We start from the raw sequence: 144,179 nt of genomic DNA on the forward strand, positions 1-144,179 counted from the left end.
AATGGTTATGTGTCACTGAAATTCTTATTTTAAAACCTAATTCAATGTGTTAGTATTAAGAGGTAGGAGATGATTTGGTCATGAGAGAGATGATTAGGTCATGAGGGTTTACAGGGAGATGATTAGGTCTTCAGAGTTTCTGGGAGATGATTAGGTCATGAGGGCATGAATGGGATTAGTGCTCTTATAAAAGAAGCCTGAGAGGACTTTTTCATCCCTTCTGCCATATGAGGACACAGCAAGAAAGTGACATCTATAAAGCAGAGTGTGAGTCCTCACCAGACATTTAATCTGCCAGGACCTCAGTTTTGGAATTCCCAGTTTCCAGAACTGTGAGTTACAAAATTTCTGTTGTTTGTAAATTACCCAGTCTAAGATATATTTTTATAGCAGCACAAAGGGACTAAGATAAATCTCAAGAGCACTTTGCTGAGTTAAAAGAGACATCTCAAAAAGTTACTTACCATATGATTTTATTTATATATCATTCTTGAAATGCCAAAATTATAGAGATAGAGAACAGATTAGTGGTTGCCAGAGTTTAGGGATGGGGGACTGTACTACAAAAGGATAGCATAATGGAGATCTTTATAGTGATGGAACAGTTCTGTATGTTGATTTCAGTGGTGGTTGCAGGAACATACACCTGATAAAATGACATAGAACTATACATACACATCATACCAATGTCAATGTTTTGATTTTGATATTTACTATACTTATAAAAGAAGTAACCATTAGGGGAAAATGCACAAAATGTACACAGTGCCTCTCTGTATTATTACTGCAACTTTATGGGAGTCTATAATTCATTAAAAATAAAATTTTAAAAACAAATGATATCAAAGGTAACAAGGAACCTGAGACCGTTGAACACTACACTACTTGCTGGTCACACCACATAGACTTTAAATATGGTCGTTATTTGAAGTTGATGAAGAACCCTTATGGAAACGGAATACGCCTATTCTTTGAGTCTAAAGGATAGAACTAGTAAAAACAGCTAGAAGCTTCAGAGTAAAAGATTTCAACACAGTAGAAGGAACAATATTCTAAACTTCAGAGCTGTTTGAGCAGGGAGACAGTGAAACAAAACATGCCATCGTAAAGTATTTGCAAACTCTTCTTAGTTTTTCCACTGTGGCTTTCACAGTCATCCCTTTATTTTCTCCATCCTACTGCCATTGTTCCACTGGAGACCTTCACCCTTTCTTCTTCCTCTATTGAAGAATTCTCCAAAACAGTCAAAATGCCTCCAATCTCTCCCCCTATAATGTGTCACCTCTTCTCCACACTGCCACCAGAGTGATGTTGCTCAAACAGAAATTAGATTTTTTTATTTCCTCTACTTAACATGTTTGTAATAGTTCTCTACTGCCTAAAAAGTGAAGTTCAAACACATTAAGCTCCCATGATCAAAGTCCTCAGTAATGTGGCCTCTGCTCACTTTTCCAGCCTCTATCTCTCACTTTATGCTCTCTTGAACACTGCCATCCAGCCTCACAGAACTCAAAGTCATTCCCCAGGTACACGTTGCACTTGTGAGCAGGCAGGCTTTTTTTCTCCTGTTCTTGCACCTCAAATGTATTCGAATCTGAATCCCCACTCCAGCCACTCCTTTTCCCAATCTCTTAAAATCCCATTCACCCAGCAATGACGATTTTCAGTGCTGCCTTTTCCATGGAGCCTTACTTGATTCTCCTCATTACTATCACCCTCATTCAGATTTAATTAGTCCTTCTTCATTGCTATGCTGGCCATTTACCTAGTCTCTCAGCTTCAAATCACTTTTCTTTCTTTCTTTTTTTTATTATTATTATTATACTTTAAGTTTTAGGGTACATGTGCACAACGTGCAGGTTAGTTACATATGTATACATGTGCCATACTGCCGTGCTGCACCCATTAACTCATCATTTAACATTAGGTATATCTCCTAATACTATCCCTCCCCTGTCCTCCCACCCCAAAAGAGTCCCCAGAGTGTGACGTCCATGTGTTCTCATTGTTCAATTCCCATCTATGAGTGAGAACATGCGGTGTTTGGTTTTTTGTCCTTGTGATAGTTTACTGAGAATGATGATTTCCAATTTCATCCATGTCCCTACAAAGGACATGAACTCATCATTTTTTATGGCTGCATAGTATTCCATGGTGTATATGTGCCACATTTTCTTAATCCAGTCTATCATTGTTGCACACTTGGGTTGGTTCTAAGTCTTTCCTATTGTGAATAATGCCGCAATAAACATACCTGTGCATGTGTCTTTATAGCAGCATGATTTATAATCCTTTGGGTATATACCCAGTAATGGGATAGCTGGGTCAAATGGTATTTCTAGTTCTAGATCCCTGAGGAATCGTCAAACTGACTTCCACAATGGTTGAACTAGTTTACAGTCCCACCAACAGTGTAAAAGTGTTCCTATTTCTCCACATCCTCTCCAGCACCTGTTGTTTCCTGACTTTTTAATGATTGCCATTCTAAATGGTGTGAGATGGTATCTCATTGTGGTTTTGATTTGCATTTCTCTGATGGCCAGTGATGATGAGCATTTTTTCATGTGTCTTTTGGCTGCATAAATGTCTTCTTCTGAGAAGTGTCTGTTCATATCCTTTGCCCACTTTTTGATGGGGTTGTTTGTTTTTTCCTGTAAATTTGTTTGAATTCATTGTAGATTCTGGATATTAGCCCTTTGTCAGATGAGTAGGTTGTGAAAATTTTCTCCCATTTTTAGGTTGCCTGTTCACTCTGATGGTAGTTTCTTTTGCTGTGCAGAAGCTCTTTAGTTGAATTAGATCCCATTTGTCAATTTTGGCTTTTGTTGCCATTGCTTTTGGTGTTTTAGACGTGATGTCCTTGCCCATGCCTATGTCCTGAATGGTAACACCTAGGTTTTCTTCTAGGGTTTTTATGGTTTTAGGTCTAACGTTTAAGTCTTTAATCCATCTTGAATTAATTTTTGTATAAGGTGTAAGGAAGGGATCCAGTTTCAGCTGTCTACATATGGCTAGCCAGTTTCCCCAGCACCATTTATTAAATAGGGAATCCTTTCCCCATTGTTTGTTTTTCTCAGGTTTGTCAAAGATCACATAGTTGTAGATATGTGGCATTATTTCTGAGGGCTCTGTTCTGTTCCATTGATCTATATCTCTGTTTTGGTACCTGTACCATGCTGTTTTGGTTACTGTAGCCTTGTAGTATAGTTTGAAGTCAGGTAGTGTGATGCCTCCAGCTTTGATCTTTTGGCTTAGGATTGACTTGGTGATGCAGGCTCTTTTTTGGTTCCATATGAAGTTTAAAGTAGTTTTTTCCAATTCTGTGAAGAAAGTCATTGGTAGCTTGATGGGGATGGCATTGAATCTGTAAATTACCTTGGGCAGTATGGCCATTTTCACGATATTAATTCTTCCTACCCAGGACCATGGAATGTTCTTCCATTTCTTTGTATCCTATTTTATTTCATTGAGCAGTGGTTTGTAGTTCTCCTTGAAGAGGTCCTTCACATCCCTTGTAAGTTGGATTCCTAGGTATTTTATTCTCTTTGAAGCAATTTTGAATGGGAGTTCACTCATGATTTGGCTCTCTGTTTGTCTGTTATTGGTGTATAAGAATGCTTGTGATTTTTGCACATTGATTTTGTATCCTGAGACTTTGCTGAAGTTGCTTATCAGCTTAAGGAGATTTTGGGCTGAGACAATGCGGTTTTCTAGATATACAGTCACATCATCTGCAAACAGGGACAATTTGACTTCCTCTTTTCCTAATTGAATACCCTTTATTTCCTTCTCCTGCCTAATTGCCCTGGCCAGAATTTCCAACAGTATGTTGAATAGGAGTGGTGAGAGAGGGCATCCCTGTCTTGTGCCAGTTTTCAAAGGAAATGCTTCCAGTTTTTGCCCATTCAGTATGATCTTGGTTGTGGGTTTGTCATAGATAGCTCTTATGATTTTGAGATATGTCCCATCAATACCTAATTTATTGAGAGTTTTTAGCATGAAGCGTTGTTGAATTTTGTCAAAGGCTTTTTCTGCATCTTTTGAGATAATCATGTGATTTTTGTCTTTGGTTCTGTTTATGTGTTGGATTACATTTATTGATTTGCTTATATTGAACCAGCCTTGCATCCCAGGGATGAAGCCCACTTGATCATGGTGGATAAGCTTTTTGATGTGCTGCTGGATTTGGTTTGCCAGTATTTTATTGAGGATTTTTGCATCAATGTTCATCAGGGATATTGGTCTAAAATTATCTTTTTTGGTTGTGTCTCTGCCTGGCTTTGGTATCAGGATGATGCTGGCCTCATAAAATGAGTTAGGGAGGATTCCCTCTTTTTCTATTGATTGAAATAGTTTCAGAAGGAATGGTACCAGTTCCTCCTTATACCTCTGGTAGAATTCGGCTGTGAATCCATCTGGTCCTGGACTCTTGTTGCTTGGTAAGCTATTGATTATTGCCACAATTTCAGAGCCTGTTATTGGTCTATTCAGAAATTCAACTTCTTCCTGGTTTAGTCTTCAGAGGGTGTATGTGTCCAGGAATTTATCCATTTCTTCTTGATTTTCTAGTTTATTTGCGTAGAGGTGTTTACAGCATTCTCCGATGGTAGTTTGTATTTCTGTAGGATCGGTGGTGATATCCCCTTTATCATTTTTTATTGCATCTATTTGATTCTTCTCTCTTTTTTTCTTTACTAGTCTTGCTAGCGGTCTATCAATTTTGTTGATCCTTTCAAAAAACCAGCTCCTGGATTCATTAATTTTTTGAAAGGCTTTTTGTGTCTCTATTTCCTTCAGTTCTGCTCTGATTTTAGTTATTTCTTGCCTTCTGCTAGCTTTTGAATGTGTTTGCTCTTACTTTTCTAGTTCATTTAATTTTGATGTTAGGGTGTCAATTTTGGATTTTCCTGCTTTCTCTTGTGGGCATTTAGTGCTATAAATTTCCCTCTACATACTGCTTTGAATGTGCCCCAGAAATTCTGGTATGTTGTGTCTTTGTTCTCGTTGGTTTCAAAGAACATCTTTATTTCTGCCTTCGTTTCGCTATGTACCCAGTAGTCATTCAGGATCAGGTTGTTCAGTTTCCGTGTAGTTGAGTGGTTTTGAGTGAGTTTCTTAATCCTGAGTTGTAGTTTGATTGCACTGTGGTCTGAGAGACAGTTTGTTATTATTTCTCTTCTTTTACATTTGCTGAAGAGAACTTTACTTCCAACTATGTGGTCAATTTTGGAATAGGTGTGGTGTGGTGCTGAAAAAATATATATTCTGTTGATTTGGGGTGGAGAGTTCTGTAGATGTCTATTAGGTCTGCTTGGTGTAGAGCTGAGTTCAATTCCTGGGTATCCTTATTAACCTTCTGTCTCGTTGATCTGTCTAATGTTGACACTGGAGTATTAGAGTCTCCCAATATTAATGTTTGGGAGTCTAAGTCTCTTTGTGGGTCACTCAGGACTTGCTTTATGAATCTGGGTGCTCCTGTATTGGGTGCATATATAATTAGGATAGTTAGCTCTTCTTGTTGAATTGATCCCTTTACCATTGTGTAATCACCTTCTTTGTCTCTTTTGATCTTTCTTGGTTTAAAGTCTGTTTTATCCCAAACTAGGATTGCAACCCCTGCCTTTTTTTGTTTTCCATTTGCTTGGTAGATCTTCCTCCATCCTTTCATTTTGAGCCTATGTGTGTCTCTGCACGTGAGATGGGTTTCCTGAATACAGCACACTGATGGGTCTTGACTCTTTATCCAATTAGCCAGTCTGTGTCTTTTAATTGGAGCATTTAGTCCATTTACATTTAAAGTTAATATTGTTAGATGTGAATTTGATCCTGTCGTTATGATGTTAGCTGGTTATTTTGCTCATTAGTTGATGCAGTTTCTTCCTAGTCTCGATGGTCTTTACGTTTTGGCATGATTTTGCAGTGGCTGGTACCAGTTGTTCCTTTCCGTGTTTAGTTTTTCCTTCAGGAGCTCTTTTAGGGCAGTCCTGGTGGTGACAAAATCTCTCAGCATTTGCTTCTCTGTAAAAGATTTTATTTCTCCTTCACTTATGAAGCTTAGTTTGGCTGGATATGAAATTCTGGGTTGAAAATTCTTTTCTTTAAGAATGTTGAATATAGGCCCCCACTCTCTCCTGTCTTGTAGAGTTTCTGCCGAGAGATCCGCTATTAGTCTGATGGGCTTCCCCTTGTGGATAAACCAGCATTTCTCTCTAGCTGCCCTTAACATTTTTTCCTTCATTTCAACTTTGGTGAATCTGACAATTATGTGTCTTGGAGTTTCTCTTCTCGAGGATTATCTTTCTGGCATTCTCTGTATTTCCTGAATCTGAATGTTGGCCTGCCTTGCTAGATTGGGGAAGTTGTCCTGGATAATATCCTGCAGAGTGTTTTCCAACTTGGTTCCATTCTCCCTGTCACTTTCAGGTACACCAATCAGACGCAGATTTGGTCTTTTCACATAGTCCCATATTTCTTGGAGGCTTTGTTCATTTCTTTTTATTCTTTTTTCTCTAAACTTCCCTTCTTGCTTCATTTCACTCATTTCATCTTCCATCACCGATACCCTTTCTTCCAGTTGATCGCATCAGCTCCTGTGTCTTCTGCATTTTTTACGTAGTTCTTGAGCCTTGGCTTTCAGCTCCATCAACCCCTTTAAGCACTTCTCTGTATTGATTATTGTAGTTATACTTTCGTCTAAATTTTTTTCAAAGTTTTCAACTTTTTTGCCTTTGGTTTCAGTTTCCTCCTGTAGCTCAGAGTAGTTTGATCATCTGAAGCCTTTTTCTCTCAACTCGTCAAAGTCATTCTCTGTCCAGCTTTGTTCCATTGCTGGTGAGGAACTGCATTCCTTTGGAGGAGGAGAGGTGCTCTGCTTTTTAGAGTTTCCAGTTTTTCTGCTCTGTTTTTTCCCCATCTTTGAGGTTTTACCTACTTTTGGTCCTTGATGATGGTGATGTACAGATGGGTTTTTGGTGTGGATGTCCTTTCTGTTTGTTAGTTTTCCTTCTAACAGACAGGACCCTCAGCTGCAGGTCTGTTGGAGTTTGCTAGAGGTCCACTCCAGACCCTGTTTGCTTGGGTATCAGCAGTGGTGTCTGCAGAACCGTGGATTTTTATGAACTGCAATTGCTGCTGTCTGATCGTTCCTCTGGAAGTTTTGTTTCAGAAGAGTACCCGGCCGTGTGAGGTGTCGTTCTGTCCCTACTGCGGGGTGCCTCCCAGTTAGGCTGCTTGGGAGTTAGGGGTCAGGGACCCACTTGAGGAGGCAGTCTGCCCATTCTGAAATCTCCAGCTGCATGCTGGGAGAGCCACTGTTCTCTTCAAAGCTGTCAGACAGGGACATTTAAGTCTGCAGTGGTTACTGCCGTCTTTTTGTTTGTCTGTGCCCTGTCCCCCAGAGGTGGAGCCTACAGAGGCAGGCAGGCCTCCTTGAGCTGTGGTGGGCTCCACCCAGTTCGAGCTTCCCAGCTGCTTTGTTTACCTAAGTAAGCCTGGGCAATGGTGGGCGCCCCTCCCCCAGCCTCGCTACCGCCTTGCATTTTGATCTCAGACTGCTGTGCTAGCAATCAGCGAGACTCTGTGGGAGTAGGACCCTCTGAGCCATGTGCGGGATATAATCTCCTGGTGCACCGTTTCCTAAGCCAATCGGAGAAGTGCAGTATTTGGGTGGGTGTGGCCCGATTTTCCAGGTGCGGTCTGTCACCCCATTCCTTGACCAGGAAAGGGAACTCCCTGACCCCTTGGGCTTCCCGAGTGAGACAATGCCTTGCCCTGCTTTGGCTCGCGCACGGTGCGCTGCACCCACTGTCCTGCGCCCACTGTCTGGCACTCCCTAGTGAGATGAACCCGGTACCTCAGATGGAAATGCAGAAATCACCCGTCTTCTGCGTCACTCGTGCTGGGAGCTGTAGACTGGAGCTGTTCCTATTCGGCCATCTTGGCTCCTCCGACTCAACTCACTTTTCTATATGCTGATTTCTAATGGATTCTTCAAACCACTTTTCCCAAAAACCCATGCCAACAGACTTCCAGGTAGGTTCTGCCAATTGGAGGCAACCAGAGGTAGATTTGAAAATAGAAAGAGGGAAAAGAGACTTTCTTTTTCTCCATTTCCTATTAACATATCCAGTGCCTTCTTTCTCCACTCCTAGTACCAGCCTCACTGCATCACCTAAAAGCAGCCGCTGAGTCATCTTCCCTGGATAATCAGAGTATGAGCTCCCTCATCAGTTGAGCTATATCCCCTAGACCACCTTAATACTCATTGAGCCACAACCCCTTCAGTGGTCCTGGCATCCCTTAACTTGCATTACCCTCCTCAGAGGTTCAAGCACCTACCATGCCATGTCTCCTTCTCAAAAGTCCAAACACCAGTTGTTCAGAACTTCCCTCCATATATCTTTTTATTCCCCTCACCCTAGCTATTTCCTGCAGTCATTAATATCTAGGTTACTCTGGTTACCTCACTTTTGCTCTTTCAGCCTTCCAACACTTGTATAACCAACTCCCTCCTGCCCAAAATACATAATACAGCTTTTCTGTTTTCCTGACAAGACCCTATAATTTTCATAGCACTTTTTCTGTCCTTCTACTATTGCACTCATGATATTCTTGTACTGTACATTTGTATCTCTCTCTTTTACATATAATGTGTAATTGGGGTATATTTTTTGAAAGAATGATAAGTAAATAATCAAATAAAAGAGATTTTGTAACCAGTCTTTCTAGAGTAATCTTGTGTTGAGAAAGAATAAGACTCTAGTTAGAGGTATGAAGGGAGAAGATAACACTAAAGATAGATAAATGAAAGCATTAATGTAAATGTTAATTTTCTAATATTATTTCCTATGAAATACAATACCACCTATATTTAAGCCCATTTGCTTGCTATAATTTTTTTCTGACAAAAAGTAAAGCAAAAAATTAGGCAGAGAATAAACAATATTATTCATCTCTTGAGGGGAAAAAATATTTACAAAGTGGCCCACTATTACATAATGGCACACAACACATACATAAATATCTACTGTGTATCAATCACTCCTCTGGGCATAGGGAAAATTTGCTTAAATGTAGAGATGGTCATTTTCCTTAGGGAGCTTATTTATGTAGCTGAAGAGCTAGTAGAAGGAGAACTGGGTTGGGGGTCCAAAGACATGACTTTGGCCAAATCATCTCTCCCCTCTGAATGTCAGTTTCTTGATTGATTACACAAAAGGGGGTAGACTAGGAGCTCCAAATGACCTCGCTAGCTCAAATAGACTGTGGTTTTACCTTTGCATGAGGAAAAGGGGATATGGTCATTAATTAGTTTTGAAATAGGGATCTCACACAGTTCAAAACACAAGAAAAATCATGTTCATTCTCTACCTCTAAACTAGACAGTATCAGATACAAGCTAGCAACTCAAGACTGAATGATGGTGTGGACAGTTGAGTGGGGAGAGAGTCCCCATCTTTCCTAGATGGGTGTGTAGGTGAATGTCTAATTTTCCCATGGAGATGACACTCCCGTTTGAGATCTGAAATTTTCCCATTCTCCTCCCCGTGCCTCAGCACAATTTCCCAAGCACAACTAAAGAATCAGGTAAAATATTTGCCCTCTGTGAGCTACTCACCAAGCCACGTGATGGGAATCTAGTCTTCCACTCCATTTGTAAGACAACTGGCTTCCCAGAAGTTCCTTCTTTACTACCTCATGGGTTGCCTGGGTCAGTAGGCAAATAGACCTGTTGCAGTCTAATGTAGTGGGTGAAGCCAAGACTTATGCATGGAAGTAACTAGTAAACAAGCTTAACATGTTTTCATTAAGTCACTCAACGTGTGTTTATTGAGCACCTACTATGTGAATAAGAAAGTCATTGTCCCTGCTCTCATAGATGTGACTTTGGGTGACTAATTTTAAAAAGTAACCAAAGATATAAATAAAATATTTATAAATAATAAGGTCTATGAAGCAAATAAGGTGTAAGAACATAATATGAAAACTACATTAAATAGTAATAATCAAGGAAGGAGTCTCTGAAGAAGTGACAGTTGTTCTAAAATTCAAAGTATGAGAGTCAGACATAATTAAAATGGAAGGTTGACTAGTCTGGGCAGAAAAAAAATAATATGCAAAGGCCTTGTAGTAGAAAGTAGCTTGATAGTTTGAGAGAAAGGTAGCATGGCTGAAACATAGCAGATCGCAAGGAGAGTGGTGGGTCATGAAGTTAGTGAGATAAGCAGGAACCAGAATATGTAGGGGCTTTTTTGTTTGCTCTTTTTGTTGTTTAGTTTTTTTAATTTTTAATTTTTGTGGGTAGATATTAGGTGATATTGATGGGGTACATGAGATGTTTTGAAACAGGCATGCAATGTGTAATAATCACATCATAGAAAATGGATTATCCATTCCTTTAAGCACTTATCCTTTGTGCTACAAACAATCTAATTATACTCTTTTAGTTATTTTTAAATGTACAATTAAATTATTATTCACTGTAGTCACTGATATGGTGTGGCTCTCTGTCCCAACCCAGATCTCATTTCAAATTGTAATCCCCACATGTCAAGAGAGGAACCTATAATCCTCGCTTGTTGAGGAAGGGAAGTGATTGAATTATGGGGGTGGTTTCTCTCATGCCGTTCTCATGATAGTGAGTGAATTCTCATGAGATCTGATGGTTTTATAAATAATAGCTTATCCTGCACTCTCATATGTTCTCTCTTTTTCTCACCTGCTGCCACATAAGATGTGCCTGCTTCCTCTTCTGCCATGATGGTAAGTTTTCTGAGGCCTCCCCAGGCACTGTGGAACTGTGAGTTAATTAAACCTTTCTTTATAAATTACCCAGTCTCATTAAGAAAATGTGGAACATATACACCATGGAATACTATGCAGTCATAAAAAAGGATGAGTTCATGTCCTTTGTAGGGACATGGATGAAGCTGGAAACCATCATTCTCAGCAAACTATCGCAAGGACAAAAAACCAAACACCGCATGTTCTCACTCATAGGTGGGAATTGAACAATGAGAACACATGGGCACAGGAAGGGGAACAACACACACCGGGACTGTTGTGGAGTGGGTGGAAGGGGGAGGGATAGCATTAGGAGATATACCTAATGCTAAATGACGAGTTAATGGGTGCAGCACACCAACATGGCACATGTATACATATGTAAAAAACCTGCACATTGTGCACGTGTACCCTAAAACTTAAAGTATAATAATTATTAAAGAAAAAGAAAAAGAAAAGAATCGTCCAAAAGATTAAAATAATTTTGAAAGGGGCTTACAGTATAAAAAGAGGTGTGGAAAATCAGCCCCAGTAGGAACCAATTAATTACTAATACACAGTGGAAACCATGCTCCACATTTTTTTTAATCTGAAGACATGGTAAGCTATGGGTAGATTTTTAAACATTACATATGAACCGATAACTAGATTATGAAATGTAATAAAGTGCCAGAATACCCAAAAAAAGCCAAATATATAAATTACCCAGTCTCAGAGAAGTTATTTATAGCAATGTGAAAACGGACTAATATCATCACCCTATTGTGATATCAAATACTATGACCTATTCATTCTTACTTTTTTTTTTACCCATTAAACTTCCTCCCCCCCAAAAGCACTCCGACTATTCTTCCCAATCTTTGATAGCAATCCTTCTACTCTTTATCTCCATGAGTTCAATTGTTTTGATTTTTATCTCCCACAAATAAGTGAGAACATGTAATGTTTGCCCTTCTGTGACTGGCTTACTTCACTTAAAATAATGACCTCCAGTCTTACCCACGTTGTTGCAAATGACAGAATCTCATTCTTTTTATGACTGAATAGTATTCCATTGTTTATAAGTACCATATTTTCTTTATCCATATGTCTGTTGATGGACACGTTGGTTGCTTCAAAACCCAGCTTTTGGGAACACTGCTGCAACAAACATGGGAGTGCAGATATCTTTTCAACAAATTGATTTCCTTTCTTTTGGGTACATACCAAGCAATGGGATTGCTGGATCATATAATGGCTCAATTTTTAAGTTTATAAGGAATCTTTAAACTGTTCTTCATAGTGGTTATACTAATTACATTCCCACCACAGTGTACAACGTTTCCCTTTTCTCTGCATCCACACCAGCATTTGTTATTGCTGTTTCTTGGGTGTAAGCCATTTTAAGTGGGGAAAAATATCTCACTATAATTTTGATTTGTATTATCTGAGGGCCAATGATATTGAAAACCTTTTCATATGCCTGTTTGTCATTTGTAAGTCTTCTTTTGAGAAGTGTCTATTAAAATCTTTTGCACATTTTTAATCAGATTATTAGATTTTTTCCTATAGAGTTGTTTTAGTTCCTTATATGTTATGGTTATTAATCCCTTGTCAGATGCAGATAGCTACTTTGCAAATATTTTCTTCCATTCTGTGGGTTGGATCTTCACTTTGTTGATTGTTCCTTTGCTGTGCAGAAGTTTTTTACTTAACATTATCCCATTTGTCCATTTTTGCTTTGAATGCTTGTGCTTGCGGGGTTTTACTCAAGAAAATTTTGTCCAGAAAAATATCCTGAAGAGTTTCCCCAATGTGTTTTTGTAGCAGTTTTATAGTTGGAAGTCTTCCATTTAAGCCTTTAATCCATTTTGATTTGATTTTTGTATATGGGCTATTAGTCCATTTTCATGCTGCTATGAAGAAACACCCAAGACTGGGTAATTTATAAAGAAAAGAGGTTTAATTGACTCATATTTCCACAGGGCTGCAAACTCCTCAGAAAACTTACAATCATGGCAGAGGGCACTTCTTCACAGAGTGTCAGAAGAGAGAATGAGTGCCAGCAGGGGAAATGCCAGACACTTATAAAACCATCAGATCTCATGAGACTCACTCACTATCATTACAACGCATGGGGGAGCTCAGAGAGGGGTCAAGATGGCTAGATAGAAACAACTCCAGTCTGCAGCTCCCAGCGAGACCAACACAAAAGTTGGGTGATTTCTGCATTTCCAACTGAGGTACGTAGTTCATCTCATTGGGACTGGTTAGGCAGTGGGTGCAACCCACAGAGAGTGAGCAGAAGCAGGCTAGGGTGTTGCTTCACCCGGGAAGTGCAAGGAGCCAGGAGACCTCCTTCCCCTAGCAAAGGAAAGTGGTGAGGAACTGTGCTATGCACTCTGGGTACTACACTTTTCCCACAGATATTTCCAATCTTCAGATCAGGAGATTCCTTCGTGAGCCTACACCACCAGGGCCCTGGGTTTCAAGCACCAAACTGGGCAGCTGCTTGGGCAGGCACTGAGCTAGCTGCAGAATTTTTTTTTTCTACTCCAGCAGCACCTGGAACCCCAGCAAGTTGGGAGAACAAACCACTCCCTTGGAAAGGAGGCTGAAGCAAGGGAGCCAAGGGGTCTCACTAAGCAGGTTCCACTTCCATGGATCCCAACAAGCTAAGAACCACTGCCTTAAAATTCTCACTGCCAGTACAGCAGTCGGGAGTCAACCTGGGTTGATTGAATTTGGCGGGGGAGTGGCAGCTGCCATTGCTGAGGTTTTAGTAGGCAGTTTTCTCCCTTGACAGTGCTAAGGAGGCTGTCAGGTTTAGACTGCACAGAATTCACCACAGAATGGCAAAGTGGCTGTCGCCAGACTCATTCTCTAGACTCCTGCTCACTGGAGAGGGAATCTCTGCAGGAAATGTAGCAGCCCCAGTCAGGGGTTTACAGATAAAACTCTCATCTCCGTGGGACGGAGCATCTGGGGAGGGGCGGCTGCAGTTGCAGCTTCAGCAGACTTAATCTTTCCTGCTTGCAGGCTCTGAAAAGAGCAACTGATCCTGGCAAAGGGGATTCTCCCAGCACAGTGCACCAGACCCACTAAGGGACAGACTACCTCCTCAGGTGGGTCCCTGAACCCATGCTTCGTGACTGGGAGAGACCTCCCAATAAGGGTCGACGGACATCTCACACAGGGGAGCTCTGGCTGGCATCAGGCCGGTGCCCCTTTGAGATGAATCTCCCAGAGGAAGGAGCAGGCAGCAATCTTGGCTGTTCTGCAGCCTCCACTGGTGATACCCAGGAGAACAGTGTCTGGAGTGGACCTCAGCAAACTGCAGCAGATTTGGAGAAGAGGGGTTTGACTGTTATAAGACAAACTAACAAACATAAAGCAAAAACAACAACAACAACAACAACAAAAAGACCCCACACACACACACACACAAAAGCCTTCCAAAGGTCATAAGCCTCAAAGATGAAAGGTAGCTAAACCCACAAAGATGAGGAAAAACCAGCAAAAAGAAGCTAAAAATTCCAAAAGCCAGAATGCCCCTTCTCCTCCAAATGATTGCAACACCTCTCCAGCAAGGGCACAAAACTGGAGGAAGAAAGAGATTGATGGATTGACAGAAGTAGGCTTCAGAAGGTGGGTAATAACAAACTCCTCTGAGATAAAGGAGCAGGTTCTAACCCAATGCAAGAAAGCTAAGAACCTTGATAAAAAGTTACAGGAACTGCTAACTAGAATAGCCAGTTTAAAGAGGAACATAAATGACCTGATGGAGCTGAAAAACACAGCATGAGAAGTTTATGAAGCATACACAAGTATCAATAGGTAAGTAGACCTAGTAGAAGAAAGGACATCAGAGACTGAAGAACACCTTGCTGAAATAAGGCATGCAGAAAAGCTTAGAGGAAAACGAATAAAAAGGAAAAACAAAGCCTCCATGAAATATGGGACTATGTAAAAGACAATACCTACGATTGATTGGTGTACCTGAAAGTGATGGAGAGGATGAATCCAAGTTGAAAAACACAGTTTAGGATATCACCCAGGAGAACTTCCCCAACCTAGCAAGGTAGGCCAACAAGAAATTCAGGAAATACAGAGAATACCACTAAGATACTCCACAAGAAGATCAACAGCAAGATACATAATCATCAGATTCTGCAAGGCTGAAATGAAGGAAAAATGTTAAGGGCAACCAAAGAGAACGGTCAGGTCGCCTGCACAGGGAAGCCCATCAGACTAACAATAGAACTCTCAGCAGAAATCCCACAAGCCAGAAGAGAGTGGGGGCCAATATTCAACATTCTTAAAGAAAGACGACATGATTGTATATCTAGAAAACCCCATCGTCTCAGTCCAAAATCTCCTTAAGCTGATAAGCAACTTCAGCAAAGTCTCAGGATACAAAATCAATGTACAAAAATCACAAGCATTCTTGTACACCAACAACAGACAAACAGAGAGCCAAATCATGAGTGAACTCCCATTCACAATTGCTTCAAAGAGAATAAAATACCTAGGAATCCAACTTACAAGGGATGGGTTTTCGGTGTGGATGTCCTTTCTGTTTGTTAGTTTTCCTTCTAACAGACAGGACCCTCAGCTGCAGGTCTGTTGGAATACCCTGCCTTGTGAGGTGTCAGTGTGCCCCTGCTGGGGGGTGCCTCCCAGTTAGGCTGCTCGGGGGTCAGGGGTCAGGGACCCACTTGAGGAGGCAGTCTGCCGGTTCTCAGATCTCCAGCTGCGTGCTGGGAGAACCACTGCTCTCTTCAAAGCTGTCAGACAGGGACATTTAAGTCTGCAGAGGTTACTGCTGTCTTTTTGTTTGTCTGTGCCCTGCCCCCAGAGGTGGAGCCTACAGAGGCAGGCAGGCCTCCTTGAGCTGTGGTGGGCTCCACCCAGTTCGAGCTTCCCGGCTGCTTTGTTTACCTAAGCAAGCCTGGGCAATGGCGGGCGCCCCTCCCCCAGCCTCGCTGCCGCCTTGCAGTTTGATCTCAGACTGCTGTGCTAGCAATCAGCGAGATTCCAAGGGCGTAGGACCCTCCGAGCCAGGTGTGGGATATAGTCTCGTGGTGCGCCGTTTTTTAAGCCGGTCTGAAACGCGCAATATTTGGGTGGGAGTGACCCGAGTTTTCCAGGTGCGTCCGTCACCCCTTTCTTTGACTCGGAAAGGGAACTCCCTGACCCCTTGCGCTTCCCAGGTGAGGCAATGCCTTGCCCTGCTTCGGCTCGCGCACGGTGCGCACACCCACTGGCCTGCGCCCACTGTCTGGCACTCCCTAGTGAGATGAACCCGGTACCTCAGATGGAAATGCAGAAATCACCGTCTTCTGCGTCGCTCACGCTGGGAGCTGTAGACCGGAGCTGTTCCTATTGGGACATCTTGGCTCCTCCCAAAAACTACCCAGGCTCACTTAAGTAAACAAAGCAGCCAGAAAGCACGAACTGGGTGGAGCCCACCACAGCTCAAGGAGGCCTGCCTGACTCTGTAGGCTCCATCTCGGAGGGCAGGGCACAGATAAACAAAAAGACGGCAGTAACCTCTGCAGACTTAAATGTCCCTGTCTGACAGCTTTGAAGAGAGCAGTGGTTCTCCCAGCATGCAGCTGGAGATCTGAGAACAGGCAGACTGCCTCCTCAAGTGGGTCCCTGACCCCTAACCCCTGAGCAGCCTAACTGGGAGGCACCCCCCAGTAGGGGCAGACTGACACATCACAAGGCCAGGTACCCCTCTGAGACAAAACTTCCACAGGAAAAATCAGACAGCAGCATTCGCAGTTCATGAAAATCCATGGTTCTGCAGACACCACTGCTGATACCCAAGCAAACAGCGTCTGGAGTGGACCTCTAGTAAACTCCAACAGACCTGCAGCTGAGGGTCCTGTTTGTTAGAAGGAAAACAAACAAACAGAAAGGACATCCACACCAAAAACCCATCTGTACATCACCATCATCAACGACCAAAAGTAGATAAAACCACAAAGATGGGGAAAAAACAGAGCAGAAAAACTGGAAACTCTAAAAAGCAGAGCACCTCTCCTCCTCCAAAGAAACACAGTTCCTCATCAGCAATGGAACAAACCTGGATGGAGAATGACTTTGACGAGTTGAGAGAAGAAGGCTTCAGACGATCAACCTACTCTGAGTTACAGGAGGAAATTCAAACCAAAGGTAAAGAATTTGAAAACTTTGAAAAAGCTTAGACGAAAGTATAACTAGAATAACCAACACAGAGAAGTGCTTAAAGGAGCTGCTGAAGCTGAAAGCCAAGGCTCAAGAACTACGTGAAGAATGCAGAAGTCTCAGGAGCCGATGCGATCAACTGGAAGAAAGGATATCAGTGATGGAAGATGAAATGAATGAAATGAAGCGAGAAGGGAAGTTTAGAGAAAAAAGAATAAAAAGAAATGAACAAAGCCTCCAAGAAATATGGGACTATGTGAAAAGACCAAATCTACGTCTGATTGGTGTACCTGAAAGTGACAGGGAGAATGGAACCAAGTTGGAAAACACTCTGCAGGATATTATCCAGGACAACTTCCCCAATCTAGCAAGGCAGGCCAACATTCAGATTCAGGAAATACAGAAAACGCCACAAAGATACTCCTCGAGAAGAGCAACTCCAAGACACATAATTGTCAGATTCACCAAAGTTGAAATGAAGGAAAAAATGTTAAGGGCAGCCAGAGAGAAAGGTCAGGTTACCCACAAAGGGAAGACCAACAGACTAATAGCAGATCTCTTGGCAGAAACTCTACAAGACAGAAGAGAGTGGGGGCAAATATTCAACATTCTTAAAGAAAAGAATTTTCAACCCAGAATTTCATATCCAGCCAAACTAAGCTTCATAAGTGAAGGAGAAATCAAATACTTTACAGACAACCAAATGCTGAGAGATTTTGGCACCACCAGGCCTGCCCTAAAAGAGCTCCTGAAGGAAGCATGAAACATGGAAAGGAACAACTGGTACCAGCCAATGCAAAATCATGCCAAAATGTAAAGACCATTGAGACTAGGAAGAAACTGCATCAACTAACGAGCAAAATAACCAGCTAACATCATAATGACAGGATCAAATTCACACATAACAATATTAACTTTAAATGTAAATGGACTAAATGCTCCAATTAAAAGACACAGACTGGCAAATTGGATAAAGAGTCAAGACCCATCAGTGTGCTGTATTCAGGAAACCCATCTCACATGCAGAGACACACAGAGACTCAAAATAAAAGGATGGAGGAAGATCTACAAAGCAAATGGAAAACAAAAAAAGGCAGTGGTTGCAATCCTAGTCTCAGATAAAACAGACTTTAAACAAACAAAGATAAAAAGAGACAAACAAGGCCATTACATAATGGTAAAGGGATCAATACAACAAGAAGAACTAACTGTCCTAAATATATATGCACCCAATACAGGAGCACCTAGATTCATAAAGCAAGTCCTGAATAACCTACAAAGAGACTTAGACTCCCACACAATGATATTGGGGGACTTTAACACCACACTGTCAACATTAGACAGATCAATGAGACAGAAAGTTAACAAGGATACCCAGGAATTGAACTCAGCTCTACACCAAGCGGACCTAATAGACATCTACAGAACTCTCCACCCCAAATCAACAGAATATACATTTTTTTCAGCACCACACCATACCTATTCCAAAATTGAACACATAGTCGGAAGTAAAGCTCTCTTCAGCAAATGGAAAAGAACAGAAATTATAACAACCTGTCTCTCAGACCACAGTGCAATCAACCTACAACACAGGACTAAGAAACTCACTCAAAACCACTCAACTACATGGAAACTGAACAACCTGATCCTGAATGACTACTGAGTACATAACAAAATGAAGGCAGAAATAAAGATCTTCTTTGAAACCAACGAGAACAAAGACACAACATACCAGAATTTCTGGGACGCATTCAAAGCAGTGTGTAGAGGGAAATTTATAGCACTAAATGCCCACAAGAGAAAGCAGGAAAGATCTAAAATTGACACCCTAACATCAAAATTAAAAGAACTAGAAAAGTAAGAGCAAACACATTCAAAAGCTAGCAGAAGGCTAGCTAACTAAAATGGAGCAGAACTGAAGGAAATAGAGACACAAAAAAACCTTCAAAAAATTAATGAATCCAGGAGCCGGTTTTTTGAAAGGATCAACAAAATTGTTAGACTGCTAGCAAGACTAATAAGAAAAGAGAGAAGAATCAAATAGACTCAATAAAAAATGACAAAGGGGATATCACCACCGATCCTACAGAAATACAAACTACCATCAGAGAATACTACAAACATCTCTACACAAATAAACTAGAAAATCTAGAAAAAATGGATAAATTCCTCAACACATACACCCTCCCAAGACTAAACCAGGAAGAAGTTGAATCTCTGAATAGACCAATAACAGGATCTGAAATTGTGGCAATAATCAATAGCTTACAAACCAAAAAGAGTCCAGGACCAGATGGATTCACAGCCGAATTCTACCAGAGGTACAAGGAGGAGCTGGTACCATTCCTTCTGAAACTATTCCAATCAACAGGAAAAGAGGGAATCCTCCCTAACTCATTTTATGAGGCCAGCATCATCCTGATACCAAAGCCTGGCAGAGACACAACCAAAAAAGAGAATTTTAGACCAATATCCTTGATGAACACTGATGCAAAAATCCTCAATAAAATACTGGCAAACCGAATCCAGCAGCACATCAAAAAGCTTATCCACCATGATCAAGTGGGCGTCATCCCTGGGATGCAAGGCTGGTTCAATATATGAAAATCAATAAATATAATCCAGCATATAAACAGAACCAAAGACAAAAACCACATGACTATCTCAACAGATGAAGAAAACGCCTTTGACAAAATTTAGCAGCCCTTCATGCTAAAAACTCTCAATAAATTAGGTATTAATGGGATGTATCTCTAAATAATAACAGTTATCTATCACAAACCCACAGCCAATATCATACTGAATGGGCAAAAACTGGAAGCATTCCCTTTGAAAACTGGCACAAGACAGGGATGCCCTCTCTCACCACTCCTATTCAACATAGTGTTGGAAGTTCTTGCCAGGGCAATTAGGCAGGAGAAGGAAATAAAGGGTATTCAATTAGGAAAAGAGGAAGTCAAATTGTCCCTGTTTGCAGATGACGTGATTGTATATCTAGAAAACCCCATCGTCTCAGCCCAAAATCTCCTTAAGTTGATAAGCAACTTCAGCAATGTCTCAGGATACAAAATCAATGTACAAAAATCACAAGCATTCTTATACACCAATAACAGACAAACAGAGAGCCAAATCATGAGTGAACTCCCATTCACCATTGCTTCAAAGAGAATTAAATACCTATGAATCCAACTTACAAGGGACGTGAAGGACCTCTTCAAGGAGAAGTACAAACCACTGCTCAATGAAATAAAAGAGGATAAAAACAAATGGAAGAACATTCCATGCTCATGGGTTGGAAGAATCAATGTCGTGAAAATGGCCATATTGCCCAAGATAATTTATAGATTTAATGCCATCCCCTTCAAGCTACCAATGACTTTCTTCACAGAATTGGAAGAAACTACTTTAAAGTTCACATGAAACCAAAAAAGATCCCACATTGCCAAGTCAATCCTAAGCCAAAAGAACAAAGCAGGAAGCATCATGCTACCTGACTTCAAACTATACTACAAGGCTACAGTAACCAAAACAGCATGGTATTGGTACCAAAACAGAGATATAAACCAATGGAACAGAACAGAACCCTCAGAAATAATGCCGCATATCTACAACTATCTGATCTTTGACAAACCTGACAAAAACAAGAAATGGGGAAAGGATTTCCTATTTAATAAATGGTGCTGGGAAAACTGGCTAACCATATGTAGAAAGCTGAAACTGCATCCCTTCCTTACCCTTTACACAAAAATTAATTCAAGATGGACTAAAGACATAAATGTTAGACCTAAAACCAAAAAAGCCCTAGAAGAAAACCTAGGCAATACCATTCAGTACATAGGCATGGGCAAGGACTTCATGTCTAAAACACCAAAAGCAATGGCAACAAAAGCCAAAATTGACAAATGGGATCTAATTCAACTAAAGAGCTTCTGCACAGCAAAAGAAACTACCATCAGAGTGAACAGACAACCTACAAAATGGGAGAAAATTTTTGCAACCTACTCATCTGACAAAGGGCTAATATCCAGAATCTACAATGAACTCAAACAAATTTACAAGAAAAAAACAAACAACCCCATCAAAAAGTGGGCGAAGGACATGAACAGACACTTCTCAAAAGAAGACATTTATGCAGCCAAAAAACACATGAAAACATGCTCACCATCACTGGCCATCAGAGAAATGCAAATCAAAACCACAATGAGATACCATCTCACACCAGTTAGAATGGCGATCATCAAAAAGTCATGAAACAACAGGTGCTGGAGAGGATGTGGAGAAATAGGAACACTTTTACACTGTTGATGGGAGTGTAAACTAGTTCAACCATTGTGGAAGTCAGTGTGGCGATTCCTCAGGGATCTAGAACTAGAAATACCATTTGACCCAGCCATCCCATTACTGGGTATATACCCAAAGGATTATAAATCCCGCTGCTATAAAGACACATGCACAGGTATGTTTATTGCTGCACTATTCACAATAGCAAAGACTTGGAACCAACCCAAATGTCCAACAACGATAGACTGGGTTAAGAAAAATGTGGCACATATACACCATGGAATACTATGCAGCCATAAAAAATGATGAGTTCATGTCCTTTGTAGGGACATGGATGAAACTGGAAATCATCATTCTCAGAAAACTATCGCAAGGACAAAAAACCAAACACCGCATGTTCTCACTCATAGGTGGGAATTGAACAATGAGAACACATGAACACAGGAAGGGGAACATCACACTCCAGGGACAGTTGTGGGGTGGGGGAAGGGGGGAGGGATAGCATTAGGAGATATACCTAATGCTAAATGACGTGTTAATGGGTGCAGTACACTAGCATGGCACATGTATACATATGTAACAAACCTGCACGTTGTGCACATGTACCCTAAAACTTAAAGTATAATGATAATAAAAGAAAAAAAGAAATAAAAGAAAAAAAAGACAATGGGAACTTCATTACCTACTCAAAAGCTACTGTCCTCAAAAAGGAAACTCATATAATGCTGATGAGAATGTAAATTAGCTCAATCAGTGTGGAAATCAGTATGGAGATTTTTCAAAATAATTACAAATAGGATTGCCATATGATCCAGTAATCCCACTATGAGGTATATGTCCAAAAGAGCAAATCAGTATATCAAAGGGTTACCTGTATCACCATGTTTATTACAGCATTATTCACAATAGCCATGGTGTGTAATCAACCTAAATATCCATCAGTGGATTACATGAATAAAGAATATGTGTTATATGTACACAATGGAATACTATTCAGCCACAAAAAAGAATATAATCATGTCATTTTCATCAACACGAATGAAACTGAAAGTCATTATGTTAAGTGAAATAAGCCAGGTACAGAAATACAAATATTGTATCTTCTCACTCATATGTGGGAGCTAAAAAAGTTGATCTCATGGAGATAGAGAGTAGAATGCTGGTTGCTAGAGGCTGGGAAGGCTGAGTAGGAGATGAAGAGACATTGGTTAATAGGTACAAACATACTCTTAGATAGAAGGAATAAGTTCTGTTTGATAGCGCAGTAGCATGACTATAGTTAATAATCTGGTGTATATTTCAAAATAGCTAAAAGAGAAGATTTAAAATGTTCCAAATACACAGAAATGATAAACACTTGAAGTGATGGATATTATAATACCCCAATTTGATAATTACACATTGTATATATGTGTCAAAATATTACATGCACACCCAAAATATGTACAATTATTTTGTATCATTTTTTAATTATGAAAAAATTTAAGCCACTGTCTTCTTGTTTCTTGCTTAAGGTACCTCACTTTTGTCTGGAATGGCAATATATCCCTGCCTCAGAGACAACCATGATTAGTTGAAGCCATTCAAAGTACTTCCATATCTTTTTGGCCAAATTCTTACCTTCCCAGACTCTCTTGCAACTAGAAGTGTTCATATGATAACATTTTGTCCAAAGAAATGTAATGTGGAGTTTTTTGGAATGCTTTTATGGAAGATATTTTTAAGCTTTCTCCACCCTAATGAGAAGAAAACCTTATATCTGCAGCCCTTTTTTGCATAAGTATGAGAATGCCGTGCTGACAGCTGCTGCAATTATCTTGCAACAATGAAGCAACAAGAATGAAGACAAAAAGCCATATACTGAAAGGATGGAGCAAAAGAATAGAAAGTTAGGTCTTTCATGACATCATTGAGCCATTGATGTAACCCTGGAACCACCACCTCCAGACTTCCTGATAAGTAAACAAAAATTGCATTATGGTTTGAGCCACTGTTAATCAGGTTTTCTGCTACTTGCAGATAATAAAATTTACATGTATTGGGCACCTATTATCTGCCAGGCAAAAAATGGTGTTTAACATATTTTATCTCATTTAATTGAATCCAACAAATCCATGGGATGGGTATTACCGTCAGTCTTTTTCCAATAAAGCTTAAAAAGGGTTCAGCGTGTTGTCCAAGGCCACAAAACTACTGAGTGATAGAACCAAGATTAAAACTTGTATATGTCCGTCTCCAAAACTCTTCCCACTAAAAATATATTCATAACTATAATACATCATAGAAAGCTGTGCACTGAGAAATAGGTACAACTTATCTATTTAAAAGGGGGAAGAAGGCAGGAGAACAGTCTAAACCAGCAATTACTACCTTTTGCTGTTGTTTTAAGCCACAAGCCTCAAACCCCTCAAAGTCATTCATGAGAGTTGGAATCAACTTCCTCTAAACTTTAGTTAATGTTGACATTTTGACCTCCTCCCATGAATCACAAATCTTCTTAATGACATCTAGAATGGTTAATCCTTTTCAGAAGGTTTTCAATTGACTTTTTCTAGATCCATCAAAGGAAACACTATCTATTTCAGCTATAACCTTATGAAAAGTATTTCTTAAATAATAAGACTTGAAAGTTGGAATTACTTCTTGATCCATGGGTTCCAAAATGGATGTTGTGTTAGCAGGCATGAAAACATTAATCTCCTCATTCATCTCCATCAGAGATCTTTGGTAAGCAGGTGTATTATCAACAAGCAGCACTATTTTAAAAAGAATCTTTTTTCTGTGCAGTAGGTCTTAACAATGGGCTTAAAATATTCATTAGATCATACAGTAAACAGATATGTTGTTATCTAGGCTTTGTTGCTCCATATATACAGCAAAGTCACAGTAGATTTAGCATAATTATTCAGGGCCATAGGAGATTCAGAATAGTAAATGAGTATTGCCTTCAACCTAAAGTCACCAGCAGCATTAGCCCCAGCAAGACAGTCATTCTGTTCTTCAAAGTTTGGAAACCAGGCACTGACTTTTCTCTCTACCTAAAGAAGTCCTAAATGTCACCCTTTTCCAATAGAAGACTGTTTTGTCTACATTGAATATCTGTTGTTTAGTGTAGCCACCTTCATCAATTAGCTAGATCTTCTGTTTAACTTGATGCAGCTTCTACATTAGCACTTGCTGCTTCACCTTGTGCTTTTATGTTATAGAGATGGCTTCTTTCCTTAAACTTTCAAACTTTTCTTCTGCAACTTCCTCACCTCTTTCAGCCTTGATATAATTAAAAACAGAAGGGCTTTGCTCAGGATTAGGCTTTGACTTAAGGGAAAGTTGTGGCTGGTTTGATCTATCCAGACCACTACTAGGTTCTCTATATCAGCAGTAAGGTTATCTCACATTCTTATTTTTAGCAAGTTCACTGGAGTAATGCTTTGAATTTCCTTTAAGAACTTTTTCTTTGCACTAACAACTTGACTGTTCAGCACAAGAGACCTGGCTATCACTAAGCATAATTATTTCTAGCTTTTGACTTAAAGTGAGAGATGTGCAACTCTTTCTTCCACTTGAACACGTAGAGGCCATTGTAGTGTTATTAACTGGATTAATTTCAATATTTTCATGTCTCAAGGAATAGGGATACCCAAAGATAGAGACAGGGATAGGCAAATGGCCAGTTAGTGGAGCCATCAGAACACATGCAACATGTATCAATTAAGTTTACTGTCTTATATGGGTGTGGTTCTTGGTGCCCAAAACAATTATGAAGTTACATCAAAGAAAACTGATCACAGATTATTATAACAGATATAAAAATAATGAAAAAGTTTGAAGTATTGTGAAAATTGCCAAAATGTGATGCAGAAACACTAAGCAAGCACATGCTGGTGGAAAAATAGTACCAATAGATATGTTCAGTGCAGGGTTGCTACAAATCTTCAATTTGTAAAAATGCAATATCTGCAAAGTACAATAAAATAAGGTATGCTTGTATTTGTGATGCTTGGTTGCCAGTCAAAATAATTTGTATGCTATTCTATGGGCAATAGAGAGTATTAAAGATTTTTAGATATACGAGTAATATGATCAAAGGCATATATGATTTACTAGTAAATTTTTAAACAGTTTTCAGTCTAACATACTGCAACATATTCAGGGAGCACTTCTCACACCTGCCAAGGCAAAATTCCATTCCAGTTTATATGACAACGGGTCTTATGCAAAAGCATATTCAAGGGCATAGCTTCAAAATGACAGATAGTATCAATCATTTTTAACATATCATTTATCATAAAATAAAGAATTCTTTTGAGAAAAAAGATACATTCTATTTCTCCTGATGGTTCTTTTGCTACCCAACTTGGAATAACCTATTTATAAAAACTAAAAAAAAAACTTAATTCAAAAAACACTTATTTAATATAATAAAAAGTTTTCTTAAAGTAAATGGTACTGTTAAAATCACTGTATTTTTGTGTTTCTAAAGACATTTGCCTCAGCTTTATTAATCATCAAACCCTAAAACAAGATTTATTTGCACTTAGCCAGCTCCTATTTGCCAACAAGCACATATGCCACTTTGGAAATATATGGTGTAAATATTTCTTAATTTCAATTATTATAGTACTGACAACTCTACTCTCCTAGTCAAAATACAGCAGAAGAGGTGACATTAGTGAAAGTGGTAGAGTACACCATTCCAAAGGCCCATTCCACTACAGGAAAAAAAAAAAGAAAAAAAAAGAAAAATAAGTAAAAATTGTCAGTATCAACATTTTCAGAACTCTGAAAAATATTCAAAGATTTACAGCAACAAACTGAACACTGAGTTAAGTAAAAGTGACTAAAACAAGCTAGGAGGAGAGTTTTGAAGCTGTTAATTCAAATTTTCTCTGCACTCACCCCAGTAAAGTGACAGTCTTGAAGACAGCAGCCCATGTTCAGGTGTAGATACCTGGTTTCTGGAGGAACAAAGTGAACCTTTTTCTAAATTAATTTTGTTCAAGTTTGACCTCTCTTGGGGTTTACTGATGAATTAATGCTAGGTGTTTGAAAATCCAGAACATTTTCAGGGAAGAAAAGTATTTGTGTGGAAGGTATTTTTTAAAAGCATTGAAAGGCAAATGAACAATCTGTTGCTACCTGAGGCAAAATATTACAATTGGAGAACAACATAATAAAACTGATAAAGCCAAAAAGCACAATGCTTAATGAAATAAAAGAGGACACAAAGAGATGGAAGAACATTTCATGCTCATGGATAGAAAGAATCAATATTGTGAAAATGGCCATACTGTCCAAGGTAACTTACAGATTCAGTGCTATCCCCATCAAGCTACCACTGACCTTTGTCACAGAAATGGAAAAAACTACTTTAAATTTCGTATGGAACCAAAAAAGAGCACAAATAGCCAAGACAATCCTAAGCAAAAAGAACAAAGCTGGAGGCATCACGCTACCTGAACTACCTGACTTCAAACCATACTACAAGGCTACAGTAACCAAAACAGCATGGCACTGGTATCAAAACAGAGATATAGACCAATGGAACAGAACAGAGCCCCCAGAAATAACACCACACTTCTACAACCATCTGCTCTTTGACAAATCTAAGAAAAACAAGAAATGGGGAAACGATTCCCTATTTAATAAATGGTGCTGGGAAAACTGGCTAGTCATATGTAGAAAGCTGAAACTGGATCCCTTCCTTTCACCTTATACAAAAATTAACTCAACATGGATTAAAGACTTAAATGTAAGACCTAAAACCATAAAAACCATAGAACAAAACCAGGCAATACCATTCAGGACATAGGCATGGGCAAAGACTTCATGATTAAAACACCAAAAGCAATGGCAACAAAAGCCAAAATAGACAAGTGGGATCTAATTGAAGTAAAGAGCTTCCACATGGCAAAAGAAACCACCATCAGAGTGAACAGGCAACCTACAGAATGGGAGAAAATGTTAGCAATCTATTCATCTGACAAAGGGCTAATATCCCGAATCTACAAGGAACTTAAACAAATCTTCAAAAAAAAAAACAACCCCAACAAAACGTGGGCCAAGGATATGAACAGACACTTCTCAAAACAAGACTCATATGCAGCCAACAGACATATGAAAAAAATGCTCATCATCACTGGCCATCAGAGAAATGCAAATCAAAACCACAATGAGATACCATCTCACACCAGTTAGAATGGTGATCATTAATAAGTCAGGAAACAGATGCTGGAGAGGATGTGGAGAAATAGGAACACTTCTACACTGCGTGTGGGAGTGTAAATTAGTTCATCCATTGTGGAAGACAGAGGGCGATTCCCCAAGGATCTAGAACCAGAAATACCATTTGACCCAGCAATTCCATTACTGGGTATATACCCAAAGGATTATAAATCATGCTACTATAAAGACACATGCACATGTATGTTTATTGTGGCATTATTCACAATAGCAAAGACTTGGAACCAACCCAAATGTCAATCAATAATAGACTGGATAAAGAAAATGTGGCACATATACACCATGGAATACTGTGCAGCCATAAAAAAGGATGAGTTCATGTCCTTTGCAGGGACATGGATGAAGCTGGAGACCATCATTCTCAGCAAAATATCACAAGGACAGAAAATCAAACCCAGCATGTTCTCACTCATAAGTGGGAGTTGAACAATGAGAACACATGGACACAGGGAGGGGATCATCACATACCAGGGCCTGTTGGGGGGTGGGGGGCTAGGGGAGGGATAGAGTTAGGAGAAATCCCTAATATAAATGACAAGTTGATGGGTGCAGCAAACCAACATGGCACATGTATACATAACAAACCTGCACCTTGTGCACGTGTACCCTAGAACTTAAAATATAATTTAAAAAAGGAAAAAAAAGAGTTTCAAGACAGCTACAACACAGCATTAAACCAAATGTGAGCTTTTCTGAGAGGGGGGCCTTTGTGACTTCACAGGTTACCTGCCATGAAGCCCTCCCTTGGAGACAAGCATCATGAATGATCAGCAGTCGGATAGAGCTTGTCACTCTGAATCTGCACCTCGGCTCAAAGAGGTAATCAGTGCAACCTTTAGAGACCACAGCATGTTTTCTAAGAGCTGAAGGCGGTATCCCAGAAAAGAATAGAACACATGTAAGTGTATTCTTCCAAATTTGATGTTGATATTAAGAAAAACCTAGGACATGTTTTTCGGTACAGGCTGCACAAAGCATTTCTTGGTGAAAGCTTCCTAAAACTCTCAGCAAGCCCCAAACAGAGCTGCGGTGTGGGGAGTTCTGGATCAAAGCCTGCCTGCTGAATGTAGAAAGTAGTGAGTTTCTACTAATGAGGCCCATTCAGCGTCTAGTCAAATCTTTCTCTATTCTGTGCCTGGCGAACACGGCAAGTTGTTATCAACCCACAGAGGGAGATGCAGATAAATGCTCTCTGATCCTGTCCTTGGTAAAAACTGTAATTTACAGGCTATCTTAGGGGATAACTGTAATTGGAACTTTTATGTTACGTTTTACTTTCAGTTGTGATTACCCACAACTACATTTGCTTAGATACATCTAAAGGGCACCTGTACTTGGGTCTGGTTATGACCTTGTACGTGGTGTGAGTGGGTGTGAGTGTATGTGAGTGTGTGTTCATACATACACACGTACCCTTTTGTGAAATTTGCACATATATAAATATGAAGTGGTTAATTACTTTATTTGCTTTGTTTCTGTTAAGACTTAAAAAAGCTGGTAATACCAAAGACATCAGAAATACCATTTCCATGTTGACCCAGCAATCCCATTACTGGGTATATACCTAAAGGATTATAAATCATTCTACTATAAAGACACATGCACACATATGTTTATCGCAGCACTATTTACAATAGCAAAGACTTGCAACCAAACCAAATGCCCATAAATGATAGACTGGATAAAGAAAGTGTGGCACATATATACCATGGAATACTATGCAGACATAAAAAAGAATAAGTTCATGTCTTTTGCAGGGACATGGATGAAGCTGGAAGCCATCAGTCTCAGCAAACTAACACAGGAACCAAAAAACAAACACCACATGTTCTCACTCATAAGTGGGAGTTGAACAATGAGAACACATGGACACAGGGAGGGGAACATCACATATTGGGGCCTTTTGGGGGTGGGGGACAAGGGGAGGGAGAGCATCAGGACAAATACCTAATGCATGTGGGGCTTAAAACCTAGATGACGGCTTGATAGGTGGAGCAAACCACCATGACACATGTATATCTATGTAACAAACCTGCATGTTCTGCACACGTAATACAGAACTTAAAGTAAAATAAAAAATATATATGTTGGTTTGAAAAAAGCACAATAAAAGAATTGCATAATGCAATCACAAGCATTAATAGCAGAATAGACCAACCTGAGGAAAGAATCTCAGAGCTGGAAGGCTGTCTTTCTGAAATGAGATAAGCACACAAGAATAGAGAAAAACATATGGAATCGTGTAAAGAGACCAAATCTGTGACTGATTGGTATACCTGAAGTAGATGGGGAGAATGGAACCAATTTGGAAAGCATATTTCAGCATATTATCCATGACAACTTCTCTAACCTAGCTAAGCAAGCCAACATTCAGATTCAGGTAATGCAGAGAACCCCGGTAAAATACTCCATGAGAAGGTAACCCTGAAACATATAATTGTCAGATTCTCCTAAGTCAAAATGAAAGAAAAAATATTGAAGGCAGCTAGAGAGGAAGGCTGGATCACCTACAATAGGAAGCCCATCACACTAACAGCAGACTTCTCAGCTGAAACCTTACAAGCCAAAAGTGACTGGGGCCTACACACAACAGTTGCAAAAAAAAAAGAAAAGAAAAGAAAAAGGAAAGAAGGGAGGAAGGAAAGAAAGAAAGAAAGAAAGAGAGAGAGAGAAAAAGAAAGAGAAAAAAGAAATTCCAACACAAAATTCCATATCTGGCCAAACTAAGTTTCATAAGAGAATAAGAAATAAGATCCTTTACAGAAAAGCAAATGCTGAAGAAATTTGTTAAAACCAGGCCTGACTCACAAGAGCTCCTGAAGGAAGCACTAAATATGGAAAGGTAATACCATTACTAGCCACTAATAAACACACTGAAGTACACAGAACAGTGACACTATAAAGCCACCACATAAACAAGTTCATAAAATAACCAGCTAGCATTATGATGACAGGATCAAATCCACACATATAAATACTAATCTGAAATATAAATGAGCTAAATGCCCCCAAGTAAAAGATACAGAGTGGCAAGCTGAAAGTACCAAGACCCATTGGTATACTGTCTTCAAGAGGCCATCTCATATGCAAAGACACACATAGGCTCAAAATAAAGGGATGAAGGAAATTTTACCAAGCAAATGGAAAGCAGAAAAAAGCAGGGGTTGCAATCCAAGTTTCTGACAAAACAGACTTTAAGCCAACAAATATTATTAGAGACAAAGAAGGGCATTAAATAATGGTAAAGGGCTCAATTCAACAAGAAAAGCTAACTAACCTAAATATATATGCTCCCAATACAGGAGCACCTAGATTCATAAAACAAGTTCTTAAAGACCTACAAAAAATCTTAGACTCCCACATAATGATAGTGTGAGATTTTAGCATCCAACTGACAATATTAGACAGATCATCAACATAGAAAATTAACAAAGATATTCGGGACCTAAAATCAATACTGGATCAAATGGACATGGAGGTATCTACAGAAATCTCCACCCAAAAACAACAAAATATACATTTTTTATTGCCACATGGCACTCACTCTAAAATCAGTCACATAATCAGAAATAAAACACTCCTAAACAAACGCAAAAGAACTGAAATCATAACAAACAGTATCTTGGACCACGGTACAATCAAATTAGAAATCTACCAAGAAATCTACTCAAAACTATATAATTACATAGACATTTAATAACCTGCTCCTGAGTGACTTGGGTAAATAATAAAATTAAGACAGAAATCAAGAAGTTCTTTGAAACTATTAAGAACATATATACAGTGTACCACAATCTCTGGGACACAGCTAAGGCATTGTTAAGAGAGAAACTTATAGCAATACATGCCCACAACCAAAGGAAGAAAGATATCAAGTTAACAACCTTACAGCACAACTAATAAAACTAGAGAACCAAGAGAAAACAAATTCCAAAGCTAGCAGAAGACAATAAATAACCAAAATCAGAGCTGAACTGAAGGAGATAGAGTCATAAAAAGCCGTTCAAAAGATCAATGAATCCAGGAGCTGGTTTAGTGAAAAATAATGATAAAATAGACCACTAGCTAGACTAACAAAGAAGAAAATAGAGATGATTCAAACAAATACAATAAGAAATGATAAAAAAAGAAAGAAATGATAAGGCAGATGTCACCACTGACCCCACAGAAATACAAACAACCATCAAATAACACTATAAACATCTATATGCACATAAATTAGAGAATCTAGAAGAAATCGATAAATTTCTGTCCACATACTACTTCCGAAGACTGACCCAGGAAGAAATTGAATCCCTGAAAAGATCAATAATGAGTTCTGAAATTGAGGCCATTCATCTGAAAAAGGTGTAATATCCAGAATCTACAAGGAATTTAAGCAAATTTACAAGAAAGAAACAAATAGCCCCATCAAAAAGTGGACAAAGGGCATGAACAGACATATTTCTCAAAAGAAGACATACACTTGGCCAACAAACATGAAAAGAAGCTCAACATCATTGATCACTAGAGAAATGCAAATCAAAATCACAATGAGATAACATCACATAAGAGTTAAAGTGGTGATTATTAAAAAGGCAAAAAGCAACAGATTGTTGGCAAGGTTGCAGAGAAATAGGAAAGTTTTACACTGTTGATGGAAATGTAAATTAGTTCAACCATTTTGGAATACTGTTGGCAATTCCTCAGAGACTTAGAACTGGAAATGCCATTTGAACCAGCAATCACATTACTGAATATACCCAAATGAATATTAATCATTCTATTATAAAGATACATCCATGTGTATGTTAATTGCAGCACTATTTACAATAGCAAAGGCATGGAATCAACCCAAATGCTCATCAATGATAGATTGGATAAAGAAGATGTGGTACATATACACAATGAATACTATGCAACCACAAAAAAAGAAGGAGATCATATCCTTTGCAGGGACATGAATGAAGCTGGAAGCCATTGTACCCAGCAAACTAATGCAGGAATGGAAAATAAAACACTGCATTTTCTCACTTATAACTGGGAGCTGAGCAATGAAGACACATGGACACAGGGAAGAAAACAACACACATTGGGGCCTGTCAGGGGAGGGCAGTGGGGAGAGCACATCAGGAAAATAACTAATGCATACCAGGCTTAATACCTAGGTGATGGTTTGATAGGTGCAGCAAACCACCATGGCACACTTTTACCTATGTAACAAATCTGCACATTCTGCACAAATACCCCAGAACTTTAAAATAAAATAAAAATAAATTGGAGAAAAGTTAATAGAAATTATCCAAACTAAAAGATAAAAAGTAAGAGCCACACACCTGCCCAAGATAGGGTACATGTTCAGAAAATACCTCAAAAGAACTTACCTCTCATCTCTGGCTAATCTTTACGCTCTGTGAAAGCAGGAAGTGAAGGCTAAGACAGAGTGTTAACTGGACCACCTTAATCTTAAAGGAGTGGCCCAAAACAAAGACAGTCTGCAAAGAATGGAACAGTTTTGTGTCTTTTTCAGTCCAACTGTTTAAGAAAAATCTGTCAAATTGCTAGCTGACCATCAACTAAAGAAACAGAAATTTCAGAGACCATACACAACAAATAATAAGGTCTTTTAAAATTACATAAAAATTAGATTTAAAAGCAGTCAATAGACAAACAGTTACAACTCACAGCAAGCAACAACAACTCCTGCTATGGGAGGTGGAGAATCTATTTTCCGAGCTACCACATTATCATTGCCAAAAGGCTCATTTTAACAAAAAAATATGAAGCATGCAAAGGAACAAAAACTATGTCTCATTTTCTTAAGAAAGTAACAGAAATTGTTTCTAAGGAAACACAGATCATGGTACTTACTGCTCAAAAAATATTGTTAACTGTCTTAAATATGCTCAAAGAGCTAAATGAAACCATGGACAAAGAACTAAAGGAAGTCATAAGGAAAACATTCTAAGAAATAGAGAATATCAATAAAGAAAAAATGTATTTTTCAAAAAAAATTCTACAGCCGAAAACTAAAATAATTCAAAAACAAAATTCACTAGAGGATTTCAACAGCAGATTTGAGCAAGTAGAAAATAATTAGTGAATTGGAAGACAGGAAATTGAAATTATCCAGTCTGAGAAACAGAAAAAAAGAAGAAAAATGAACAGAGTCCAAGAGGCCTGTGGGAAACCATCAAGTGTACCAATATAGAATGTGACAATAGGAGTTCCAGAAATAGAGGAAAGAGAAAAAAGCAATGTAAGAATGTATAAAAAATGGTTTAAAAGTCCCAAATTTGATTAAAAAAACATGATCTAAACATACAGGAAGCTCAATGAACTACAAGTTATTTAAACGAACAGTTATACTCCAATACATAATCAAACTGACCAAAAAAAATCTTGAAAGCAGCAAAAGATAAGCTACTTGACACATGCAAGAAATAGTCATCAACATTGGCAGCTATTTTCTCACCAGAAACTATGAATGCCCTAAAAAGTAGGGTGACATATTTAAAGTATTGAAAGAAAAAACTTTCAACCAAGTATTTAATATCCAGCAAAACTATCATTTAAAAAGAAGGAGAATTAGGATTCAGGCAAGATAGCTGAATACACACAGCCAGATGGAACACCTGCCACTAAGGGATCAGGACAACTGGCACACTCTTAACAGATCATCAGAGGGAAGGCACTGAGAGCAAATGGATGGAAGACACAGAAGCTGGGCTGAAGATGGAGAAAGCTGGGAACCTTCCACCGGGCTACTACCCTGTGGCCACAATACAGGGGATCATTCCTGGCCACCAATGACTTCAGGGGAACGGGTGAGTCAAACTGGCAGAGAGCAACCTGCTTTTTCCATGGACCTCTGGAATCCTGTCAGGAGGAGACCTCTCAACCACCAGACTCTTATGTTGGCAGGAAGAGCTGTTTAGAGAAGTGGTAGGGGCAGCCAGTGTCAAGCCCAGAGGGTTTGGTGTGGGAGTGTCTGTGGCAGAACATGGCTAAGGATTCCCATCCTCCTAGGCTCAACTTGCTTCCATAGAAAACTTTAGCCCTAAGGGAACTTCTACACCTGAAATCTGCAGGGTGGTCTTGCCCTTCAAATGGGGTCAGTCTGACCTGAGCACCTCTTGGTCTGCTGGCCTCTATCGGGACCCCATCCTGGCCACACCTACTTGCAGTGCAGTCTTAAGTTCCCTGAGGTCCCACATCATACCTCTTGCACTAAAAGACCATGCCTAACTGACAGAAAGCTCCAGTAGGTTTGTCTCCATGCCACTGACCAGCCCTCTGCTCTCTCCCATCACTGCAGCTTTCCCTAGGCCCATGGCAATCCCCCCACATCACTTTGCCAGTGTGTATATGCATGGAGAAATTTTGCCATACTTATCCCACCAGCACTTGTGTGCACGTGCACCATGCCCTATAACTTCTGCCAGCAGAAATGCACTCTGATCCCCCACCCACCCACTGTACCTCCACTGCCTTTGGAGCCCTGGTAGGCACAGAGCCTCTCAGCTCTGCCCTAACCAGCCTCTTGCCCCAGTGACAACATGGGTGCTAGAGTGAAACTAGGCATGAACAGCAGACCTTCCCCTACTATGAGCAGCCACAGAGTGCACACATAAGCCTGTGCCCACCAGTGCCTTGTCCCCATGCTAACACCACCACCAGAGCAATGGCATGCACAGTGGCCAGCAGGGGGCGCCTCTCCGCCTGAGCCATGCTGCCTCCACCTCTGCTATGAATGAATGCACAAAGACAGGCACCCCAGCACCCACTAGCATTCTTCCTCAGCCAATGAGTGTGCACTCTGCCATGCTGGCTGCTGCCCCTGGCATATGCAAGGATGGATCCTGCTGCCACCACCCTATAAAATGTTTTAACTGGCACCACTGATCAAAGTGTAGTAACCAGCAGTCCAAGAGCACATTGCCTTCACAGAGCAGTGAGTTGCTCACATAGAGGAGCCAAAGAACAAAGCCAAGGTGCAATACAAGTCCCCCAGAGATAGAGTAGGCAGTCCAGAAATTGGGAGCTGAAACTTGGACCCTAAAATTTTCCAGAAATGAAGCCAGTCAACTGAACCCACCTTATACTATAATAAAATGCTCAAGATTATCTGATAGGATAAAAGAAAAAATCCAAAAAACAGCAATTTCAAAGACTGAAGTAACACCAGCACAGAAAGATGAGAAAGAACCAGAACTAGAAATCTGACAGCTCAAAAAGCCAGAGTGCCTTCTTTACTCCAAACAATCACACTAGCTTTAAAACTGGGGTTCTGAGCTGGGCTGAGATGGCTAAAATGACAGAAATAGAATTCAGAATATAAATAGGAATTAAGATAATTGAGATTCAGGGTAAGTTCAAAGCCAATACAAGGAAGAAAATCAATAAAATAATACAGAAGCTGAGAGACAAAATAGCCAGTATAGTAAAAAACATAATCAACCTGACAGAGCTGTAAAGCACACTGCAATAATTTTATAATTTAATCATAAATATTAAGAACAGAATAAACAAAGCTTAGGAAAGAATCTCAGAGCTTGAAGACTGGCTTTCTGAAATAAGACAGTCAGACAATAATAGAGAAAAAAGGATGAAAAGAAATAAACAAAATCTCTGAAAAATATGGAACTGTGTAAGGAGATCAAAACTAGGACCCATTGCTGTCTCTGAAATAGATGGGGAGAATGGAAGAAACTCAGAAAACATATTCTGGGATATCATTCATGACAACTTCCTCAACCTAGCTAGACAGGCCAATAGGCAAATTCAGAAAATGCAGAGAAACTCAGTAAGATACTTCCCAAGAAGATCATCCCCAAGACACATAATCATCAGATTCTCCAATGTCAAAATGTAAGAAAACAATGTTAAAGGCAGCTAGAGAGAAAGGCCAAGTAACCTACAAAGAGAAGTCCATCAAGCTAACAGCACACATCTCAGCAGCAACCCTATAAAGAAGAAGAGATTTGGGGCCAATATTCAACATCATTAAAGAAATTCCAAGCCAAAATAAGCTTTATAAGCAAAGAAGAAATGAGATACTTCTCAAACAAGCAAATGCTGAAGGAATTCATTACCATCAGACCTGCCTTACAAGAGCTCCTGAAGAAAGCACTAAATATAAAAAACAAGACCATTACCAGCCACAACAAAAACACACTGAAGTATACAAATCAGTGACACTATAAAGCAACCACATAAACAAGTCTGTAAAATAACCAGCTAATGTTATAATGACAGAATCAAATCCATACATATCAATACTAACCTTGATTTTAAATGGGCTAAATGCCCCAATTAAAGACACAGAGTGACAAGCTGGATAACAAACCAAGACCCATTAGTATGCTGTCTTCAAGAGACCAATTTCACATGAAATGCCACTCATAGACTCAAAATAAAAAGATGAAGAGAAATTTACCAAGCAAAAGGAAAACAGAAAAAAGCAGAGGTTACAAACCTAATTTCAGACAAAACAGACTTTAAACCTAAAAAGATTTTTAAAAGACAAAAAGGGCATTACATAATGGTAAAGGGTTCAATTCAATGAGAAAAGCTAACTATCCTAAGTATATATGCACCCAAGACAGGAGCACCCAGATTTATGAATTTATAAAGATCTTAAAAGCAAGTTCTTACAGACCTTGAAAAAGATGTGAACTCCCACACTGGAAATTTCAACACCCTACTGACAGTTTTATATCATAGAGGCACAAAGTTAACAAAGATATTCAGGACCTAAACTCAGCACTAGATCAAATGGACCCAATAGACGTCTGCAGAACTCGCCTCTCAAAAACAACAAATATACATTCTTCTTATTGCTACATGGCACATACTCTAAAATTAATCACATAATTGATCATAAAAAAACTTCTCACAAATGTAAAAAAAAAAAACTCACACACCTACAGTGAACTCATTTTGGACAAAGGTACCAAGAACATACACTGGAGAAAAGACAGTCTTTTCAATAAATGGTGCTGGAAAAACTGGATATTCATATGCAGAAGAATGAAACCAGACCCTATCTCTCAAATCAAAATGGAATAAAGTCTTAAATCTAAGATCTCAAACTATTAAACTACTACAAGAAAACATTGGGAAAACTCTCCTGGACATTGGTCTGGACAAAGACTTATTGAGTAATACCCCACATGCACAGGCAACCAAAGCAAACATGGACAAATGAGACCACATCAAGATAGAAAGCTTTTGCTCAGCAAAGCAAACAATCAACAAAGTGAAGGCACAACCCACAGAATGGAAGAAAATATTTGCAAACTACCAATCTGACAAGGAATTATTAATGGGAATATATGAGAAGCTTGAACAACTCTATAGAAAAAAATTCTAATAATATGATTTAAATATGGGTGAAAGATATGAATAGACATTTCTCAAAAGAAGACCTACAAATGGAAAACAGGGATATGAATTGGTACTCAATACCTTTGTTCATCAGAGAAATGCAAATCAAAACTATAATGAGATATAATCCCACCCCAATTAAAATGGCTCATATCCAAAAGACAGGCAATAACAAATGTTGGTGAGGATATGGAGAAAAGGGAACACACATACACTCTTGGTGGGAGTGTGTATTAGTAAAACTACTAGGAAGAACAACTTGGACAGCTCTATTTTATAACACTAGAGCTATCATACGTTCCAACAATCTCATTGCTGGGTATAGACCCAAAAGAAAAAAAAAATTAGTATATTGAAGATATATCTGCACTCTCATGTTTGTTGCAGCTGTCTTCACAATTGCCAAGATTTGGAAGCAACTTAAGTGTTCATCTACATATGAATGAATAAAGAAAATGTACTTACACACTACTATTCAGCCATAAAAAAGAATGAGATTTAGTCATTTGCAACATTATGAATGAGACTGGAGCTCATTATGTTAAATGAAATAAGCCAGGCACAAAAGGACAAACCACATGTTTACACTTACTTGTGGGATTTAAAAATTAAAACAATTGACCTCATGGAGATAGAGAGTAGAAAGGTGGTTACCAGAGGCTAGGAAAGGTAGTGGTTGGGTGGGAGAGATGTGGGGATTGTTAATGTGTACAAAAAGGTAACTAGAGTAAATGAATAAGACCTATTATTTGATAGCACAACCACTTAACTATAGTCAATAATTTAGTTGTACATTTTAAAATAACTGAAAGAGTATGATTAGATTGTTTGTAATGCAAAAGATAAATGCTTGAGGGGATGGGTATCTCACTTTTTATGATGTGATTATTTTACACTGCATGCCTGTGTCAAAATACCTTATGAACCCCATAAATACATACACTTACTATGTACTCATAAAACTTAAAAATAAAGAAGTATTTAAATAAAGAAATGGACAAAGGGCCTGAATGGATATTTATCACTAATGATCAGGAAAATGCAAATCAAAACCACACACAGATATCACCTCACTCCTGTTAGGGTGTTACTACAACAAGTCAAATAACATATGTTGACAAGAATTTGTAGAAAAGGGAACACTTGTACATCATAGGTGGGAATGTAAATTGGTACAACCATTATGTAAACAGTATGGAGCTTTCCCCAAAAAATAAATATAGGCCATATGACCTGGGAAACCCACTTCTGGATATATACGCAAAGAAAATAAAATGACTGTCCTGAAAAGACATTTACCTTCCCATGTTCACTGCAGTTTCATTTACAATAGCCAGGTATGGAAACAACTTATGTGTTCGTCAACAGATGAATGAATAGAGAAAATGTGTATATACACAATAAAATACTATTCAGCCTTTTAAAAAGGAGGAAATCTTGCCATTTTCAACTACATGGATGAACCTGAAAGACATTATGCTCAGTAAAATAAGCCAGACACAGAAAGACAAGTACTGTATGATTTTACTTATATGGGGAATCTAAAAAAGTTGGACTTATAGAAGCTGAGAGTGGAATGATGGTTGTCAGGTTTGGAGGGGTGGAGAAAAATAGGTTAGTCAAAGGATGCAGACTTTCAGTTAAAAAGTGAAAAGTTATGGAGCTATAATGTATATCATGGTGAATATTGTTAATAGTAATGTATACTTGAAATTTGCTAGGAAAATAGATCTTCAGCATTCTCATAGAAGAAGGGGCAAATATGTGAGGTGGTTAATAGGTTAATTAGCTTAATTGGAGGAATTGTTTCACAACGTATTTTTCATTATTTTTAAATTTTTAATTTTTGTGTGTACATAGTATGTGTATATATTTATGGGGTACATGAGATGTTCTGATACAGACATGCAATGCATATCATGGATAATGGGATATTTATCTCCTCAAACATTTATCCTTTGTGTTACAATCTGATTGTACTTTTTTAAGTTATTTTATAATGTACAATTAAATTATTATTCACTATATTCACCCTGTTGTGTTATCAAATATTAGGTCTTATTCATTCTTTTCTACTTTGTGCATATTAACTATCCCCACCTTTCCCCATCAACCCCACCCCACTAACCTTCCCAGCCTCTTATGACCATCCTTCTACTCTTTATGTCCATTAGATCAATTGTTTTGATTTTTACATCCCACAAATAAGGGAGAATATGCAAAGTTTGTCTTTCTGTCTCTGGCTTATTTCTCTAGACTTAATGATGTCCAGTACCATCCATGTAGTTGCAAATGACAAGATCTCATTCTTTTTTATGGCTGAATAGTACTCCATTGTGTGTATATGTATCACATTTTCTTTATCCACCCATTAGTCAATGGGCACTTAAGTTGGTTCTTTTTAAATTTTTAAAAATATATATATTTTATTTACATAGCTTTTGAGGTACAAGTGGTTTTTTGTTACATGGATGAATTATATAGTGGCTAATTTTGAGATTTTGGTGCACCCATCACCCAGGTAGTGTAAATTGTACTTAATGTTTTTTTATCCCTACACCCCTCCTAACCTCTCCCTTCTGAGTCTCTAAGTCCATTACATCACTCTGTATGCCTTTGTGTACTAGTAGCTTAGCTCTGACTTATAAGTGAGAATATATGGTTTTTGGTTAAGTCCTGTGTTATTTCACTTAAAATAATGGCTTTCTGCTCCAATCAAGTTGCTGCAAAGACATTATTTTGTTCCTTTTTATGGCTGAGTAGTATTCCATGGTGTATTTATACTATATTTTCTTCATCCACTCATTAGTTGATGGGCACTTAAGTTGGTTCCACATCTTTGCAATTGTGAATTGTGTTGCAATGCATGTCTTTTTCAGATAATGACTCTTCTTCCTTTGTGTGAATACACAGTAGTGGGACTGCTGGATTGAATGATAGATCTACTTTTCGCTCTGTAAGGAATCTTCAATACTGTTTTTCACAGAAGTTGTACTAATTTATATTCAGCCAGCAGGATATAAGTGTTCTCTTTTCCTCACATCCACATCAATATTTATTGTTGTTTGACTTTTTAATAATGGTTATTCTTGCAGGAGTAAAGGTGTGTCTCATTGTGGTTTTAATTGGCATTTTTCTGATGATTAGAAATGTTGAGCATTTTTCCATATGACTGTTGGCCATTTGTATATCTTCTTTTTAGAAATGTCTATTCATGTCATTTGCCCACTTTTTGATGGGATTATTTGGGTTTTATTCTTGTGAATTTCTTTGGGTTCCTTGTAGAGTCTAGATATTAGTCCTTTTCTGGATGCATAGATTGCAAATATTTTCTCCCATTCTGTGGGTTGTCTGTTTACTGTGGTATTATTATTATTTAACTGTGAAGAAACCTTTTTAGTTTAATTAGGTCCCATTTATTTATTTTTGTTTTGTTGCACTTGCTTTAAGGATCTTAGTCCTGAATTATTTGTGTAAGCTTATGTCTAGAAGAGTTTTTCCAATGTTGTGTTGTAGAATTGTTATGGTTTCATGTATTATATTTAAGTCTTTGAACCATCTTGCATTGATTTTTGTATAAGGTGAGAGATAAAATCCAGTTTCATTCTTCTACATGTGGCTTTCCAGTTTTCCCAGCACCATTTATTAAATAGGGTATCCATTCTCCAATTATATTTTTTATGCCTTGCCAATGATCAGTTGGTTGCACATATTTGGTTTACTTCTGGATTCTCTATTCTGGTCCATTTGGTCTATGTATCTACTTTTATAACAGTACCATGCTGTTTTTGTGACTATAGCCTTTTTGTATAATTTTAAGTGTGGCAATGCAATGTTCCCTGAATTGTTCTTTTTGCTTAGGATTACTTTGGCTATTTGGGCCCTTTTTATTCCATATAAATTTCAGAATTGCTTTTTCTAATTCAGTAAAAAATGATATTCATATTTTGATGGGAATTGCGTTAAATCTGTAAATTACTTTCAGCCATCTGGTCATTTTCACAGTATTGATTCTTCCAATCCATGAACATGTAATATGCTTCCATTTGTTTGTGTTATCTATAATTTCTTTCAGCAGTGTTTTGTAGTTCCTTTTGTAGATATCTGTCACCTCCTTGGTTAAGTATATTCCTAGGGTTTTCTTGCAGCCGTTGTAAAAGGGATTGAGTTCTTGATTTAATTCTCAGCATGACTGTTGTTAGTGTATAGCAGTGCTACTCATTTGTGTACATTGATTTTGTAACCTGATACTTTGAATTTTTTAAATCAAATCTAAGAGTCTTTTGGAGGAGTCTTTAGGATTTTCTAGGTATATAATCATATCATTTGCAATCAGTGATAGTTTGGCTTCCTCTTTTTCAATTTTGATGCCCTTCATTTTTTTCCCTTGCCTAATTGCTCTGGCTAGGACTTCCAGAATTATGTTGTATAGGAGTGGTAAAAGTGGGAAAACTTGCCTTGTTCCTGTTCTCAGGGGGAATACTTTCAACTTTTCCCCATTCAGTACGATGTTGACTCTGTGTTTGTCTTACATAACTTATTATTTTGAGGTAGGTTCTTTCGATGCCTAGTTTGTTGAGTGTTTTTATCATAAAGGAAAGCTGAATTTTATGGAATGCTTTTTCTCCATCTGTTGAGATAATGATATGGTTTTTGTGTTTAATTCTGTTCATGTGATGTATCACATTTATTGATTTGTGTGTGTTAAACCATCCCTGAATCTCTGGGATAAAACTCACTTTATCATGATATGTTCTTTTTGATGTGTTGTTGGATCAGTTAGTATTTTGTTGAGGATTTTTTTAGTCCCTCAGCAGTGGGTAGCAGCACCAGATCTAATAAGAGTGGAAGGTAAATGACATAGACTCTGTGGTATTCCTGGGTTATGAGAGTCTTAGCATGTTGGCTTTCTCAAATGGCAGCTATTGCAGTAATGAACTGGTCATGTGGACAGACTCAGGACCTCCTGGTTAGCCAGAGTGGTGCAGGCAGTGGTAATAGCTGAGGTCACACAGCTATTTTCTCTTTCCTGGGCACAGTGTTATTCTATCAGGAGATGTTGTAATAAATTGTGTTGGTTGGCCTCCAGCCAGGAAATGGTGCTTGCAAAAGAGCACCAGGCACAATAGTAGCAGTGGGATTTTTCTTCCCTTATGTTGCCCAGGGTGGGTACTCTGGTTTTTCAGACAATGGGGAGAGCCTTATAGCTCCCCAAAGTTTCTGTCTTTTGTGTTAAGCTACCAGGGCTGGTGGTGGGGCAAAGTAAGGTGGGGACTGGGTCAGGTGGGTTTGTGGTCTGACTCTCCATGTGTAGTGCAAGCAGCAGCCCCTGTGGGTGTTTGGGGGTAGGGGGGTTCTAAAGCTTCTGGGTTGATGATCCAGAGCAGAATGATGCTGCCTCTGCTGCACAGAAAAGTTCACACAGGGAATGGGGAGTATCAGGTGGCAGTAAGACCCACATAGATCCCACACACTTGGTGAGGCAGATCCATTCCCACAGTATTCCACTGGCAACAGAAAACTAAGTTCCAGGCAGCCTGCACTCAGAAATTGCAACTGCCATAGGTTATAAACTTTCCCTGCAGAGACAGCAATTATGGGTTTCCAGCCATACCCTTTCTCTTCACCCACAAAACCAGGTGCCTGGTTCCTGCACTCGTGGATGCAGCTTGCTTTTCACTGGCCCCCCCAGCCCTGGCAAACGGAATTCATCCCCACGTGAGGTTACATTATGAAACCCAATTGGGGACTTCTTTCAACCTACAACCACTGTCTGAACTATTTGGCTGACTTTCACATGGTCCCCTGTGAGGAATAATAAAGAATGGTTCCTTTGGTGTGCACCAGTGATTGGAAGTGCGTGCAAGGGTCTTCCCACCACTGCTCCTACTTTTATATTCCTTGACTCTTCCCAAGTTGGTTCCTGCACTGGGTAGGGTTAAGGCCTTCCCCCATAGCCTGAACTTTCAAGCTCCCTAGTGAGGTTGTAGATCCCAGAGTCAGTCTTTCCCTCTCACACTTTGGGGACTCATAGCCTTTCACCTGACTCACAGTGTAGTCTGCAGCCTGCCAGCTCCTTCAAAAGGTCTGTGGATTCCTTCAGTTTTACTGTTTAGTTCCCATGTCACTTCTTGGAAATAAAGAACATTTACAGTGTGAATCTCTACACACTATTTTGTTCTTCTAAGTGAGACAAGTAAGCTAGCAATGCCTCTAATCTGCCATCTTGAAGAAAACTTTTATACCTTAAATGGATGCATTTTTTATCACTCATACTGCCATAAAAAAGTGGGCAAATGTTCATGACTTTAGATTTAGACATGAATTCTTAGCTATGAGAGCAAAAGCACAAAAAAAAGCAAAAGAAAAATAGATCAATTGGATCTTTACAAAATTAAAAAATATATACACATAAAAGAACACTATTACAAAGTGAAAAGGCAATCCACAGAATGAGAAAAAATTATTTGCAAACCGTATTTCTGATAAAGGTGTAGTACCCAAAATATTTAAAGAATGTTTACAATTCAATAACAAGAAGACAAAGAAACCCAATGATACAAATAAGCAAATGACTTAAACATATATTTCTCTAAAGAAGATATACAAAGAACCAATAAACACATGAAATGATGCTCAACATTATTAGCCATCAGGAAAATGCAAATCAAAACCACATTGTGATACTACTTCACATCCACCAAATATGAAGTGTTGGTGAGAATGTAGAATAATTAGAACCCTCATATATTGCTACTCAAAATCTAAAATATCATAGTTGCTATGGAAAGCATTGTGGCATTTCCTCAAACTGTTAAACATAGAACTACCATGTGACTCAGCAATTCTGCTTGTAGATATATTTCCAAAAGAATTGATAATAGGTATTCAATCAAGAACTTGTACAGAACTTGTACTGTAGTGTTGTGTTTTATGGCAGCACTATTCACAATAGTCCAAAGTTGAAAACAAACCAAATATGTCCACCAATGATAAATGGATGATAATCCAAATGTGGTATATCCATATAATAAAATATGATTCAGCCAAAAAAAGAATGACATACTGATACATGCCATAACGAAAATGAACTTGGAAAAATGATGTTAAATAAAAGAAATCATACAAAAAAGGTCACATATTGTATGATTACATTTATATTAAATATTCAGAATAGGTAAATCCATAGAGACAGAAGGAAAAAGTCATCACAAGTGGTTAGGAGAATAGCACGAATGGGGAGTGATTGGTTAATGTGAATGGAATTTCCTTTTAGGGTGATAAAGATGTTTTAGAACTAGATAGAGGTGATAGTTGCACACTGTTACAAATGTACTAAATTGTACACATTGAAGTGGTTAATTTTATGTTATGTGAGTTTCACTTTAAAAGAGAAAGAAACAAAGGTCATTTAAATTGTAAAGAAGGAAGTAAAATTGTCCCTGTTTGCAGACATGATGTTTTAAATAGAAAAACATAAAGATTTCACCAAAAAAAGTTTAGAACTTATAAACAAATTTAGTAATAAGGTTGCAGGATACAAAATCCATCTACAAATTCAGCAGCATTTCTACACATACACAAAAAAGTAGCTGAAAAGTAAATCAAGAAAGAAATCCCATTTACAAATAGCTACCAAAAAATAAAATACCTAAGTATAAATTTAACCAAGGAGGTGAAAGATCTCTATAAGAAAAACTATAAAACACTGATGAAAAAAATTAAAGAGGATATAAACAAATGGAAAGACATCCCATGTTCATGGATCACAAGAATTATATTTTTAAAATGACCATACTACTCAAAGAAATCTGGATTCAACGTAATCTCTATCAAAATACTAATGACATTCTTCACAGAAATAGGGAAAAAAATCCTAAAAATTTTTGTGGAACCACAAAAGACCCAGAATAGCCAAAGCCATCCTGAGCAAAAAGAACAAGCTGGAGCTATCACACTACCATGTTTCAAAATGTACTGCAAAGCTACAGTAACAAGCACAGCATGGTACTGGCATAAAAATAGACACACAGACCAATGAAAGAGAGGAAATAACCCAGAAATTAATATAAGAATCTACAGCCAACTTGTGTTTTACAAAAGTGCCAAGAACATTCATTAGGGAAAGAATAGTCTCTTCAATAAATGGTGCTTTCAAACTAGGTATCCATGTGTAGAAATATAAGACTAGACCCACACCTCTCATCCTATAGAAAAATCAACTCAAAATGAATCAAAGACCTAAATGTAAGACCCAAAACTACAAAACTACTAGAAGAAAACCTAGGGGAAACAGTCTAGGATATTGGTCTGGAAAAATACTTTTTGAATAAGACCACGAAAGCACAGACAACCAAAGTAAAAATAAACAAATGGGATTATATCAAACTGCAAAGCTCCTTCATAGCAAAAGAAACAATCAACAGAGTGAAAATACAACCTACAGAATGGGAGAAAACATTTGCAAACTACTCATCTGGCAGGGGATAAATACCCAGAATATAAAAGACATTCAAATATCTCAACAGCAAAAAAAAAAAACCAAAAAATCTGATTTTAAAATGAGAAAATTATCTGAACATACATTTCTCAAAAGAAGACATACAAGTGGCCTAGAAATATATTTTAAAAATTGATGATCATTATTACTAATGATGACTAACAGTGATGATAATAATATCACTAATCATTACAGAAATGCAAATCAAATCCACAATGAGGTACTGTTACATCCCAGTTAGAATCACTATTATCAAAAACACAAAAAATAACAAGTGCTGCCAAAGATGCAGAGAAAAAAACATTTGATTGACTCTTGGTGGGAATGTAAGCTAGTACAGCCACTATGGAGAACAATATGAAGCTTCCTCACAAAACTACACATAGAACTACCATATGATTCAGCAATCCCACTACAGAATATTTATCCAAAAGAAAGGAAATGGATATATTGAGGAGATATCTGCTGCCCTACCCTTGTTTATTGCAGCACTATTTACAATAGACAAGACATGGAATCTAACTAGATGTCCAACAACAGATGAATGGATAAAGAAAATCTGTTTATATACAGTGGAATAATATTTTGCCATAAAAAGAATGAAATCTTGTCATTCATGCAACATGAACGGAATTAGAGGGCATTATGTTAAGTAAAATAAGCCAGGAAAAGAAAATTAAGCACTGCATGTTTTCACACATATGTGAAAGCTTAAAAAAAAAAAACAGGTTGATCTCAGAGAAGTTAAAAAGTAGATCAAAAGATGCTAGGGGTTAGGAAGAGTAGGGGGAAGGAATGCATAGGTAGAGGTTTTATTAGGAGAAATAAGTTATTGTAATCTATACCACCATAGGATGGCTACAGTTAACAGTTTTATATATATATGATAAATGTTTAAGATGATGGATACACTAATTATTCTTTTCTCATCACCATACATTATATGTATTGAAACATCATTATGTGTCCTGTGAATATGTGCAATTGTTACATGTCAACTAAAAATAAAATTAAATAATTTTTTAAATGTTTTAAGTCAGCAGATAAACAAAGTATAAGAGAAACCCAGTCATCCCAAGGATCTCCCTTGAAACCCAAATGTTTCAAGACCATGATTTGGAAACAGTGGGAGGCAGGAGAAAGACCCTTGGGATGAGTTTATAAATCAAAATTTACACTCCATTATTAATTAGTTGCATGAGCTGAGGCAAGTTATGTAACATCTTTGAGGGTCAGTTTTTGCATTTTCAAAATGGGGAATATCAAATTTGCTGTCCTTACCAGAAAAAGTTTCAGAAAAGTAACCCACAATAAGTGTTCTATAAAAGTAGCATATGCATTAATGTCCCCAAAAACCAACTCCATGGACTTGTTGTGAGAGAAAAATGAGTCAATGAGTGAAAAATTACTTGATGTCAAAGGGCTAGCTGAATAGTCAAATATATACCTGCTCCTTTCATTCTCTCAGAAAGCAATCATTGAGCACTTATGCCAAACAGTGTGCTAGGATAGAGATAAGTTACACACTGTCTCTTCAAGAGCAGTATAATCTAGTGGGCAACACAGGTGAACAGATAATTATAATAGGTTGTGATAATGAGATATGGTATGGAATGTGATGGGATGCTATGAGATCACAGAAGGGTACCACCTCACTCAGTCTGGAAAGACTTCTGGGGTTAAGTAATAAAAGGTTAGCCAGACAAAATAATAAGTAGGGAAGACCCAATTCAAGAAGGCAACACAGTTACACAAACAAAACAGTGTCTGTGGGGTACTTCAAAGAGATCAGTGTTGCTAGAGCATAAAGAGCAATCCAAGGGGTGGCAAAAAACAAGGCTTCTGAAATAAATAGGGACAGAATCATATAAGGCCTTGTGGGCCCTGAAAGGAATTTGAGATTTATTTTAAAGGCAATGGGCAGGTGTATTCGTCTGTTTTCACACTGCTATAAAGAACTACCTAAGACTGGGTAATTTATAAAGAAAAGAGGTTTGACTTACAGTTCTGTAAGGCTGGGGAGGCCTCAGGAAATTTACAAACGTGGCAGAAGAGGAAGCAAGGCACGTCTTACATGGAAGCAGGAGAGAGCGAGCAAGGGGGGAAGTGCCAAACTTTTAAACCATTGGATCTCATGAGAACTCACTCGCTATCATGAGAACAGCGTGGGGGAAATCCACCCTCATGATCCAATCTCCTTCCACCAAGTCCCTCCCCTGACACATGGGGATTACAATTCAACAATTGTGGGTGGAGGACACAGAGCCAAATCATATCAGTAGCCATTGTAGGGCCTTAAGCACCTCGAGTACCATAATCAGATTTATATTTTAAAATTATTTTGGCAGTGTGGAGGATGAAGTGGAAGGGGCCCAGATTGGAGACAGGGACATCAGGAAGCAGTTGTTTGGATATGAAGTAATGAGGGCTTGAATTAAGGCAGTAGAAACAAAATTAAGTGGACAGATTTGAAATATATTTAGGAGATAAAAATCAGTAGGACTTGATGATGGATTTGGGTCTAACAGGAAAGGAAAGAAGGTGATTCAAGGATGACTCCATAGTTTCTAGGTTAGGTCACTGGTAAGTAATGGTGCCACCAAGTAAAACTGAAACTCAGGAGTAGAATGATGTTGAAGGGGTAATATGGTAAGTTCCACCTTGGTCATGTTAGGTTTATGGTACCTGTGATACATCTGAGTGGCAGACAACTTGATATTAATTTGTAACTTGGGCATGAGGATGGGATATAGAATCAAGGGTCATCAGAGTACAAATGGTAGCTGAAAGAGAGTTGGTGCCTCAAAAGGATATATTACATATTCTTTGGTAATCTGCCAGCTTCAAAATTAAGAATCCTTCATGGTTATTCTTTTATTGTCTTTCATTTAGATTAAATCTTCTGTGAAAGTGAAAGTGATAAGTTTTCAGGAAACAACTGAATAGAGTAAAAAAGACAGCATAACAGATAATAAATAGAAGACTGTTCTAGATAGGAAGGGAATATAGGCAAGAAAAAATAAGTTTAAGATCTTCTGGTAAAGCAGATTGCAAAGTCAGTCAGCTATTGAAATAGATATACAAAGCTCCAAATAAGACATCTACATCTTGGTGTTTGTCAAGATACCACTGTTGCTACCAGTGTCTTGGCATTGCAAGTTGGCACCAGATGGTGGTACCTAGAGGCCCATGACTGGGACTACCAGTGCAGTGGCCTGGGAGCTATGTTTGGAAATCCCTGTGCATGACTTCTCTGCTCTGCCTCCAAATGGAGGAAATTCACTTGGCTGATTTTCAGAAACTCTCTAGGAGGAATGTGAAGCAGGTTTCTAATCTTGCTCTGCTTAGACATAAATTAAGATCTTGTTTGTTCAGAATGACTACTACCCAATCCTGCCAGAAACTCCACTGTGCTCTCTGGGGTGCAAAACCTCTATTTATTAGGTTATATTTTTGGCCAGGAGTTCACACTGTGCTTTGTTCTCATTGCTCTGCCACTCCCATGGACTGACTGCGGAGCAAACCAGACACTGACCCCTGATTCACTCTTCCATCAATTCTATTCATATCTCTTCATTGTCTTTGCATGATGTGACCAAGCACCTCAAAGCAAATGCTGAGAGCCTTTTGTATTACTCCAGAGTTACAAGCTCCTCCCAGGCCCTGGAGACACAGAGGCAATCCAGCTGCAAGGCTTATCCTCCTGGCCCCACCCAACAATGGTACTACAGTTGAAGATACAGAGCTCTGAAATTCTAGCTCTCCTAGAATTCTTTAAGTATCAGCAAGGCTGGCCCGGTTTAAAAGCAGTGCATGCAACTGCCTACCAGGAATTTTGAGCAGAACCAAAAGGCCTCTCTATCCTAAAACATATTCACTCACTCATCTACACTCCTTTTGGTTAAGGAAAATGTGCCTGCAAAAATGCCCCAGAGGCAAATTTATATATGGGAAAGGGCCTACAAGTAGGCATTAAGTTACCTAGCTTCTAGCCCCAACTAAGATGCATGATCTTGGGAAAGTCCCTTCCCATTTCTGGGTTTCAGTTTCCTCAATATACTATAGAAGGAGGGAAATAGATAAGTTCATCTCAAAGGCCCCTTATGACTAAAACATTCTACATTATTATGACCCAAGTACAAGCTCAAATGTTACTTTGCAGAACTACAAGTATTCATTTATTCATTTGTTAGAATTGACCAGACATGTCCCTGGAAAAGTAGAAATCCAGAGACGTGGATTGATTACAAAGATATCCCAGAGGCATAGAAACTCTTCATGGAAACAAATCCTCACAGGACAATCAGAGATTAGAGAGCTACTGTTCTCCTTTCTGCCATGACTGTCTTATCTCCACCCCAAAACTGACCATGTCAGCTGGAGAAGGTAAAAGCTAGCTAGAAGGTAGAGAAGCACATATGGGAAGATGAACAGACGTTCCAAGTTGGAGAAACAAGACCAAATCCTAGAATAGCTGTTTTCTAAAGAGGTCCAGTTTGAGGACTCATATACAGTAGCCCCAGAGTACCATACCATGGGTGAGCAGAAGCTGACCTTCTCCAAAGGTAGTTGAAGTATGTGTCAGGAGGTCTAGGAAGTCAACCATTAGGCAGTCTTTTTTCTCAGAGAGAAGGTAAAGGCTACATCCTGAAATCCCAGATACTGTAACCTGGTTTCCTCAGGATAACCCAGGGAAGGGTCCTATAAAAAATAATATTACCTAATATTTATTAGCACTTACTATGTGTCAGGTAATATTCTAAGGGCTTCAGGTAAATTGAAACAATTAATCCTTATTAAAATCCTATAAGGCCAGTACTATTACTATTCCCATTTTACAGTTGAAGATAGTGAAGCATAGAGTGGTTAGTTTGTTTAAGGTCACTCTGTCAGGAAAGGGTAAGTCCAAGACATAAACCCAGGCAGCCTGGCTCCAGACTTCATGATCTTAACCCAACTAAAGGAGGGTAAGTATCCTCCCAAGTGTTACAAATTAGAGCTGGGAAGATCCTTAGGGACCATCAAGGGCCATCTCTTCATTTTATACATGAGGGAACTGAAACTCTGAGAGAGAAAATAATCTGCCAAAGGCTATACAGCAAACAAGTAAGAGCATAATAGAGCCAGAACCAGAGCCTCAGTCTGCTGACTCCCAATCCAGTGCTCTTTCCACTATTGCTTCTGATCGTTTGTTGAGTCTCTTCCTTAAATTGCCTTCCCATCACCTCACTCTGCTGACTTTGCCAGTTTGATCACTCCCAAACTCCGTCCAACAAGATTGCAGAAGAGCAGCCATCTGAGGTACAGGTCATTATCCTCACTTTCCAAAATATAAATGAGACTAGAACTGGCTACAATCAAGCATTTTCCAAATGATTAGATCCCTAAATCCCAATATCACCTCTGTGAGGGTTACTGATAGAATGCAAAACCAATATTTTCCATCCATAAACACATCAACACTCAACCATGCCAAGGCCTCGACCTTCTGAGATGAGTGTTCAATGATGTATGAGGCCCGCCTCCTGCTCAGACAGATCTGTGGACTCAAATCTGAACTTTTTAAGGGTCATTTGGGGAAACCAATACTGAGCCCACATGGAAAAATTCTGCCTGATTCATTGAGAAATGATGAGTAGAGCCTATGAAAGTGGAAAGTAGGGCTGGACAGTGGGCTCTGGAGGGAGTGAACCTAGCCTGGTTTATAATGCCACCAATGTGTGCTGGCCAGTGGCAAGGAAACAGACATCCCAGGTCCTACAAAGGCCCAGGCTACTTTTCTGTCGGTATTTATGGCTCACTGCCTCAAGATGTTGGATTTCACAAAGCCATCCTCCTGACTCCACATCCTACTCCACCCTTCCAGTGGGTGTGGGAAACAAAAGGCTCAAGTATAGATGGGAAGTTTTAATGGCCTCTTGTGGGGCTGAGCCTTTAACCCACATGAGGAACCCTGGCCATTTTCCCAATTCCTTTATGGGCCTCTGAGCTGGGCACACACCCCTGAGCATAGTGAGGCAGGGCAGACCTATCTCTCCCTGAGGATGGGAGCTGTGAATCCAAGGACCTTAGGCAGGAGGTTGGAAAAAGAGAAAAATCTTTCCTAGGCAGTATAAAGAGAGTGGTCTCAAAAGGCTAGCTGATGTCTCAGGGCAGTATCAGCCACCCTTTCTATCATGTTTGGACTTTCTACAGCATAGGCTTGGCACAAAACCTTTTTACAATGAAAGAGGAGCAAATGGTTGATTCTGAAGCCACTGTGTGGTAAAATACAAATAATAGTCACCACATTCACTCACTTCTTTATTTATTTATCCACACAACAGTTATTGTGTACCTACTATGTGCAAAATTTCATAGAGAGTAGAAATATACAAAGCAGGAGGTTCATTTTGCAAAAACTCACATCCATAAAAGGACATGATGTTTACACATAACCAATGTCACTCAGCTGTAGATGGAAAAGGTCTTTAAATGATATTAATGAGAGAATCACAGTGTCCCAATCTGAAGGAACTTAAGAAAGAACCATCTCATCCAACCTCTTCATTGTACAAGTAAAGACACAAACCTAGAGAGAGATAAAGCATTCTCAATAGTTACACAGCCAGGTAATAACAAAGCTGACCTTTCTACTAATCACTAAAGGGCTTAAAAATTAGTTGTTTGATATGAAATGTCAAGAAAAAACTTCATAGGGTGTTGTGTGAGTATTTAAAGAACAGGTAAGACATTCCCCAAAAGTATATTATGAAAAATGTCAAACATACAGCCAGAGACAGCTACATAATTTGTGGGGCCTAGTGCAAAATGAAAATGTGGGACCTCTCATTGAAAAAGCAGGGAGAAAGTACTGTTAACGTAAAAAGTGTTTTCATTCTTTGGTGCATTCACATGCTCTGTCTCTCTTACATACATATCTTTCTCTTTCTCTCTCTCTCATCATGGTATCTTCTACTTGCTATTTAATGTTGTTCTATATAAGGAATAATTAAAAACTGAAATTATTAGTATGAACTTTACTGTTCATTTTTATATTATGCAATGTTGGATTTAACTGCAAATATAAGAACATTTAGGCCAGGCACAGTGGCTTATACCTGTAATCTCAACACTTTGAGAGACCAAGGCAGGAGGATCACTTGAGCCCAGGGGTTTGAGACCAGACTGGGCAACATTAAAAGACCCTGTCTCTACAAAATATATATAAATAAAAATCAGCCAAGTGTGGTGGTGCACACCTCTGGACCCAGCTACTCAGGAGGCTTAGGTAGAAGAATCACTCTTGCCTCAGAGGTCAAGGCTGCAGTGAGCCATGATTGCACCACTGCACTCCAGCCTGGGGGATAGAGCAAGATCCTATCTCAAAAAGGATTTAACTCATATTCACAGTCACCAAAATTACACAATTTGTATTTCTTAGCTTATACATGCATATGTATTTTCTGCTTACCAGAAGAGTGCAAATGCCGCACAAAGCTAATTCAAGTATTTTCTATTTCACTTTTTGATATGTCCACATTCTACCAACAGTCTCTACTTTCAGTTCACTGATGAAAGGACTGAAAGGAGTAACTACTACGGGTTGCCCTATCTTTCCCTTTCCTCTTAAATCATCATATTTATCAATAGTAGTTGGCTAATACAGGGAAGTAGCATGAGTAAAATAGAATACGATAGAGTTCCTTGGTCATTCATGTTTCTTAGAACATAATTGCTTTTTTTGCATTCAAAGCAAGTTCTGATTTAAAAGGAAAGTATAGCCTCTTAAGGTTGTCAGAACTCCCACTTGGTTATACACATAAATCACTTACCTTGCACTCAGTTTGAGCCTTGCTGAACTCCCACACATTGTAGGTGTACTGGAATTCCTCACTCATGGAGCATTACAAACACTATATATACCTGGGGTGGCAAGGAATAGTAGATACATATTATGTGTATCTACTCTGCTTATGTGCATACTCCATTGTCCTATTGGATTTTTAACACAAGTTCAAAGATGAAATTATTAAGAACTTCAAAAACGTGACAACAGAACATTAAACCAAGCACAATGCCCTTCTGTGCATGGGGCCCTGCATGACTCCACAGGTCACAAACCCTTGAAGATTATCCTGCATATAGCAAAATATAAAGAATTATATAGTGAACACCAGTATACCCACCACCTAGATAATTTTTTTATCTTTCTGAGACGGAGTCTTACTGTGTCACCCAGGCTGGAGTGCAGTGGCATGATCTTGGCTTACTGCAACCTCTGCCTCCTGGGTTCAAGCAAGTCTCCCTGCCTCAGCCTCCTGAGCAGCTGGGATTACAGGTGCCTGCCACCATGCCCAGCTAATTTTTGTATTTTTTACTAGAGACGGGGTTTTGCCATGTTGGCCAGGCTGGTCTGGAGCTCCTGCCCTCAGGTGATCTGCCCACCTCAGACTACAAAAGTGCTGGGATTACAGATATAAGCTACTGTGCCCGGCCTACCCACCATCTAGATTCTACTACATTTGATTCATCATATATCTATCCATTTCTCTATCCATTCTTTAAGCTATTTTATTTTCTGTTGCACTTCAAAGAAAGTAACAGACATTAGTACACTTCACCAACAAACACTTCTCCATGCATATCATTAACTAAAATTTAATGTACATGTACAGTTTTTTTTAGGTAAATGTACATACATTTATATCACAAACATTAAGGGAACATTTGCTAAACTCTGACAAATGCATTTACCTATGTAGCCCAAACACCTATCAAAACATAGAATCTTATCATCATCACAGAAATCTCCCCTTTCCAGTCAGTCCTGACTGGTCCATCACCCTCAGAGGCAACCACAAAAACAGATAGCAATTTGATCAGTGAAGATTATGACAGAGTCAAAGGGAAAGGAAAAAAATGGCTTTTGAGACTAGCAGATGGAAAAGCTTGTTGGAAGTAAACATTTTGTACAATAATGTTAGGAGGTAACATTTGTTGAACAGTGTTTCTCAGGCACTGATATGATTTGGATCTGCATCCCTACCAAATCTCATGTCCAGTTGTAATCCCCAATATTGGAGGTGGGGACTGGGGATTGGATCATTGGGGATGGTTTCTCATGAATGGTTTAGCACTATCTCCCTTGGTACAGTCCTGGTGAGATCTGGTCATTTAAAAGTGTATAACACCTCCCCCCTCTATCTTATTCGTTCCTAGTCCAGTCATGTGACATGCATTCACACCCTTTACCTTCCACCATAATAGTAAATTTCTGATGCCTCCCCAGAAGCCAAGCAGATGCTAGCATCATGCTTCCTGTACAGTCTGCAGAACCATGAGCCAATTAAACCTCTTTTCTCTATAAATTACCCAGTCTCATGTATTTCTTTATAGCAGTGTAACAACAGACTAATACAGAAAATTGGTATGAAGGAGTAGGACATTGCTATAAAGATACCTGAAAATGTGGAAGCAACTTTGGAACTAGGTAACAAGCAGAGGTTGGAAGAGAATAGAGGGCTCAGAAGAAAACAGAAAGATGAGGAAAAGTTTGGAACTTCCTACAGACTAGTTGAATAGTTGTTACCAAAATGCTGATAGTGATATGGACAGAGAAGGCCAGGCTAAAAATAAAAAGGACTCAGATGAACATGAGGAATGTATTGTGATCTGGAGCAAGTGTCACTTTTGTTATGCCTTAGCAAATTACTTGACTGAATTGTGCCTCTGCCCTAGGGATCTGTAGAACTTAGAACTTGAGAGTGATGATTTAGGGTATCTGGAGGAAGAAATTTCTAAGCAACAAAAAATTCAAGAAGTGGCCTGGCTGCTTCTCACAGCCTATCTCATACGTATGAGCAAAGAAATGACCTAAAGTCAAATATACAGTTAAAGGGGAAGTAGAGCATAAAAACTTGGAAAATTTGCAGCCTAGCCATGTAGTAGAAAATAAAAGCCCATTTTCAGGGGAGGAATTCAAGCAGGCTCCAGAAATTTGTATAAGTAAATAAGAGCCACGTGTCAATAGACAATACAATGGGGAAAAGGCCTCAAAGGCATTTAAGAGACCATTGTGGCAGCCCTTCCCATCACAGGCCTAGAGGCCTAGGACAATTGAATGGTTTCTTAGGCCAGGCCCAGAGCCTGTCTCAAGACACTGCTCCCTGTATCCCAGCTGCTCCAACTCTAGTTGTGGCTCAAAGGGAGCCAGATACAGCTCATGCCACTGCTCCAGAGGGTGCAAGTTATAAGCCTTGGTAGTTTTCACGTGGTGTTAAGCCTGCAGGTACATGGAATGCAAGAGTGGAGGCTTGGAATCCTCCACCTAGGTTTCAGAGGATGTATGAAAAATCCCTATTGTCCAGGCAGAAGCCTGCTACAGGGGCAGAGCCATTATGGAGAACCTCTACTAGGGAAGTGCAGAGGGGTTGAAGCCCCCACACAGAGTTCCCACTGGGACACTGCATAGTGAAGCTATGAGAAGAGGGCCGCCATCCTCCAGACTCCAAAACAGTAGATCCACTGACAACTTCCACTCTGCTCCTGGAAAAGCCACAGGCACTCAATTCCAGCTCATGAGAGTAATGGTGGGGGCTGAATCCTGCAAAGCCTCAAGATCTTGGGAGCCCACCCCTGCCATCAGTGTGCTCTGGATGTGTGACATGGTGTCAAAGGATATTGTTTTGGAGTGTTAAGATTTAATGACTGCCCTGTTGGGTTTCAGCCTTGCATAGGGCCTGTAGCCTCATTCTTTTGGTGGATTTCTCCATTTTGGAAAGGAAGTATTTACCCAATACCTGTAACCCCATTGTATCTTGGAAGTAACTAACTGGTTTTTTTTGCTTGTTTTGTTTTGTTTTTCATGCTCATAGTTGGAAGGGACTAGCCTTGTCTCAGATGAGACTTTGGACTTTGAACTTTTGAGTTAATGCCGAAATAAGTTAAGATTTTGGGGAACTGTTGAGAAGGGATAATTGTATTTTGCAATATGAGAAGGACACAAGATTTGAGTGGGGCAGTGGTGAAATAATATAGTTTGAATCTGTGTCCTCAGCAAATTTCATGTCAAGTTGTAGGCTCCAATATCAGAGATGAAACCTGGTGGGACATAATTGGATCACAGGGGTGAGTTTCTCATGAATGGTTTAGCATCATCTCTCAGTACTGTACTCACAACAGTGAGTGAGTTTTTGTGAGATCTGATTATTTAAAAGTGTGTAGCACTTCCACCCTCTCTCTTTCTTGCTCCTACTCTGGCTATGTGATGTGTGTGCTTCCCTATTACCCTCTGCCATGATTGTAACTGACCGAGAAGCTGAGCAGATGCCAGTATCAGGTTCCTGTACAGTCTGAGTAACCATGAGCCAATTATACCTCTTCTCTTTATAAACTATCCAATTTTAGGTATTGATAGCAGTGTAAGAATGGACTAATACAGGCACCGTGCTGCTCATAAAAATTAACTCAATTTTTTATCTTTATTACAACACTATTAAATAGACACTATCAGTATCACATTTGACAAATGAGAAACTGAGTCACCACGAGGCAGTACCAGGATTTGAATGCAGGTCGTATGGAAAATGAGAAAGAAACATGAGCCCTGATCAGTGAGGATCATGAATAACAGAGTAAGGAATTTTGACTCTATCCTTAAGGTCATGGGAAATAGTCAAAGATTTTTCAAATATAGAACACTGTAAAAAAGCAGTATTCTTAAGCCAAAAAAAAGAACTTCATTCTAAACTTCATACCTTATACAAAAAATAAACTCAAACTGGATCACACACTTAAATGTAAAGTATGAAACTATAAAACGTTTAGGAGATAACACTAGAGAAAGTATTCAGGACCTAGAGCTTTACAAAGTGTTCTTGGACATGACATCAGAAGCATAAGTCATTAAATATACTGATAAACTATCTCATCAAAATTTAAAACTTCTGTGAATGATCCTATTAAGAAAATGAGAAGAAAAACGATACACTGGAGAAAATATTTGCAAATCACGGATCTGGCAAAGCACTTGCATATATAAAGAACATTCAAAACTCAACAGTAAAAAGTAATAATAATTCTTTTTTTTCAATATTAACCTTAAATGTAAATGGGCTAAATGCTCCAATTAAAAGACACAGAATGGCAAATTGGATAAAGAGTCAAGAACCATCAGTGAGCTGTATCCAGGAAACCCATCTCATGTGCAGATACACACGTAGGATCAAAATAAAGGGATAGAGGAAGATCTATCAAGCAAATGGAAAACAAAAAAAGGCAGGGGTTGCAATCCTAGTCTCTGATAAAACAGACTTTAAACCAACAAAGATCAAAAGAGACAAAGAAGGTCATTACATAATGGTAAAGGGATCAATTCAACAAGAAGAGCTAACTGTCCTAAATATATATGCACCCAATACAGGAGCATCCATATTCATAAAGCAATTCCTTAGAGACCTACAAAGAGACTTAGACTCCCACACAATAATAATGGGAGACTTTAACATCACACTATCAACATTAGACAGATCTACAAGACAGACAGTTAACAAGGATATCTAGGAATTGAACTCAGCTCTGCACCAAGCAGACCTCATAGACATCTACAGAACTCTCCACCCCAAATCAACAGAATATACATTCTTTTCAGCACCACACCACACTTATTCCAAAATTGACCACATAGTGGGAAGTAAAGCACTCCTCAGCAAATGTAAAAGAACAGAAATTATAACAAACTGTCTCTCAGACCACAGTGCAATCAAACTAGAACTCAGGATTAAGAAACTCACTCAAAATCACTCAAATGGGGTGGAGCCAACATGGCCAAATAGGGACAGCTCAAGTCTACAGCTCCCAGTGTGAGCGACACAGAAGATGGGTGATTTCTGCATTTTCAACTGAGGTACTGGGTTCATCTCACTGGGGAGTGCTGCACCGTGGGTGCAGTGCACCGTGCATGAGTCAAAGGAGGGTGAAACATTGCCTCACCCAGGAAGCACAAAGGGTCAGGGAATTCCCTTTCCTAGTCAAAGAAAGGGGTGACAGATGGCACATAGAAAATCGGGTCACTCCCACCCTAATACTGTGCTCTTCCAAAGGGCTTAACAAATGGCACACCAGGAGATTATATCCTGCACATGGCTCGAGGGTACTATGCCCACGGAGCCTTGCTCATTGCTAGCACAGCAGTCTGAGATTAAACTGCAAGGTGGTAGCGAGGGTGGGGGAGGGGCGCCCACCATTGCTCAGGCTTTAGTAGGTAAACAAAGCTGCTGGGAAACTCGAACTGGGTGGAGCCCACCACAGCTCAAGGAGGCCTGCCTGCCTCTGTAGGCTCCACCTCTGGGGGCAGGGCACAGACAAACAAAAGACAACAAAAACCTCTGCAGACATAAAGTCCCTGTCTGACAGATTTGAAGACAGTATTGGTTCTCCCAGCATGCAGCTTGAGATCTGAAAATGGGCAGACTGCCTCCTCAAGCGGGTCCCTGGTTCCCAAGTACCTAACTGGGAGGCACCACCAAGTAGGGGTGGACTGACACCTCACATGGCCAGGTACTCCTCTGAGACAAAACTTCCAGAGGAAGAATCAGGCAGCAGCATTTGTGGTTCACCAATATCCGTTGTTCTGCAGCCACTGCTGCTGATTCCCAGGCAAACAGGGTCTCTAGTGGACCTCCAGCAAACTCCAACAAACCTGCAGCTGAGGATGCAGACTGTTAGAAGGAAAAATAACAAACAGAAAGGACATCAAAACAAAACACCCATCTGTACATCACCAAAATCAAAGACCAAAGGTAGATAAAACCATAAAGATGGGGAAAAAACAGAGCAGAAAAACCAGAAACTCTAAAAATCGAGCACCTCTCCTCTTTCAAAGGAACGCAGCTCCTCACCAGCAATGGAACAAAGCTGGATGGAGAATGACTTTGATGAGTTGAGAGAGGAAGGCTTCAGAAGATCAAACTACACTGAGCTAAAGGAGGAAGTTCGAACAAATGGCAAAGAAGTTAAAAACTTTGAAAAAAATTTAGACGAATGGATAACTAGAATAACCAATGCAGAGAAGTCCTTAAAGGACCTGATGGAGCTGAAAAACACAGCATAAGAACTACGTGACAAATGCACAAGCCTCAGTAACTGATGCGATCAACTGGAAGAAAGGGTATCAGTGATGCAAGACAAAATGAATGAAATGAAGTGTGAAGACAAGTTTAGAGAAAAAAGAATAAAAAGAAATGAACAAAGCCTCCAAGAAATATGGGACTATGTGAAAAGACCAAATCTACATCTCATTGCTGTACTGGAAAGTGACAGGGAGAATGGAACCAAGTTGGAAAACACTCTGCAGGATATTATCCAGGACAACTACCCCAATCTAGTAAGGGAGGCCAACATTTAGATTCAGGAAATACAGAGAATGCCACAAAGATGCTCTTCGAGAAGAGCAACTCCAAGACACATAATTGTCAGATTCATCAAAGTTGAAATGAAGGAAAAAATGTTAAGGGCAGCCAGAGAGAAAGGTCGGGTTACCCACAAAGAGAAACCCATCAGAGTAACAGCAGATCTCTCGGCAGAAGCTCTACAAGCCAGAAGAGAGTGGGGGCCAATATACAACATTTTTAAGAAAAGAATTTTCAACCCAGAATTTCATATCCAGACAAACTAAGCTTCATAAGTGAAGGAGAAATAAAATCCTTTACAGACAAACAAATGCTGAGAGATTTTGTCACCACCAGGCCTGCCCTAAAAGACCTCCTGAAGGAAGCACTAAACATGGAAAGGAAAAACCGGTACCAGCCACTGCAAAAACATACCAAATTGTAAAGATGATCAAGGCTAGGAAGAAATTGCATCAACTAACGAGCAAAATAACCAGCTAACATCATAATGACAGGATCAAATTCACACATAACAATATTAAACTTAAATGTAAATGGGCTAAATGCTCCAATTAAAAGACACAGAGTGGTAAATTGGATAAAGAGTCAAGATCCATCAGTGTGCTGTATTCAGGAAACCCATCTCACGTGCGGAGACACACATAGGCTCAAAATAAAGGGATGGAGGAAGATCTACCAAGCAAATGGAAAACAAAAAGAGGCAGGGGTTGAAATCCTAGTCTCAGATAAAACAGACTTTAAACCAACAAAGATCAAAAGAGACAAAGAAAGCCATTATATAATGGTAAAGGGATCATTTCAACAAGAAGAACTAACTAACCTAAATATACATGCACCCTATACGGGAGCACCCAGATTCATAAAGCAAGTCCTTAGTGACCTACAAAGAGGCTTAGACTCCCACACAATAATAATGGGAGAATTTAACACCCCACTGTCAACATTAGACAGATCAATGAGACAGAAAGTTAACAAGGATATCCAGGAATTGAACTCAGCTCTGCACCAAGTGGACCTAATAGACATCTACAGAACTCTCCACCCCAAATCAACAGAATATGCATTCTTTTCAGCACCACACCACACCTATTCCAAAATTGACCATAGTTGGAAGTAAAGAACTCCTCAGCAAATGTAAAAGAACAGAAATTATAACAAACTGTCTCTCAGACCACAGTGCAGTCAAACTAGAACTCAGGATTAAGAAACTCACTCAAAACCGCTCAACTACATGGAAACTGAACAATCTGCTCCTGAATGACTACTGGATACACAACGAAATGAGGGCAGAAATAAAGATGTTCTCTGAAACAAACGAGAACAAATACACAACATACCAGAATCTCTGAGACATATTCAAAGTAGTGTGTAGATGGAAATTTCTAGCAGTAAATGCCCACAAAAGAAAACAGGAAAGATCTAAAATTGACACCCAGACATCACAATTAAAACAACTAGAGAAGCAAGAGCAAACACATTCAGAAGCTAGTAGAACACAAGAAATAATTAAGATCAGAGCAGAATTGAAGGAAATAGAGACACAAAAAACCCTTCAAAAAATTAATGAATCCTGGAGCTGCTTTTTCGCAAACATCAACAAAACTGATAGACCGCTAGCAAGAATAATAAAGAAGAAAAGAGAGAATAATCAAATAGACACAATAAAAAATGACAAAGGGGATATCACCACCGATCCCACAGAAATACAAACTACCATCAGAGAACACTATAAATACCTCTATGCAAATAAACTAGAAAATCTAGAAGAACTGGATAAATTCCTCAACACATACACTCTCCCAAGACTAAACCAGGAAGAAGTTGGATATCTGAATAGACCAATAACAGGCTCTGAAATTGAGGCAATAATTAATAGCTAACCAACCAAAGAAAGTCCAGGACCAGATGGATAAACAGCCAAAATCTACAAGACGTACAAGGAGAAGCTGGTATCATTCCTTCTGAAATTATTCCAATCAATAGAAAAAGAGGGAATCCTCCCTAACTCATTTTATAAGGCCAGCATCATCCTGATACCAAAGCCTGGCAGAGACACAACAAAAAAAGAGAATTTTAGACCAATATTCCAGACGAACATCAATGCAAAAATCCTCAATAAAATACTGGCAAACCGAATCCCGCTGCACATCAAAAAGCTTATCCACCATGATCAAGTGGGCTTCATCCCTGGGATGCAAGGCTGGTTCAAAATATGCAAATCAATAAACGTAATCCAGCATATAAACAGAACCAAAGACAAAAACCACATGATTATCTCAATAGATGCAGAAAAGGCCTTTGACAAAATTCAACACCCCTTCATGCTAAAAACTCTCAATAAATTAGGTATTGATGGGACGTATCTCCAAATAATAAGAGCTATCTATGACAAACCCACAGCCAATATCATACTGAATGGGCAAAAACTGGAAGCATTCCCCTTGAAAAATGGCATAAGACAGGGAAGCCCTCTCTCACCACTCCTATTCAACATAGTGTTGGAAGTTCTGGCCAGGGCAATCAGGCAGAAGAAGGAAATAAAGGGTATTCAATTAGGAAAAGAGGAAGTCAAATTTTCCCTGTTTGCAGATGACGTGATTGTATATCTAGAAAACCCCATTGTCTCAGCCCAAAATCTCCTTAAGCTGAGAAGCAACTTCAGCAAAGTCTCAGGATACAAAATCAATGTGCAAAAATCACAAGCATTCTTATTCATCAATAACACACAAATAGAGAGCCAAATCATAAGTGAACTCCCATTCACAGTTGCTTCAAAGAGAATAAAATACCTAGGAATTCAACGTACAAGGGATGTGAAGGACCTCTTCAAGGAGAACTACAAACCACTGCTCAATGAAATCAAAGAAGATACAAACAAATGGAAGAACATTCCATGCTCCTGGGTAGGAAGAGTCAATATCGTGAAAATGGCCATACTGCCCAAGGTAATTTATAGATTCAATGCCATCCCCATCATGCTGCCAATGACTTTCTTCACAGAATTGGAAAAAAACTACTTTAAAGTTCATATGGAACCAACAAAGAGCCCGCATCGCCAAGTCAATCCTAAGCCAAAAGAACAAAGCTGGTGGCATCACGCTACCTGACTTCAAACTTTATACTACAAGGCTACAGTAAGCAAAACAGCATGGTACTGGTACCAAAACAGATATAGACCAATGGAAGAGAACAGAGCACTCAGAAATAACACCACACATCTACAAACATCTGATCTTGACAAACCTGACAAAAACAAGAAATGGGGAAAGGATTCCCTATTTAATAAATGGTGCTGGGAAAACTGGCTAGCCATATGGAGACAGTTGAAATTGGATCCCTTCCTTACACCTTATACAAAAATTAATTCAAGATGGATTAAAGACTGAAATGTTAGACCTAAAACCATAAAATCCCCAGAAGAAAACCTAGGCAATACCATTCAGGACATAGGCATGGACAAGGACTTCATGTCTAAAACACCAAAAGCAATGGCAACAAAAGCCAAAATTGACAAATGGGATCTAATTAAACGAAAGAGCTTCTGCACAGCAAAAGAAACTACCATCAGAGTGAACAGGCAACCTACAGAATGGGAGAAAATTTTTGCAATCTACTCATCTGACCAAGGCGTAATATCCAGAATCTACAATGAACACCAACAAATTTACAAGAAAAAAACAAACAACCCCATCAAAAAGTGGGTGAAGGATATGAACAGACACTTCTCAAAAGAAGACATTTATGCAGCCAAAAGACACATGAAAAAATTCTCCTCATCACTGGCCATCAGAGAAATGTAAATCAAAACCACAATGAGATACCATCTCACACCAGTTAGAATGACGATCATTGAAAAGTCAGGAAACAACAGGTGCTGGAGAGGATGTGGAGAAATAGGAACACTTTTACACTGTTGGTGAGACTGTAAACTAGTTCAACCATTGTGGAAGTCAGTGTGGCGATTCCTCAGGGATCTAGAACTAGAAATACCATTTGACCCAGCCATCCCATTACTGGGTATATACCCAAAGGTTTATAAATCATGCTGCTATAAAGACACATGCACACGTATGTTTATTGCGGCACTATTCACAATAGCAAAGACTTGGAACCAACCCAAATGTCCAACAATGATAGACTGGTTTAAGAAAATGTGGCACATATACACCATGGAATACTATACAACCACAAAAAATGATGAGTTCATGTCCTTTGTAGGGACATGGATGAAGCTGGAAACCATCATTCTCAGCAAACTATCGCAAGGACAAAAAACCAAACACTGCATGTTCTCACTCGTAGGTGGGAATTGAACAATGAGAACACATGGACACAGGAAGGGGAACATCACACACAGGGGCCTGTTGTGGGGTGGGGGGAGGGGGGAGGGATAGCATTAGGAGATATACTTAGTGTTAAATGACGAGTTAATGGGTGCAGCACACCAACATGGCACATGTATACATATGTAACAAACCTGCATGTTGTGCACATGTACCCTAAAACTTAAAGTATAATAAAAAAAATGAACAAACTAACACATGCAACCACTTGGATGGATCCCAAAGGCATAATACTGAGTGAAAAAAAAAGGAAACCTCAAAACGTCATATACTGTAGGATTACTTTTGCATAACATTCTTTTTTTAAAAAATTATATTCAGAGGGTACATGTGCATGCTTGCTAAGGGTACATGGTGTGAAGCTGATGTTTGGGCTTCTAATGATCCCATCACTCATATAGTGAAAATAGTACCCAGTAGAAAGTGTTTTAGCCTCTCCCCTCCTCATTCAATCCCTTCCCCCTTTTGGAATACCTAGTGCCTATTGTTTCCATCATTATGTCCAGGTGTGCCCAATGTTTACCTCCCACTTTGAAGTGAGAATATTTGATATTTGGTATTCTCTTTATGCAATAATTCACTTAGAATGATGGCCTGCACCTACATCCATGTTGCTGCAAAGGATATAACTTCATTCCTTTTTATGGCTGCACAGTATTCCATGGTGCATATATACCACATTTACTTTATCCAATATGGCATTCAGGAACACCTAGGTTGATTCCATAGTTTGGTACTGCAAACTGTGCTGTAATAAACATAAGAGTGCAGGTATCTTTTAATGTTTTCCTTTCAATATATACACAGTAATAGGATTGCTGGGTCAGATGGTGGTTCTATTTTTCAATCTTTGATAAATCTTCAAACTGCTTTCCACAGTGGCTGAATTAATTTATGTTTCCAAAAACAGTGTATAAGTCTTCTATTTTCTCTGCAGCCTCATAAGCATCTGTCATGCTTTGACTTTTTAATAATAGTCATTCGACTAGTATGAGATGGTATCTTATTGTGGTTTTGATTTGCATTTCTCTAATGATAAGTGATATTGAGCTTTTTAAAATTTTTTTCTACTATGCTTTAAGTTCTGGGGTACATGTACAGAATATGGAGGTTTGCTACATAGGTATACACGTGACAAGGTGGTTTGCTGGATGCATCAACCTGTCATCTATGTGACGTATTTCTCCTAATGCTATCTGTCCCCTAGCCTCCCATTCCCTGAAAAGCCCCAGTGTGTGACGTTCTCCTCCATGTGCCCATGCATTCTCACTGTTCAACTCCCAACTCCCACTTATGAGTGAGAACATGTGCTGTTTGGTTTTCTGTTCCTGTGTTAGTTTGCTGAGAATGATGGTTTCCAGCTTCATCCATGTCTCTGCAAAGGACATGAACTCATCATTTTTTATGGCTGCATAGTAGTCTATGGTGTATATGTGCCACATTTTCTTTATCCAGTCTATCATTGATGGGCATTTGAGTTGGTTCCAAGTCTTTGCTATTGTGAATAGTGCCACAATAAACATACGTGTGCATGTGTCTTTATAGTAGAATGATTTATAATCCTTTGGGTATATACCCAGTAATGGGATTGCTGGATCAAATGGTATTTCTACTTCTAGATCCCTTAGGAATTGCCACACTGTCTTCCACAATGGTTGAACTAATTTACACTCCCACCAACAGTGTAAAAGCGTTCCTATTTCTCCACATCCTCTCCAGCATCTGTTGTTTCCTGACTTTTTAATGATCATCATTCTAATTGGTGTGAGATGATATCTCATTGTGGTTTTGTTTTGCATTTCTCTCATGACCAGTGATGATAAGCATTTTTTCATATGTCTGTTGGCTGCATAAATGTCTTCTTTTGAGAACTGCCTGTTCGTATCCTTCACCCACTTTTCAATGAAGATGTTTGGTTTCTCTGGTAAATTTGTTTACATTTTTATAGATTCTGCATATTAGCCCTTTGTCAGATGAGTAGATTGCAAAATTTTTCTCCCATTCGGTAGGTTGCCTGTTCACTCTCATGATAGTTTATTTTGCTGTTCAGAAGCTCCTTAGTTTAATTAGATCCCATTTGTCTATTGTGGCTTTTGTTGCCATTGTGTTTGGTGTTTTATTCATGAAGTCTTTGTCCATTCCTATGTCCTGAATCGTATTGCCTAAGTTTTCCTCTAGGATTTTTATGGTTTTAGGTCTTACGCCTAAGTCTTTAATTTATCTTGAGTTAACTTTTGTATAAGGTGTAAGGAAGGGGTCCAGTTTCAGTTGTCTGCATATGGCTAGCCAGTTTTCCCAACAATATTTATTAAATAGGGAATATTTTCCCCATTTCTTGTTTTTGTCAGGTTTGTCAAGATCAGATGGTTGTAGATGTGTGGTGTGATTTCTGAGGCCTCTGTTCTGTTCCATCATTCTATATATCTGTTTTAGTATCAGTACCATGCTGTTTTGCTTACTGGAGCCTTGTAGTATAGTTTGAAGTCAAGTAGTGTGATGCCTCCAGATTTGTTCTTTTTGCTTAGGATTGTCTTGGCTATGTGGACTCTTTTTTGGTTATATATGAAATTTAACGTAGTTTTTTCTAATTCCATAAAAAAAGACAAAGGTAGCTAAATGGGGATACCATTGAATCTATAAATTACTTTGGGCCATATGGCCATTTTCACGATATTGATTCTTCCTATCCATGAGCATGGAATCTTTTTCCAATTATTTTTGCCCTCTCATTTCTTTACATAGTGGTTTCTAGTTCTCCATGAAGAGTTCTTTCACATACCTTGTAAGTTGTATTCCTAGGTATTTTATACTCTTTGTACCAATTGTGAATGGGAGTTCACTCATGATTTGGCTCTGTTTATCTATTATTGGTGTATAGGAATCCTTGTGATTTTTGCACATTGATTTTGTATCCTGAGACTTAACTGAAGTTGCTTATCAGTTTAAGGAGATTTGGTGCTGAGATGATGAGGTTTTCTCAATATAGAATCATGTCATCTGCAAACAGACAATTTGACTTCCCTTCTCCTATTTGAATACCCTTTATTTCTTTCTCTTTCCTGATTGGCCTGGCCAGAACTTCCAATACTATGTTGAATAGCAGTGGTCAGAGAGGGCATCCTTGTCTTGTGCCAGTTTTCAAAGGGAATGCTTCCAGCTTTTGCCCATTCAGTGTGATATTGGCTGTAGGTCTGTCATAAATAGCTCTTATTATTTTGAGATACTTTCCATCAATACCTAATTTTTGAGACTTTCTGTCATGAAGGTTGTTGAATTTTGTCAGAGGCCTTTTCTTCATCTATTGAAATAATCATGTGGTTTTGTCATTGGTTCTATTTAAGTAATGGATTACATTTATTGATTTATGTATGTTCAATCAGCCTTGCATACCATGGTTGAAGCCGAGTTGATCGTGGTGGATAAGCTTTTTTGATGTGCTGCTGGATTCGGTTTGCCAGTATTGTGTTGAGGATTTTTGCATTGATGTTCATCAGGGATTTCAGGGATAATGGCCTGAAATTTCTTTTTTGTGTGTCTCTGCCAGGTTTTGGTATCAGGATGATGATGGCCTTATAAAATGAGTTAAGAAGGATTTCCTCTTTTTCTGTTGTTTGAAATAATTTCAGAAGCAGTGGTACCAGCTCCTCTTTGTACCTCTGCTAAAATTCCACTGTGAATCTGTCTGGTCCTGGACATTTTTTGGATGGTAGGATATTAATTACTGCCTCAATTGCAAAACTTGTTATTGGTCTATTGAGGGATTCTACTTCTTTTTTGTTTAGACTTGGGGGAGTGTGTGTGTCCAGGAATTTATCCATTTCTTAATTTTCTAGTTTATTTAAGTAGAGGTGTTCATAGTATTCTCTGATGGTAGTTTTTATTTCTGTGGGATCAGCGGTGATTACTCCTTTATCATTTTTTATTGCAACTATTTGATTCTTCTCTCTTTTCTTCTTTGTTAGTCTGGCTACTGGTCTATCTATTTTGTTGGAGTTTTCAAAAAACCACCTCCTGGATTCGTTTATTTTTTGAAGGTTTTTTTTCATGTCTCTATCTTCATTTCTGCTCTGATCTTAGTTATTTGTTGTCTTCTTCTAGCTTTTGAATTTGTTTGCTCTTCCTTCTCTAGTTCTTTTAATTGCGATGTTAGAGTGTCAATTTTAGATCTTTCCTGCTTTCTCTTGTGGGCATTTAGTGCAATAAATTTCCCTTTAAACGCTGCTTTAAGTATGTCCCAGAGATTCTGGTATGTTGTGTCTTTGTTCTCATTAATTTCAAAGAACATCTTTATTTCTGCCTTAATTTTGTTATTTATCCAGTAGTCAGGAGCAGGTTGTTCAGTTTCCATGTAGTTGTGTGGTTTTCAGTGAATTTCTTAAACCTGAGTTCTAATTTGATTGCACTGTGGTCTGAGACACTGTTTTTTATAATTTCCATTATATCGCATTTGCCAGGAGTGTTTTACTTACAATTAAATGGTCAATTTTACAATAAGTGCGATGTGGTGCTGAGAAGAAAGTATATTCTGTTGATTTGAGGTGGAGAGTTTTGTAGATGTCTGTTAGGTTCACTTGGTCCAGAACTGAGTTCAAGTCCTGAACATCCTTGTAAATTTTCTGTCTCACTGATTTTTCTAATATTAACAGTGGGGTGTTAAACTATCCCACTCTTATTGTATGGGAGTCTAAGTCTCTTTGTAGGTCCCTAAGGACTCACTTTATGAATCTGGGTGCCCCCGTATTGGGTGCATATTTGTTTAGAATAGTTAGTTCTTCTTGTTGCATTGATCACTTTACAATTATGTAATGGCCTTCTTTGTTTTTTTTTATCTTTGTTGGTTTAAAGTCTGTCTTATCAGAGACTAGGATTGCAATCCCTGCTTTTATTGCTTTCCATTTGCTTGGTAAATATTCCTCCATCCATTTATTTTGGGCTTATGTGTGTCTTTGCACACGAGATGCATTTCCTGAATACAGCACACTGATGGGTCTTGACTCTTCATCCAATTTGCCAGTCTTTTAATTGGGACATTTAGCCCATTTACATTTAAGGTTAATATTGATATGTGTGAATTAGATGCTGTCATTATGATGATAGCTTGTTATTTTGCCTGTTAGTTGATGCTGTTTCTTCATAGTGTCAATCATCTTTAAAATTTGGTATGTTTTTGCAGTGGCTGGTACCAATTTTTCCTTTCCATTTTTAGTGCTTCCTTCAGGAGCTCTGGTAAGGCAAGCCTGCTGGTGACAAAATCTTTCAGCATTTGCTTGTCTGAAAAGGATTTTATTTCTTCTTCACTTATGAAGCTTAGTTTGGCTGAATACGAAATTCTGGGTTTAAATTTCTTTTCTTTACAAATGTTAAATATTAGCCCCCACTCTCTTCTGGCTTGTAGGGATTCTGCAGAGAGATCTGCTGTTATTCTGAGGGCTTCCAATTGTCAGCAACCCGACCTTTCTCTCTGGCTGCCCTTAACATTTTTTCCTTCATTTCAACCTTGGTGAATCTGATGATTATATGTCTTGAGATTGCTCTTCTCGAGTAATATCTTCATGGTGTTCTCTGTGTTTCCTGAATTTGAATGTTGAACTATCTTGCTAGGTTGAGGAAGTTCTCCTGGATTATATTCTGAAGTGTTTTCCAACATGGTTCCATTTTCCTTGTCACTTTCAGGTACCCCAATCAAACATGGATTTGATCTTTTCACATACTCCCATATTTCTTGGAAGCTTTGTTCATTCCTTTTCTTTCTTTTTTCTCTAATCTTGTCTTCTCACTTTATTTCATTAAATTGAACTTCAATCTCTCATATCCTTTCTTCTGCCTGATCATTTTGGCTTTGGATACTTGTGTATGCTTCACGAAGTTCTTGTGCTGTGTTTTACAGCTCCTTCAAGTCATTTATGTTCTTCTCTAAACTGGTTATTCTAGTTAGCATTTTGTCTAACCTTTTCTCAAGGTTCTTAGCTTTCTTGCATTGGGTTAGAACATGCTCCTTTAGCTTGGAGGAGTTTATTACCCACCTTCTGAATCCAACTTCTGTCAATTCATCAAACTCATTCTCCATCCAGTTTTGTTCCCTTGCTGGCAATAAGTTGTAATCCTTTAGAGGAGAAGAGGCATTCTGGTTTTTTGAATTTTTAGCTTTTTTGCGCTTGTTTCTCCCCATCTTTGTGGATTTATCTACCTTTGGTGTTTGATGTTGGTGACCTTCAGATGCGGTTTCTTAGTGTATGTCCTTTTATTGATGTTGATGATATTCCTTTCTGTTTGCTAGTTTTCCTTCTAAGAGGCCCCTCTTCTGCAGATCTGCTGGAGTTTCCTGGAGGTCCACTCCAGACCCTGTTTCCTGGATATCACCAGCAGAGGCTGCAGAACAGCAAAGATTGCTGCCTGTTCCTTCCTCTGGAAGCTTTGTCCCAGAAGGGCACCTGCCAGATGCCAGCCAGAGCTCTCCTGTATGAGGTGTCTGTCAGCACATACTGGGAGGTATCCCCCAGTCAGGAGACACCGGGGTCAGGGACTCACTTGAGGAGACAATCTGACCCTTAGCAAAGCTCGAACGCTGTGCTAGGAAATCTGCTGCTCTCTTCAGAGCCTTCAGGTAGGGACGATTAAGTCTGCTGAAGCTTCACCCACAGCCGCCCCTTCCCCCAGGTGCTTTGTCCTAGGAAGTTGGGGGTTTTATCTATTAGCCCATGATTGGGGCTGCTTTCTTTTTTTTCAGAGATGCCCTGCCCAGGGAGGAGAAATCTAGTGAGGTAGTCTGGCCACAGTGACCTTGCTGAGCTGTGGTGGGCTCCGCCCAGTTTGAACTTCCCAGCAGCTTTGTTTACACTGTGAAGGTAAAACGGCCTACTCAAACCTCAGTAATGCTGGACGCTCCTCCCCTCACCAAGCTTCAGCGTCCCAGGTCTACCTCAGATTGCTGTACTGACAGCAAGAATTTCAAGCCAGTGGATCTTAGCTTGCTGGGCTCTGTGGTGATGGGAACTGCCGAGCCAGACCACTTGGCTCCCTGGCTTCAGCCCCCTTTCCATTGTTTATATTAGCCACTTCTATAACATCTTTTCAGAAGGATCTGTTTTTGTCCTTTGACCCACTTTTTAATGGCATTATTTGTTTTTTCTTGTTGATTTGTGAAGTATTTTATAGATTCTGAGTATTAGTCGTTTTTTTTGATGCATAGGTGGCAAATATTTTCTCCCATTCTGTAGGTTGTCTGTTTGCTCTGCTGATAGTTCCTTTTGCTGTGCAGAAGTTCTTTCAGTTAATTTGGTTGCAGAAGATCTTTAGGTAAATTAGGTTCAACTTGTCAATTTTTGTTTTTGTGGTATTGCTTTTGGGGACTTAGCCAAAAGAAATTCTGGCCAAGTCTGATTTCAAGAAGAATATTTACAGGCAAGGTGCAGTGGCTCATGACTGTAATTCCAGCAATTTAGGAGGCTGAGGCCGGTGGATTACCTGAGTCCAGAAGTTCAAGCCCAGGCTAGGCAACATTGTGAGACCCAGTGTCTATAAAAAAAAAAAAAAAAAGTAAGAAATAAATAAAAAGAAGGGTATTTCATAGGTTTACTTCTAGGATTTTTATAGTTTGAGGGTTTATTGTTAAGTCTTTAATCCATGTAGAGTTAATTTTTCTATATGGAAGAAACGTAGAAATTGTTTCATTATTCTGCTTATGGTTAGCTACTTTTCTCAGAAACATTTATTACATAAGAAATCCTTCCTCGATTGTTTATTTTTGTGTAGTTTGTTGAAGATCAGTTTATTTCTGGTTCTCTACTCTATTCCATTGTTCCATCTGCTTATTTTGGTACCAGTACCATGCTGTTTTGGTTACTGTAGTCTTATAGTATAGTTCGAAGTCAGGTAATGTGATGCCTCCAATTTTGTTCTTTTAAAATTGCTTTGGCTATTTGTATTCTTTTTTGGTTTCATATAAGTTTTAGAATAGTTTTCTCTAATTCTGTGAATAAAAACCATGTGGTAATTTGATAGAAATAGCACTGAGTCTGTATATTGCTTTGGCTTGTAGAAACATTTTTATGATATTGTATCTTCCAATGCATGACCATGAAATGCTTATTTGTTTGTGTAATCTATGACTTTTTTCTTCAGTGTTTTGTAGTTCTCCTCATAGAGATCTTTCCTTCTTGGTTAGATGTATTCCTAGGTATTTTGTGTGTGTGTGACTATTATAAATGAAATATCATTTTTTATTTGGCCCTCAGCTTGAACATTATTGGTGTATAGAATTAATACTGATTTTTGTACATTGGTTCTGTATCCTAAAATTTTATTTAAGTGGCTTATTATATCTAGGATCCTTTTGGTGGAAACTTTAGGGTTTTCTAGGTATAAAATCATATCATCTGCAAAAAGAGATAATTTAACTTCTTTTCCAATTTGGATACCCTTTATTTTTTCTTCTTGCCTGATTCCTGTAAGACTTTCAGTACCATGTTGAATAGCACTGGTGAGAGTGAAAATTCTTACCTTGTTCCAGTTCTTAGAGGTATGATTCTACTTTTTTGCCCATTCAGTATGATATTGGCTGTGGGTTTCTTACAGATGGCTCTTATTATTTTGAGGTATGTTCCTTTGATGCCTAAAATGTTCATGGTTTTTATCATAAAGGGATATTTGATTTTATTTAATGCTTTTTCTGCATCTATTAAAATGAAGTCAGGTAACGTGATTCTTCCAGCTTTGTTCCTTTTTGCTTTGGATTGCCTTGGCTATTCAGGTGATTTATTAATTCCATATAAATTTTAAAACAATTTTTCTAGGTCTGTAAAGAATGTCATTGGTAGTTTGATAGGAATAGCATTGAATCTGCACTTTGCTTTAGGTAGTGTAGCCATTTTTTTATTATACTTTAAGTTTTAGGGTACATGTGCACAACGTGCAGGTTTGTTACATATGTATACATGTGCCATGTTGGTGTGTTGCACCCATTAACTCGTCATTTAACATTAGGCATATCTCTTAATGCTATCCCTCCCCCCCCACCCCACAACAGGCCCCAGTGTGTGATGTTCCCCTTCCTGTGTCCATGTGTTCTCATTGTTCAATTCCCCCACCTATGAGTGAGAACATGCGATGTTTGGTTTTTTGTCCTTGTGATAGTTTACTGAGAATGATGGTTTCCAGTTTCATCCATGTCCCTACAAAGGACATGAACTCATCATTTTTTATGGCTGCATAGTATTCCACGGTGTATACGTGCCACATTTTCTTAATCCAGTCTATCATTGTTGGACATTTGGGTTGGTTCCAAGTCTTTGCTATTGTGAATAGTGCCACAATAAACATACGTGTGCATGTGTCTTTATAGCAGCATGTTTCATAATCCTTTGAGTATATACCCAGTAAGGGAATGGCTGGGTCAAATGGTATTTCTAGTTCTAGATCCCTGAGGAATCGCCCAGTGTAGCCATTTTAATAATTTTTATTCTTCCTATCCATGATCATGGGATGTTTTTCCATTTGTTTGTGTCTTCTCTAATTTCTTTGACCAGTGTTTTGTAATTCTCATTATAGAGATCTTTGACTTCCCCAGTTAGCTTTATTCCAAGGTATTTTATTCCATTTGTGGCAATTTTGAATGGGATTGCCTTTCTGATTTAGATCTCAGTTTAGCTGTTTTTGGTGTATGGGAATGCTACTGATGTTTGTACACGAATTTTTTATCCTGCAACTTTGCCGAAGTTGTTCATCAGCTGAAGGAGCTTTGGGGCCAAGACTATGGGGTCATCTAGCTATAGAATTATATCATCTGTAAACAAAGATAGTTTGACTTCCTCTCTTCCTATTTGGATGCCCTTTATTTCTATCTCTTGCCTGATTGCTCTGGCTAAGCCTTTCAATACTATGTTGAATACATGTGGTGAGAGAGGGCATCCTTGTCTTGAGCTGGTTTTCAAGGGAAATAATTTCAGCTTTTGCCCACTCACGATAACGTTGGCTATGCATTTGTCAAAATAGTAAGATGACTCTATTTGTGTTGCTATAATATAAATTTACAGTAGTAATATAAATATATTTGTGCTGCTGTTATAGTAGTAATATAAATTTAAATTCATTAAATTTGTTTATTGTTTATTATTCCTTTTATATTATTTTTATTTATATTTATTATTATTTACCAGATTTATTAAATAAATTTAATACATAATTTATTAGTTTAAATATATTACATTTATTAAATAACTTTAAATATATAACTAAAATAGTAAAATGACTATTTCGTGCTGCTGAATTTGGTGTGTCAGTATTTTGTTGAGGATTTTTGCATCAATGTTCATCAAGGATATTGGCCTGAAGTTTCTTTGTCGTAGTGTCTCTGCCAGATTTTAAAATAAAGATAATGCTGGCCCCATAGAATGAGTTTAAGAGAAGTCCTTCCTTCTCAATTTTTGGGAATAGTTTCTGTAGAAATGGTATGAGCTCTTCTTTAACATCTGGTAGAGTTTGGCTGGGAATCCACTGGGTACTGGACTTTTCTCAGATGGTAAGCTATTTATTGCTGATTCAATTTTGAAGCTCACTACTGGTCAGTTCAGGGAATCAATTTCTTCCTGATTCAGTCTTGGGAGGGTGTATGTGTACATGAATTTATCCATCTCTTCTGTGTTTTCTAGTTTGTGTGCATAGAGGTGTTCATAGTAGTTTCTGATGATTGTTTTACTTCTGTGGAGTCAGTGGTAATATTCCCTTCATCATTTCTGATTGTATTTATTTGGCTCTTCTCTCTTTTCTTCTTAATTAGTCTGGCTAATAGCCTACTTTCTTAATAAATAAACAACGAATTCCTTTATTCATTCATCTTTTGACTGGTTTTCTGTGTCTCAATTTTCTTCACTTCAGCTTTAATTTTTGTTATTTCTCATATTCTGCTAAAATTGGGGTTGATTTGTTCTAGCTGTTCTGATTATTTTACTTCTGAAGTAAGCTTGTTAATTTGAGATCTTTGTAACTTTGGGGCATGGGCATTTAGTAACATAAATTTCCCTCTTAACACTGTCCTTGCTGTGTCCTAGAGACTGTGGTACATTTTATCTTTGTTTTTACTACTTTCTAAGAACTTCTTGAGTTCTGCCTTAACTTTATTATTTACACAAAAGTCATTCAGAAGAAGGTTGTTCAATTTACATGGAACTGTATGGTTTTGAGCAATTTTCTTAGTCCTGATTTCCAATTTTATTGTGCTGTTGTCAAACAGAGTAATTGTTATGACTTCATGATTTTTGTTGATGTTGTTTTTATACTTTAAGTTCTAGGTTACATGTGCAGAACATGCAGTTTTGTTACATAGGTATGCAGATGCCATGGTGGTTTGCTGCACCCATCAACCCGTCACCTACATTAGGTATTTCTCCTAATGTTATCTCTCCCCTAGCTCACCACCCACTGACAGGCTCCAGTGTGTGATGATCCCCTCCTTTTGTCCATGTGTTCTTATTATTCAACTCCCACTTATGAGTGAGAACACATGCTGTTTGGTTTTCTGCTCTTGTGATAGTTTTCTGAGAATGATGGTTTCCAGCTTCATCCATGTCCCTGCAAAGGACATGAACTCATCCTTTTTTATGGCTACATAGTATTCCATGGTGTATATGTGCCACATCTTCTTTATCCAGTCAATCATTGATGGACATTTGGGTTGGTTCCAAGTCTTTGCTATTGTGAATAGTGCCACAATAAACAAACATGTGCATGTGTCTTTATTGTAGAATGATTTATAATCTTTTGAGTATATGCCCAGTAATGGGATTGCTGGGTCAAATGATATTTCTACTTCTAGATCCTTGAGGAATTGCCACACTGTCTTCCACAATGGTTGAACTAATTTACACTCCCACCAACTGTGTAAACGCTTTCCTATTTCTACACATCCTCTCCAGCATCTGTTGTTTCCTGACTTTTTAAAGATCACCATTCTAACTGGTGTGAGATGGTATCTCATTGTGGTTTTGATTTGCATTTCTCTAATGACCAATGATGATGAGCGTTTTTTCATATGTCTGTTGGCTGCATGAAAGTCTTCTTTTGAAAAATGTCTGTTCATATCCTTTGCCCACTTTTTGATGGGGTTGTTTGATTTGTTATTTTTTGTTTGTTTGTTTGTTTGTAAATTTGTTTAAGTTTTTTGTAGATTCTGGATATCACCCCTTTGTCAGATGGGTATATTGAAAATTTTTTCTCCCATTGTGTAGGTTGTCTGTTCACTCTCATGGTAGTTTCTTTTGCTATGCAGAAGCTCTTCAGTTTAATTAGATCCCAATTTTCTATTTTGGATTTTATTGCCATTGCTTTTGGTGTTTATTTTTTTTTTCATGAAATCCTTTCACATGCCTATGTCCTGAATGGTATTGCCTAGGTTTTCTTCTAGGGTTTTTATGGTTTCAGGTCTGACATTTAAGTCTTTAATCCATCTTGAATTAATTTTTGTACAAGGTGTATGGAATGGATCCAGTTGCAGCTTTCTACATATGGCTAGCCAGTTTTCCCAGCACCATTTATTAAATAGGAAATCCTTTCCCCATTTCTTGTTTTTGTCAGGTTTGTCAAAGATCAGATGGTTGTAGATGTGTGGTGTTATTTCTGAGGCCTCTGTTCTGTTCTGTTGGTCGATATATCTGTTTTGGTACCAGTACCATGCTGTTTTGGTTACTGTAGCCTTGTATTATAGTTTGAAGTCAGGTAGCGTAATGCCTCCAGATTTGTTCTTTTGCCCAGGATTGTCTTGGCAGAGCAGGCTCTTTTTTGGCTCCATATGAACTTTAAAGTAGTTTTTCCAATTCTGTGAAGAAAGTCATTGGTAGCTTGATGGGAATGGCATTGAATCTATAAATTACTTTGGGCAGTATGGCCATTTCACTATATTGATTCTTCCTATCCGTGAGCATGGAATGTTCTTCCATCTGTATCCTCTTTTATTTCCTTGAGTGGTTTGTAGTTCTCCTTGAAGAGGTCCTTCACATCCCTTGTAAGTTGGATTCCTAGGTATCCTATTCTCTTTGAAGCAATTGTGAATGGGAGTTCACTCATGGTTTGGCTCTCTGTTTGTCTGTTATTGGTATATAGGAATGCTTGTTATTTTTGCACATTAATTTTGTATCCTGAGACTTTGCTGAAGTTGCTTATCAGCTAAAGGAAAATATGGGCTGAGATGATGGTGTTTTCTAAATTTACAATCATGTCATCTGCAAACAGAAACAGTTTGACTTCCTGTCTTCCTATTTGGATACCATTTATTGCTTTCTCTTGCCTGATTGCCCTGGCCAGAGCTTCCAATACTATGTTGAATAGCAGTGGTCAGAGAGGGCATAACTGTCTTGTGCTGGGTTTCAGAGGGAATTCTTCTGGTTTTCACCCATTCAATATGATATTGGTTGTGGGTTTGTCATCAGTAGCTCTTATTATGTTGAGATACATTCTATCGATACCTCGTTTACTGAGAGTTTTTAGCATGAAAGGCTGTTGAGTGTTGTTGAAGGCCTTTTCTGCATCTATTGAGAAAATCATGTGGTTTTTGTCATTGGTTCTGTTTATGTGATTGATTATGTTTATCAATTTGCATATGTTGAACCAGCCTTGCATCCCAGGGATGAAGCCCACTTGATCGTGGTGGATAAGCTTTTTGATGTGCTGCTGGATTCAGTTTGCCAGTACTTTATTCAGGATTTTTGCATCAATGTTCACCAGGGATATTGGCCTAAAATTCTCTTTTTTTGTTGTGTCTCTGCCAGACTTTGGTATCAGGATGATGCTGGCCTCATAAAATGAGTTAGGGAGGATTCCCTCTTTTTCTATTGATTGGAATAGTTTCAGAAGGAATGGTACCAGCTCCTCCTAGTACCTCTTGTAGAATTCGGCTGTGATTCCATCTGGTCCTGGACTTTTTTTGGTTGGTAAGCTGTTAATTATTGCCTCAATTTCAGATCCTGTTATTGGTCTATTCAGAGATTCAACTTCTTCCTGGTTTAGTCTTGGGAGGGTGTACGTGTCCAAGAATTTGTCCATTTCTTCTAGGTTTTCTAGTTTATTTAAGTAGAGGTGTTTATAGTATTCTCTGATGGTAGTTTGTATTTCTGTGGGATTGGTGGTGATATCCCCTTTATCATTCTTTATTGCATCTATCTGATTTTTCTCTCTTTTCTTCTTTATTAGTCTTGCTAGCAGTCTATCAATTTTGTTGATCTTTTCAAAAAACCAGCTCCTGGATTCATTGACTTTTTGAAGGGTTTTTTGTGTCTCTATCTCTTTCAGTTCTCCTCTGCTCTTAGTTATTTCTTCTCTTCTGCTAGCTTTTGAATTTGTCTCCTCTTGTTTCTCTAGTTTTTTTCATTGTGATGTTAGGGTGTCGATTTTAGATCTCCCCTGCTTTCTTTTGTGGCCATTTAGTGCTATAAATTTCCCATTAGACACTGCTTCAAATGTGTCTCAGAGATTCTGGTATGTTGTGTCTTTGTTCTCATTGTTTTCAAAGAACATCTTTATGTCTTATATATATCTTTATACATTATTTCGTTTATTACTCACTATTCATTCAGGAGCAGGTTGTTCATTTTCCATGTAGTTGTGTGGTTTTGAGTGAGATTCTTAATCTCGAGCTCTAATTTCATTGCACTGTGGTCTGGGAGACAGTTTGTTGTGATTTCTGTTCTTTTACATTTGCTCAGAAGTGTTTTACTTCCAATTATATGGTCAGTTTTAGAATAAGTGAGATGTGGTGTTGAGAAGAATGTATATTCTGTTGATTTGGGGTGGAGAGTTCTGCAGATGTCCATTAGTTCCACTTGGTCCAAAACTGAGTTCAACTCCTGGATATCCTTGTTAATTTTCTGTCTCATTAATCTAATATTGACAATGAGGTGTTAACATCTCCCATTATTATTGTGTAGGAGTCTAAGTCTCCTTGTAGGTCTCTAAGAACTTGCTTTATGAATCTGGGTGTTACTGTATTGGGTGCATATTTGTTTAGCATAGTTAGTTCTTCTTGTTGAATTTATCCCTTTACCATTATGTAGTGGCCTTCTTTGTCTCTTTTGATCTTTCTTGGTTTAAAGTCTGTTTTACCATAGACCAAGATTGCAATCCCTGCTTTTTTTTTCCCATTTGCTTGGTATATCTTCCTCCATCCCTTTATTTTGAGCCTATGTGTGTCTTTGCACATGAGATGGGTCTCCTGAATATAGCACACCGATGGTCTTGACTCTTTATCCAATTTGCCAGTCTTTATGTTTTAATTGGTGCATTTAGCCTATTTACCTTTAAGGTTAATATTTTTAAGTGTGAATTTGATCCTGTCACTATAATGCTAGCTGGTTATTTTGCCCATTAATTGATGCAGTTTCTTCATAGCCTCAATGGTCTTTACAATTTGGCATGTTTTTGCAGGGGCTGATACTGGTTGTTCCTTTCCATGTTTAGTGCTTCCTTCAAGAGCTCTTGTTGGGCAGGCCTGGTGGTGACAAAATCTCTCAGCATTTTCTTGTCTGTAAAGGATTTTATTTTCCTTCACTTATGAAGCTTAGTTTGGCTGGATATGAAATTCTGGGTTGAAATTCTTTTCTTTAAGAATGTTGAATATTGACCCTCAATCTCTTCTGGCTTGTAGGGTTTCTGCCGAGAGATCAGCTGTTAGTCTGATGGGCTTCCCTTTGTGGGTAACCCGACCTTTCACTCAAACTTCCCTTAACATTTTTTCCTTCTCTTCAACCTTTGTAATTCTGACAATTATGTGTCTTGAGGTTGCTCTTCTTGAGGAGTATCTTTGTGGTGTTCTCAGTATTTCCTGAATTTGAATGTTAGCCTGCCCTGTTAGGTTGGGGTAGTTTTCCTGGATAATATCCTGAAGAGTGTTTTCTAACTTGGTTCCTTTCTCCCCATCACTTTCAGGTACACCAGTCAAATGTAGATTTTGTCTTCTCACATATCCCACATTTCTTGGAGGCTTTATTCATTTCTTTTCACTCTTTTTTCTCTTATCTTGTCTCAGTTTTTTGGTTTTTTTATTTTTTACATTTTCTGAGGTGTTTTCTTATGATCACTTATGTGATCGATTTTAGAGTTTATGCCATGTGGCAATAAAAAGAATGTATATTTTGTTGTTTTTGAGTTGAGAGTTCCGCAGATGTCTATCAGGTCCATTTTATCTAGTGCTGAGTTTAGGTCCTGAATGTCTTTGTTAATTTTGCACTTCTGTGACATAATACTGTCAGTGGTGTGCTGAAGTCTCCAATGTAGGAGTGTCTCTTGCAAGGTCTGTAAGAACTTGCTTTATAAGTCTGGGTGCTCCTGTGTTTGTTAGGTGCATATACATTTAGAATAGTTAGCTTTTCTCATTGAATTGAACCTTTTACTATTATGTAATGCCATTTTTGTCTAATAAAAATCTTTTTAGATTTAAAGTATGTTTTGTCTGAAATTATGTTTGCCACCCCTGCTTTTTTCTGTTTTCCTTTTTCTTGGTAGATTTTTCTCCATCTCTTTGAGTCTCTGTCTGCCATTGCATGTGAGGTGGGTGTCTTGAAGACAGCATACTAATGGGTCTTAGTTTTTTATCTAGCTTGTCACTCTATGTCTTTAATTGGGGCATTTAGCTGACTTACACTCAAGGTTAGTCTTGAAGTTTGTCGATTTGATCCTATTATTGTGCTATTAGCTGGTTATTATGTTGGCTTGTTTGTGTTGTTGCTTTACAGTGACATTGGCCTGTGTTTTTAATTGTGTTTTTGTATTAACTGGTATTGGTTGGTCTTTTGTTTCTATATTTAGTGCTTATTTCAAGATCTCTTGTAAGGCACATCTGGTGGTAATGAAGTCTCTCAACATTTGCTTATCTGAAAATAATCTTAGTTCTCTTTCATTTAGGAAGCTCAATTTAGCTGGATATAGAATTATTGGTTGAAGATTTTTTCTTTAAGAATGTTGAATATGGGTCCCCAATTTCTTCTGACTTGCAAGGTTTCAGCTGAGAGGTCTGCTATAAGCCTGATAGAAATCCCTTTGTAGGTGACCTGCCCTTTCTTTCTAGCTGCCTTTAACATTCTTTCTTTCATTTCAACCTTGGAAAATCCAACAGTTATGTTTCTTGGGGATAATCTTCTTTGGTAGAATCTTGCAGGAGTTATCTGTATTTCCTGAATTTGACTGTAGGCCTCTATGTCAAGGATGGGAAAGTTTTCACGTATGATATTCTGAAATATATTTTCCAAGTTTGCTTTACCCTTCTTCCATTCAGGGATGCCAATGATTCATAACTTTGGTCTCCTTACATAATCCCACACTTCTTGGAGGTTTTGTTCACTCCTTTTTATTTTTTCTTTGTTTTTGTCTAACTATACTATTCAGATAACCAGTCTTCAAGTTTTGAGGTTCTTTCCTCTGCTTGGTTTTATTCTTCTGTTACTACTTGTGACTGCATTGTGAATTCTTGTTATTCAACTCTGTCATACCCATTAGATTCTTTTTTACTGGCTATTTTATCCTTCAGCTCCTGTATCACTTTATTGTGATTCTTGTTTTCCTTGGATTGGGTTTTGCCATCCTCCTGAATCTCAATGACCTTTCTTCCTGTCCATATTTTGAATTATATTTCTGTCATTCCAGCCAGTTTGGCCTGATTAGGAACTCTTGTTGAAGAATGGTGCAGTCATTTGAAGGACATACGACACTCTAGCCATTTGAATTACCAAAGTTCTTGCATTGGTTCTCTATTATCTCTGTGTGAGTGTTCCTTTAATTACAATGTAAATTAACTACAGTCAATAGAGTTCTTTTCTGGATGTTTTCACTGGGCTGAAGCTTTTTGTAGGGTACTTATTTGAAGCTGACTTTTTATCTCTGGTTTCAGTGGGGGGGGGGTATGTTAATGAAGTATTTTTGGTGTTAAAGCTTTGAAGTGTAATCCAGCAGATAACACTTAGGCTTATTGGTCAGCTGGTAGACTCTTGCTTGGTTGTTTGGCTCCCCTGTGTTTACTAACAGTTGTAGTCATGTTCCTTTTCAGTGCTCTGGAAGTGTGGGTTCCTCTCCCCCTTGAGTGCTGTCTGTAGTTCACGACTTGTCACTCCTAGGCTGCACATTGCAGCCCTGGGGCAATCTCAGTGTTTATGTTTTTTCCCCAGCTTAAAGACAGCAGAGGAAGATATCTTTGTACTGGTTGTGGCCAAGGATCATTTGCTTTACTCCTGGGGATTCTACTCTAGACAGATGTAGGTCAGCCTGCTGCTCCCTTTGAGAGTTCCATCACAGAGAGGTACAGACCTGTTGTTAACCCAGACCCATGTGTAGAAGGTGGCTGGAGATGACTTGCCTAAACCTCTGTGGTGAATGCTTAGAGGGAGGCAGGTACATCTGCATCTGGTAGCACTCTGCTGAAGCTGCTGCACTTCATACCCCCAGCACAGTGGACTCCCAATGTTGAGGAGCCAGATAACAACTTCAGAACCCAACACAAGGCCCCCCACAGTTACAGCATGCAGTCAAGTAGTTGGGAGTTGAGCATTGGCCCCCTAAAATCTCCCAGAAAGAAAGCCAGTCATCTGAATCACTTTTAGGCCACAATCAAACACTCAAGGTTATCAAATAGGGTAAGGGGGGGAAACCATTGAATGGTCAGCCACCTCAAAGACTGAAGGTAGATAAGCCCACAAAGATAAGAATGAATCCGCACAATAACACTGAAAACTCAAAAAACCAGAATGTCTTCTTTCCTCCAAATGATGGCATCATCTCTCCAGCAAGGGTTTGGAACCAGGCTGAGGCTGAGATGGCTGAAATTACAGAAGTAAAATTCAGAATGTGGATAGAAATGAAGTTCATTGAGCTACAGGAGTATGTTGTAACCCGATGCAAGGAAACTGAAAATTATGATAAAACATTGCAGGAGCTGACCGACAAAATAGCCAGTGTAAAGAAGAACATATCTGACCTCATAGAGCTTAAAAACACACTACAAGAACTTTATAATCCAACCAAAAGTATTAATAGCAGAATAGACCAAGCAGGGGAAAGAATCTCAGAGCTCGAAGAATGGCTTTCTGAATAAAGATAGGCAGACAAGAATAGAGAAAAAAGAATGAAAAGGAATGAACAAAACCTGTGAGAAGTATGGAATTATGTAAAGAAACCAAACCTTTACAGAATAGAGTGTGGAGCCCCTGCTAGAAACTGTGTGTGCTGTTGCACTGGAGGTAGTGTTGGCTTTGGGTGGGGTGCTGGCCTGTGCAGGTCTGGTTCCCTTCTCTGCCTCACAAGCAAAAATAATTGCTCAGTATGTGGAAGGATCCCGTGTTCTCTGTGCAGCCTCAGCGCAAGGACAGGTGCTGGCAGGGGTGTGCTTGATGGCTCTGTGCCTGCCAAAGCTCTGTCAGCAATGGCGGTCAGTGAGGGTGTTGGGTCTTACTGCACTCCCACATGCTGATGAGGCAAGCAAAACAAAACCCGCCTGTGCAGAAACACCCTCAAGGTGAGGTGGGGTGTTTTTGTGGGCCCAGAGGAAGCTTCAGTATGGGGAAGAAATGTGTGAGCTGATGCACATCCATAGGGGCCACCTTGCTGGAGCTCTCCGTTTGTCAGGCATAGTCTGCCAGCACGGAAGCCATGGCGTAGGCCCCTAGGGCACCTGAGACTGCCCTGTAAGCAGGCATGGCCAGGCTGCAGCCTTGGGAGAGCCCAACAAATTGAGCATCAGCCCCATCTGATGTGCAAGGCCGCCCTGCAGAGATCAGGTCTGACAGTTCCCCTAGGGCTAAAGTATCTTATGGAAGCAAATAGAGCCTAGAAGGACAGCCATCCCTGGCCATGCTTCACTAAAGATACTCCTGTATCAAAACCTCTGGGTTTCACATCAGCTGGCTTGCTGCCCCACCACTTTGCTTCTCTCCCGGGAGCTCCACCACAAAGAGATGTGGGTCCGCAATTGCTCGGTGCAATCAGCCCAGGATAAAAAGTCTGTGATGCAAGCTCGAGCCAGGGTTTCCCTGTCTGGTGATGAACAGTGGGGGCTGTGTGGGTCCCATATGAGATGAACTGGCCTCCTATCCTTGGGTGCACTGCAGCTTGTTGGACATTGCAGATAAAGCACTTAGGGTCTTTGCTCTGTCATTAGCCTGAGGGTAACAAGGACAGTTCCATTGCAGATGCAGTGGCAGAGAGGCTTTCAGTTGCCCCTGGAGGCTCTGTCCAGGGAGTTGCAGTTACTACTGGAACCTAGGCCTGAAGGACCTTTTTAGTGAGGAGATATGGAAATAGGCACCCACATAACACTCTAGCCACTTGTCTGCAAGGCTTCTGTGGTAAGATGGGGATCTGCTCCCGTCCCTAGTCACCAGTGAAGGCTGTGAAACAGCGAAGATGGCAGCCTGCCCCTCCTTCTGAGAGCTCCATCTCAGGGAGGTGCAGACCTGCTGCCAGCTCAAACACACCTGTAGGAGGTGGCTGGAGACCCTGGTTGGGAGGTCTCACCCAGTGAGAAAAAATGGGATTGAAAGCACACTTTAAAAAGCAGTCTGGCCAGGTTTTCATAGAGCAGCTATGCTGTGCTGGGGGTCTGCTTCAGCCTCCAGTCACCTCAGACACTCCAAAGCCCAAAAGCTGGAATGGTTAAGTCACCCAAATAGCAAAGATGGTGGCAGAACCCTCTCTCTAGGAGCTCCATCACAGGGAGGTTTCAAAACTCTGTTGGCCAGGGAGCACCGACAGGGGTGGTTGGAGACCCCAGTTGGGAGGGTCTCACTCAGTGAGTAGGAATGGGATTGGGAACTCACTTTAAAAAACAGCCTGGTCACATTTTCACAGAGTAGCTATGCTGGCTGAGAAGACCACCTCTGCCCCCAGTTGGCTTGGACTCTCCAAAGCCTGAAGGCTGCAATGGCTAAATAGCCCAAACAGCAAAGATGGCTGCCCACCCCCCATGCTGGGATCTCTCTCAGGGAGGTGTAACATTGCTATCTGTGGCTGTCTGGAAATCCAATCCAGTGGGCCTTATTCTGTGAGGTGCCATGGAAGTGGGGCCTGCAGATTGTTCTGCTCAGCCCCCTGGATTCAGCCTCTCTCCTAGGGTTATGCTGCACATGAGTCTAACCTCCTGCTTTGCCAGAGTTGCAGCTAATTTTGCTGGGAAGCCCAGAAAGCCTGAATATCTAAGGCTCCCATGTCTACACAAGTATCTGATTGGCTGCTCTTCCAAGACTCCACATAGTTCTGTGTGTCATACTGAAGGCCCTGGTGGAGTGGGTTCATAAGGGAATCTCCCAAGGATTGCAAAGATCTGTGGGAGAAGTTGGGTTTCTAGGGTGGCACATTCACTCACCGCTTCCCTGGGTGGGGGAGATTCCCTTGTCTCCATGTCGCTCCAGGATGGGCTGTCATTCTGCCTTGCTTTTCTCCATTCTCTGGGCGTCAAGTTGTTTCCTTGATTAGTCCCAATGCGAGTACCTGGATGTTTCAGTTGAAGGTGCTGTATTTACTCACCCTTTCTATTCCTCTTCATAAGAGTCATACACACTAGCTGTTTCTAGTCGGCCATCTTGGTCACCTCTGAATGTATGTTGTTTAAGCCATCTAGCCTGTGGTGTTTTGTTTATGGCAGCTCCAGAAAACTAATATAGGACTTCATGCCAAAAAAGAAATTCATACATTAAAAACTGGTTGACTACATTACACAACATATGCATATAAGAAATCCACACTTCTACTCTCTGAATATATAAAAAATTTTAATAATAATAATAATAGCTAGTGAAGTAGAATGAGATTGGATTAGTCTACTCAGGCTACCATAACAAAATATTACAAATAGGGTCACTTAAACAACAGACATTTATTTTCTCATGGCTCTGGAGGCTAGAAGTCCAAGATAAAGATGCCAGGGTTGGTTTCTTATAAGGCCCCTCTTTCTAGATTGTAAATGGCCACCTTTTCTCTATATCCTCACGTGGCCTTTCTTCTGTACTTGTGGAGAGGAAGTGGGTGTCTCTTCTTCTTCTCATATGGACACCAGTTCTTTCTGATTAGGACCCCACTCATATTACCTTGTTTAGCTTTAGTCTCCTTCTTAAAGTCCCTTTCCTCAAATACAGTTGCACTGGGGTTTATGTTTTCAAATATAAATTATGGAGGGTACAAGTCAGGCCATAAAAGAGGTATATTGTTTAGTTAATAATATTGTTCTAATGTAGGTTTCCTGGTTTTGAAAATGAACCATGGCTTTGTAAGATGTTATCATTGAGGGAAGCTTGGTGAAGAATAATCTCTGTACAATTTCTGCAATTTTTGTGAGCCTACAATTATGTCAAAATAAAATGTTTAAAACAAAAATCAAAACAAACAAAATAAAGAAAGCCGTATTATAAGAACTCCTGCAGTGTACAATAGTTTGTGTCTTAACTCTTTCTATAATTGTATGGAAATACCATGCAATAATGATATACATAATGGTATGAAGAGTTAAAACACAAACTCTCTTATACTGTAGGACCCCTTATAATACAGTTTTCTTAAAGGAACTAATTAAGGAAGCAACTTGACCCACAGAGAATGGAGGAAAGCAAGGCAGAATAAGGAACCAAAACATGTCAGATTCTGAAACCACAACTTACTGGCTGTATCTGTAACCTTCATCAGTTTACCTAAGCTTTCTGAACCTCAGCGTCTGTATCTTTAAAATCATGGTATGAAGGGCAGAGAACTTTTCAGGCTATCAAAAAGCTCTGGATCTTTGCCCCATATTTTTGTCTTCCATTAACTTTAGGTGATTTTTGATGCATTATTTCCTCTCTTTCAGTAAAATAAGGATAATCTCTAACCTGCCCTTCCTCTCAAGGCTGTAGTGAGGATCTAGTAGGTAATACCAGGTATCTGGCTTATTGACATCTTAATCTTGCTTTTAGCATATTTTTCCCCAAGTAGCAAAAATAGAAGACAAGAGACAAGAGGGGGATGCATTAAGTAACATGTAGGAAGGAGAAGGGGGTAAAGCTGCATGCCAGATGTTTTTTGAGAAATGAAGAAAGTAAGCATTTGACAAGAATGTTCAGGAAGAAGATTAATCACCTTTTCAGTGTTCCGTGTCCAAAGTGACTGTGTCTGCTTATTTGGCTGGGTCTGATTTCAGAACTAAAGAAACCAGCTTTTTCATTAAGGCAGACTGAATGGGAAGGACACACTAGAGCTCCTTGAAGGTTGGCCACTAATAGAGGAAAGATAGAAATGACTGGAATGCCCTTAAAGCAAAAAGCAGCTGAGGAAAAAACTGTTAAAAGGGAGTATATAAACAGTTTGACCACAAACTACCAGGTTCCGACTTGCTGATAGGGGTGTAAAAATAACCTGTCAGCTTTGTTTTAAGTGCCAAACAGTGAGTGCTGAAGTGACAAGATGACCAGTCAATAGGCACTGTCAGTGCCACTCCTCAAAACCTTTACACGGCTCTCCATTGCCTACCAGAAAAGGTAAAAATTACCTTGTGCTGAATGTGAGGCCCTCAGTAAGTTGGCCCAAACTTGTTTTCCAGCCTTCTTTTCCACTGTGTCTCAGATCCATGAAATCAGATTAATCTATTGACTGCCCCTTCAAAAACCACATTGGACTGAAAGTCAGGAGACCTAGATTCTAGTCCTTGCATTCTCATTAACTGCCCACATAACATTGGAAAAAATAATTTAACCTCTCTAAACCTTGCTTTCTTCCTCTGTTAAATCAGGATAGAAATCGCCACTCTGATGACATCATGCACTTTTTTGAGGAGTACAACAACAGATACAAAAGCTCCTAGGAGATCCCAACAGGTTTTAAGCACCAAGTTTCTGTCAACCAAGGCTGTAGCATTCTCATCCTTGAGGGCACTAAATCTCTCCTACTTATGAAAGAATCCATCTGGGACCAATTATTTCATTATCTGAGCTCTTTGCCTCTTTACCCAGATGTTCTAAGAGAGTGTGTTTACATTTATTTTGACCCACCACCCAGACAGATTTAATCTCTACCTTCTTTTTCTATGTATCTTCCACAATATTTTATGGCTTCCACTAGCCACTGTATATTAATTACCTGTTCATGGGTCCGTCTACCCCTCTAGAGTATGGGATGCTCAATGTCAGAAAGTGTAACATATTGAATTTAATACACCCAACACACACTATGCAGTATGTCTCAACAAAGTTTACATTACTGGACTATTGAATTGAATCTCTTCAATATGATGAGACCCTATTTAAACTAATATGGAGATATAAATGTTTATTATTATAACATCCATTATACTTAATTGATTTCAACAAATATTTGATTAGAACAAACTACACACAAGACACAAAGCTAGGTACTAGTTATCCAGCTATAACTAAGATAGAGTTTGCCTTGAACACTGGCTCTCACTCCTGGCTGCACATTGAAATCACTTAGAAAAGCATTTCTTAAATACTAATATCTAAGCCCCCACCCCAGGAATTATTATTTAACTCATCCGGGATACAGGCTGACATTAAAATTTTTAGTGTTCAGCCTAGACTGAGAATCACTAGTCTTATGGTGGAAATAGGCATGACACAAGGAAATATGATGAGTATTTTGAAAGAGGAGGAATGCTACATGAATTTATTATCTAGTCTTGGGAGTGTTGAATTCTATATCCAGCAAAAATATCCTTCCAGAAAGAAGTGGAAATAGAAACATCCTCAGGTGAAGAAAAATAAATAATTTGTCTTCAGTAGAGCTACCCTAAAAGACGGGTGAAAAGAAGTTCTCTAAATAGAAAGAAAATGATGAGAAAAAGAAAGAAATCTTGGAGCCTTAAGAAAGAAAAGGAGACATCAAGAGGGTAAGCACTCTGTCTCCTCAGGAGTTTTTTAAATTACATTTGATGGTTGAAACATAATTGTAGCTCTCTCTGAGTGGTTCTCAATGTATGCAAAAAAAATATTTAAGACAGTTACAAACAAGGGAGGGTGACCCCAGGGTACTTATGCCATAAAAATAAGAATTTATTTCTACAAAAATACCTACACATGATTGTTCATATCAGCTTTATTCTTAATAGCTAAAAACTTAAAACTAACAAAATGTCCTGCACTAGGTAAAGTATTAGGCAAACAGTGGTGCTGTATGCATAACATAGAATAATCCATAACAATAAAAACAACTATTGATAAATGCAGCAACTTGAATAGATCTGAAGGGCATTATGCTAAGTAAAAAGAGCCAATCCCAAAATGTCACATATAATATGATTCCACTTATATAACATCCCCAAAATGGCAAAACTATAGAGATACAGAACACAGATTAATAGTTTATGGAGTCAGAAATGGAGAATAGGAGAGGCGGCTGTGGTTATCAAAAGGTAACACAAAGACTATTTGTGGGGGTCAAGATGACTGACTAGAAACAGTGGTGATCAGAGGCTCCTATCGAAAAGAACCATAATTACCATGTGAATACTTCACCAGCAACCAAGGCATCCGGGTTCTCTTATCAGAACTGACTAAGCAGGTGTCATGATCCATGGAGAGAAAGGAAGAGCAGTGTGGTGTCGCGGCCCACCTGAGAGCCACATGGCACAGGGGAGCCCCCACCCCCCAGCCAAAGGATGCAGTGAATCAGTGTGCTACCCAGCTGGGGAAACAATGCTTTTTCCAAGGAAATGTGCAACCCATGGATTGGAAGATCTCATCACAACCTCACGTCACTGGGTCCCAGGGTCCCAACCCTGGAGCCATGGAGATTCTAAACAGCCTCTCAACTGGAACCTGCTTAAGCCTGCCAATCTCCCAGGGAGAGGGACAACCATCACCCTAGCTGCGGCTGCCTGCTGCATAAGCCGTCTGAGCTCCTTGGGTGAGGGGCAGCAGCCAGCACTGGGACTCATAACTACCTAACACACTAAGCTCCCTGGATGGGGGGGAGGGGGGCATCCATCTCTATAGCTCCAGGCCCTGCTTCTCCCATGCTGGAGCTAGGGAAGCTAGACGGCTTCATCCCAAGAGGTATCCCCCACAACCCAACACACCAGCTGTGGCACACTCCAGCCAAAGCACATCTTCAAGCCTGACCCTGAACCATCCATCCTCACTGGGTGGGGCTTCCCTGCAGAAACCAATAACTCCAGTCAGAGGCTCAGGGAGAGAATCCAGATCTCCCTGGGCGGGAGCCTCTAGGGAGAGTGGTGGCCACAGTCTCTGCAGACCAGCAAACTTAGCCTTTCTTCATGGTAGTTCTGAGGAATCCAGGGCAGCCCAGATGAGTGGACTTCCCCCCAGCCAACCACACACCCTCCACCAAGGGACAGTCAAAGTGTCTTGTTAAATGGGTCCTGCTCCCCATGCCACCCAACTTGGTGAGATCCTCGAACAGGGGTTTTCAGACATTCTATACAGAGGTGATCCTACTGGCATAAGGTTGGTGCCTCTCAAGGTCAGAGATCCCACAAAAAGGAGCAGGAACCCATCTTTGCTGTTGTCCAGCCTTTTTGAGAGACATCTCCAAGCATGGGAGCAGACCAGATGAATAGGGCCTGAAGTAAACCCCCAACAAATCACAGCAGCACAACAGAAGAGGTACCTGACCATTGAAAGAAAAATAGACAAGAAAAGATCAACAGTGAGAGCATCAACAATAAAAAAGTCCCCACAAAAACCCCATTCAAGGGTCTGCAATCTCAAAGATTAGAACTAGACAAACTCACAAAGATGAGAAAGAATCAACAAAATAATGCTGAAAACCAAAAAGATCAGAGTGTCTCTTCTCCTCCAAATGGCCACAATGCCTCTCCAGCAAGGGTGCAGGACTGGAAAAAAGATGAGATGGATGAATTGACAGAAGAAGGCTTCAGGAGATGGGTAATAAAAAACTCTACTGAGCTAAAGGAGCATGTTCTAACCCAATGCAAATAAGCTAAGAATCTTGATGAAAGGTTAGAGGAGCTGCTAACTAGAATAACCAGTTTAGAGAGGAACATAAATAATCTGATGTAGCTGAAAAACACAGCATGAGAAATTTATGAAGCATACGCAAATGCCAATAGCTGAATCAACCAAGCAAAAGAAAGAATATCAGAGTTTGAAGACCACCTTGCTGAAATAAGTCATGCAGACAAGATTAGAGAAAAAAGAATGAAAAGGGACGATCTAAGCCTCCAAGAAATATGGGACATAATAAAAAGACTGAAACTATGATTGACTGGAAATGATTGAAGGAGATGGGGAGAATGGAAACAAGCTGGAAAACACACTTCAGGATATTATCCAGGAGAACTTCCCCAACCTAACAAGGCAGGCCAACATGCAAATTCAAGAAATACAGAGAACACCATTAGATACTCCACGAGAAGATCAACCACAAGACACATAATCATCAGACTGTCCAAGGTTTAAATGAAGGAAAAAATATTAAGGACAACCAGAGAGAAAGGCCGGGTAACCTACAAAGCAAAGCCCATCAGACTAACAGCAGACCTCTCAGCAGAAAATCTACAAGACAGAAGAGACTGGGGGCCAATATTAAACATTCTTAAATAAAATAATTTTCAACCCAGAATTTCATATTCAGCCAATGTAAGCCTCATAAGCAAAGGAGAAATAAAATCCTTTCCAGACAAGCAAATGCTGAGGGATTTTGTTACTACCAAACCTGCTTTGCTGAAAGAAGCACTAAATATGGAAAGGAAAAATCAGTACCAGCCACTGCAAAAAAAACACCAAAATATAAGGACCAATGACACTATGAAGAAACTGCCTCAACTAGTGTGCAAAATAACCAGATAGCATCATGATGACAGAATCAAATTTACACATAAAAATACTAAGCTTAAATGCAAATCGATTTAATGCCCCAATTAAAAGACAGAGACTGGCAAATTGGATAAAGAGTCAAGACCAATCGATGTGCTGTATTCAGAAGACCCATCTCATGTGCAAAGACACACATAGGCTCAAAATAAAGGGAAGGAGGAAAATTTACCAAGCAAATGGAAAGCAAAAAAACAGCAGAGGTTGCAATCCTAGTCTCTGACAAAACAGACTTTAAACCAACAAAGATCAAAAAAGACAAAAAAGGGCTTACATAATGGTAAAGGGCACAATTCAGCAAAAAGAGTTAACTATCCTAAATATATATATATGCACCCATACAGGAGCACCCAGATTCACAGAACAAGCTTTTAGAGATCTACAAAGAGACTTAGACTCCCACACAATAATAGTGGGAGAGTTTAACACCCCACTGTCAATATTAGACAGCTCAATGAGACAGAAAGTAAACAAGGATATTCAGAACTTGAACTCAGCTCTGGATAAAGTGGACCTAATATACATCTACAGAACCCTCTATCCCAAATCAACAAAAAATACATTCTTCTCAGTGACACATGGTACTTATTCTAAAATCAGGAGAGTGATCATGGCAGATGGGAGGCAGAACTAGATTGTGGCTCCAGACAGAGCAGCATGTGGCGGCTTGCACTGAGAATTTTAGCTCTAGATTGACTGCAAGAACAAACCAACAATCTTGAGAGGACCAACAGACCCTCTGAAGGAAGCAGATTGCTCCTGCAGGACCTGGGAGACACCTGAAATACTGTGTGTGCCCCAACTACGGAACTGGGAAAGGGAGCCCCTCCTCTCTTGAATACACACCCTCAGTGGAGAAGCTGAAGATCTGTTTGCAGGAGAAGTTTCTGACTTTACCTGGAGCTCGGTCAAGTTAGAGAACCAAGCAAAATACAAGAGTAGAGGAAGCAGCAGAAAGGCCCTGGGAGCTCGCTGGGTCTCCAAGCAGGCCATTCCTGCCTGGCACCACAAGGATCCATCGGGTGGGTGACCAGAGAAGCAAGGGGTAAAACTCCACAAGGAGAAGGAATTCTCTAGCTGAACTTTGTAAAAATTTGAATACGGTGAGAAGCCTCCCGCCAGCACTCACAGGAGGGCGCAAATTAGGTGTGCAAACTTTACGGTTCGGGGAAGAACTAAAGCCCTTTTTTTTCACAGCTGGGAAGCAGATAGCCTCAGGCAAGTTTTCAAGCCTGTCTCACCCTCCGTCTGGACACAGACTCAGGGCTGCTGTGGGGAGCACTGCGGGAGTGAGACTAGCCCTTCGGTTTGTGGTTTGTGAAGAAGCTGGGTGAGGACAGTGACTGCCAGCTTTTCCCCACTTTCCTGACAACCTGTATGACAGCAGATGAGCCGTAATCCTCCTATGTACACGGGAATAACACCCCTATCCCCCACAGCATCAACAAGACACGCCCAAGGAGAGTCTAAGCTCAGACACGCCTAGCCCCACTAGCACCTGATGGTCCTTCCCTATCCACCCAGGTAGTGAAAGACAAAGGGTATATAATCTTTGAAGTTTTAGAGCCGAGTCCACCACCAGTCCCTCTCCAACTACTATAGCTGATGCATTCTGGAAATTGCCACCTCCTGACAAGAGACCAACCAGCACAAAAATAGAACATTAAACCACCAAAGCTAAGGGTCCTCATGGAATCCACTGCACCCTCTGCCACCTCCACCAGAAAACGTGCTGGTATTTATGGCTGAGAGATCCAGAGACAGTTCACATCACAGGACTCTGTGCAGACAACCCCCAGTACCAGCCCAGAGCTGGGTAGACTCACTGGGTGGCTAGACCCAGAAGAGAGACAATAACTGCAGTTCAGCTCACAGAAAGTCACACCTATGGGAAATAAAAAAAGGAGAGTATTACATCAAGGGACCCCATGGGACAAAAGAATTTGAACACACAACCTTCAGCCCTAGACCTTCCCTCTGACAGAGCCTACCCAAGTAAGAACAGAAAACCAACCCTAGTAATATGACAAATAAAGGCTAATCAACACCCCCCAAAAATCACACTAGTTTACCAGCAATGGATCCAAGCCAAGAAGAAATCCCTGATTTACCTGAAAAAGAAATCAGGAGGTTAGTTATTAAGCTAATCAGGGAGGGGCTGGCAAAAGGCAAAGCCCAATGCAAGGAAATCCAAAACAAGATACAAGAAATGAAAGGAGAAATATTTATGGAAATAGATAGCTTAAAGAAAAAAGTCAAAATTACAGGAAACTTTGGAAATACTTTTAGGAATGTGAAATGCTCTGGAAAGTCTCAGCAATAGAATTGAACAAGTAGAAGAAATAAATTCAGAGCTCAAAGACAAAATCTTCAAATTAACCCAATCCAACAAAGACAAAGAAAATATGAACTAAGCCTCCAAGAAGTCTGGGATTATGTTAAACAACCAAACCTAAGAATAATCAGTGTACCTGAGGAAGAAGAGAATTCTAAAAACTTGGAAAACATATTTTGAGGACTAATTGAGGAAAAATTCACTGGCCTTGCAAGAGACCTAGACATCCAAATACAAGAGGCACAACGAATATCTGAGAAATTCATCACAAAGAGATATTTGCTTAGGCACATTGTCATCTCATGCTATCTAAAGTTAAGATGGAGGAAATAATCTTAAAACTGTAAGACAGAAGCACCAGGTAACCTATAAAGGAAAATCAGATTTACAGCAGATTTCCTAGCAAAAACTCTACCAGCTACAAGGGATTGGGGCCCTATCTTCAGCCTCCTGAAACAAAACAACTATCAACCAAGAAGTTTGTATCCAGGGAAACTAAGCATCATATATGAAGGAAAGATACAGTTATTTTCAGACAAACAAATGCTAAGAGAATTTGCCATTACCAAGCTACCACTACAAGAACTGCTAAAAGGAGCTCTAAATATTAAAACAAATCTTGGAAGCACATCAAAACAGAACCTCTTTAAAGTATAAATCACACAAGACCCATAAAATAAAAGTACAAGTTAAAAAGCAAAAACAAAAAAAGAAAAAACAAAATATGCAGGCAACAAAGAGCAGGATTAAAGCAACAGTACCTCACATTTTAATATCAACATTAAATGTAAATGGCCTAAATGTTCCACTTAAAAGATACAGAACCACAGAAGGGATAAGAACCCACCAATCAACTATCTCTTGCTTTCAGGAAATTTACCTAACACATAAAGATGCACATATACTTAAGGTAAAGGGGTGGAAAAAGGCATTTCAGGCAAATGGACACCAAAGCGACCAGGGATAGCTATTCTTATATCAGACAAAACAAACTTTAAGCAACAGCAGTTAAAAGAGACAAAAAGGAACAGTATATAATGGTAAAAGACCTTGTCCACAAAAGAAAATATCACAATCCTAAACATATTTGCACCTAACACTGGAGCTCCCAAATTTATAAAACCATTACTAACAGACTGAAGAAAAAAGATAGGAAGCAACACAATAATACTGGGGGACTTCAGTACTCTACTGACAGCTCTAGACAGGTCATCAAGACAGAAAGTCAACAAAGAAACAATGGATTTAAACCGTATCTTCGAACAAATTGACTTAACAGACATATACAGAACATTTCATCCAACAACCACAGAATGCATATTCTATTCAACAGTGCATGGATATTTCTCCAAGATAGACCATAAGATAGGCCATAAAATGAGGCTCAAAGAATTTACAAAAATTGTAATTATATCAAGCACTCTCTCAGACCATAGTGAAATAAAACTGAAAATCAACCCCAAAAGGAATCTCCAAAACCATCCAAATACATGGCAATTAAATAACCTGCTCCTGAATGAGCATTGGGTCAAAAACAAAATCAAGATGAAAATTTAAAAATTCCTTGAACTGAATGACAATAATGACACAACCTATAAAAACCTCTGGGATACAGCAAAGGTGGTGCTAAGAGGAAAGTTTATAGCCCTAAATGCCGACATCAAAAAGTCTGAAAGAGCACAAAAAAAACTATAAGGTCACACCACAAGGAACTAGAGAAACAAGAACAAACTGAAACCAAACCCAGCAGAAGAAAGGAAAAAACCAAGATCAAGGCAGAACTAAATGAAATTGAAACAAGAAAACAATACAAAAAAAAAAAAAAAGACTCCGCAAAAAAAAAAAAAAGATAAATAGCTGGGACCTAAATAAACTAAAGAGCTTTTGCGTAGAAAAAGGAACAGTCAGGAGGATAAAGAGAACAACCCACACAGTGGGAGAAAATCTTCACAATCTATAAATCTCACAAAGAATTAATATCCAGAATCTACAGTGAACTCAAACAAATCAGTAAGAAAAAAACAAACAATCCCATCAAAAAGTGGGCTAAGGCCATGAGTAGAAAATTCTCCAAAGAAGATATACAAATGGCCAACAAACATATGAATAAATGTTCAACATCACTAATGATCAGGGAAATGCAAATCAAAACCACAATGCAATACCACCTTACTCCTGCAAGAATGGCCATAATCAAAAAACAGTAGATGTTACCATGAATGCGGTAATCAGGTAACACTTCTACACTGCTGGTGGGAATGTAGTCTAGTACAATCTCTATGGAAAACAGTGTGGAGATTGCTTTAAAAACTAATAGTAGAACTACCATTTGATCGAGCAATTCTGCTACTGGGTATCTACCCAGAGGAAAAGAAGTTATTGTTCAAAAAAGATTCTTGCACACACATGTTTATAGCAGCACAATTCACAATTGTAGAATCGTGGAACCAACTCAAATGCCCATCAGTCAATGAGAAGATAAAGAAACTGTGGTATATATATATATATATGTGTATATATATATATATACATATATATATATATATATACATATATATATATATGATGGAATAACACTCAGCCATAAAAGGGAATGAATTCACAACATTTTCAGTGACTTGGATGAGATTGGAGACTATTAGTCTAAGTGATGTAACTCAGGAATGGAAAACCAAACATCATATGTTCTCACTGATATGTGGGAGCTAAGTTATAAGGACACAAAGGCATAAAAATGATACAATGGACTTTGGGGACTTGAGGGTAAGAGTGGGAGTGGGACGAGAGATAAAAAACTGCAAATATGGTGCAGTGTATACTGCTCAGGTAATGGGTGCACCAAAATCTCACAAATCACCACTGAAGAACTTACTCATGTAACCAAATACCACTTGTAACCCAATAACTTACGGAAAAATAAAATAAATAAATAAAAATGAAAATGAAAAAAATTTAAAAAGAAAAGTAAATTGGAAATAAAATAAAATAAACCACAAAATTGAAAGTAAAACACTCTTCAGCAAATGGAAAAGAACTGAAATCATAACAAACAGTCTCTCAGAGCACAGTGCAATCAATTAGAACTCAGGATTAAAAAACTCGCTCAAAACCACACAACTACATGGAAATTGAACAATCTGTTTTTGAGTGACTCCTGGGTAAATAATGAAATTAAGGCAGACATCAAGAAGTTCTTTGAAACCAGTAAAACAAAGAGACAATGTACCAGAATCTCTGGGACACAGATAAAGCAGTGTTAACAGGGAAATTTATAGCATTAAAATGCCCACATTAGAAAGCTAGAAAGATCTCAAATTGACATCCTAACATCACAGTTAAAACAGCTAGAGATGCAAAAGCAAACTAATCTAAAAGCTAGCAGAAGGCAAGAAATAACTAAGATCAGAAAAGAATTGAAGGAAATAGAGACATGAAAAACCCTCCAAAATATCAATGAATCCAGGAGCTGGCTTTTTGAAGAAACTAACAAAATAGATAGACTACTAGCTAGAGTAATAAAGAAGAAGAGAGAGAAGATCAAATAGACATAATAAAAAATTATAAAGGGGATATTATCACTGACTCCACAGAAATACTAACTACCATTAGAGAATACTATGTAGAGGTCTATGCAAATTAACTAGAAAGTCTACAATAAATGGATAAATTCCTGGACACATACACCCTACCAAGACTACACCAGGAAGAAGTGGAATCGGTGAATAGACAAAAACAAATTCTCAAATTGAGCCAGTAATTATTAGCCTACTAATCAAAAAAAGCCCAGGACACACAGATTCACAACTGAATTCTACCAGAGGTACAAAGAGGAGTTGGTACGATTCTGTCTAAAACTATTCCAAACAACTGAAAAGGAGGGACTCTTCCCTAACTCATTTTATGATGCCAGCGTTATCCTGATACCAAAACCGAGCAGAGACAAAAAAAAAAAAAAACCGAAAACTTAAAATCAATATCTCTGATGAACATTGATTCAAAAATCCTCAAACAAATACTGGCAAAGTGAACGCAGCACCACATCAAATAACTTATCCATGATGATCAAGTTGGCTTCATCCCCAGGATGCATGGCTGGTTCAACATACACAAATCAATAAACATAATCCATCAGATAAACAGAACCAATGACAAATAAAACATGATTATCTCAATAAACGCAGAATCAGTCCCTTATAAGATTCAACATCTTTTCATGTTTAAAAGTCTCAATAAACTAGGTATTGATGGAACATATCTCAAAATAATAAGAGTTATTTATGACAAACCCACAGCCAATATCACATTGAATGGGTAAAAGCTGGAACCATTCCCTTTGAAAACAAGTACAAGAAAAGGATGCCCTCTCATCACTTCTATTTAACAGAGTATTGGAAATTCTGGCCAGAGCAATCAGGCAAGAGAAAGAAATAAAGGGTATTCAAATAGGAAGACAGGAAGTCAAGCTGTCTCTGTTTGCAGATGACATAATTTTATATTTAGAAAACTGTTGGAAACAAGCCCCCCAAAATCTGGCCATAAACTGGCCCCAAAACTGGCCATAAACAAAATCTCTGCAGCATTGTGACATGTTCATGATGGCCATAGTGCCCATGCTGGAAGGTTGTGTGTTTACCAGAATGAGGACAAGGAACACCTGGCCTGCCCAGGGCAGAAAACCTCTTAAAGGCATTCTTAAGCCACAAACAATATCATGAGTGATCTGTGCCTTAAGGACATGCTCCTGCTGCAGTTAACTAGCCCAACTAGTTAATTTGGCCCACCCCTTCGTTTTCCATAAGGGATACTTTTAGTTTATTTAATATCTATAGAAACAATGCTAATGACTGGCTTGCTGTTAATAAATACATGGGTAAATCTTGGCTCAGGGCTCTCAGCTCTGAAGGCTGTGAGACCCCTGATTTCACACTTCACACCTCTATATTTCTGTGTGTGTCTTTAATTCCTCTAGCACTGCTGGGTTAGGGTCTCCCTGACTGAGCTGGTCTCAGCAGAAAACCCCATCATCTCAGCCCAGAAACTTCTTGAACTATAAGCAACTTCAGCAAAGTCTCAGGATACAAAATCAATGTGCAAAAATCACAAGCACTTGTTACACCAACAATAGGCAAGCAGAGAGCCAAATCATGAATGATCTCCCATTCACAATTGCTACAAAGAGAATAAAAAACCTAGGAATACAACTAACAAAGGATGTAAAGAACCTCTTTAAGGAGAACTACAAACCACTGCTCAAGGAAATAAGAGAGATCACAAGCAAATGGAAAAACATTCCATGCTCATGGATAGGAAGAAGCAATATCGTGAAAAAGGCCATACAGCCCAAAATAATTTATAGATCCGGTGCTATTCCCATCAAACTACCATTGACACTCTTCACAGAATTAGAAAAATCTTCTTTAAATTTTATATGGAATCTTAGGTGACCCCATAGAGCAAAGACAATCCTAAGCAAAAAGAACAAAGCTGGAGGCATCATGCTACCTGACTTCAAACTATACTACAAGGCTACAGCAACCAAAACAGCATGGTACTGGTACCAAAACAGACATACAAACCAATTGAACAGAACAGAGACCTCAGAAGTAACACCACACATTTACAACCATCTGATCTTTGACAAACCTGGCAAAAACAAGCAATGGGGAAAGGATCTTCTATTAAATTAGTGGTGCTGGGAACACTGGCTAGCCATATGCAGAAAACTGAAACTGGACCTTTTTCTTACACCTTATACAAAAATTAACTCAAGATGGATTAAAGACTTAAACATAAAACCCAAAACCATAAAAACTATAGAAGAAAACTTAGGCAATACCATTCTGGACATAGGCATGGGCAAAGACTTCCTGATGAAAATGCCAAAAGCAATTGCAACAAAAGCCAAAATTGACAAATGGTATCTTGTTAAACTAAAGAGCTTCTACACAGCAAAAGAAACTGTCATCAGAGTGAACAGGCAACTTACAGAATGGGAGAAAAATTTTGCAATCTACCCATCTGACGAAGGGCTAATATCCAGAATTTACGAGGAACATTAACAAATTTACAAGGAAACAAACAAACAACACCATCAAAACGGGGGCAAAGAATATGAACAGACACTTATCAAAAGAAGACCTTTTTGCAGCCAACAAATATATGACAAAAGCTCAACATCACTGGTCATTAGAGGAAGGCAAATCAAAACCACACTTTTCAAAAGAAGACATTTACATGGTCAACAAACATATGAATAAAAGCCCAACAGCACTGATCATCAGAGAAATGCAAATAAATATCACAATGAGATACCATCTCATGCCAGTCAGAATGGCAATTATTAAAAATCAAGAAACAATAGATGCTGGTGAGGCTGTGGAAAAATAGGAATGCTTCTACACTGTTGGTAAAAATGTGAAGTAGTTCAACCATTGTGGAAGACAGAATGGCAATCCCTCAAGGATGTAGAACCAGAAATACCATTTGACCCAGCAATCCCATTACTGAGTATATACCCAAAGGAATATAAATCATTCTACCATAAAGTCACATGCATACATATGTTTATTACAGCACTATTTACAATAGCAAAGACATGGAACCAACCCAAATGCCCATCAATGATAGACTGGATAAAGAAAATGTGGTACATATACACCATGGAATACTATGCAGCCATAAAAAAGAATGATATCATGTCTTTTACAGGGACATGGATGAAGCTGGGAGGCATCATCCTCAGCAAACTAGCACAGGAACAGAAAACCAACCACCACATGTTCTCACTCATAAGTGGGAGTTGAACAATGAGAACACATGGGTACAGAAAGGAAAACAACTCATACCTGGGCCTGTTGGGGGGTAAGAGGCAAGGGGAGAAATCTTAGAGTATGGGTCAATAGGTGCAGCAAACTAACATGGCACACGTATACCTATGTAACAAACTGCATGTCCTGCACATGTGTCCCTGAACTTAAAGTAAAATAAATATTTTTAAAAGAATATTTGTGACGGAAATATTCTGTATCTTGATAGCAGTGGTGGCTGTATCCATCTACATTTGTGATAAAAAAGATATGGGACGAAACACACATATTGAACTAATGTCAATTTTCTACTTTTGATATTGTATTATAAATAAGATGTAATCATTGCAGAAAATTAAATGGAGGGTACAAGAGATCCTTCTACACTATTGTTGTAACGTCTTGTAAATCTATACCTGTTTCAAAATAAAAAGTTAGGTGTCACTCTAAAATCACTGTAACTACAATAACTTATTATTGGATAAACAATATTTGAAATAAAATATTTTGTAACATCAATGAGCTAAAATTTGAAATTGCAGAAGAAGTAAAACTATAAAGTGTTTGTATGTGATCAAATATAGTTGTATCATCTTAAAATAGGATATCATAAATATAAGATATTTTATGTAAGTCTTATGGTAAAGACAAAGGAAAAACCTTTGTTTTACCATAGTAGTTAAACAAAAGATTAATACAAGACATCAAAGCACACCGCAACAGTTATCAAATCAAAAAGAAGACAATAAGAAAAGAAGAAAGGAACAGAAAAACTACAAGAGTCAGAGGACAATAAAAAATGACAATGGTAAGTCCTCACCTATCTATATAACTTTGTATATAAATGGTTTAAATCCTCTAATTAGAAGACATAGAGTGCTGAATATATTTGTGAAAAAAAAGAGCTAACTATATACTGCCTACAAGAGACTTTACCTTTAACAACACACATAGGCAGAAAGTGAAGGAATAGAAAAAGACACCTCAGGAAAATGATAACCCAAAGAGAACAGGAGTGGCTATACTTATACAAGAAAATATAGGCTCTAAGTCAAAAGCTCTCACACGTACCAAGAAGGTTATTATATCTTGATAAAGAAGTCATTTTATCAAAAAGACATATATAGCAGATGCTTAAAAAGGGAAGAGATGGAAAAAGTTGATGGAATAGAAGGCTCTACTGATTGTCCCCTGGCAAGGACACCAATTTAACAACTATTTACACAAAAAAGCACCTTCATAAAAACAGGTTAGCATTCACATTATTTGGCGTTAATTTCTTATCACAGAAAGAGGCACAGAAGAGGAACAAAAAAAATCTTAAATCACTGACGCCACCCCTGCTCCATCACGTGACAGTGGCAGAATGCTACAGAGTGCAGCTGCTGTGCACTGGTGGAGGGGGAGCACAGCAATTGTGAGGCATTGAACTCAGTGCTATCCTATAATAACAGAAAGCAAAACCCGACCAAACTCAGCTGATGCTCACCCATGAAGAAAACATTTAAACCAACCCTAGCCAAAGAGAAGCCAATTCCATGGTTGGAAGTTGACTTTCTGCAAGCTTTGCCACAGCAAGCAAAAGTGCTCTTGGCCTCTAAATAAACCTGAAAAGAATTCTAGGCCACATGGGCTGCAACTCCTAGATGAGGCTTAGTGCTGAACTGGGCCCAAAGACAATGAACTTTGTGAGCGGAGGGTGGTACACGACATACTGAGAAACTAGCTGAGGCAGCTGAGGGAGTGCTGGCATCACCCCTCCCCTAACCCCAGGCTGCACAGCTTATGGCTGCAAAACAGACCCTTTCTTTCCACTTGAGAAGGAGAGAAAAAACAATGGAGAGGACTTTGTCTTGCATTTTAGACACCAGCTCAGCCACACCAGAATGGGGCATGGCTTAGACTCATGAGGCCCCATTTCCAGTCCTAGATCCTAGAAAAGATTTCTAGACACACCCTAGGCCAGAAGGAGAACTGCTGCCTTGAAAGGAAGAACACAGTCCTGGCAGCATTCATCACCTGCTAACTGAAGAGCCCTTCAGCCCTGAATAATCAGCAGCGATACCCAGGTACTACATTGAGGGCCTTAGATAAGACCCTAAGACATGCTGACTTCAGGTGAGAGTCAGCACTTTACCAGCTGTGGTAATTATGAGGCAAGACTCCTTCTGTTTGAGAAAATTAGGAGAAAATAAAGAGGACTTTGTCTTGTACGTTAGGTACCAGCTCAGCCAGAGGGGTAGAGCAAGAAGTGGGCTCTTGGGGTCTCTGACTCCAGGACTTGGCATTTGGATAGCATTTCTGGACCTGTCCTCGGACAGAGTGGAGCCCATTGCCCTGAAAGGTGAGTCCCAGGCCAGGAAGCACTCACCACGATCTGACTAAAGGGTCCTTGGGTTTTAAGGGAACACTGGCAGTAGTCCGGCAGTATTTCCTGTGGGTCTGTGGTGCTAGGGGCAATGGGATGGGCTGCTATGCCTTTAAAAAGAGGAGGGAATAGTGGGAAGGACAGTATCTTGTGGTTTAAGTGCCAGCTCAGCTGCAATATATTAGAATGCCAGGTAAACTTCTAAGGTTTTTTTTATTTTAGTCCATTGATACCAGAAGGCACCCCTGAACACCTCTGAGGCCTGTGGAAACTCACATCTCTGAAAAGAAGGGCATAGACCTGGATGGCTTTGCTACCTGCTGATTGTAGAGTGCCAGGTCCCTGCATAAGCATAGACATCAGCCTGGGAATGGGTACAGCAAGCCATGGTCAAGACCCAGTGCTGTGCTGGCTTAAGGTCTGACCCAGTGCAATCATAGTGGTGATGGACACAGTGGTACTTGTATGACTCCAGCCCCATCTTTGGGTAGCCCAGAACAGAGAAAAATACTCCATTTATTTTGCAGAAAGGAGAGAAAGAGAACAAAAATCTCTACCTGGAAATCCAGAAAATTCTTAATCTTCTCCAAGGCCATCAAGGTGGTACTTCTATGAGTGTGCAAGAAACATAGCATTATTGGGCTTGGGGTGCCCCTAAAGCCAATAGCTTAGATCACAACACCCAAGTCCTTTTGAATATCTGGAAATGCTTCAGAAGGACAGCAGGTACAAAAAAGCCCACACTGCAAAGACTATCATAAATAACGCACTCTTCAATGCCCAGACACAGACAAACGTTTACAAGTATGAAGACAATCAAGAAAAATATAATCTCACTAAATGAACTAAGTAAGGCACCAGGACCCTTTCCTTACACTATATACAAAAATTAACTCAAGATGGATTAAACACTTAAATGTAAATCTCAAAAATATAAAAACCCTAGAAGAAAAACTAGGCAGTACCACTCAGGACATAAGCATGGGCAAAGATTTTATGACAAAAATGTCAAAAGCGAATGCAACAAAAGCAAGAATTGACAAATGAGATCCAATTAAAATAAAGAGCTTCTGCATAGCAAAAAAAAAAAGTCATTATTCTTAGAGTTAACAGATTACCTACCGAATGGGAGAAAAATTTTGCAATGTATCCACCTGACAGAAATCTAATATGCAGAGTCTAGAAAGAATTTAAGTAAATTTACAAGGAAAAAAAACATTAAAAAGTGGGCAAAGGACATGAACAGACACTTCTCAAAAGAAGACACACATGAGGCCAAGAATCATATGGAAAAAAGCTCAACATCACTGATCATTAGAGAAATGAAAATCAAAACCTCAATGAGATACGATCTTGTAGCAGTCAGAATGGTGATTATTGAAAAGTCAAAAATAACAGATGCTGGCAAGGTGGCAGAGAAAAAGGAACACTTCTACACTGTTAATGGAAGTGTAAATTAGTTTAACCATTATGGAAGACAGTGTGGCAATTCCTCAAAGACCTAGAACCAGAAATACCACCTGACCCAGCAATCCCATTACTGGGTATGTAACAAAAGGAATAGGAATCATTCTACTATAAAAATACATGCATGCATATGTTTATTGCAGCACTATTCACAAGAGCAAAGACATGGAATCAACCGAAATGCCCATCAGTGATAGGCTGGATAAAGAAAATGTGGTACAAATACACCATAGAATACTATGCAGCCATAAAAAAGAATAAGATTATGTCTTTTGCAGGGACACGGATGGAGTTGGGAGCCATTATTCTCAGCAAACTAATGCAGAAACAACAAAACACAACATATTCTCATTTACAAATGAGAGCTAAATCATGAGAACACATGGACACATGGGTGGAACAACACACACCGAGGCCTGTTGCAGGAGTTGGGGAAAGAAAAACACATGGACATATAAGAAGGAGCAACACACACTGGGGACTGACAGGAGTTAGGGGGAGGGAGAGCATCAGGAGGAATAGCTAATGGATGCTGAGCTTAACACCTAGGTTTTGGGATGATCTGTGCAGCAAACCATCATGGCATGTTTAGCTATGTAACAAACATGCACATTCTGCACATGTACCCCTGAAGTTAAAATAAAAGTTGAAGAAAAAAATAAATTTTATATATATATATAGCACTAGGGACAAATCCTAGAGAAATAGAGATGTGTGACCTCTCAGATAGAGAATTCAAACAAACCGTTTTGAGGAAACTCAAAGAAATTCAAGAAAACAATGAGAAAGAATTCAGAATTATATCAAATGAATTTCACAAAGAGATTGAAATGATAAAAAAAATCAATCAGAAACTCTGGAGCTAAAGAATACAATTGGAATACTAAAGATTGAAGAGTCTTTCTTTTTTTTTTTTTTTTTGATATGGAGTCTCGCTTTGTCCCCCAGACTGGAGTGCAATGGCATGATCTTGGCTTACTGCAGCCTCCGCCTGCCGGGTTCAAGCAATTCTCCTGCCTCAGCCTCCCAAGTAGCTGGGATTACAGGTGCTCACCACCACACGCGGTTAATTTTTGTATTTTTAGTACAGATGGGGTTCCACCATGTTGGCCAAACTGGTCTCAAACTCCTGACCTCAGGTGATCTGCTCACCTTGGCATCCCAAAGTGCTGAGATTACAGGCATGAGCCACCAAGCCTGGCCTTGAACAGAGTCTTTTAGTAGCAGAATTAATCAAGCAAAAGAAAGAATCAGTGAGCTTGAAGCCAGGTGATCCGAAAATACACAGTGAGAGAAAATGAAAGAAAATAAAACAATGAAGCACACCTACAGGATCTGGAAAATATCCTCAAAAGGGCAAATTTAAGAGCTATTTGGCTTAAAGAGGAGGTAGAGATGAAGATAGGAGTAGAAAGTTTATCCAAAGGAATAATAACAGAGAACTTCCCAAACATAAAGATCTCAATATCCAAGTACAAGAAGATTATAGACCACCAAGCAGATTTAACCCAAAGAAAACTACCTTAAGTCACTTAATAATCAAACTCCCAAAGGTCAAGGATAAAGAAAGGATCCTAAAAACAGCTATAGATAAAAAATAAAATAACATAAAATGGAACTCCAATACATCTGGCAGCAGACATTTTAGTGGAAAACTCACAAGCATAGAGAGAGTGGCATGGCATATGTAAAGTACTGAAGGAAAAAAAGCTTACCTTTAATAGTATATCTGGCAAAAATATACATCAAACATGAATAAGAAATAAAGTATTTCCCAGAAAAACAAAAGTTGAAGGATTTCATCTACACCAGTCCTATCCTAAAAGAAATGCTAAAGGGAGTACTTCAATCAGGAAAGGACATTAATGAGCACTAAGTAATCACCTGAGTGTAAAAAACTCACAGGTAATAGTAAGTACACACAAAAACAAAAAATATTATAACACTGTAACTGTGGTGTGTAACCTACTCTTATCCTAAATAGAAAGGCTAAATGAGAAACCAATCAAAAAGAAAACATAACTACAACTTTTTTGGACATAGTACAATAAGATATAAATAGAAACAACAGCTGGGTGCGGTGGCTCATGCCTGTAATCCTAGCACTTTGGGAGGCCAAGGCAGGCAGATCATGAGGTCAGAAGTTCAAGACCAGCCTGGCCAACATGGTGAAACCCCGTATCTACTAAAAATACAAAAAGTAGCCAAGAGCGGTGGCACATGCCTGTTATCCCAGCTACTCAGGAGGCTAAGGCAGGAGAATAGCTTGAACCTGGGAAGTGGAGGTTGCAGTGAGCTGAGATCACACCACTGCACTCAAGCCTGGGACAGAGCTTGACTCTGTCACAAAAAAAAGAAAAAAAGAAAAAAAAAGAAACAACAAAAAGTTTAAAAGAAGGAGGGCAAAGTTAAGGCATAGAGTTTTTATTGTTTTGGTCTTTCTTATTTGTTTATGGAAAGTGTTAAGTTGTTATCAGTTTAAAATAATGGATTATAAGTATTTGCAAGTTTTATGGTAACTCAAAACAAAAAACATAGAACAGATACACAAAAAATAAAAAGCAAAAACTAAATCATATCACCAAAGAAAATTATCTTTAATAAAAGGAAGACACGAAGGAAAGAAGGAAGAGAAGGCCACAAAAGAGCAAGAAAACAAATAACAAAACAGCAGGAGTATGTCCTCACTTATCAATAATAACATTGATTGTAAATTGACTAAACTCTCCAATAAAAGGACATAAACTGGCTGAATGGATTAAAGAAAAAAGACCCATTGATATGTTGCCAACAAGAAACACACTTCACCTATTAAGATACATATAGACTAAAGATAAAAGGATTGAAAATGATAGCCCATGCCAATGGAAACTAGAAAGGAGTAGGAGCAGCCACACTAACATAAGAAAAAATAGATTTCAAGACAAAAACTATAAGAAGAAACAAAGAAAGTCACTATATAATGATAATAAGGTCAATTCACCAAGAGGATATAACAACTTTAAATATATATGCACCCAACATATATCAACTTATATATGTGGAGTACCCAGATATATACAGTTAATATTATTAGAAGTAAAGAGAGAGATAGAACTTAATATAATAATAGCTGAGAATTCAACACCCCACCTTCAGCATTGGAAAGATTATCCAGACAGAAAGTCAACAAAGAAACATCAGAAACATTAACGTGCACTAGAGACCAAATGAATTTATTATTTAGAGAACATTTTATTCAATGGCTACAGAACACACATTCTTTACCTCAGCACATGGATAATTCTCAAAAATAGACTGTATACTAGGTCAGAAAAGAAGTCTTAAAACATTCACAAAATGGAAATAATACCAAGCATCCTCTCAAACCATAATGGAATAAAACTAGAAATCCATAACAAAATGAATTTTGGAAACTATGCCAATATATGGAAATAGAACAATTTGCTCCTGAATATCCAGTGAGTCAGTGAAGAAATTAAGAAGGAATTTGAAAAATTTATTGAAACAAAAGATAATGAAAGTACAACATCCCAAAACATATGGAATACAGAAAAAAACAATAGTAAGAGGGAAGTTTATAGTTATAAGTGCTGAAAACTGACCAGGCACGGTGTCTCATGCCCATAATCTCAACACCTTGGGAGGCTGAGGCAGCCTGATTGCTTGAGCACAGAAGTGCAAGACCAACCTGTACAACATGGCAAAACTCTGTCTCTACCAAAAATACAAAATAATAACAATAATAATAATAAGATAAAACTTAGCTGGGCATGGTGGTGTGTACCTGTGCTCTTAAATACTCAGGAGGCTGAGGTGGGAAGATATCTTGAGGCTGGGAGGTGAAGGTTGCAGTGAGGCAAGATCATACCACTGCACTAAAGCCCAGGTGAAAGAGTGAGAGCCCATCTCCAAAAAATAAAAATTAAAAATAAAAAGAATAAAAACTTCAAATAAAAAACTTAATGATGCACCATAAGGAAATAGAAATGCAAAAGCAAAGGAAACCCCAAATTAGTAAAGAAAAAGAGATAAAATAAAGATCAGAGCAGAAATAAATAAAATTGGAAATAAAGAATATTATGCAAAACGTTATTGAAACAAAAAGTCAGTATTTAGGAAAGTTAAACATAATTGACAAACCTTTAACCAGACTAAGAAAGAGAGAAGATCCAAATAAAGAAAATCAGTGATAAAAAGGAGATATTACAACTGATACCACAGAAACTGAATGGATCATAAATGCCTACTATGAGCAACTATACCCCAATAAATCAGAAATTTAGAAGAAATGAACAAATTCCTAGATACAACCTACAAAGAGTGAATCAGGAAGAAAACTAAAACCTGAACAGACCAATAACCAGTAACAAGATCGAAGCAGTAATAAAAAATCTCTCAGTAAAGTCCAGGACCTGATGGCTTCACCACTGAATTCTATGAAATATTCTTTTAAACTGCCACAAATTCCAAACTATTCCAAAACATAGTGAAGATGGGAATACCTGCAAACTCATTCTACAAGGCCAGTATGATGCTGAAACCAAAACCAGATTTAAAAAAAAAACCATAAAAAAGAAAGAAAACTATAGGCCAATATCACTGATGAATACTGATGCAAAAATCCTCAACAAAATAGTAGCAAATCGAATTCAACAATACATTAAGAAGATCATCATCCCCAAGTGAAATTTATTTCTGGGATGCAAGGATGGTTCAACATATGCAAATCAATCAATATGACACATCAAACAAACAGAAGGAAGAACAAAAATCATATGAGGCCAGGCTTGGTGGCTCACACCTTTAATCCCAGCACTTTTGGAGGCCAAGGCAGGAGGATCACTTGAGGCCAGAAGTTCAAAACCAGTCTGGCCAACATAGCAAAACTCCATCTCTACTAAAAAATACAAAAATTATCTAAGTATAGTGGTACACACCTGTAATCTTAGCTACTCAGGAGGCTGAGGCATGAGAATTGCTTGAGCCTGGGAGGCAGAGGTTTCAGTGAGCCAAGATTGTGCCATTGCACTCCAGCCTGGGCAACAGAGGGAGATCATCTTTCCCCCCACCCCCACCCACAAAAAAAGATAATTTAAATTGATGCTGAAAAAGCGTTTGATAATTTTCAACATCCATTCATGACCAAAAATCCCTCAAAAAACAGAGGATAAAAGAAACATACCTCAACATTATAAAAGCAATATATGATAGGTAGTATCATACTGAATGGGAAAAAAACTGAAAGCCTTTCTTCTAAGAACTGGAACATGACAAGAATGCCTATTTCCATGAATGTTAGTCAACATAATACTGGATGTCCTAGCTAGAGCAGTCAGACAAAAGAAAGAAATAAAGTGCATTCATATTGGAAAGGAAGAAGTCAAATTATCCTTGTTTGCACACAATATGATCCTATATTTGGAAAATCCTAAAGATTTCACATGAAAAAACTATTAGAACAAATTCAGTAAAGTTGCAAAATACAAAATCAATATACAAAAACCAGTAACATATCTATATGCAGAGAACAATTTTAAAAGAGTTTAGAAACATAATTCCATTTACAATAGCCACACATAAAATACCTAGAAATTAACCAGAGAAGTGAATGATATCTATAATAAAAATGATAAAATACTGATGGAAGAAATTGAAGAGTTCACTAAAAAGATAATATATTCCATGCTCACATATTGGAAAAAAATCAACAGTGTTAGGATGTTTATACCACCCAAAGCAATCTACAGATTTCATACAATGCCTATCAAAATACCGAGGTCATTCTTCATAAAAATATTAATAGAAAAAACAATTCTAAAAGTGATATGGAACCACAAAAACCCCAGAGTCACCAAAGTTATCCTAAGTGAACAGAACAAACCTGGAAAAATCACATTATCTGACTTCAAACTATACTACAAAGCTACAGTAACCAAGACAGCATGGTACTGGCATAAAAACAGACATGTAAACCAATGGAACAGAATGGAGAACCCAAAAACAAACCTACAGACCTGCAGTGAACTGATTTTGTACAAAGGTGCCAAGAACATACACTGGGGAAAAGCCAGACTTTTCAATAAGTGATGCTGAAAAAAAACTGTATATTCATATGCAGAAGAATGAAACCAGACACCTGTCTCTCACCATATATAAAAATCAAATCCAAATGGATTGATGACTGAAATATAAAATCTCAAACTGTGAAACTACTACAAGAAAGCATTGGGAAACTTCTCCAGAACATTGGTCTGGTCCAAAAATTTTTTTAGTAATCACCCACAATTTAAGTAAACATGGACAAATGGAATCACATTGAGTTAAAAATCTTCTGTACAGCAAATAATACAATCAATGATGTGAAGAGACAACCAACAGAATGGGAGAAAATATTTGCAAACTACCTATCTGACAAGGGATTAATAACTGGAATATATCAGCAGCTCAAACAGCTGTAGAGAAAACTCTTTAATAATCCAATCAAAAAATTGGCTAGAATTTTTAACAGACAGTTTTCAAAAGAAGACATAAAATGGTAAACAGGCATATGAAAAGCTGCTCAACATCACTGATCATCAGAGAAATGCAAATCAATACTACAATAAGATATCATGTCACCTCTGTTAAAATGGCTTATACCCAAAGATCGGCAATAACAAATGTTGGTGAGGATGTGGAGAGAAGGGATCCCTCATACACTCTTGGTGGGAATGTAATTTAGTACAACCATTATGGAAAACAGTTTGGAGATTCCTCAAAAAACTAAAAATTTGGCTGTCATATGATCCAGCAATCTCACTGCTGGGTATATACTCTAAAGAAGGAAATCAGTATATTGAAGAGATATCTCCACTTCCATGTTTGTTGAAGCATTATTCTCAATAGCCATGATTTGGAAATAACCTTAGTACCCATCAACAAATTAGTGGATAAAGAAAATATGGTACATATACACAATGGGGTACTATACAGACATAAAAAAGAATGAGATCCTGTCATTTGCAACAACATGGATGCATGGATGGAATTGGAGATCATTTCGTTAAGTGAAATAAGCCAACCACCTAAAGGCAAACTTTGCATGTTCTCACTTATTTGTGGGATATAAAGTCAAAACAATTGAACTCATGGAGATAGAAAGCAGAAGGATGATTACCAGAAGCTGTGAATGATAGTGGGAGGGTGCACAAGAGATGGGGTTGGTTACTGGATATGAAAAATAAATAGCTGGAAAGAATAAAAAAGACCTGTTTGATAGCACAACTGGGTGACTATAGTCAATAATAATTTAACTGTACATTTTAAAATAACTAAAATTACAAGTGTAATTGAATTGTTTGTAACCCAAAAGATAAATGCTTGAGGGGATGAACACGCCATTTTTATGTTGCCATTATTACCCATTTCATGCCTGTATTAAAACATCTCATGAATCCCATAAATATATACATCTATTATGTATAAAGAAATTAAAAATAAAATTTTCAAAACAAGCTTAGAAATTGAGCTATCAAAAAAGAAGATATTAAAATGATAAATATTTATACACCAAACACTACAGCACATAAATATATAGAGCAAAAACCAACCGAATTAAAGGAGAAATAAACAGAAATATAATAATAGTAGGGGATTTTAATACCCCATTCTCAACAATTGAGAGGTTAACTATGAAGAAAATTAATAAAGAAACAGCAGATTAGACAACACTATGGATCAAATAGACTGAAAAGGCATATATATAACACTCTACGCAATATCAATGAAACATACATTCTTCTCATGCACACACAGAACATTCATCTGTATACAACATATGTAAGGCCACAAAGCAAGTCTTAACAAATTCAAGAAGACTGAAATCATATCAAGTATCTTTTCCAACTACTAGGCTATGACGCTACAAATCAGTAACAAAAAGAAAACTGAAAATTTCACTAATATATGGAAATTAAACAACAAACTACTGAACAACCAAAGGGTCAAAGAAGAAATCAAAATGGAAATACAAAATATCTTGATACAAATAAACAATGGAAACACAACATGCCAAACCTTATAGGATACAGCAAAAACAGTTCTAGGAGGAAAATGTGAATGAAAAACATCTACATTATTAAACTAAAAGGTCTCAAAAAAAATAACGTTACACCTCAAAAAACTAGAAAAGCATAGCAAACTAAGCTAAAAGATTGCAGAATAATGGAAATAATAAAGATTAGATCAGAAATAAATGAAATAGGGAATAAAATAATAAAGAGCAATAAAACTAAGAGTTGGGTTTTTGAAAAGATAAGCAAAATTGGCAAATCTTCATCTAGACTAAGAAACAAAGAGGAAATAAATACATAAAACCATAAACGAAAGAGAAAGAAAGAGGAGATATTACAACTGATACCACAGAAATACAAAGGATCACAAGAGACTATTACAAATAATTATACACCAACAAATCACATAACTTAAAAGATATGAATAAATTGCTAGAAACATATAATCTACCAAGACTGAATGATGAACAAAGAAAAATGAAACAGACCAATACTAAGTACAGAAATTGAATCAATAATCAAAAATCTTCCAACGAAGAAAAGCCAAGGACTTGATGACTATGTGGCTGAGTTCTACCAACATTTAAAGGACTAATACAAAACCATCTCAAACTCTTTCAGAAAAATGATGATGAGGAAACACTTCTAAATCATTTGATAAAGCCAGCATTACCCTAATACCAAAGACAGATAAGGACACTACAAGAAAACAAAACAACAGGCCAATATCTTTCATGAACATACATGCAATACTCCTCAATAAAACACTAGTAAACCAAATTTTACAGTACATTAAAAGAATCATACACCATGATAGTGTGGAATTTATCCCTGGGGTGCAAGATTTTCTTCTAAGGTCAGGAGGGAGACAAGTATGCCCACTCTTGCCACTTCTATTCAACGTAGTACCCGTAGTCTTAGCTAGAGCAATTGGGTAAGAAAAAGTAATAACAGGCATTTAAATAGGAAAGGAATAAGTAACATTATCTCGGTTTGCAGATGAGATGCTCTTATATTTAGAAAAACATAAAGACTCCATAAAAAGGCTATTAAATCTTATCAACAAATTCATTACAATTGTAATAGATGAAGTCAACAAATATCAGTTACATTTCTACACACTAACAGTTAACTATGTGAAAAAGAAATAAACAATTCCGAAGAAACTGTTCCTGGGGGAGGAGCCAAGATGGCCGAATGGGAAGAGCTCCAGTCTACAGCTCCCAGTGTTAGTGACACAGAAGACGGGTGATTTCTGCATTTCCATCTGAGGTACCAGGTTCATCTCACTAGGGAGTGCCAGACAGTGGGCACAGGTCAGTGGGTGCACGTACCGTGTGTGAGCTGAAGCAGGGTGAGGCATAGCCTCACTCGGGAAGCACAAGGGGTCAGGGAGTTCCCTTTCCTAGTCAAAGAAAGGGGTGACAGAAAGCACCTGGAAAATCGGGTCACTCCCACCCGAATACTGCACATTTCCAACGGGCTTAAAAAATGGCGCACCAGGAGATTATATCCCGCACGTGGCTCACAGGGTCCTATGCCCATGGAGTCTCACTGATTGCTAGCACAGCAGTCTGAGATCAAACTGCAAGGTGGCAGTGAGGCTGGGGGAGGGGCGCCCACCATTGCCCAGGCTTGCTTAAGTAAACAAAGCAGCCGGAAAGCTCCAACTGGGTGGATCCCACCACAGCTCAAGGAGGCCTGCCTGCTTCTGTAGGCTCCACCTCTGGGGGCAGGACACAGACAAACAAAAAGACAGCAGTAACCTCTGCAGACTTAAATGTCCCTGTCTGATAGCTTTGAAGAGAGCAGTGGTTCTCCCAGCACACAGCTAGAGATCTAAGAACGGGAAGACTGCCTCCTCAAGTGGGTCCCTGACACCTGACCCCCAAGCAGTCTAACTGGGAGGCACCCCGCAGCAGGGGCAGACTGACACCTCACACGGCCGGGTACTCCAACAGACCTGCAGCTGAGGGTCCTGTCTGTTAGAAGGAAAACTAACAAACAGAAAGGACATCCACACCAAAAACCCATCTGTACATCACCAACATCAACGACCAAAAGTAGATAAAACCACAAAGATGGGGAAAAAACAGAGCAGAAAAACTGGAAATTCTAAAAAGCAGAGCGCCTCTCCTCCTCCAAAGGAACAGAGCTTCTCACCAGCAACAGAAAAAAGCTGGATGGAGAACGACTTTGACAAGCTGAGAGAAGAAGGCTTCAGATGATCAAATTATTCTGAGCTAGGGGAGGACATTCAAACCAAAGGCAAAGAAGTTTAAAATTTTGAAAAAAATTTAGATGAATGGATAACTAGAATAACCAATACAGAGAAGTGCTTAAAGGAGCTGATGGAGCGGAAAACTAAGGCTCAAGAACTACCTGAAGAATGCAGAAGCCTCAAGAGCCGATGCAATCAAATGGAAGAAAGAGTATCAGCGATGGAAGATGAAATGAGTGAAATAAAGTGAGAAGGGAAGTTTAGAGAAAAAAGAATAAAAAGAAATGAGCAAAGACTCCAAGAAATATGGGACTATGTGAAAAGACCAAACCTACGTCTGATTGGTGTACCTGAAAGTGACAGGGAAAATGGAACCAAGCTGGAAAACATTCTGCAGGATATTATCCACGAGAACTTCCCCAATCTATCAAGGCAGGGCAACATTCACATTCAGGAAATACAGAGAATGCCACAAAGATACTCCTCGAGAAGAACAACTCCAACACACATAATTGTCAGATTCACCAAAGTTGAAATGATGGAAAAAATGTTAAGGGCAGCCAGAGAGAAAGGTAGGGTTACCCTCAAAGGGAAGCCCATCAGACTAACAGCGGCTCTCTCAGCAGAAACCCTACAAGCCAGAAGAGAGTGGGGGCCAATATTCAACATTCTTAAAGAAAAGAATTTTCAACCCAGAATTTCATATCCAGCCAAACTAACCTTCATAAGTGAAGGAGAAATAAAATACTTTACAGACAAGCAAATGCTGAGAGATTTTGTCACCACCAGGCCTGCCCTAAAAGAGCTCCTGAAGGAAACACTAAACATGGAAAGGAACAACCAGTACCAGCCACTGCAAAATCATGCCAAAATGTAAAGACCATCGAGACTAGGAAGAAACTGCATCAACTAACGAGCAAAATCACCAGCTAACATCATAATGACAGGATCAGATTCACACATAACAATATTAACTTTAAATGTAAATGGACTAAATGCTCCAATTAAAAGACACAGACTGGCAAATTGGAAAAAGGGTGAAGACCCATCAGTGTGCTGTATTCAGGAAACCCATCTCACGTGCAGAGACACACATAGGCTCAAAATAAAAGGATGGAGGAAGATCTACCAAGCAAATGGAAAACAAAAAAAGGCAGGGTTTGCAATCCTAGTCTCTGATAAAACAGACTTTAAACCAACAAAGATCAAAAGAGACAAAGAAGGCCATTATATAATGGTAAAGGGATCAATTCAACAAGGAGAGCTAGCTATCCTAAATATATATGCACCCAATGCAGGAGCACCCAGATTCATAAAGCAAGTCCTGAGTGACCTACAAAGAGACTTAGACTCCCACACATTAATAATGGGAGACTTTAACACCCCACTGTCAACATTAGACAGATCAACGAGACACAAAGTCAACAAGGATACCCAGGAATTGAACTCAGCTCTGCACCAAGCAGACCTAATAGACATCTACAGAACTCTCCACCCCAAATCAACAGAATATACATTTTTTTCAGCACCACACCACACCTATTCTAAAATTGACCACATACTTGGAAGTAAAGCTCACCTCAGCAAATGTAAAAGAACAGAGATTATAACAAACTATCTCTCAGACCACAGTGGAATCAAACTAGAACTCAGGATTAAGAATCTCACTCAAAACCGCTCAACTACATGGAAACTGAACAACCTGCTCCTGAATGACTACTGTATACATAACGAAATGAAGGCAGAAATAAAGATGTTCTTTGAAACCAACGAGAACAAAGACACAACATACCAGAATCTCTGGGACGCATTCAAAGCAGTGTGTAGAAGGAAATTTATAGCACTAAATGCCCACAGGAGAAAGCAGGAAAGATCCAAAATTGACACCCTAACATCACAATTAAAAGAACTAGAAAACCAAGAGCAAACACATTCAAAAGCTAGCAGAAGGCAAGAAATAACTAAAATCAGAGCAGAACTGAAGGAAATAGAGACACAAAAAATCCTTCAAAAAATTAATGAATCCAAGAGTTGGATTTTTGAAAGGATCAACAAAATTGATAGACCGCTAGCAAGACTAATAAAGAAAAAAGAGAGAAGAATCAAATAGACACAATAAAAAATGATAAAGGGGATATCACCACCAATCCCACAGAAATACAAACTACCATCAGAGAATACTACAAACACCTCTATGCAAATAAACTAGAAAATCCAGAAGAAATGGATAAATTCCTCGACACATACACCCTCCCAAGACTAAACCAGGAAGAAGTTGAATCTCTGAATAGACCAATAACAGGAGCTGAAACTGTGGCAATAATCAATAGTTTACCAACCAAAAAAAGTCCAGGAACAGATGGATTCACAGCCGAATTCTATCAGAGGTACAAGGAGGAACTGGTACCATTCCTTCTGAAATTATTCCAATCAATAGAAAAAGAGGGAATCCTCCCTAACTCATTTTATGAGGCCAGCGTCATTCTGATATCAAACCCGGGCAGAGACACAACCAAAAAAGAGAATTTTAGACCAATATCCTTGATGAACATTGATGCAAAAATCCTCAATAAAATACTGGCAAACTGAATCCAGCAGCACATCAAAAAGCTTATCCACCATGATCAAGTGTGCTTCATCCCTGGGATGCAAGGCTGGTTCAATATACGCAAATCAATAAATGTAATCCAGCATATAAACAGAACCAAAGACAAAAACCATATGATTATCTCAAAAGATGCAGAAAAAGTCTTTGACAAAATTCAACGACCCTTCATGCTAAAAACTCTCAATAAATTAGGTATTGATGTGACATATCTCAAAATAATAAGAGCTATCTATGACAAACCCACAGCCAATATCATACTGAATGGGAAAAACTGGAAGCATTCCCTTTGAAAACTGGCACAAGACAGGGATGCCCTCTCTCACCACTCCTATTCAACATAGTGTTGGAAGTTCTGGCCAGGGCAATTATGCAGGAGAAGGAAATAAAGGGTATTCAACTAGGAAAAGAGGAAGTCAAATTGTCCCTGTTTGCAGATGACATGATTGTATATCTAGAAAACCCCATTGTCTCAGCCCAAAATCTCCTTAAGCTGATAAGCAACTTCAGCAAAGTCTCAGGATACAAAATCAATGTACAAAAATCACAAGCATTCTTATACAGCAACAACAGACAAACAGAGAGCCAAATCATGAGTGAACTCCCATTCACAATTGCTTCAAAGAGAATAAAATACCTAGGAATCCAACTTACAAGGGATGTGGAGGACCTCTTCAAGCAGAACTACAAACCACTGCTCAAGGAAATAAAAGAGGATACAAACAAATGGAAGAACATTCCATGCTCATGGGTAGGAAGAATCAATATCATGAAAATGGCCATACTGCCCAAGGTAATTTACAGATTCAATGCCATCCCCATCAAGCTACCAATGACTTTCTTCACAGAACTGGAAAAAACTACTTTAAAGTTCATATGGAACCAAAAAAGAGCCCGCATCGCCAAGTCAATCCTAAGCCAAAAGAACAAAGCTGGAGGCATCACACTACCTGATTTCAAACTATACTACAAGGCTACAGAAACCAAAGCAGCATGGTACTGGTACCAAAACAGAGATATAGATCAATGGAACAGAACAGAGCCCTCGGAAATAATGCCACATATCTACAACTATCTGATCTTTGACAAACCTGAGGAAAACAAGCAATGGGGAAAGGATTCCCTATTTAATAAATGGTGCTGGGAAAACTGGCTAGCCATAGGTACAAAGCTGAAACTGGATCCCTTTGTTACACCTTATACAAAAATCAATTCAAGATGGATTAAAGACTTAAACGTTAGACCTAAAACCATAAAATCCCTAGAAGAAAACCTAGGCATTACCATTCAGGACATAGGCATGGACAAGGACTTCATGTCTAAAACACCAAAAGCAATGGCAACAAAAGCCAAAATTGACAAATGGGATCTAATTAAACTAAAGAGCTTCTGCACAGCAAAAGAAACTACCATCAGAGTGAACAGGCAACCTACAGAATGGGAGAAAATTTTCACAACCTACTCATCTGACAAACGGCTAATATCCAGAATCTACAATGCACTCAAACAAATTTACAAGAAAAAAACAAACAACCCCATCAAAAAGTGGGCGAAGGACATGAACAGACACTTCTCAAAAGAAGACATTTATGCAGCCAAAAAACACATGAAAAAATGCTCACCATCACTGGCCATCAGAGAAATGCAAATCAAAACCACAATGAGATACCATCTCACACCAGTTAGAATGGCAATCATTAAAAAGTCAGGAAACAACAGGTGCTGGAGAGGTTGTGGAGAAATAGGAACACTTTTACACAGTTGGTGGGACTGTAAACTAGTTCAACCATTGTGGAAGTCAGTGTGGCGATTCCTCAGGGATCTAGAACTAGAAATACCATTTGACCTAGCCATCCCATTACTGTGTATATACACAAAGGACTATAAATCATGCTGCTATAAAGACACATGCACACATATGTTTATTGCGGCACTATTCACAATAGCAAAGACTTGGAACCAAGCCAAATGTCCAACAATGATAGACTGGATTAAGAAAATGTGGCACATATACACCATGGAATACTACGCAGCCATAAAAATTGATGAGTTCATGTCCTTTGTAGAGACATGGATGAAATTGGAAATCATCATTCTCAGTAAACTATCGCATGAACAAAAACCAAACACCACATATTCTCACTCATAGGTGGGAATTGAACAATGAGAACACATGGACTCAGGAAGGGGAACATCACACTCTGGGGACTGTTGTGGGGTGGGGGAAGGGGGGAGGGATAGCATTGGGAGATATACCTAATGCTAGATGACGAGTTAGTGGGTGCAGCGCACCAGCATGGCACATGTATACATATGTAACTAACCTGCACAATGTGCACATGTACCCTAAAACTTAAAGTATAATAATAATAAAAAAAAAGACCTACAATTTGATATTACATCAGGGTGACTATAGTCAATAATAACTTAATTGTACATTTTAAGATAACTTGAAGAGTTTAATTGGATGATTTGTAACTCAAAGGATAAATGTTTGAGGGGATGGATACCCCATTCTCTATGATGTGTTTAGTCACATTGCATGCCTGTATCAAAACGTCTCATATACCCCAAAAATATATACACCTACTATGTGCCCACAAATATTAAATTTTTTTAAATTAAAGTATTTCAAAAACTAAATAAACTAGGAACTGGAGGGAACTTCCTCAACATGGTAAAAAGTATTTATTTAAAAAAAATCCCTCCACTAACAGTGTACTCAGTGGTATAAAACTGAATGCTGGCCAGGTGTGGTGTCTCACGCCTGTAATCCCAGCACTTTGGGAGGCCGAGGCAGGCAGATCACCAGGTCAGGAGATGAGACCATCCTGGCTAACATGGTGAAACCCTGTCTCTACTAAAAAATACAAAATAATTAGCCAGGCACGGTGGCAGGCCTCTGTAGTCCCAGCTACTCGGGAGGCTGAGGGAGGAGAATGGTATGAACCTGGGAGGTGGAGCTTGCAGTGAGCCGAGATCGCGCCACTGCACTCCAGCCTGGGCGACAAAGCAAGACTCCGCCTCAAAAAAAAAAAAAAATCTAAATGCTTACTCCAAGATCAGAAAAATATAAGAATGCTTAATTTTTCCACTGCTACCAAACATTGTGCTGGGAGTCATAGTCTGAGCAATTAGACAAGGAAAAGAGATAAAAGCATCCAAATTGGGAAGAAAGAAATAAAATTATCTTTATTTATGGATGACATGATCCTATATAATCCAAATAATTCACAAGAAATCTACTACAGCTAATAAACAATTCAGCAAAGATGCGAGGTACATGATCCAGGCCAAGAAAAAAAAAAGTTGTGCTTCTATTCACATGTAATAAAAATTATGAAAAGAAAATAAGGAAAGCAATTCCATTTACAACAGCATCAAAAAGAATAAAAGATCTAGGAATAAATTTAAGGATGACTTGTACACTGAAGATTAGAAAATATTGTTGACAGTAATTAAAGAAGACCTAAATAAATAGAAATACATTCCATGTTTATGAGTCATTAGCCTTAATATTGTTAAAATATCAACACCACCCAAAGTCATCTACAGTTTCTACACAATCTCAGCCAACATTCCAACATCCTCTTTTACAGAAATGGAAAAGCCAATCCTCAAATTCATATGAAAGTAGAAGCCCCAAATGCCAAAACAATCTTGAAAAAGAAGAACACAGTTGGAAGACTCACACTTCCCAATTTAAAACTTACTGCAAAAATTAGCAAATATAAAACCCAAAACTATAAAAATCCTAGAAGAAAATCTAGACAATACCATGCAGGACATAGGCACAGGCAAAGATTTTATGATGAAAGCACCAAAAGCAATTGCAACAAGTGCAAAAATTGACAAATGAAATATAATTAAACTAAAGAGCATCAGGAAAAATAGTTAATGCATGCTGGGCTTAGTACCTAGGTGATGGGTTGATAGGTGCAGCAAACTACCATGACACATGTTTACCTATGTAACAAACCTGTACACACTGCACATGTACCCTGGAACTTAAAATTTAAAAAAAAAAATTACTGCAAAGTACAATAATAAAAACAGTAATACATATATGGCCAATTAATTAGTAACAATGGTACCTAGTCAATTCAATAGGGAAATAAATGATACCAGAAAAATTGAATTTCCACATGCAAAAGAATAAAGTTGAACTCTACATCACACCAGATATAACAGTTGACTCAAATGAATCAACAACCCAGATATATAAGATCTAAAATCATAAAGCTTTTTGAAAAAAAAATGTAGAGGCAAATCATCACGACCTTGGATTTTTTACTGGATTCTTAGATATGACACTAAAAACACAAGCAAGAAAATAAACAAATTAGACTTCTTCAAAATTAGAAAACTTTTTTGAAAAATTGAAGACTTTTTGTCTTTTCACTTTAATTAATTTCCCTTCATTAAAGATTTTAAGGGCATTATCAAGAAAGTGAAAAGACAAGAATGAAATGTCTTTTGCAACAACTTGGATGGAGGTGGAGGCCACTATTTTAAGTGAACTAACTCATGAGTGGAAAACCAAATACCATATGTTCTCACTTATAAGTGGGAACTAAGCGATAAGTATGCAAAGGCATATAGAATGGTAAAATGGACACTGGAAACTCAGAAGTGAAGAGGATGGAAGGGGTGGTGAGAGATAAAAACTACCTATTGGGTACAATGTACATTACTTGAGTGATGGGTACACTAAAATCTCAAGCTTCACCACTATACAGCTCATCCATGTAACCAAAAACCACTTTTACCCCTAAAAGCTATTGAAATATATATCTGAAGCATCAGGTAGAACACAAGGTCATTCTGGTAATAGAACAAAAGGGGATCCGTCCTTAGGAAACGGAGATGGTGGAGTATGGTACAAATCCACTCCTGCCAGTGGATTTCGGTTCAAGATTTTGGTACCCTAGAAACAGGGAAGTTCCAGCCCTTTAGAGACCGCATGCAGAATGCATAGCACTCCAAAATACACAGAGCTACAAGGTAGCTATTTTGGAGATCTGGCCTTCTCGCCTAAGGATGATATTATGATGAAGGAATCCAACCCATAAACAAACAGCAGCAAAAGCTATGTTCAGGCCCCAATGGGTCCTGGATCCAGGGCCAATGATGAATAATATCTAGTAGGTTCTAGGAGAAATATGAAGTATCTACTAAAGGCTTTAGGTTGAGGAGGATGACATGTTCATTGAACAACTACCTTCCAAGGGACTACTCTGGCCCTATGTTAGGTGCTGTGAGAATAGAGATAACAAGACACCTTCCATATTATGACAAAGCTCATTTCACATTCATCATCCAATTTTATTTGATGTACATGTGCACAATTGTTTTGTACTCTTATTGGTTCATAAATATAAATATTGCCTTCATGAGATGGTTTAATCCTTTAGAGAATGCACTGGGCCTTAAATTTTACCTTTGTGATGTCTAACACAATGATGGTCACATTAGGCCCATCATCTAATAATTATTTGTTGATTGGAGGACTTTTGAAACTTCTAAATAATCCGGATCTGTTGCACTTACTCACTTTTGAGAAACTCTAAACAAAACAAATGTTTATTGAGCATCTGTTATGTATAAACCATTATGCAAGGTGCTAGAGAAGCTACAAAGATGCAAAAGACAAGGAAGTGCCTGCCCTTGGGGAGTTCACAATCTAGTTGGGAATACAGGCTTGAAAAGTAAGTGACATAGAGGGTCCTGAATTCTGAGAGCTTAAGTTTTATCCCACAACAAAGGCAATCCAAAGAGATTTTAAGTAGACAAACAGCCTATTCAAATCTATGAATTAAGAAGATCACACTAGAAAGGAAGGGCCAAGATGGCCCAACAGGAACAGCTTCTGTCTGCACCTACCAGCAAGACCAACGCAGAAGGTGGGTGATTTCTGCATTCCCAACTGTGGTACCCAGTTCATCTCACTGGACTGGTTAGGCAGTGGGTCCAACCAATGGAGGGCAAGCAGAAGCAGAGTGGGGCATCGCTTCACCCTGGAAGTGCAAGGGGCCAGGGCCCTCCCTCCCATAAGCCAAAGGAAGCCCTGAAGAACTGTGCTACGTGGCTGAGTTACTACACTTTTCCCACTGTTTTCGCAATATGCAGATCAGGAGATTCCCTCGTGTGCCTAAACCACCAGGGCCTTGGGTTTCAAGCACAAAACTGGGTGGCTGTTTGGGCAGACACTAAGCTAGCTGCAGGAGCTTTTTTTGTACCACAGTGGCACCTGGTACCCCAGCGAGACAGAACCGTTCACTCCCCTGGAAAGGGGGCTGAAGCCAGAGAGCCAAGTGGTCTTGCTCAGTGGGTCCCACACCCATAAAGCTCAGAAGCTAAGAACTAGTAGCTTCAAATTATCACTACTGGGCAGGCACAGAGGCTCACGCTGGTAATCCCAGCACTTTGGGAGGCTGAGGTTGGTGGATTACCTGAGGTCAGGAGTTCAAGACCAGCCTGGCCAACATGGTGAAACCCTGTCTCTACTAAAAATACAAAAATTATTCACGTGTGGTGGCATGTGCCTGTAATCCCAGCTACTCGGGAAGCTGAGGCAGAAAAATTGCTCAAAGCTGGGAAACAGAGGTTGCAGTGAGCCGAGATTGTGCCACAGTACTCCAGCCTGGGTGAAAGGTTGAGACTAAGTCATAAAGGAAGGAAGGAAGGAAGGAAGGAAGGAAGGAAGGAAGGAAGGAAGGAAGGAGAGAGACAGAGAGAGAAACAAAGAAAGAAAGAAAGAAAGAAATTCTAAAAGAAAGAGAGAAAGAAAAGAAAGAAAGAGAGAGAAAGAAAGAAAGAAATTCTAAAAGAAAGAAAAGAAAGAAAGAGAGAGAGAAAAAGAAAGAAAGAAGAAAGAAAAGAAAGAAAGAAAGAAAGAAAGAAAGAAAGAAAGAAAGAAAGAAAGAAAGAAAGAAAGAAAGAAAGAAAAGGAAAAATTCTCACCGCCCGCACAGTAGTCTGAAGTCGACCTGGGATGATCCAGCTTGGTCGGGGGAGTGGCGTCTGCCATTACTGAGGTTTTAGGAGGCAATTTTTCCCTGACAGTGCTAAGGAGTCTGGGAGGTCTGAACTGGGGTCATCAACATAAAAGATCAAAGGTAGATAAATCCATGAAGATGAGGAAAAACCAGTGCAAAACTGTGGAAAATTTCAAAAACCAGAATGTCTCTTCTTCAAATGATCACAACTCCTCTCCAGCAAGGGCACAAAACTGGATGAAGAATGAGATTGACGAATTGACAGAAGTAGGTTTCAGATGGTGGTGAATAACAAAGTCCTCTGAGCTACGAAAGCATGTTGTAACCCAATGCAAGGAAGCTAAGGACCCTGAAAAAGGTTACAGGAACTGCTAACTAGAATAACCAGTTTAGAGAAGAACATAAATGACTTGATGGAGCTGAAAAAGATTGCACGAAGACTTCATAAAACATACACCAGTACCAATAGCCGAATCAATCAAGCAGAATAAAGGATATCAGAGATTGAATATCAACTTAATGAAATAAGGCGTGAAGACAAGATTAGAGAAAAAATAATAAAAAGGAACAAACAAAGCCTCAGGAAATATGGTACTATGTGAAAAGACCAAACCTAAGATTGATTGGTGAACCTGAAACTTATGGGGAGAATAAAACCAAGCTGGAAACCACGCTTCAGGATATTATCCAAGAGAACTACCCCAACCTAGCAAGACAGGCCAACATTCAAATTCAGAAAATACAGAGAACACCACTAAGATACTCCTAAAGAAGAGCAACCCCAAGACACATAATCATCGGATTCCCCAAGGTTCAAATAAAGAAAAAAATGTTAAGGGCAGCCAGAGAAAAAGACCACATGTCACAAAAAAAGAAGCCCATCAAACTAACAGCAGATCTCTCTGCAGGAAAACTTGAAGCCAAAATAGAGTGGGGGCCATTATTCAACATTCTTAAAGAAAAGAATTTTCAACCTAGAATTTTATATCCAGTCAAACTAAGCATCATCAGCAAAGGATAAATAAAAATCTTTCCAGACAAGCAAATGCTGAGAGATTTTGCCACCACAAGGAATATCTTACAAGAACTCCTAAAGAAAGCATGAATATAAGAAGGAAAAACTGGTCCCAACCACTGCAAAAACACACCAAAATACAAAATTCACACACAAATATATTAACCTTAAATGTAAATGGACTACATGCTTCAATTAAAAGACACATACTGGCAAATTGGATAAAGAGTCAAGACCCATTGGTGTGCTGTATTGAGGAGACCCATCTCACATGCAAAGACACACATAGGGTCAAAATAAAGGGATGGATGAATATTTATAAAGAAAATAAAAGCAAGAAAAAGCAGGGGTTACAATCCTAGTCTCTGATAAAACAGACTTTTTTTCTTTTTCTTTTTTTTAATTATACTTTAAGTTATAGAGTGCATGTGCACAACATGCAGGTTTGTTACATATGTATACATGTGCCATGTTGGTGTGCTGCACCCATTAACTCATCATTTACATTAGGTATATCTCCTAATGCTTTCCCTCCCCACTACCCCCCACCCCACAACAGGCTCCAGTGTGTGATGTTCCCCTTCCTGTGTTCAAGTGTTCCCATTGTTCAATTCCCACCTATGAGTGAGAACATGTGGTGTTTGGTTTCTTGTCCTTGCAATAATTTGCTGAGAATGATGGTTTCCAGCTTCATCCATGTCCCTACAAAGGACATGAATTCATTCTTTTTTATGGCTGCATGGTATTCCAAGGTGTATATGTGCCACATTTTCTTAATCCAGTCTATCATTGTTGGACATTTGGCTTGGTTCCAAGTCTTTGCTATTGTGAATAGTACTGCAATAAACATAAGTGTGCATGTGTCTTTATAGCAGCATGATTTATGATCCTTTGGGTATATACCCAGTAATGGGATGGCTGGGTCAAATGGTATTTCTAGTTCTAGATCCTTGAGGAATCACCACACTGTCTTCCACAATGGTTGAACTAGTTTATGGTCCCACCAACAGTGTAAAAGTGTTCCTATTTCTCCACAACTTCTCCAGCACCTGTGGTTTCCTGACTTTTTAATGGTCGCCATTCTAACTGGTGTGAGATGGTATCTCATTGTGGTTTTGATTTGCATTTCTCTGATGGCCAGTGATGATGAGCATTTTTTCATGTGTCTGTTGGCTGCATAAATGTCTTCTTTTGAGAACTGTCTGTTCATATCTTTTGCCCACTTTTTGATGGGATTGTTTGTTTTTTTCTTGTAAATTTGTTTGAGTTCTTCGTAGATTCTGAATATTAGCCCTTTGTCAGATGAGTAGATTGCAAAATTTTTCTCCCATTCTGTAATTTGCCTGTTCACTCTGATGGTAGTTTCTTTTGCTGTGCAGAAGCTCTTTAGTTTAATTAGATCCCATTTGTCAATTTTGGCTTTTGTTGCCATTGCTTTTGGTGTTTTAGACATGAAGTCCTTGCCCATGCCTATGTCCTGAATGGTATTGCCTAGTTTTCTTTTAGGGTTTTTATAGTTTTAGGTCTACCATTTAAGTCTTTAATCCATCTTGAATTAACTTTTGTATAAAGTGTAAGGAAGGGATCCAGTTTCAGCTTTCTCCATATGGCTAGCCAGTTTTCCCAGCACCATTTATTGAACAGGGAATCCTTTTCCCATTGCTTGTTTTTCTCAGGTTTGTCAAAGATCAGATGGTTGTAGATGTGCCCTCTTTCACCACTCCTATTCAACATAGTGTTGGAAGTTCAGGCCAGGGCCATCAGGCAGGAGAAAGAAATAAAGGCTATTCAATTAGAAAAAGAGGAAGTCAAATTGTCCCTGTTTTCAGATGACATAATTGTATATTTAGAAAACCCCATCATCTCATCCCAACATCTCCTTAAGCTGATAAGCAACTTCAGCAAAGTCTCAGGATACAAAATCAATGTGCAAGAATCACAAGCATTCTTATTCACCAATAACACACAAATAGAGAGCCAAATCATAAGTGAACTCCCTTTCACAATTGCTTCAAAGAGAATAAAATACCTAGAAATCCAACTTACAAGGGATTTGAAGGACCTCTTCAAGGAGAATTACAAACCACTGCTCCATAAAATAAAAGAGGATAGTAACAAATGGAAGAACTTTCCATGCTCATGGATAGGAAGAATCAATACCGTGAAAATGGCCATACTGCCCATGGTAATTTATAGATTCAATGCCATCCCCATCAAGCTACCAATGACTTTCTTCAGAGAACTGGAAAAAACTACTTTAAAGTTCATATGGAACCAAAAAATGGCCCGCATTGCCAAGACAATCCTAAGCCAAAAGAACAAAGCTGGAGGCATCACGCTACCTGACTTCAAACTATACTACAAGGCCACAGTAACCAAAACAGCATGGTACTGTTACCAAAACAGAGATATAGACCAATGGAACAGAACAGAGCCCTCAGAGATAAAACAGACTTTAAACCAACAAAGATCAAAAGAGACAAAGCAGGGCATTACATAATGGTAAAGGGATCAATGCAACAAGAGAAACTAACTATCCTAAATTTATATGCACTCAATACAGGAGCACTCAGATTCATAAAGCAAGTTCTCAAATACCTACAAAGAGAATTAGACTCCCATACAATAATAGTGGGAGACTATAACACCCCACAGTCAATCTTAGACAGATCAACAAGACAGTAAATTAACAAAGATATTCAGGACTTGAACTCAGCTCTGGACCAAGTGAACTTAATTGACATCTACAGAATTCTCCACTCCAAATCAACAGAATATACATTTTTCTCAGCACCACATAGCATGCATTCTAAAATTGATGACATAATTGGAAGTAAAACACTCCTCAGCAAATGCAAAAGAACAGAAATTATAACAGTCTCTCAGACCACATTACAATCAAATTAGAACTCAGGGTTAAGAAATTCACTCAAAACTGCACAACTACATGGAAATTAAACAACCTCCTCCTGAATGACTACTGGGTATATAACGAAATTAAGGCAGAAATAAATAAGTTCTTTAAAATCAATGAGAACAAAGAGACAACATACCAGAATCTCTGGGACACAGCAAAAGCAGTGTTAAGAGGGAAACTTATAGCACTAAATGCCCACAACAGAAAGCTAGAAAGATCTAAAATCAACACCCTAACAACACAATTAAAAGAACCAGAGAAGCAAGAGAAAACAAACTCAAAAGATAGCAAAAGACAAGAAATTACTAAGATCAGAGCAGAACTGAAGGAGATAGAGATATGAAAAACACTTCAAAAAATTAAGGAATCCAGGAGCTGATTTTTTGAAAATATTAACAAAATAAATGGACCACTAGCTAAACTAATAAAGAAGAAAACAGAGAAGAATTCAACAGACACAATTAAAATGATATAGGGGATATATCCACTGATCCCACAGAAATACAATCTATGATCAGAGAATACTACAAACACCTCTCACAAGTAAACTAGAATATCTAGAAGAAATGGATAAACTCCAGGACACATACACCCTCCCAAGACTAAACCAGGAAGAAGTCAAATCCCTGAATAGGCCAACAAGTTCTGAAATTGAGACAGTAATTAATAGCTTACCAACCAAACAAAAGCTTAGTACAAGATGGATTCACAGCCGAATTCTACTAGACGCACAAACAGGAGCTAGCCCCAATTCCTTCTGAAACTATTACAAATAACGGAAAAAGAGGGACTACTCCTGAACTAATTCTATGAGGCCAGCATCATTTTGGTACCAAAACCTGACAGAGACACAACACGAAAAGAAAATTTCAGGCCAATATCCCTGATGAACATCAATGTGAAAATCCTTAATAAAATACTGGCAGACTGAATCCAGCAGCACATCAAAAGGCTTATCCACCAGGATGAAGTCAGCTTCATCCCTGGGATGCAAGGCTGTTTCAACATATGCAAATCAATAAACGTAATCCACCACATAAACAGAACCAATAACAAAAACCACATGATTATCTTGATAGATGTAGAAAAAGCCTTCAATGAAATTCAACACCCCTTCATCCTAGAAACTCTCAATAAACTAGGTATTGATGGATCATATCTCAAAAAAGTAAGAGCTATTGATGACAAACCCATAGCCAATATCATACTGAATGGGCAAAAGCTGGAAGGATTCCCTTTGAAAACTGGCACAAGACAAGGATGCCCTCTCTCAACACTCATATTGAAAATAGCATTGGAAGTTCTAGCCAGGGCAATCAGGAAAGAGAAAGAAATAAAGGGTATTATAATAGGAAGAGAGGAAGTCAAATTGTCTTTGTTCACAGATGACCTGATTGTATATTTAGAAAACCCCTTCAACTCAGCCTAAAAACTCCTTAAGCTGATAAGCAACTTCAGCAAAGTCTCAGGATACAAAATCAATGTTCAAAAATCACAAGCATTTCTATACACCAACAATAGACAAGCTGACAGCCAAATCATGAATAAACTCCCATTCACAATCACTACAAAGAGAATAAAATACCTAGGAATACAACTTACAAGGCATGTGAAGAACCTTTTCAAGGAGAACTACAAACCACTGCTCAAGGAAATAGGAGAAGAAACAAACAAACGGGAAAAATTCCATGCTCATGGAGAGGGAGAATCAATATTGTGAAAATGGCCATACTGCCCAAAGTAATTTATAGATTCAATGCTATTCCCATCAAGTTACCAGTAACTTTTATGGCAGAATTTTAAAAAACTATTTTAAATTTTATATGAAACCAAAAAAGAGCCCATATAGCCAAGACAATCCTAAGCAAAAAGAACCCACATAGCCAAGACAATACTAAGCAAAAAGAACAAAGCTGGAGGCATCACGCTACCTGACTTCAAACTATACTACAAGGCTACAGTAACCAAAACAGCATGGTACTGGTACCAAAACAGATATATAGACCAATGGAATGAAACAGAGACCTCAGAAATAACACCACATGTCTACAACTGTCTGATCTTCCACAATCCTGACAAAAACAAGCAATGGGGAAAGGATTCTATATTTAATAAATGGTGCTGGGAAAACTGGCTAGTCATATGCAGAAAACAGAAACTGGACCCCTTCCTTAAACCTTATACAAAAATTAACTCAAGATGGATTAAATACTTAAATGTAAAACCCAAAACCATAAAAACCATATAAGAAAACCTAGGCAATACCACTCAGGATATAGGCATGAGCAAAGACTTTATGACCAAAACACAAAAAAAAAGCAACAAATGCCAAAATTGACAAATGGGATCTAATTAAACTAAAGAGCTTCTGCACAGCAAAAGAAACTATCATCAGAGTGAACAGGCAACCTACAGAGTGAGAGAAAACTTTTGCAAGCTACCCATCTGACAAGGGCTAATATCCAGAATCTACAAAGAACTTAAACAAATTTACAAGAAAAAAAAACTCCATCAAAAGTGAGCGAAGGATATGAACAGTCACTTCTCAAAAGAAGACATTTATGTGGCCAATAAACATATGAAAAAAAGCTCATCATCACTGGTTATTAGAGAAATGCAAATCAAAACCACAATGAGATACCATCTCATGCCAGTTAGAATGGCGATTATTAAAAAGTCTGGACACAACAGATGCTGGAGAGAATGTGGAGAAATAGGAATGCTTTTACACTGCTGGTGGGAGTGTAAATTTGTTCAACCATTGTGGAAGACAGTGTGGCAATTCCTCAAGGATCTAGAACCAGAAATACCATTTGAACCAGCAATCCCATTACTGGGTATATACTCACAGAATTATAAATCATTCTACTATAGAGATATATGCACATGTATGTTTATTGCAGCACTATTCACCATAGCAAAGACTTGGAACCAACCGAAATGCCCATCGGTGATAAACTGGATAAAGAAAATGTGGCACATATACACAATGGAATACTATGTGGCCATAAAAAAGAATGAGTTTATGTCCTTTGCAGGGACATGGATGAAGCTGGATGCCATCATTCTCAGCAAACTAACACAGAAACAGAAAACCAAATACCGCAAGTTCTCACTCAATTGGGTTTTGAACAATGAAAACACATTGACACAGAGAGGGGGACATCACATACCAGGGCCTGTCAGGGGTTGAGGGGCAAGGGGACAGAGAGCATTAGGACAAAAACCTAATGCATGCAGGGCTTAAAACCTAGATGACAGGTTGATAGGTGCAGCAAACCACCATGGTACATGTATACCTATGTAACAAACATGCATGTTCTGCACATGTATCCCAGAACTTAAAGTATAACAAAAAATAAAGAAATAAAGAGTCTTGCTCAGGCTACAGTATGGAGACTGGATTGTAGGGGAACAAGACTGAAATTGCAGAGACAAATTGGGTGTCTTTTGACTAGTCCATGCAAAAAAGTGATCTGATGGTGATTTGAACTAAGACCGTGGAAATGGGGATAGAAAAACCTTGACAGATTGAAAGGACATTCTGGTAGCTCGGAATATACCTTTACAAAGGGATATGAAGTCAATGTGATTCCATCTGCAAGGATAGATCAGTAATGTAAGAAAAGAAATGGAAATTCTAAGAAAGAACAAAAAAGAAATGCTAGAAATCAAGAACACTGTAACATAAATTAAGAATGTTTTCAGTGGATTTATTAGCAGTGTGGAAAGAGCTGAGAGAAGAATCATTGAGCTTTAGGATATGAAAATTCAAACACCAAGAATTAAACAGCAAGGAGTAAAAGACTGAAAAGGCTGAACAGAGTACCCAAGAACTGTGGAACAGCCACAAGATCTGTAAGATGCATATTAATGGTAATACCAGAAAAAGAGGAAGACAAAAAGAAAAATAAGAAACATTTGAAGCAATAAGGACTGAGAATTTCTCAAAATTATTCTCAGACACCAAATCACAGATCCAGGAATCTAAGTGACCAAGCAGGACAAATGCCAGAAAAAAAAATCTACACCTATGCGTACAATATTGGAACTACAGAAAATCAACAACAGATAAAAAGTCTTAAAAGAAGCCAGAGGGGGGAAAAATACCTATGGAGAAACAAGGGTAAAAATTACATTAGACTTCTTTTCATGTACCATGAAGGCAAGAAAAGAATAGAGTGACAGATTTCAAGTGGAGAGAGAAAGAAAACACCAACCTTGAATTCTGTATTCAGCAAAATAATCCTTCAAAAGTGAAGGAGAAATAAAGATTGTCTCAGACACAAAAGAACTATTAAGAAAATTTGCCACCAGTAGACCTGCCTTGCTAAAAATGTTGTCTTTTTGCTTTTTTAATATTTTTATTTTTTTAGAGACAAGGTCTCACTCTGTTGCCCATGCTGGAGTGCACTAGTGCAACTTTGGCTCACTGCAGCCTCAACCTCCTGGGTTTAAACAGTACTCCCATTTCAGCCGCCTGAGTAGCTGAGGATACAAGCTCATAATACTACATCCAGCTAATTTTATTTTTTGTGGAGAAGGAGTCTCAATATGTTGCCCAGGCTGGTCTTAAACTCCTGGGCTCAAGTGATCTTCCTGCCTCAGCCTCCCAAAGAGCTGGGATTACAGGCATAAGCCACTATGTTCAGCCCTTGCTAGAAATGTTTTAAAACCTCCTTTAGAAAACAAGAAGATTATATAGGTCTGATATGGTTTGGCTCTGTGTCCCCATCCAAATCTCATCTCAAATGTCAATCCCTACTTGTGAGGGGAGGGGCCTGGTAAGGGGTGATTGAATCATGGAGGCCAACCTCCCCCTTGATGTTCTCATGATAGTGAGTTCTTATGAGATCTAATTGTTTGAAAGTGTGTAAATTTCCCCCTTTGCTCTCTCTCTCTCTCTGTTTCTCCATTATGGTAAGACGTGCTTGCTTCCCCTTCACATTTCACCATAATTGGAATGTAAGGCCTCCCAGTCATGATTCCTGCTAAGCCTATGGAACTGTGAGTCAATTAAACCTCTTTTGTTCATAAATTACTTAGTCTCAGTTAGTCCTTCATAGCACTGTGAGAATGGAATAATACAGAAAATTGGTTCAATAGTAGGGTACTGCTATAATGATACTTGAAAATGTGGAAGGTACTTTTGAACCACATAATGGGCAGAGGTTGGAGCAGTTTGGAGGGCTCCAAAGAAGACAGGAAGATGTGGGAATGTTTGAAACTTCCTAGAGACTTGTTGAATGGTTTTGACAAAAATGCAGAGTGATATGGGCATTGAAGTCCAGGCTGAGGTGGTCTCAGATGAAGATGAGAACTTATTGGGAACTGGAGTAAAGGTCACTTTTCCTATGCTTTAGCAAACAGACTGGCAGCATTGTGCCCCTGCCCTAGAGATCTGTGGAACTATGAAATTGAGAGAGATGATTTAGGGTATGTGGTGAAAAAAAATTCTAAGCAGCAAAGCATTCAAGATGTAATCTGGCTGTTCCTGAAAGCGTACACTCTTGTGTGTGAACAAAGAGATTATCTGAAACTAGAATTTATATTTAAAAGAGAAGCAGAGCAGAAAAATTTGAAAAATTTGCAGCCCAGCCATGTGGCAAAAAAGAAAAACCCAATTTCTAAGGAAAAATTCAAGCTGGCTGCAGAAATTTGCATAAGTAAAGAAGAGTCAAATGTGAATATTCAAGAAAATAGGAAAAATATCTCCAGGGCATGCCACTGACCTTCACAGCAGCCCCTCCCATCACAGGCCCAGAGGCCTAGGAGGAAAAAATGATTTTATGGGCCAGGTCCAGGGCCCCACTGCTCTGTGCTGCCTTGAGACACGGTGCCATGTGTCCCAGCCACTCCAGCTCCAGCTCCTTAAAAGGGGACAAGGTACAGCTCATGCCACTGTTTCAGAGGGTGCAACCCCGAAGCCTTGGTGGCTTCCACATGTTATTGGGCCTGTGGGTACACAGAAGGCAAGAGTTTGGGAGCCTCCACTTAGATTTCAGAGAATATATGGAAATGCCTTGATGTCTAGGCAGAAGTCTGCTGCAGAGACAGAGCCCTCATGAAGAACCTCTACTATGGCCATGCAGAAGGAAAATATGGGGTTGGGAACCCCACACAAAGTCCCCAGTGGGGCACTGACCAGGGGAGCTATGAGAAGAGGGCCACCATCCTCCAGACCCCAGAAGAGTAGATCCACCAACAGCTTGCACTATGCACCTGGAAAAGCCATCAGCACTCAACACCAGCCCGTGAAAGCAACCATGGGGTCTGTACCCTGCAGAGTCACAGGGGCAGAGCTGCCCAAGGCATTGGGAGCCCACACATTGAATCAATGTGACCTGAATGTGAGAAATGGAGTCAAAGGAGATTATTTTGGAGCTTTAAGATTTAATGAATGCCCCTCGGTGTTTTGGTCTTGCAAGGGGCCTGTGGTCCCTTCATTTTGGCCAATTTCTCCCATTTGAAATGGGAGCATTCACCCAATGCCTGTATCCCCATTGTATCTTGGAAGTAACTAACTTGCTTTTGATTTTGCAGGCTCATAGGCAGAAGGGACTTGCCTTGTTTCAGATGAGACTTTGGACTTCAACTTTTGGGTTAATGCTGGAATGAGTTAAGACTTTGGGGGACTGTTGGGAAGGCATGATTGTGTTTTGAAATGTGAAAAGGACATGAGATTTGGTAGGTGCCAGGGGCAGAATTATATGGTTTAGATGTTCCTACCCAAATTTCATCTCAAATTGTAATTTCTACATGTTGGTGGAGGGATCTGGTGGGAAGGGATTGAATCATGGAGGCAGACTTCCCCCTTTCTGTTCTCATGATAGTGAGTGAGTTTCATGGTTTCATGAGTTTTGGTTGTTTGAAAGTGTGTGGCACTTCACCCTTCACCTTCTCCTTCTCCTGCTCCACCATGGTAAGACATGTTTTCTTCCTCTTTGCCTTCTGCCATGATTGCAAGTTTCCTGAGGCCTCCAGTCATGCTTCCTGTTAAGCCTGTGAAACTGTGAGTCAATTAAGTCTCTTTTGTTCATAAATTACCCAGTCTCAGTTAGTTCTTCATAGCAGTGTGAGAATAGAATAACACAATGTCAGAAACCAAAATCTACATAAAGAAAGAGCATTAGAGGAAAAATGAATGAATGTAAAAATTAAATGTTTATTTTTTCTATTCTAAGTGATCCAACAGATAACAGCTTATGCAAAATAATAATAGCAATAATATATTTTATTATTGTAGCTTGAAATGCATGTCAGCAATGATGCAAGATACGAGAGAGAGGAATTCAAAATATTTTGTAATAAGTTACTTGCACCACCCTTGAAGTGCTATAGTATTTTTCAAAAGTGGATTTGGATTAGTTGTAAATGTATACAGTGAATGTCATAGCAACAACTTAAAACATGTTTTTTTCATTAAAAAGGTATAATTGATATACCAAGTAAAGAGAAAAATTGAATCTCAAAAAATGCACAATTAAAATCAAAGGCAGAAAGAGTGGAAGACAGAAACAAAAAATAGGAGCAACAAATACAAAACAGTAAAAAAATATGGTAGACATTAAGCCAACTATGTCAACAATTTCTTTAACCATCAGTAGTCTAAATGCACTAATTAAAAGACAAAATTGGAAATCCTAGCCAAAGCAATCAGGCAAGAAAAAAAATAAAAGACATCCAAATAGGAAGAGAGAAAGTGAAATTATATTTCTTCACAGATGATATAATTCTACACCTAGAAAACCACATAAACTCTTCCAAAAGGCCCCTAGAACTAATAAATGTCTTCAGTAAACTTTCAGGATGCAAAACCAATGCACAAAAATCAGTAGCATTTGTATACACTAATAACATCCAAGCTGAGAGCCAAGTCACAAGTTACCTCCCATTTACAATAGCCACGAAAAGAATATAATACCTAGGAATACCACTAACCAGGGAGGTTAAAGATCTCTACAATGAGAATCACAAAACACTGATTAAAGAAATCATAGATGACATGAGCAAATGGAAAAACATTCCATGCTCATGGATAGGAAGAATCAATATTGTTAAAATGGTCACATGGCCAAAAGCAACTTACAGATTCAATGCTGTTCCTATCATTCTACAATAGTCATTTTTAACAGAATTAGAAAAAAACTATTCTAAAATTCATATGGAACCAAAAAAAGAGCAGGAATAGCCAAAGCAATGCTAACCAAGAAGAATGAAGCTGGCAGCATCACACTACTCAACTTCAAACTATACCACAAAACTACAGTAACCAAAATAGCATGGTATTGTTACAGTAGGTAGTCAGGCAGACATGAGCAAGGCAGGAGAGGTCTCCCCCACCATCAAGAGGGTCAGGCAACCATCAAATTATGCTAAGGTGGTCATTACACTGTTTCTCTAAAATAATAATTGGTCACAGCTGGAGCCAGGAAAAGGCAGCCTCCCAATAAGTAGGAAACACCTAAAGTTGATGATCAGTGGCTTGCTGATAAGATCTCAGGAGCTGGGTGAGTGGGCTGAAGCATGTGCACTAAGAGGCAAAATGACAGAGTTTAACTGGTATGTGACCTCCCTCTAGAAACACTCAACTGGTAAGGGAAGAATGCCTCAAGTAAGCATGTGCACAATTTCAGTAAACACACTGCAAACACAGCACCTCCCAAGTGCTGGAAGGCCACTGTGCCTGTGGAAAGCCCACCCCAAGGGAAGAATCAGGGGAGAAGGGATACAATCCTCCCACCCGAGAAGCATGCCAAGGTATGAAACCCCAAGTTAAAGGTCAAACCATGCACTTTATCTCTCAACTAACCTGTGTGGCCCTCTTTGAAGTATACTATACTTCCTTTGATTCCACTCTAATACTTTTTAATAATGTTTCGCTCCCATTCTAAAACCTGCCTTGGTCTCTCACTCTGCCTTTTGCCTCTCAGTTAAACTCTTTCTTCTAAAGAGTCAAGAATTGAGGTTGCTGCAGACCTGTACAGATTCATCTGCCACTAACACTAGCAGTGAAAAAAAACAGACAAAGACCAATGGAAGAGAGGAGAGAACCCAGAAAAAAGCCACACACCTACAATCATCTGATATTTGACAAAGTCAAGAGTAACAAGCAATGTGGCAAGGATTCTCTATTCAACAAATGGTCCTGGGATAACTGGCTAGCCATATACAGAAGATTGAAACTGGACCCCTTAACTCAAGACAGATCAAAGACTTAAATACAAAACCTTTAAAAGCTATGAAATACTGAGGCCGTTCCAAGATTGCCAAATAGGAACAGCTCCAGTCTACAGCTCCCAGCATGAGTGACATAGAAGATGGGTGATTTCTGCATTTCCAACAGAGGTACCGGGTTCATCTCACTGGGGCTTGTCAGACTGTGGGGCCAGGACAGAGGGTACAGCCCACCAAGCATGAGCCAAAGCAGGGAGAGACATCACCTCACCAGGGAAGAGCAAGGGATCAGGGAATTCCCTTTCCTAGTCAAGGGAAGTGGTGATGGGTGGCACCTGGAAAATCAGGTCACTCCCGCCCTAATACTGTGCTTTTCCAATGGTCTTAGCAAACAGCACACCAGGAGATTTTATCCCTCACATGGCTCAGATACTCCCATGCCCACAGAGTCATGCTCATTGCTAGCACAGCAGTCTGAGATCAAACTGCAAGGTGGCAAGAAGGCTGGGGGAGGGGCACCCACCATTGCTGAGGCTTGAGTAGGTAAGCAAAGCTGCCAGGAAGCTCCAAACAGGAGGAGCCCACTGCAGCTCAAGGAGGCCTGCCTGCCTCTGTAGACTCCACCTCTGGGGGCAGGGCATAGCCAAACAAAAGGCAGCAGAAACCTCTGCAGACTTAAATGTCCCCATCTGACAGCTTTGAAGAGAGTAGTGGTTTTCCCAGCATGGAGTTTGAGATCTGACAATGGACAGACTGCCTCCTTAAGTGGCTCCCTGACCCCCCAGTAGGGGCAGACTGACACCTCAAATGGCCGGGTACCTCTCTGAGATGAAGTTTCCAGAGGAATGATCAGGCAGCAACATTTGCTGTTCAGCAATATTTGATGTTCTGCAGCTCTGCTGCTGATACCCAGGCAAACAGGGTCCGGAGTGGACATCCAGCAAACTCCAACAGACCTGCAGCTGAGGTTCCTGACTGTTAGAAGGAAAACTAACAAACAGAAAGGACACCCACACCAAAACTCCATCTGTACGTCACCATCAGCAAAGACCAAAGGTAGATAAAACCACAAAGATGGGTAAAAAACAAAGCAGAAAAGCTGAAAATTCTAAAAATCAGAGTGCCTCTCCCCCTCCAAAGGAATGCAACTCCTCGCCAGCAACAGAAAAAAGCTGGACAGAGAATGAGTTTGACAAGTGGAGAGAAGGCTTCAGATGATCAAACTTCTCCAAGCTAAAGGAGGAAGTTTGAACCCTTTGCAAAGAAGCTAAAAACCTTGAAAAAAGAGTAGACGAATGGCTAACTAGAATAACCAGTGTAGAGGAGTCCTTAAATGGCCTGATGGAGCTGAAAACAATGGCATGAGAACTACATGACACATGCACAAGTGTCAGTAGCGAATTGATCAACTGGAAGAAAGGGTATCAGTGATTTAAGATCAAATGAATGAAATGAAGCGAGAAGAGAAATTTAGAGGAAAAGGAGGAAAAAGAAACAAACAAAGCCCCCAAGAAATATGGAACTATTTGAAAAGACAAAATCTACATCTGATTGGTGTACCTGAAAGTGATGGGGAGAATGGAACTGAGTTGGAAAACACATTGCAGGATATTATCCAGGAGAACTTCCCCAATCTAGCAAGGCAGGCCAACATTCAAATTCAGGAAATACAGAGAAAACCACAAAGATACTCCTCAAGAAGAGCAACTCCAAGACCCATAATTGTCAGGTTCACCAAAGTTGAAATGAAGGAAAAAATCTTAAGAGCAGCCAGAGAGAAAGGTCGGGTTACCCACAAAGGGAAGCCCATCACACTAATGGCTGATATCTTGGCAGAAACTCTAGAAGCCAGAAGAGAGTGGGGGCCAATATTCAACATTCTTAAAGAAAAGAATTTTCAACCTAGAATTTCATATCCAGCCAAACTAAGCTTCATAAGTAAAGAAGAAATAAAATATTTTACAGACAAGCAAATGCTGAGAGATTTTGTCACCAACACGCCTGCCCCTAAAAGAGCTCCTGAAGGAAGCACTAAACATGGAAAGGAACAACCAGTAGCAGCCATTGGAAAAGCATGCCAAATTGTAAACACCATTGATGCTAGGAAGAAACTGCATCAACTAACGAGCAAAATAACCAGCTAACATCATAATGACAGGATCAAATTCACACATAACAATATTAAACTTAAATATAAATAGGCTAAATGCTCCAATTAAAGGACACAGACTGGCAAATTGGATAGAGTCAAGACACGTCAGTGTGCTGTATTCAGGAAAAACATCTCACGTGCAGAGAAACACATAGGCTCAAAATAAAGGGATGGAGGAAGATCTACCAAGCAAATGGAAAACAAAAAGAGGCAGGTGTTGCAATCCTAGTCTCTGATAAAACAGACTTTAAAACAACAAAGATCAAAAGAGACAAAGAAGGCCATTACATAATGGTAAAGAGATCATTCAACAAGAAGAGCTAACTATCCTTAACATATATGCACCCAATATGGGAGCACACAGATTCATAAAGCAAGTCCTTAGTGACCTACAAAGAGACTTAGACTCCCACACAATAATAATGGGAGACATTAACACCCCACTGTCAACATTAGACAGATCAACAAGACACAAAGTTAACAAGGATATCCTGGAATTGAACTCAGCTGTGAACCAAGCAGACCTAATAGACATCTACAGAACTCTCCAACACAAATCAACACAATATACATTCTTTTCAGTACCTCATCGCACTTATTCCAAAATTGACCACATCGTTGGAAGTAAAGCACTCCTCAGCAAATGTAGAAGAACAGAAGTTATAACAAACTGTCTCTCAGACAACAGTGCAATCAAACTAAAACTCAGGATTAAGAAACTTACTCAAAACTGCTCAACTACATGGAAACTGAACAACCTGCTCCTGAATGACTACTGGGTACATAAAAAAACGAAGGCAGAAATAAAGATGTCCTTTGAAACCAATGAGAACAAAGACACAATATACCAGAATCTCTGGGACACAATCAAAGCAGTGTGTAGGGGGAAATTTATAGCACTAAATGCCCACAGGAGAAAGCAGGAAACATCTAAAATTGACACCCTAACATCACAAATAAAAGAACTAGAGAAGCAAGAGCAAACACATTCAAAAGCTGGCAGAAGGCAAGAAATAACTAAGATCAGAGCAGAACTGAAGGAGAAAGAAACACAAAAAACCCTTCAAAAAATCAGTGAATCCAGGAGCTGGTTTTTTGAAAAGATCAACAAAATTAATAGACTGCTACCAAGACTAATAAAGAAGAAAAAAGAGGAGAATCAAATAGACCCAATAAAAAATGATAAAGGGGATATCACCACCGATCCCACAGAAATACAAACTACCATTAGAGAATACCATAAACACCTCTATGCAACTAAATTAGAAAATCTAGAAGAAATGGATAAATTCCACGACACATACATCCTCCCAAGACTAAACTAGGAAGAAGTCGAATCTCTGAATAGATCAATAACAGGCTCTGAAATTGAGGCAATAATTCATAGCTTACCAACCAAAAGAAGTCCAGGACAAGACGGATTCATTTGAAATGAAAGGACTCCTCCCTAACTCATTTTATGAGGCCAGCATCATCCTGATACCAAAGCCTGACAGAGACACAAAAAAAGAGAATTTTAGACCAATATCCCTGATGAACATCAATGCAAAAATCCTCAATAAAATACTGGCAAACAGAATGCAGCAGCATATCAAAAAGCTTATCCACCATGATCAAGTGGGCTTCATCCCTGGGATGCAAGGCTGGTTCAACATATGCAAATCAATAAACATAATCCAGCATATAAACAGAACCAAAGACAAAAAGCACATGACTATCTCAATATACACAGAAAAGGCCTTTGACAAAATTCAACAGCACTTCATGCTAAAAACCCTCAATAAATTAGGTATTGATGGGACATACCTCAAAATAAAAAGAGCTATTTATGACAAACCCACAGCCAATATCATAGTGAATGAGCAAAAACTAGAAGCATTCCCTTTGAAAACTGGCACAAGACAGGGATGCCCTCTCTCACCACTCCTATTCAACATAGTGTTGGAAATTCTGGCCAGAGCAATCAGGCAGGAGAAAGAAATAAAGGGTATTCAATTAGGAAAAGAGGAAGTCAAATTTTCCCTGTTTGCAGATGACATGATTGAATATTTAGAAAACCCCATCATCTCAGCCCAACATCTCCTTAAGCTGATAAGCAACTTCAGCAAAGTCTCAGGATACAAAATCAATGTACAAAAATCACAATCATTCTTGTTCACCAACAACAGACAGAGAGCCAAATCATGAGTGAACTCCCATTCACAATTGCTTCAAAGAGAATAAAATACCTAGGAATCCAACTTACAAGGGACGTGAAGGACCTCTTCAGTGAGAACTACAAACGACTGCTCAACAAAATAAAAGAGGACAGAAACAAATGGAAGAACATTCCATGCTCATGGGAAGGAAGAATCAATATCGTGAAAATGGCCATACTACCCAAAGTAATTTATAGATTTAATGCCTTCCCCATCAAGCTACCAATGACTTTCTTCACAGAGTTGGACAAAACTACTTTGAAGTTCATATGGAACCAAAAAAGGGCCCAAATTGCCAAGACAATCCTAAGCCAAAAGAACAACGCTGGAGGCCTCATGCTACCTGACTTCAAACTATACTACAAGGCTATAGTAACCAAAACAGCATGGTACTGCTACCAAAACAGAGATATAGACCAATGGAACAGAACAGAGCCCTCAGAAATAGCATCACACATCTACAACCATCTTATCTTTGACAAACCTGACAAAAACAAGCAATGGGGAAAGGATTCCCTATTTAATAAATGGTGCTGGGAAAACTGGCTAGCCACAGGTAGGAAGCTGAAACTGGATCCCTTCCTTACTCCTTATACAAAAATTAATTCAAGATGAATTAAGGACTTACATGTTAGACCTAAAACCATAAAATTTCTAGAAGAAAACCTAGGCAATACCATTCAGGACATAGGCATGTGCAAGGACTTCATGTCTAAAACACCAAAAGCAATGGCAACAAAAGCCAAAATTGACAAATGGGATCTAATTCAACTAAAGAGCTTCTGCACAGCAAAAGAAACTACCATCAGAGTGAACAGGCAACCTACAGAATGGGAGAAAATTTTCGCAATCTACTCATCTGACAAAGGGCTAATATCCAGAATCTACAATGAACTCAAATTTAAAAGAAAAAAAACAAACAATCCCATCAATAAGTGGGTGAAGGAGATGAACAGACACTTCTCAAAAGAAGACATTTATGCAGCCA

Source organism: Pan paniscus, chromosome X (assembly GCF_029289425.2).
Source record: "Pan paniscus chromosome X, NHGRI_mPanPan1-v2.0_pri, whole genome shotgun sequence".
NCBI classification, from domain to species: domain Eukaryota; kingdom Metazoa; phylum Chordata; class Mammalia; order Primates; family Hominidae; genus Pan; species Pan paniscus.